At 33.6% G+C, this 124,519-nt stretch overlaps 2 protein-coding genes across 15 annotated transcripts; one reads left to right on the top strand and one right to left on the bottom strand.

The window, feature by feature from the left end:
• Positions 1-26,772: 26,772 nt before the first annotated feature.
• On the bottom strand, positions 26,773-41,852 carry LOC143234683 (phospholipase A and acyltransferase 4-like). Of its 2 annotated transcripts, none has more exons than XM_076472241.1 (3): positions 41,218-41,852; positions 34,370-34,749; positions 26,773-29,737 (listed from the first exon to the last, which is right to left on the bottom strand). In XM_076472241.1, exons 2-3 carry the CDS (start codon positions 34,734-34,736, stop codon positions 29,529-29,531), a joined length of 576 nt encoding a protein of 191 aa, XP_076328356.1. In that variant the 5' UTR covers positions 34,737-34,749; positions 41,218-41,852; the 3' UTR covers positions 26,773-29,528. The 2 variants fall into 2 exon arrangements, with proteins under 2 accessions (XP_076328356.1, XP_076328355.1); XM_076472240.1 differs by having other exon boundaries at positions 41,222-41,843.
• Positions 41,853-48,896: 7,044 nt separating this feature from the next.
• LOC143234680 (dnaJ homolog subfamily B member 6-like) lies at positions 48,897-121,184 on the top strand. 13 transcript variants are annotated; one of them, XM_076472228.1, is made up of 8 exons: positions 48,902-49,097; positions 72,854-72,918; positions 80,945-81,047; positions 82,728-82,852; positions 85,186-85,407; positions 91,886-91,982; positions 98,189-98,296; positions 118,695-121,184. In XM_076472228.1, the coding sequence occupies exons 3-8, from the start codon at positions 80,983-80,985 to the stop codon at positions 118,786-118,788; spliced, it is 711 nt and encodes a 236-aa protein (XP_076328343.1). In that variant the 5' UTR covers positions 48,902-49,097; positions 72,854-72,918; positions 80,945-80,982; the 3' UTR covers positions 118,789-121,184. The 13 variants fall into 13 exon arrangements, with proteins under 13 accessions (XP_076328349.1, XP_076328343.1, XP_076328342.1 ...); XM_076472235.1 differs by having other exon boundaries at positions 48,904-49,097; positions 82,728-82,837; XM_076472234.1 differs by lacking the exon at positions 72,854-72,918 and having other exon boundaries at positions 48,897-49,097; positions 82,728-82,837.
• Positions 121,185-124,519: the final 3,335 nt, after the last annotated feature.

Raw genomic sequence — 124,519 nt, 5'->3', positions numbered from 1 at the left:
AAAATGTTATCAATAAACTATTGTGTAGTCTATAATGTCCACAGTTTCTATAAAATGTTATCAATAAACTATTGTGTAGTCTATAATGTCCACAGTTTCTATAAAATGTTATCAATAAACTATTGTGTAGTCTATAATGTCCACAGTTTCTATAAAATGTTATCAATAAACTATTGTGTAGTCTATAATGTCCACAGTTTCTATAAAATGTTATCAATAAACTATTGTGTAGTCTATAATGTCCACAGTTTCTATAAAATGTTATCAATAAACTATTGTGTAGTCTATAATGTCCACAGTTTCTGTAAAATGTTATCAATAAACTATTGTGTAGTCTATAATGTCCACAGTTTCTGTAAAATGTTATCAATAAACTATTGTGTAGTCTATAATGTCCACAGTTTCTATAAAATGTTATCAATAAACTGTTGTGTAGTCTATAATGTCCACAGTTTCTGTAAAATGTTATCAATAAACTATTGTGTAGTCTATAATGTCCACAGTTTCTATAAAATGTTATCAATAAACTGTTGTGTAGTCTATAATGTCCACAGTTTCTATAAAATGTTATCAATAAACTATTGTGTAGTCTATAATGTCCACAGTTTCTATAAAATGTTATCAATAAACTATTGTGTAGTCTATAATGTCCACAGTTTCTATAAAATGTTATCAATAAACTATTGTGTAGTCTATAATGTCCACAGTTTCTATAAAATGTTATCAATAAACTATTGTGTAGTCTATAATGTCCACAGTTTCTGTAAAATGTTATCAATAAACTGTTGTGTAGTCTATAATGTCCACAGTTTCTATAAAATGTTATCAATAAACTGTTGTGTAGTCTATAATGTCCACAGTTTCTATAAAATGTTATCAATAAACTGTTGTGTAGTCTATAATGTCCACAGTTTCTGTAAAATGTTATCAATAAACTATTGTGTAGTCTATAATGTCCACAGTTTCTATAAAATGTTATCAATAAACTATTGTGTAGTCTATAATGTCCACAGTTTCTATAAAATGTTATCAATAAACTATTGTGTAGTCTATAATGTCCACAGTTTCTATAAAATGTTATCAATAAACTATTGTGTAGTCTATAATGTCCACAGTTTCTGTAAAATGTTATCAATAAACTATTGTGTAGTCTATAATGTCCACAGTTTCTGTAAAATGTTATCAATAAACTATTGTGTAGTCTATAATGTCCACAGTTTCTGTAAAATGTTATCAATAAACTATTGTGTAGTCTATAATGTCCACAGTTTCTATAAAATGTTATCAATAAACTGTTGTGTAGTCTATAATGTCCACAGTTTCTATAAAATGTTATCAATAAACTATTGTGTAGTCTATAATGTCCACAGTTTCTATAAAATGTTATCAATAAACTATTGTGTAGTCTATAATGTCCACAGTTTCTATAAAATGTTATCAATAAACTATTGTGTAGTCTATAATGTCCACAGTTTCTATAAAATGTTATCAATAAACTATTGTGTAGTCTATAATGTCCACAGTTTCTGTAAAATGTTATCAATAAACTATTGTGTAGTCTATAATGTCCACAGTTTCTGTAAAATGTTATCAATAAACTATTGTGTAGTCTATAATGTCCACAGTTTCTGTAAAATGTTATCAATAAACTATTGTGTAGTCTATAATGTCCACAGTTTCTATAAAATGTTATCAATAAACTGTTGTGTAGTCTATAATGTCCACAGTTTCTATAAAATGTTATCAATAAACTATTGTGTAGTCTATAATGTCCACAGTTTCTATAAAATGTTATCAATAAACTATTGTGTAGTCTATAATGTCCACAGTTTCTATAAAATGTTATCAATAAACTATAAAATGTTATCAATAAACTATTGTGTAGTCTATAATGTCCACAGTTTCTATAAAATGTTATCAATAAACTATTGTGTAGTCTATAATGTCCACAGTTTCTATAAAATGTTATCAATAAACTATTGTGTAGTCTATAATGTCCACAGTTTCTATAAAATGTTATCAATAAACTATTGTGTAGTCTATAATGTCCACAGTTTCTGTAAAATGTTATCAATAAACTATTGTGTAGTCTATAATGTCCACAGTTTCTATAAAATGTTATCAATAAACTATTGTGTAGTCTATAATGTCCACAGTTTCTATAAAATGTTATCAATAAACTATTGTGTAGTCTATAATGTCCACAGTTTCTATAAAATGTTATCAATAAACTATTGTGTAGTCTATAATGTCCACAGTTTCTATAAAATGTTATCAATAAACTATTGTGTAGTCTATAATGTCCACAGTTTCTATAAAATGTTATCAATAAACTATTGTGTAGTCTATAATGTCCACAGTTTCTGTAAAATGTTATCAATAAACTATTGTGTAGTCTATAATGTCCACAGTTTCTATAAAATGTTATCAATAAACTATTGTGTAGTCTATAATGTCCACAGTTTCTGTAAAATGTTATCAATAAACTGTTGTGTAGTCTATAATGTCCACAGTTTCTGTAAAATGTTATCAATAAACTGTTGTGTAGTCTATAATGTCCACAGTTTCTATAAAATGTTATCAATAAACTATTGTGTAGTCTATAATGTCCACAGTTTCTATAAAATGTTATCAATAAACTATTGTGTAGTCTATAATGTCCACAGTTTCTATAAAATGTTATCAATAAACTATTGTGTAGTCTATAATGTCCACAGTTTCTATAAAATGTTATCAATAAACTATTGTGTAGTCTATAATGTCCACAGTTTCTATAAAATGTTATCAATAAACTATTGTGTAGTCTATAATGTCCACAGTTTCTGTAAAATGTTATCAATAAACTATTGTGTAGTCTATAATGTCCACAGTTTCTGTAAAATGTTATCAATAAACTATTGTGTAGTCTATAATGTCCACAGTTTCTGTAAAATGTTATCAATAAACTATTGTGTAGTCTATAATGTCCACAGTTTCTATAAAATGTTATCAATAAACTGTTGTGTAGTCTATAATGTCCACAGTTTCTATAAAATGTTATCAATAAACTATTGTGTAGTCTATAATGTCCACAGTTTCTATAAAATGTTATCAATAAACTATTGTGTAGTCTATAATGTCCACAGTTTCTATAAAATGTTATCAATAAACTATTGTGTAGTCTATAATGTCCACAGTTTCTATAAAATGTTATCAATAAACTATTGTGTAGTCTATAATGTCCACAGTTTCTATAAAATGTTATCAATAAACTATTGTGTAGTCTATAATGTCCACAGTTTCTATAAAATGTTATCAATAAACTATTGTGTAGTCTATAATGTCCACAGTTTCTCAATAAAATGTTATCAATAAACAATATTGTGTAGTCTATAATGTCCACAGTTTCTATAAAATGTTATCAATAAACTATTGTGTAGTCTATAATGTCCACAGTTTCTATAAAATGTTATCAATAAACTATTGTGTAGTCTATAATGTCCACAGTTTCTGTAAAATGTTATCAATAAACTATTGTGTAGTCTATAATGTCCACAGTTTCTATAAAATGTTATCAATAAACTATTGTGTAGTCTATAATGTCCACAGTTTCTATAAAATGTTATCAATAAACTATTGTGTAGTCTATAATGTCCACAGTTTCTATAAAATGTTATCAATAAACTATTGTGTAGTCTATAATGTCCACAGTTTCTATAAAATGTTATCAATAAACTATTGTGTAGTCTATAATGTCCACAGTTTCTATAAAATGTTATCAATAAACTATTGTGTAGTCTATAATGTCCACAGTTTCTATAAAATGTTATCAATAAACTATTGTGTAGTCTATAATGTCCACAGTTTCTATAAAATGTTATCAATAAACTATTGTGTAGTCTATAATGTCCACAGTTTCTATAAAATGTTATCAATAAACTATTGTGTAGTCTATAATGTCCACAGTTTCTGTAAAATGTTATCAATAAACTATTGTGTAGTCTATAATGTCCACAGTTTCTATAAAATGTTATCAATAAACTATTGTGTAGTCTATAATGTCCACAGTTTCTATAAAATGTTATCAATAAACTATTGTGTAGTCTATAATGTCCACAGTTTCTATAAAATGTTATCAATAAACTATTGTGTAGTCTATAATGTCCACAGTTTCTATAAAATGTTATCAATAAACTATTGTGTAGTCTATAATGTCCACAGTTTCTATAAAATGTTATCAATAAACTATTGTGTAGTCTATAATGTCCACAGTTTCTATAAAATGTTATCAATAAACTATTGTGTAGTCTATAATGTCCACAGTTTCTATAAAATGTTATCAATAAACTATTGTGTAGTCTATAATGTCCACAGTTTCTATAAAATGTTATCAATAAACTATTGTGTAGTCTATAATGTCCACAGTTTCTATAAAATGTTATCAATAAACTATTGTGTAGTCTATAATGTCCACAGTTTCTATAAAATGTTATCAATAAACTATTGTGTAGTCTATAATGTCCACAGTTTCTATAAAATGTTATCAATAAACTATTGTGTAGTCTATAATGTCCACAGTTTCTATAAAATGTTATCAATAAACTATTGTGTAGTCTATAATGTCCACAGTTTCTATAAAATGTTATCAATAAACTATTGTGTAGTCTATAATGTCCACAGTTTCTGTAAAATGTTATCAATAAACTATTGTGTAGTCTATAATGTCCACAGTTTCTATAAAATGTTATCAATAAACTATTGTGTAGTCTATAATGTCCACAGTTTCTATAAAATGTTATCAATAAACTATTGTGTAGTCTATAATGTCCACAGTTTCTATAAAATGTTATCAATAAACTATTGTGTAGTCTATAATGTCCACAGTTTCTATAAAATGTTATCAATAAACTATTGTGTAGTCTATAATGTCCACAGTTTCTATAAAATGTTATCAATAAACTATTGTGTAGTCTATAATGTCCACAGTTTCTATAAAATGTTATCAATAAACTATTGTGTAGTCTATAATGTCCACAGTTTCTATAAAATGTTATCAATAAACTATTGTGTAGTCTATAATGTCCACAGTTTCTATAAAATGTTATCAATAAACTATTGTGTAGTCTATAATGTCCACAGTTTCTATAAAATGTTATCAATAAACTATTGTGTAGTCTATAATGTCCACAGTTTCTATAAAATGTTATCAATAAACTATTGTGTAGTCTATAATGTCCACAGTTTCTATAAAATGTTATCAATAAACTATTGTGTAGTCTATAATGTCCACAGTTTCTATAAAATGTTATCAATAAACTATTGTGTAGTCTATAATGTCCACAGTTTCTATAAAATGTTATCAATAAACTAGTGTAGTCTATAATGTCCACAGTTTCTATAAAATCTTATCAATAAACTATTGTGTAGTCTATAATGTCCACAGTTTCTATAAAATGTTATCAATAAACTATCAATTGTGTAGTCTATAATGTCCACAGTTTCTATAAAATGTTATCAATAAACTATTGTGTAGTCTATAATGTCCACAGTTTCTATAAAATGTTATCAATAAACTATTGTGTAGTCTATAATGTCCACAGTTTCTATAAAATGTTATCAATAAACTATTGTGTAGTCTATAATGTCCACAGTTTCTATAAAATGTTATCAATAAACTATTGTGTAGTCTATAATGTCCACAGTTTCTATAAAATGTTATCAATAAACTATTGTGTAGTCTATAATGTCCACAGTTTCTATAAAATGTTATCAATAAACTATTGTGTAGTCTATAATGTCCACAGTTTCTATAAAATGTTATCAATAAACTATTGTGTAGTCTATAATGTCCACAGTTTCTATAAAATGTTATCAATAAACTATTGTGTAGTCTATAATGTCCACAGTTTCTATAAAATGTTATCAATAAACTATTGTGTAGTCTATAATGTCCACAGTTTCTATAAAATGTTATCAATAAACTATTGTGTAGTCTATAATGTCCACAGTTTCTATAAAATGTTATCAATAAACTATTGTGTAGTCTATAATGTCCACAGTTTCTATAAAATGTTATCAATAAACTATTGTGTAGTCTATAATGTCCACAGTTTCTATAAAATGTTATCAATAAACTATTGTGTAGTCTATAATGTCCACAGTTTCTATAAAATGTTATCAATAAACTATTGTGTAGTCTATAATGTCCACAGTTTCTATAAAATGTTATCAATAAACTATTGTGTAGTCTATAATGTCCACAGTTTCTATAAAATGTTATCAATAAACTATTGTGTAGTCTATAATGTCCACAGTTTCTATAAAATGTTATCAATAAACTATTGTGTAGTCTATAATGTCCACAGTTTCTATAAAATGTTATCAATAAACTATTGTGTAGTCTATAATGTCCACAGTTTCTATAAAATGTTATCAATAAACTATTGTGTAGTCTATAATGTCCACAGTTTCTATAAAATGTTATCAATAAACTATTGTGTAGTCTATAATGTCCACAGTTTCTATAAAATGTTATCAATAAACTATTGTGTAGTCTATAATGTCCACAGTTTCTATAAAATGTTATCAATAAACTATTGTGTAGTCTATAATGTCCACAGTTTCTGTAAAATGTTATCAATAAACTATTGTGTAGTCTATAATGTCCACAGTTTCTATAAAATGTTATCAATAAACTATTGTGTAGTCTATAATGTCCACAGTTTCTATAAAATGTTATCAATAAACTATTGTGTAGTCTATAATGTCCACAGTTTCTATAAAATGTTATCAATAAACTATTGTGTAGTCTATAATGTCCACAGTTTCTATAAAATGTTATCAATAAACTATTGTGTAGTCTATAATGTCCACAGTTTCTATAAAATGTTATCAATAAACTATTGTGTAGTCTATAATGTCCACAGTTTCTATAAAATGTTATCAATAAACTATTGTGTAGTCTATAATGTCCACAGTTTCTATAAAATGTTATCAATAAACTATTGTGTAGTCTATAATGTCCACAGTTTCTATAAAATGTTATCAATAAACTATTGTGTAGTCTATAATGTCCACAGTTTCTATAAAATGTTATCAATAAACTATTGTGTAGTCTATAATGTCCACAGTTTCTGTAAAATGTTATCAATAAACTATTGTGTAGTCTATAATGTCCACAGTTTCTATAAAATGTTATCAATAAACTATTGTGTAGTCTATAATGTCCACAGTTTCTATAAAATGTTATCAATAAACTATTGTGTAGTCTATAATGTCCACAGTTTCTATAAAATGTTATCAATAAACTATTGTGTAGTCTATAATGTCCACAGTTTCTATAAAATGTTATCAATAAACTATTGTGTAGTCTATAATGTCCACAGTTTCTATAAAATGTTATCAATAAACTATTGTGTAGTCTATAATGTCCACAGTTTCTATAAAATGTTATCAATAAACTATTGTGTAGTCTATAATGTCCACAGTTTCTATAAAATGTTATCAATAAACTATTGTGTAGTCTATAATGTCCACAGTTTCTATAAAATGTTATCAATAAACTATTGTGTAGTCTATAATGTCCACAGTTTCTATAAAATGTTATCAATAAACTATTGTGTAGTCTATAATGTCCACAGTTTCTATAAAATGTTATCAATAAACTATTGTGTAGTCTATAATGTCCACAGTTTCTATAAAATGTTATCAATAAACTATTGTGTAGTCTATAATGTCCACAGTTTCTATAAAATGTTATCAATAAACTATTGTGTAGTCTATAATGTCCACAGTTTCTATAAAATGTTATCAATAAACTATTGTGTAGTCTATAATGTCCACAGTTTCTATAAAATGTTATCAATAAACTATTGTGTAGTCTATAATGTCCACAGTTTCTATAAAATGTTATCAATAAACTATTGTGTAGTCTATAATGTCCACAGTTTCTATAAAATGTTATCAATAAACTATTGTGTAGTCTATAATGTCCACAGTTTCTATAAAATGTTATCAATAAACTATTGTGTAGTCTATAATGTCCACAGTTTCTGTAAAATGTTATCAATAAACTATTGTGTAGTCTATAATGTCCACAGTTTCTATAAAATGTTATCAATAAACTATTGTGTAGTCTATAATGTCCACAGTTTCTATAAAATGTTATCAATAAACTATTGTGTAGTCTATAATGTCCACAGTTTCTATAAAATGTTATCAATAAACTATTGTGTAGTCTATAATGTCCACAGTTTCTATAAAATGTTATCAATAAACTATTGTGTAGTCTATAATGTCCACAGTTTCTTAAAATGTTATCAATAAACTATTGTGTAGTCTATAATGTCCACAATAAAATGTTATCAATAAATTGTGTAGTCTATAATGTCCACAGTTTCTATAAAATGTTATCAATAAACTATTGTGTAGTCTATAATGTCCACAGTTTCTATAAAATGTTATCAATAAACTATTGTGTAGTCTATAATGTCCACAGTTTCTATAAAATGTTATCAATAAACTATTGTGTAGTCTATAATGTCCACAGTTTCTATAAAATGTTATCAATAAACTATTGTGTAGTCTATAATGTCCACAGTTTCTATAAAATGTTATCAATAAACTATTGTGTAGTCTATAATGTCCACAGTTTCTATAAAATGTTATCAATAAACTATTGTGTAGTCTATAATGTCCACAGTTTCTATAAAATGTTATCAATAAACTATTGTGTAGTCTATAATGTCCACAGTTTCTATAAAATGTTATCAATAAACTATTGTGTAGTCTATAATGTCCACAGTTTCTGTAAAATGTTATCAATAAACTATTGTGTAGTCTATAATGTCCACAGTTTCTATAAAATGTTATCAATAAACTAGTTGTGTAGTCTATAATGTCCACAGTTTCTATAAAATGTTATCAATAAACTATTGTGTAGTCTATAATGTCCACAGTTTCTATAAAATGTTATCAATAAACTATTGTGTAGTCTATAATGTCCACAGTTTCTATAAAATGTTATCAATAAACTATTGTGTAGTCTATAATGTCCACAGTTTCTATAAAATGTTATCAATAAACTATTGTGTAGTCTATAATGTCCACAGTTTCTATAAAATGTTATCAATAAACTATTGTGTAGTCTATAATGTCCACAGTTTCTATAAAATGTTATCAATAAACTATTGTGTAGTCTATAATGTCCACAGTTTCTATAAAATGTTATCAATAAACTATTGTGTAGTCTATAATGTCCACAGTTTCTATAAAATGTTATCAATAAACTATTGTGTAGTCTATAATGTCCACAGTTTCTATAAAATGTTATCAATAAACTATTGTGTAGTCTATAATGTCCACAGTTTCTATAAAATGTTATCAATAAACTATTGTGTAGTCTATAATGTCCACAGTTTCTATAAAATGTTATCAATAAACTATTGTGTAGTCTATAATGTCCACAGTTTCTCCACATAAAATGTTATCAATAAACTATTGTGTAGTCTATAATGTCCACAGTTTCTGTAAAATGTTATCAATAAACTATTGTGTAGTCTATAATGTCCACAGTTTCTATAAAATGTTATCAATAAACTATTGTGTAGTCTATAATGTCCACAGTTTCTATAAAATGTTATCAATAAACTATTGTGTAGTCTATAATGTCCACAGTTTCTATAAAATGTTATCAATAAACTATTGTGTAGTCTATAATGTCCACAGTTTCTATAAAATGTTATCAATAAACTATTGTGTAGTCTATAATGTCCACAGTTTCTATAAAATGTTATCAATAAACTATTGTGTAGTCTATAATGTCCACAGTTTCTATAAAATGTTATCAATAAACTATTGTGTAGTCTATAATGTCCACAGTTTCTGTAAAATGTTATCAATAAACTATTGTGTAGTCTATAATGTCCACAGTTTCTATAAAATGTTATCAATAAACTATTGTGTAGTCTATAATGTCCACAGTTTCTATAAAATGTTATCAATAAACTATTGTGTAGTCTATAATGTCCACAGTTTCTATAAAATGTTATCAATAAACTATTGTGTAGTCTATAATGTCCACAGTTTCTATAAAATGTTATCAATAAACTATTGTGTAGTCTATAATGTCCACAGTTTCTATAAAATGTTATCAATAAACTATTGTGTAGTCTATAATGTCCACAGTTTCTATAAAATGTTATCAATAAACTATTGTGTAGTCTATAATGTCCACAGTTTCTATAAAATGTTATCAATAAACTATTGTGTAGTCTATAATGTCCACAGTTTCTATAAAATGTTATCAATAAACTATTGTGTAGTCTATAATGTCCACAGTTTCTATAAAATGTTATCAATAAACTATTGTGTAGTCTATAATGTCCACAGTTTCTATAAAATGTTATCAATAAACTATTGTGTAGTCTATAATGTCCACAGTTTCTATAAAATGTTATCAATAAACTATTGTGTAGTCTATAATGTCCACAGTTTCTATAAAATGTTATCAATAAACTATTGTGTAGTCTATAATGTCCACAGTTTCTATAAAATGTTATCAATAAACTATTGTGTAGTCTATAATGTCCACAGTTTCTCAATAAAATGTTATCAATAAACTATTGTGTAGTCTATAATGTCCACAGTTTCTATAAAATGTTATCAATAAACTATTGTGTAGTCTATAATGTCCACAGTTTCTATAAAATGTTATCAATAAACTATTGTGTAGTCTATAATGTCCACAGTTTCTATAAAATGTTATCAATAAACTATTGTGTAGTCTATAATGTCCACAGTTTCTATAAAATGTTATCAATAAACTATTGTGTAGTCTATAATGTCCACAGTTTCTATAAAATGTTATCAATAAACTATTGTGTAGTCTATAATGTCCACAGTTTCTATAAAATGTTATCAATAAACTATTGTGTAGTCTATAATGTCCACAGTTTCTATAAAATGTTATCAATAAACTATTGTGTAGTCTATAATGTCCACAGTTTCTATAAAATGTTATCAATAAACTATTGTGTAGTCTATAATGTCCACAGTTTCTATAAAATGTTATCAATAAACTATTGTGTAGTCTATAATGTCCACAGTTTCTATAAAATGTTATCAATAAACTATTGTGTAGTCTATAATGTCCACAGTTTCTATAAAATGTTATCAATAAACTATTGTGTAGTCTATAATGTCCACAGTTTCTATAAAATGTTATCAATAAACTATTGTGTAGTCTATAATGTCCACAGTTTCTGTAAAATGTTATCAATAAACTATTGTGTAGTCTATAATGTCCACAGTTTCTATAAAATGTTATCAATAAACTATTGTGTAGTCTATAATGTCCACAGTTTCTATAAAATGTTATCAATAAACTATTGTGTAGTCTATAATGTCCACAGTTTCTATAAAATGTTATCAATAAACTATTGTGTAGTCTATAATGTCCACAGTTTCTATAAAATGTTATCAATAAACTATTGTGTAGTCTATAATGTCCACAGTTTCTATAAAATGTTATCAATAAACTATTGTGTAGTCTATAATGTCCACAGTTTCTATAAAATGTTATCAATAAAAGTCTATAATGTGTGTAGTCTATAATGTCCACAGTTTCTATAAAATGTTATCAATAAACTATTGTGTAGTCTATAATGTCCACAGTTTCTGTAAAATGTTATCAATAAACTATTGTGTAGTCTATAATGTCCACAGTTTCTATAAAATGTTATCAATAAACTGTTGTGTAGTCTATAATGTCCACAGTTTCTATAAAATGTTATCAATAAACTAGTGTAGTCTATAATGTCCACAGTTTCTATAAAATGTTATCAATAAAATTGTGTAGTCTATAATGTCCACAGTTTCTATAAAATGTTATCAATAAACTGTTGTGTATTGTGTAGTCTATAATGTCCACAGTTTCTATAAAATGTTATCAATACACTATTGTGTAGTCTATAATGTCCACAGTTTCTATAAAATGTTATCAACAAACTATTGTGTAGTCTATAATGTCCACAGTTTCTATAAAATGTTATCAATAAACTATTGTGTAGTCTATAATGTCCACAGTTTCTGTAAAATGTTATCAATAAACTATTGTGTAGTCTATAATGTCCACAGTTTCTGTAAAATGTTATCAATAAACTATTGTGTAGTCTATAATGTCCACAGTTTCTATAAAATGTTATCAATAAACTATTGTGTAGTCTATAATGTCCACAGTTTCTATAAAATGTTATCAATAAACTATTGTGTAGTCTATAATGTCCACAGTTTCTATAAAATGTTATCAATAAACTATTGTGTAGTCTATAATGTCCACAGTTTCTATAAAATGTTATCAATAAACTATTGTGTAGTCTATAATGTCCACAGTTTCTATAAAATGTTATCAATAAACTATTGTGTAGTCTATAATGTCCACAGTTTCTATAAAATGTTATCAATAAACTATTGTGTAGTCTATAATGTCCACAGTTTCTGTAAAATGTTATCAATAAACTATTGTGTAGTCTATAATGTCCACAGTTTCTATAAAATGTTATCAATAAACTATTGTGTAGTCTATAATGTCCACAGTTTCTATAAAATGTTATCAATAAACTAATGTAGTCTATAATGTCCACAGTTTCTATAAAATCTTATCAATAAACTATTGTGTAGTCTATAATGTCCACAGTTTCTATAAAATGTTATCAACAAACTATTGTGTAGTCTATAATGTCCACAGTTTCTATAAAATGTTATCAATAAACTATTGTGTAGTCTATAATGTCCACAGTTTCTGTAAAATGTTATCAATAAACTATTGTGTAGTCTATAATGTCCACAGTTTCTATAAAATGTTATCAATAAACTATTGTGTAGTCTATAATGTCCACAGTTTCTGTAAAATGTTATCAATAAACTATTGTGTAGTCTATAATGTCCACAGTTTCTATAAAATGTTATCAATAAACTATTGTGTAGTCTATAATGTCCACAGTTTCTATAAAATGTTATCAATAAACTATTGTGTAGTCTATAATGTCCACAGTTTCTATAAAATGTTATCAATAAACTATTGTGTAGTCTATAATGTCCACAGTTTCTATAAAATGTTATCAATAAACTATTGTGTAGTCTATAATGTCCACAGTTTCTATAAAATGTTATCAATAAACTATTGTGTAGTCTATAATGTCCACAGTTTCTGTAAAATGTTATCAATAAACTATTGTGTAGTCTATAATGTCCACAGTTTCTATAAAATGTTATCAATAAACTATTGTGTAGTCTATAATGTCCACAGTTTCTATAAAATGTTATCAATAAACTATTGTGTAGTCTATAATGTCCACAGTTTCTATAAAATGTTATCAATAAACTATTGTGTAGTCTATAATGTCCACAGTTTCTATAAAATGTTATCAATAAACTATTGTGTAGTCTATAATGTCCACAGTTTCTATAAAATGTTATCAATAAACTATTGTGTAGTCTATAATGTCCACAGTTTCTATAAAATGTTATCAATAAACTATTGTGTAGTCTATAATGTCCACAGTTTCTATAAAATGTTATCAATAAACTATTGTGTAGTCTATAATGTCCACAGTTTCTATAAAATGTTATCAATAAACTATTGTGTAGTCTATAATGTCCACAGTTTCTATAAAATGTTATCAATAAACTATTGTGTAGTCTATAATGTCCACAGTTTCTATAAAATGTTATCAATAAACTATTGTGTAGTCTATAATGTCCACAGTTTCTGTAAAATGTTATCAATAAACTATTGTGTAGTCTATAATGTCCACAGTTTCTATAAAATGTTATCAATAAACTATTGTGTAGTCTATAATGTCCACAGTTTCTATAAAATGTTATCAATAAACTATTGTGTAGTCTATAATGTCCACAGTTTCTATAAAATGTTATCAATAAACTATTGTGTAGTCTATAATGTCCACAGTTTCTATAAAATGTTATCAATAAACTATTGTGTAGTCTATAATGTCCACAGTTTCTATAAAATGTTATCAATAAACTATTGTGTAGTCTATAATGTCCACAGTTTCTATAAAATGTTATCAATAAACTATTGTGTAGTCTATAATGTCCACAGTTTCTATAAAATGTTATCAATAAACTATTGTGTAGTCTATAATGTCCACAGTTTCTATAAAATGTTATCAATAAACTATTGTGTAGTCTATAATGTCCACAGTTTCTATAAAATGTTATCAATAAACTATTGTGTAGTCTATAATGTCCACAGTTTCTATAAAATGTTATCAATAAACTATTGTGTAGTCTATAATGTCCACAGTTTCTCAATAAAATGTTATCAATAAACTATTGTGTAGTCTATAATGTCCACAGTTTCTATAAAATGTTATCAATAAACTATTGTGTAGTCTATAATGTCCACAGTTTCTATAAAATGTTATCAATAAACTATTGTGTAGTCTATAATGTCCACAGTTTCTATAAAATGTTATCAATAAACTATTGTGTAGTCTATAATGTCCACAGTTTCTATAAAATGTTATCAATAAACTATTGTGTAGTCTATAATGTCCACAGTTTCTATAAAATGTTATCAATAAACTATTGTGTAGTCTATAATGTCCACAGTTTCTATAAAATGTTATCAATAAACTATTGTGTAGTCTATAATGTCCACAGTTTCTGTTATCAATAAAATGTTATCAATAAACTATTGTGTAGTCTATAATGTCCACAGTTTCTGTAAAATGTTATCAATAAACTATTGTGTAGTCTATAATGTCCACAGTTTCTGTAAAATGTTATCAATAAACTGTTGTGTAGTCTATAATGTCCACAGTTTCTGTAAAATGTTATCAATAAACTATTGTGTAGTCTATAATGTCCACAGTTTCTATAAAATGTTATCAATAAACTATTGTGTAGTCTATAATGTCCACAGTTTCTATAAAATGTTATCAATAAACTATTGTGTAGTCTATAATGTCCACAGTTTCTATAAAATGTTATCAATAAACTATTGTGTAGTCTATAATGTCCACAGTTTCTATAAAATGTTATCAATAAACTATTGTGTAGTCTATAATGTCCACAGTTTCTGTAAAATGTTATCAATAAACTATTGTGTAGTCTATAATGTCCACAGTTTCTGTAAAATGTTATCAATAAACTATTGTGTAGTCTATAATGTCCACAGTTTCTGTAAAATGTTATCAATAAACTATTGTGTAGTCTATAATGTCCACAGTTTCTATAAAATGTTATCAATAAACTATTGTGTAGTCTATAATGTCCACAGTTTCTATAAAATGTTATCAATAAACTATTGTGTAGTCTATAATGTCCACAGTTTCTATAAAATGTTATCAATAAACTATTGTGTAGTCTATAATGTCCACAGTTTCTATAAAATGTTATCAATAAACTATTGTGTAGTCTATAATGTCCACAGTTTCTATAAAATGTTATCAATAAACTATTGTGTAGTCTATAATGTCCACAGTTTCTGTAAAATGTTATCAATAAACTATTGTGTAGTCTATAATGTCCACAGTTTCTATAAAATGTTATCAATAAACTATTGTGTAGTCTATAATGTCCACAGTTTCTATAAAATGTTATCAATAAACTATTGTGTAGTCTATAATGTCCACAGTTTCTATAAAATGTTATCAATAAACTATTGTGTAGTCTATAATGTCCACAGTTTCTGTAAAATGTTATCAATAAACTATTGTGTAGTCTATAATGTCCACAGTTTCTATAAAATGTTATCAATAAACTATTGTGTAGTCTATAATGTCCACAGTTTCTATAAAATGTTATCAATAAACTATTGTGTAGTCTATAATGTCCACAGTTTCTATAAAATGTTATCAATAAACTATTGTGTAGTCTATAATGTCCACAGTTTCTATAAAATGTTATCAATAAACTATTGTGTAGTCTATAATGTCCACAGTTTCTATAAAATGTTATCAATAAACTATTGTGTAGTCTATAATGTCCACAGTTTCTATAAAATGTTATCAATAAACTCCACATAAAATGTGTAGTCTATAATGTCCACAGTTTCTATAAAATGTTATCAATAAACTATTGTGTAGTCTATAATGTCCACAGTTTCTATAAAATGTTATCAATAAACTATTGTGTAGTCTATAATGTCCACAGTTTCTATAAAATGTTATCAATAAACTATTGTGTAGTCTATAATGTCCACAGTTTCTATAAAATGTTATCAATAAACTATTGTGTAGTCTATAATGTCCACAGTTTCTCCACATAAAATGTTATCAATAAACTATTGTGTAGTCTATAATGTCCACAGTTTCTCCACATAAAATGTTATCAATAAACTATTGTGTAGTCTATAATGTCCACAGTTTCTATAAAATGTTATCAATAAACTATTGTGTAGTCTATAATGTCCACAGTTTCTATAAAATGTTATCAATAAACTATTGTGTAGTCTATAATGTCCACAGTTTCTATAAAATGTTATCAATAAACTATTGTGTAGTCTATAATGTCCACAGTTTCTATAAAATGTTATCAATAAACTATTGTGTAGTCTATAATGTCCACAGTTTCTGTAAAATGTTATCAATAAACTATTGTGTAGTCTATAATGTCCACAGTTTCTATAAAATGTTATCAATAAACTATTGTGTAGTCTATAATGTCCACAGTTTCTATAAAATGTTATCAATAAACTATTGTGTAGTCTATAATGTCCACAGTTTCTATAAAATGTTATCAATAAACTATTGTGTAGTCTATAATGTCCACAGTTTCTATAAAATGTTATCAATAAAATGTTATCAATAAAAACTAAACTATTGTGTAGTCTATAATGTCCACAGTTTCTATAAAATGTTATCAATAAACTATTGTGTAGTCTATAATGTCCACAGTTTCTATAAAATGTTATCAATAAACTATTGTGTAGTCTATAATGTCCACAGTTTCTATAAAATGTTATCAATAAACTATTGTGTAGTCTATAATGTCCACAGTTTCTATAAAATGTTATCAATAAACTATTGTGTAGTCTATAATGTCCACAGTTTCTATAAAATGTTATCAATAAACTATTGTGTAGTCTATAATGTCCACAGTTTCTATAAAATGTTATCAATAAACTATTGTGTAGTCTATAATGTCCACAGTTTCTATAAAATGTTATCAATAAACTATTGTGTAGTCTATAATGTCCACAGTTTCTGTAAAATGTTATCAATAAACTATTGTGTAGTCTATAATGTCCACAGTTTCTGTAAAATGTTATCAATAAACTATTGTGTAGTCTATAATGTCCACAGTTTCTATAAAATGTTATCAATAAACTATTGTGTAGTCTATAATGTCCACAGTTTCTATAAAATGTTATCAATAAACTATTGTGTAGTCTATAATGTCCACAGTTTCTATAAAATGTTATCAATAAACTATTGTGTAGTCTATAATGTCCACAGTTTCTATAAAATGTTATCAATAAACTATTGTGTAGTCTATAATGTCCACAGTTTCTATAAAATGTTATCAATAAACTATTGTGTAGTCTATAATGTCCACAGTTTCTATAAAATGTTATCAATAAACTATTGTGTAGTCTATAATGTCCACAGTTTCTGTAAAATGTTATCAATAAACTATTGTGTAGTCTATAATGTCCACAGTTTCTGTAAAATGTTATCAATAAACTATTGTGTAGTCTATAATGTCCACAGTTTCTATAAAATGTTATCAATAAACTATTGTGTAGTCTATAATGTCCACAGTTTCTATAAAATGTTATCAATAAACTATTGTGTAGTCTATAATGTCCACAGTTTCTATAAAATGTTATCAATAAACTATTGTGTAGTCTATAATGTCCACAGTTTCTATAAAATGTTATCAATAAACTATTGTGTAGTCTATAATGTCCACAGTTTCTGTAAAATGTTATCAATAAACTATTGTGTAGTCTATAATGTCCACAGTTTCTGTAAAATGTTATCAATAAACTATTGTGTAGTCTATAATGTCCACAGTTTCTATAAAATGTTATCAATAAACTATTGTGTAGTCTATAATGTCCACAGTTTCTATAAAATGTTATCAATAAACTATTGTGTAGTCTATAATGTCCACAGTTTCTATAAAATGTTATCAATAAACTATTGTGTAGTCTATAATGTCCACAGTTTCTATAAAATGTTATCAATAAACTATTGTGTAGTCTATAATGTCCACAGTTTCTATAAAATGTTATCAATAAACTATTGTGTAGTCTATAATGTCCACAGTTTCTGTAAAATGTTATCAATAAACTATTGTGTAGTCTATAATGTCCACAGTTTCTATAAAATGTTATCAATAAACTATTGTGTAGTCTATAATGTCCACAGTTTCTATAAAATGTTATCAATAAACTATTGTGTAGTCTATAATGTCCACAGTTTCTATAAAATGTTATCAATAAACTATTGTGTAGTCTATAATGTCCACAGTTTCTATAAAATGTTATCAATAAACTATTGTGTAGTCTATAATGTCCACAGTTTCTATAAAATGTTATCAATAAACTATTGTGTAGTCTATAATGTCCACAGTTTCTATAAAATGTTATCAATAAACTATTGTGTAGTCTATAATGTCCACAGTTTCTATAAAATGTTATCAACAAACTATTGTGTAGTCTATAATGTCCACAGTTTCTATAAAATGTTATCAATAAACTATTGTGTAGTCTATAATGTCCACAGTTTCTGTAAAATGTTATCAATAAACTATTGTGTAGTCTATAATGTCCACAGTTTCTATAAAATGTTATCAATAAACTATTGTGTAGTCTATAATGTCCACAGTTTCTATAAAATGTTATCAATAAACTATTGTGTAGTCTATAATGTCCACAGTTTCTATAAAATGTTATCAATAAACTATTGTGTAGTCTATAATGTCCACAGTTTCTATAAAATGTTATCAATAAACTATTGTGTAGTCTATAATGTCCACAGTTTCTATAAAATGTTATCAATAAACTATTGTGTAGTCTATAATGTCCACAGTTTCTATAAAATGTTATCAATAAACTATTGTGTAGTCTATAATGTCCACAGTTTCTATAAAATGTTATCAATAAACTATTGTGTAGTCTATAATGTCCACAGTTTCTATAAAATGTTATCAATAAACTATTGTGTAGTCTATAATGTCCACAGTTTCTATAAAATGTTATCAATAAACTATTGTGTAGTCTATAATGTCCACAGTTTCTGTAAAATGTTATCAATAAACTATTGTGTAGTCTATAATGTCCACAGTTTCTGTAAAATGTTATCAATAAACTATTGTGTAGTCTATAATGTCCACAGTTTCTATAAAATGTTATCAATAAACTATTGTGTAGTCTATAATGTCCACAGTTTCTATAAAATGTTATCAATAAACTATTGTGTAGTCTATAATGTCCACAGTTTCTATAAAATGTTATCAATAAACTAATGTTGTGTAGTCTATAATGTCCACAGTTTCTATAAAATGTTATCAATAAACTATTGTGTAGTCTATAATGTCCACAGTTTCTGTAAAATGTTATCAATAAACTATTGTGTAGTCTATAATGTCCACAGTTTCTGTAAAATGTTATCAATAAACTATTGTGTAGTCTATAATGTCCACAGTTTCTATAAAATGTTATCAATAAACTATTGTGTAGTCTATAATGTCCACAGTTTCTATAAAATGTTATCAATAAACTATTGTGTAGTCTATAATGTCCACAGTTTCTATAAAATGTTATCAATAAACTATTGTGTAGTCTATAATGTCCACAGTTTCTATAAAATGTTATCAATAAACTATTGTGTAGTCTATAATGTCCACAGTTTCTATAAAATGTTATCAATAAACTATTGTGTAGTCTATAATGTCCACAGTTTCTATAAAATGTTATCAATAAACTATTGTGTAGTCTATAATGTCCACAGTTTCTATAAAATGTTATCAATAAACTATTGTGTAGTCTATAATGTCCACAGTTTCTATAAAATGTTATCAATAAACTATTGTGTAGTCTATAATGTCCACAGTTTCTATAAAATGTTATCAATAAACTATTGTGTAGTCTATAATGTCCACAGTTTCTATAAAATGTTATCAATAAACTATTGTGTAGTCTATAATGTCCACAGTTTCTATAAAATGTTATCAATAAACTATTGTGTAGTCTATAATGTCCACAGTTTCTATAAAATGTTATCAATAAACTATTGTGTAGTCTATAATGTCCACAGTTTCTATAAAATGTTATCAATAAACTATTGTGTAGTCTATAATGTCCACAGTTTCTATAAAATGTTATCAATAAACTATTGTGTAGTCTATAATGTCCACAGTTTCTATAAAATGTTATCAATAAACTATTGTGTAGTCTATAATGTCCACAGTTTCTATAAAATGTTATCAATAAACTATTGTGTAGTCTATAATGTCCACAGTTTCTGTAAAATGTTATCAATAAACTATTGTGTAGTCTATAATGTCCACAGTTTCTGTAAAATGTTATCAATAAACTATTGTGTAGTCTATAATGTCCACAGTTTCTGTAAAATGTTATCAATAAACTATTGTGTAGTCTATAATGTCCACAGTTTCTATAAAATGTTATCAATAAACTATTGTGTAGTCTATAATGTCCACAGTTTCTATAAAATGTTATCAATAAACTATTGTGTAGTCTATAATGTCCACAGTTTCTATAAAATGTTATCAATAAACTATTGTGTAGTCTATAATGTCCACAGTTTCTATAAAATGTTATCAATAAACTATTGTGTAGTCTATAATGTCCACAGTTTCTATAAAATGTTATCAATAAAATTGTGTAGTCTATAATGTCCACAGTTTCTATAAAATGTTATCAATAAACTATTGTGTAGTCTATAATGTCCACAGTTTCTATAAAATGTTATCAATAAACTATTGTGTAGTCTATAATGTCCACAGTTTCTGTAAAATGTTATCAATAAACTATTGTGTAGTCTATAATGTCCACAGTTTCTATAAAATGTTATCAATAAACTATTGTGTAGTCTATAATGTCCACAGTTTCTATAAAATGTTATCAATAAACTATTGTGTAGTCTATAATGTCCACAGTTTCTATAAAATGTTATCAATAAACTATTGTGTAGTCTATAATGTCCACAGTTTCTATAAAATGTTATCAATAAACTATTGTGTAGTCTATAATGTCCACAGTTTCTGTAAAATGTTATCAATAAACTATTGTGTAGTCTATAATGTCCACAGTTTCTATAAAATGTTATCAATAAACTATTGTGTAGTCTATAATGTCCACAGTTTCTATAAAATGTTTATCAATAAACTATTGTTATCAATAAACTATTGTGTAGTCTATAATGTCCACAGTTTCTATAAAATGTTATCAATAAACTATTGTGTAGTCTATAATGTCCACAGTTTCTATAAAATGTTATCAATAAACTATTGTGTAGTCTATAATGTCCACAGTTTCTATAAAATGTTATCAATAAACTATTGTGTAGTCTATAATGTCCACAGTTTCTATAAAATGTTATCAATAAACTATTGTGTAGTCTATAATGTCCACAGTTTCTATAAAATGTTATCAATAAACTATTGTGTAGTCTATAATGTCCACAGTTTCTATAAAATGTTATCAATAAACTATTGTGTAGTCTATAATGTCCACAGTTTCTATAAAATGTTATCAATAAACTATTGTGTAGTCTATAATGTCCACAGTTTCTATAAAATGTTATCAATAAACTATTGTGTAGTCTATAATGTCCACAGTTTCTATAAAATGTTATCAATAAACTATTGTGTAGTCTATAATGTCCACAGTTTCTATAAAATGTTATCAATAAACTATTGTGTAGTCTATAATGTCCACAGTTTCTATAAAATGTTATCAATAAACTATTGTGTAGTCTATAATGTCCACAGTTTCTATAAAATGTTATCAATAAACTATTGTGTAGTCTATAATGTCCACAGTTTCTGTAAAATGTTATCAATAAACTATTGTGTAGTCTATAATGTCCACAGTTTCTATAAAATGTTATCAATAAACTATTGTGTAGTCTATAATGTCCACATTTTTTATAAAATGTTATCAATAAACTGTTGTGTAGTCTATAATGTCCACAGTTTCTATAAAATGTTATCAATAAACAATTGTGTGTAGTCTATAATGTCCACAGTTTCTGTAAAATGTTATCAATAAACTATTGTGTAGTCTATAATGTCCACAGTTTCTGTAAAATGTTATCAATAAACTATTGTGTAGTCTATAATGTCCACAGTTTCTATAAAATGTTATCAATAAACTGTTGTATTAGTCTATAATGTCCACAGTTTCTGTAAAATGTTATCAATAAACTATTGTGTAGTCTATAATGTCCACAGTTTCTATAAAATGTTATCAATAAACTATTGTGTAGTCTATAATGTCCACAGTTTCTATAAAATGTTTTCAATAAACTTGTGTTGTCTATAATGTCCACAGTTTCTATAAAATGTTTTCATTAAACTCTTGTGTTGTCTATAATGTCCACAGTTTCTATAAAATGTTTTCATTAAACTCTTGTATTGTCTATAATGTCCACAGTTTCTGTAAAATGTTATCAATAAACTAGTGTTGTCTATAATGTCCACAGTTTCTATAAAATGTTTTAATTAAACTCTTGTATTGTCTATAATGTCCACAGTTTCTATAAAATGTTTTCATTAAACTCTTGTATTGTCTATAATGTCCACAGTTTCTATGAAATGTTGTCACTATACTCTTGTTTAGTCTATTATGTCCATAGTTTCTATAAAGTGTTGTCACTAAACTGTTTTGTAGTCTATAGTAATATTCTAACTGTGCTAACTTGGTTTATGTATCGTGTTCGGAGATATATAATATTTTAACTGCGCTCACCTGTTTTATGTATACAGTTCGTTATTTGTAATATTGGAACTGTGCTAACCTGTTTTATGTATAGTGTTTGGGATACGTAATATTCTGTGCTGATCTGTTTTATGAACAGTATTCGAAGATATGTAATATTCTAACCTGTTTTATGTATCGTGTTTGGGACGTGTAACATGTAATAGAAATAATCCTAATAATAGATGCACCTTTTGTTACTATGTAAGATGTAGTAGAAACCATCCTGATAATAGATGTACCTTCTGTTGCTGTGTAAGATGGTATAAAAACCATTCTGGTATTAGATACACATTCTCTTACCATGTATAATGCAGTAGAAACCATCCTGATAATAATGTACATTCTGTTACTGTGTAAGATGTAGTAAAAACCATCCTGGTATTAGATGCTCATTCTCTTACTGTGTGAAACGTAGTAGAAACCATCCTGATAATAGATATACCTTCTGTTACCGTTCAACATATAGTAGAAACCATCATGATAATAGGTGCACCTTCTGTTACTGTTTAAGATGGTATAAAAATCATCCTGATAATAGATGTACCTTATGTTACTGTGTAGGACGTAGTAGAAACCATCCTGATAATAGATGCATCTTTTGTTACTGTTTAAGATCATATAGAAACCATTCTGGTATTTATTCCTTAAAGCAGTTTATTAGCAGATTCTAGGTGATGAGACAAGATTTTCATGAATGCCTTTGTTTCTCACATGAAACTCAGACGTTTCTTCACTATTATTAAAATATTGGGAGAGTTATTTTCTGATGATGCACAATAATACAGTTACCGAGGTGTTGATGAATTGTGTAAGGGACAGTTACCGAGGTGTTGATGAATTGTGTAAGGGACAGTTACCGAGGTGTTGATGAATTGTGTAAAAGCCAGTTACCGAGGTGTTGATGAATTGTGTAAGGGCCGGTTACTGAGGTGTTGATGAATTGTGTAAGGGCCAGTTACCGAGGTGTTGATGAATTGTGTAAGAGCCAGTTACCGAGGTGTTGATGAATTGTGTTAGAGCCAGTTACCGAGGTGTTGATGAATTGTGTTAGAGCCAGTTACCGAGGTGTTGATGAATTAAGTAAGGACCAGTTACCGAGGTGTTGATGAATTGTGTTAGAACCAGTTACCGAGGTGTTGATGAATTGTGTTAGAGCCAGTTACCGAGGTGTTGATGAATTGTGTAAGGAACAGTTACCGAGGTGTTGATGAATTGTGTAAAAGCCAGTTACCGAGGTGTTGATGAATTGTGTAAGGGCCAGTTACCGAGGTGTTGATGAATTGTGTAAGGGCCAGTTACCGAGGTGTTGATGAATTTGTAAGGGCCAGTTACCGAGGTGTTGATGAACTGTGTAAGAGCCAGTTACCGAGGTGTTGATGAATTGTGTAAGAGCCAGTTACCGAGGTGGTGATGAATTGTGTAAAAGCCAGTTACCGAGGTGTTGATGAATTGTGTAAAAGCCAGTTACCGAGGTGGTGATGAATTGTGTAAAAGTCAGTGACCGAGGTGTTGATGAATTGTGTGAAAGCCAGTTACCGAGGTGTTGATGAATTGTGTAAAAGTCAGTTACTGAGCTGTTGATGAATTGTGTAAAAGCCAGTTACCGAGCTGTTGATGAATTGTGTAAGAGCCAGTTACCGAGGTGTTGATGAATTGTGTAAGGGCCAGTTACCGAGGTGGTGATGAATTGTGTAAAAGCCAGTTACCGAGGTGTTGATGAATTGTGTAAAAGCCAGTTACCGAGGTGTTGATGAATTGTGTAAAAGCCAGTTACCGAGGTGGTGATGAATTGTGTAAAAGCCAGTTACCGAGGTGGTGATGAATTGTGTAAAAGTCAGTTACTGAGCTGTTGATGAATTGTGTAAAAGCCAGTTACCGAGCTGTTGATGAATTGTGTAAGGGCCAGTTACCGAGGTGTTGATGAATTGTGTAAGGGCCAGTTACCGAGGTGGTGATGAATTGGGTAAAAGCCAGTTACCGAGGTGTTGATGAATTGTGTAAAAGCCAGTTACCGAGGTGGTGATGAATTGTGTAAGAGCCAGTTCCCGAGGTGGTGATGAATTGTGTAAGGGCCAGTTCCCGAGGTGTTAATGAATTGTGTAAGGGCCAGTTACCGAGGTGTTAATGAATTGTGTAAGGGCCAGTTACTGAGGTGTTGATGAATTGTGTAAAAGCCAGTTACCGAGGTGTTGATGCATGATGATACAGTCAGTTGCATAAATGTTGATTATGTGTAATAATAAAGTTTAAAACCACATAAAAAGCCCTTGTTTTCAAAATTACAGATCTTAGACTAACAGTTCAGTCACGTCCCAACCACTAATTACTTGGAAATAAAACGTAGACAAATCCTGGTACTTGAAACTGCCTCAATGTGGATTCATGTCTTGGGCATTACAACATCACTTTGACCTTGAATTCTTGTAGAATGATGACCTTGGAGTAGACCCCTAATGCAACTGGCTAGTCCGGTAGGGTTAGAATGAATTGATCATTAATTTTAAACTTTCTCAGTGGACATTGTGTCTGATGCCAGTGTTTAGGCACAGTACCCACAAAACCCTAGCATAGCTGCACTGTTCGAGTTTAGCATATAGTAAGTGGAGTAAAGGGTACTGATTTTTTCTTTTTCATGGATAATCAAAAATTAATCTTGAAAGTTAAATACATATATATATATATATATATTTAATACGAAAGTGACAACACATAGAAAAATCTATTCCACAGTTACCTTTTTGGACATTGGTTTCCAATACCTTATTTTTTATATGAAATATTATTACAATAAATATCTTCCATTTTACTTTAGAAACAGTTAGAGGGTTTTCCTGACTCTCCTTAGTCAGTCGAAAAGTGGAGATATTAATCGGGTCCCTCTAAACAATCGTACCTCTTGAAGAATTCAAAGTATCATGGAGTAACTATAACAGGAATATCTCAGACTCGGAGATTCTTGTTGGTTTTTCCAGCCAAGGTATTTTGATTATCTGAAGAATCTCCACTAGAAAATATGGAATAATGCAGTTTACCAACATTATTGCTCTGATGTTTAAACTGACATGTCAAACTGCTGTGTTCAAGACAGGTTATCTCAACAGTAAGGTACAGCCCTAATCTTCTCTGATATTTACATTATCACATCAAACTGCTATTTTCAAGACAGGTTATCTCAACAGTAAGGTACAGTCCCAACCCTGTCTGATGTTTACATTATCACATCAAACTGCTGTTTTTAAAACAGGTTATCTCAACAGTAAGGTTCAGTCCCAACCATCTCTGATATTCATATGCTAGATATCCTGACACTCAAATATACCTTGTCATGTTTCTTGACCATGCATTAATTGTAATGTTTTCCAACACAAACAATTCTGTTCTTGTCTTAAATGGGTGAAGAGGGGAAAGGTGTCTGAGGACCAGGCACATCATTTCCTACCCCAAGACATGAAAGTTAATATCTCCTCTTCCAACTTGGACATATACTGCTACAGTTTGTTCCACTGCCACAGTGGTGAGTGCAGACAGATGTTTACTGCTACTGTATGTCCATCTCACCAAGACAATGTACTGTTTTTTGCTTCTCTTACCTTTTTCAGTTTGCAGCATATTTTAAATTTTGTCTCCTTAGTTTTAGTACTGGTGGGCATTATGTTATGGTCAATCCAATGTCTGTTGGTTAAAGAGAAGCCCAACAGTTGGCAATGGGTGGTGATAACTAAATGCTTTCCTTCTAGTCTTATGCTGCTAAATTAGGAATGGCTTGCACATACGGCCTTTGTGTAGCTTTGTACAAAATTCAGAAACAGACATACCAAAGAAAGAATTCAGTTTATTCGTACTGATGCACAATACATCTTTACAGTACACTGAAAATATCACAGTATCATAAGAGTATAATTAATGGTAAGTGTAACTATTATTTTAATTGAAGAAGTGTAACAAGTAAAGAACCAATTTTGATAACATTTAGCTAAATCAACAAGAACAATTTTCAATCAGAAACAAAGTTGAAAGTGGAACACTGATAATTATTTATCATAGAGAACTGAGTTTCCATTGCAGTTATTCTACACTCTTTACTAACACTATTTATTTATTTCAGCCATATTATTTATATACCCTCACAGAAATATGTTTATAGAAAAGGTATATTTTGATATATAACTTAGTTTGTTAATATGTAAATTCATCTCACTGTTTTCAAACATAAAAAATAATTAGTTTCTAACAAAAACATTGAAGTTTTAGTTCACCTTCACAGTTCTATTGTAATTATTAGTTATACACTCTCCAAATAAATAAAAAATTTAACACTAACCATTGTCTTTCATCACTTAAGCCTTGCACTACGAAATATTACGAGACACAAAGCTGTCAAAATTATGAAGACAACAACCACCAGCCTGACTGTGATATATCAATTGACTATTCATAAGCCCCAACCATGAGTTTAAAAAAAAAGGCAGCATGTTTCCAATTAAGAAGAACAAGTTGAAAACATTGGAAAGTTGGAAGGGGATAACTACAGTTAGATAGAGATAAATGACAAAACGTTAAGTAGGCAATTGACATAAGGCACACAGTTATGAGTTTGTCACAAAAACACAAGGTAGAAAACATTGCTAGAATTCAAATGTATAGTTATGAGTTTGTCACAAAAACACAAGATAGAAAACATTACTAGAATTCAAATGTATAGTTATGAGTTTGTCACAAAAACACAGGGTAGAAAACATTACTAGAATTCAAATGTATAGTTATGAGTTTGTCACAAAAACACAAGGTAGAAAACATTACTAGAATTCAAATGTATAGTTATGAGTTTGTCACAAAAACACAAGGCAGAAAACATTACGAGAATTCAAATGTATAGTTATGAGTTTGTCACAAAAACACAGGGTAGAAAACATTACTAGAATTCAAATGTATAGTTATAAGTTTGTCACAAAAACACAGGGTAGAAAACATTACTAGGATTCAAATGTATAGTTATGAGTTTGTCTCAAAAACACAAGGTAGAAAACATAACTAGAATTCAAATGTATAGTTATGAGTTTGTCACAAAAACACAAGGTAGAAAACATTACTAGAATTCAAATGTATAGTTATGAGTTTGTCACAAAACCACAAGGTAGAAAACATTACTAGAATTCAAATGTATAGTTATGAGTTTGTCACAAAAAACACAAGGTAGAAAACATTACTAGAATTCAAATGTATAGTTATGAGTTTGTCACAAAACATAAGTTAGAAACATTACTAGAATTCAAGTGTATAGTAATGAGTTTGTCACAAAAACACAAGGTAGAAAACATAACTAGAATTCAAATGTATAGTTATGAGTTTGTCACAAAAACACAGGGTAGAAAACATTACTAGAATTCAAATGCATAGTTATGAGTTTGTCACAAAAACACAAGGTAGAAAACATTACTAGAATTCAAATGCATAGTTATGAGTTTGTCATAAAAACACAAGGTAGAAAACATAACTAGAATTCAAATGTATAGTTATGAGTTTGTCACAAAAACACAAGGTAGAAACATTACTAGAATTCAAATGTGTGGTCAACAATTCTGCCACATTTTAACTCTGTCAACCTTTTACCCAATGTAACACAGGAGATATCAGTGGGAGATGTTGACAACGCTAATGCTTGAACACAAGTGACAGTTTCGTTACGTGTTTACCGAATAATGCTTCGTTTCAGTATGGTCTTAAACTTTTGAACAGCTAGTATTTAGGCTAATTTCACAGTGTTCACATTTTCCCTATTAAATGCTAAAAAGTTTATTTTTATTTTCCCTTTTCTTATTTTTGCCTTTCGAAGCTCTACTCAAATAAGGGGTTGAGTCTAACAATGCAAAATGCATATTTTTTCTTTATGTTCATTGGCCTTAAGATTTTGGCCAGCAGTGTATATATATTGCATTAAAAAAAACTGAAGACTACTAGATGGAGGATATACAATGAAGTATTAGTAAAGAACCTAGCAGGACCAAAACCTTTCTATTCAAAAATGACTTTTCACTGCTCTTATTCATGATACTTTGATGATACTGTGGTAAGTTTCCAAAATAAGACACTCTTGTATGTTGAGTTTATTTAACCACATATTTGTGAAAATTCTCTTATTAAAAACCTTACGCACAACCTCATACAATTAAAATGTACCTTTAAATTGGATATTACCTGCAGTATTTATTCAGATACAAAAATTATATTTCTTCATTAAAAACAACTAATTCAGTTTAATAATATACACTTCCTTCTAGCAGGTTACATTGTTTCTGCAAAACACAAAACAGATCACATAAAAAAAAAAAAAAAAATAAAATAAAAGAAGTTAATTTGTTGAAACACACTGTTGGTAAACAATAAGTAAAATTTACTGATTAATAAACCTAAGCCTACATTGGTTCAACTTATCAGTTTCTGTATTAAAACAATAACAATACTAAAGTAGTCATCATAATAACTAAAGAGATCACGTAAATTTACTAATTAATAACTGTAATAATATAAGAGGGAATCAAAACCTAATTAAGGTAAAAAAGCTAGTCTCTCACTGGGATCTTCGATCAGTACGATCAGTGATAAAAGACAGTGCTTTTCCCAAAAGTACACCCACAACTACTAATACACCCACAGTCTTAACATTTTCCTTTACATTTTCAACTTGTATTGAAAATCCTATTCCATAGCGGCAGTACGTAGCAAAATGTTCACAGTTGTTGAAAATAACATTATAAATGTCCTTTTTCTGTTGGCTTTCTAGAAAGACATAATAAACAACGCATTAGCTACAACACAACTGAAAACACTACCTTCATAAATATATGCCATTCATAACATTATTCTTAATAATAACAAAGTACTGAAAAGTTCTGACACGCATGTATCATTCTGTTTTTAATTTTTTAGTTGTATTAAGATGACCAATATAGGACTAACAATTCTTGCTATGAAAACTCAAGAAACAATATTCTTATGTCTAAAAGTGTGGAAAGCATGTGTATACTTTAATAATGTGTAGTACTCTCTGCCTGAAAGTACATTTAGGACTGATACAGCCAGGTGGATATGGCACCTAGCTCACAGTCTTACGATTGTGGGTTTGTATATCTCTCCACCAAACATGTTTGCTATTTTGTCCATGGTGGGATTATAATGTGACAATCAATCCTACTATAGGTTGGTAAATGAGTAGCCCAACAGTTGGCTGTAGATGTTAATGACCAGTTGCCTTCCCAATTGTTTTTCACTGCTAAATTATGGGCAGTTAGCCCTTGTGTAACTTTGTATGAAATTCAAACTAAGGTTCATTTAGAACACAAGTATGATCAAATTATCCTCATGCATGACTCTTGGTCCAATTTTATGACAAAATGGGCTGTAACAGAAAAAAACTTTAATGAAAGCAAATATACAGATGAGGTTCACAAGATTTATAAAAATACAGATCTTGTAGTTTATATTAATAAAAAAAACAGTGCCACGTTCAAAATAGTCTTTAATATGTTCACTGGTGGGGAATGAATACTTCTGTACATCATGTATCACAAACATCATAATTTCTTATAGTAAAAGTTACCTTACTTTATAGGATATTAAAATACTTATTTTCTGTCACACATACTAACAAGATGTTGGATTTTAATAACCAATCATCTCACACACATCATGCTAGTATTGTTTAGTTCAAATGTGTTGGTAAACACAATCTAACATTAATCAATAACAACCTATCACAGCTAACAGTAACAATAACAGTTCACTATAGAGGTTCTGGTGAAGTTTAGTTTAAATGTGTTGATAAACACAATCTAACATTAATCAATAACAACCTATCACAGCTAACAGTAACAATAACAGTTCACTATAAATGTTCTGGTGATGTTTAGTTCAAATGTGTTGATAAACACAATCTAACAAACCTATCACAGCTAACAGTAACAATAACAGTTCACTATAAATGTTCTGGTGATGTTTAGTTCAAATGTGTTGATAAACACAATCTAACAAACCTATCACAGTTAACAGTAACAATAACAGATCACTATAGAGGTTCTGGTGATGTTTAGTTCAAATGTGTTGATAAACACAATCTAACATTAATCAATAACAACCTATCACAGTTAACAGTAACAATAACAGCTCACTATAGAGGTTCTGGTTCTAGTGATGTTTAGTTTAAATGTGTTGATAAACACAATCTAACATTAATCAATAACAACCTATCACAGCTAACAGTAACAATAACAGATCACTATAGAGGTTCTGGTTCTAGTGATGTTTAGTTTAAATGTGTTGATAAACACAATCTAACATTAATCAATAACAACCTATCACAGCTAACAGTAACAATAACAGTTCACTATAGAGATTCTGGTTCTAGTGATGTTTAGTTTAAATGTGTTGGTAAACACAATCTAACATTAATCAATAACAACCTATCACAGCTAACACTAACAATAACAGTTCACTATAGAGATTCTGGTTCTAGTGTTGTTTAGTTTAAATGTGTTGGTAAACACAATCTAACATTAATCAATAACAACCTATCACAGCTAACAGTAACAATAACAGTTCACTATAGAGGTTCTGCTTCTCGTGATGTTAAGTTTAAATGCATTGATGAATTGGTTGGTTGATTTAGTGTTTTATGGCACAAAGCAGCTCGGTGATCTGTACCAAACATCCAGTAAAAAGGTAAAAATAAAGTAAATGTAATAAAATGTATTAAAGGAAAACAAAACAGCATTGAAAAACATAAATAGCATGAAACCAATGTTGACATCCAGTCTACAATATTAAGAGAGAAACCAGAGTGAGAGAAGTTGTAAAAGACTGTCTGTAGCATAATGGTAATGATCATAACCCACCAGGAAAATTAACACGTAAGTTAATGTTTCGACCTTCTTCGGTCATCATCAGGTTCATAAAAAAAAAATATTTCTCTACAAGTGGGTTTTCTTGACATCACTGATTATTAGTTCACCATAGCTGTTCTCCTGACAGTTAGTTTAAATGTGTTCATTAACACAGTAACAATAACAGTTCACCATAGCTGTTCTCCTGACAGTTAGTTTAAATGTGTTCATTAACACAGTAACAATAACAGTTCACCATAGCTGTTCTCCTGACAGTTAGTTTAAATGTGTTCATTAACACAGTAACAATAACAGTTCACCATAGCTGTTCTAGTAATGTTTAGTTTAAATTTGTTGATTAATACACACTAACATTAATTAACCAATAACAACTTATCATAGCTAACAGTAACTAATAACAGTTCACCATAGAGGTTCTAGTGATGATTAGTTTAAATTTGTTGATTAATACACTCTGACATTAATTAACCAATAACAACTTATCATAGCTAACAGTAACTAATAACAGTTCACCATAGAGGTTCTAGTGATGATTAGTTTAAATGTGTTTAACATATATTAACAGTGACCAATAGCCATGCATTGTAGCAAAGAGTAACTAATAACTACATCTGTCAGCACCAACAAGAGTCCACCATAGAAAAAATGAAACAATTTAATCTTCACCACAGCTAGGAGTAACCAATACTAGTCAACAGTAGCTAATATTAACAACCAGTGACAGTCCATCAGAATTTATATCAAACAATAAAAGTACAGTAAAGCTCACAATAACTTTAACCACCAATAACAGTCCATTATAGTTAACAAAAAGCAGTTACAATCTATAAGAACTGAAATGTGAACAAACATTCATTAAAAAGTGTTAGTTTATTTAAATGTTTTCGTATTTAAAATATAATACAAATAAGATGAAAATAAGAAAAGGGAAAATAAAAATAAAAACTTTTTTTAGTGTTTACTAGAGAAAATATGAACACTATGAAATTAGCCTAAACAATAGCTGGTCAAAAGTTTAAGATTATACCAAAAAGAAGTCCTAAACAGGGTAGGAAATGCCCAGCGAGACTACTCAGTAGTGAGTTGCACAGATGTCATTGCAAATAACATCAAACATTTGCTTTGGCATGGTCGATATAAGCGTTTCCCGAAGGCTGGCTGGAATGTTATTCTAAGTGGTGAAGATGGCTGCACGAAGATCATGCACTGCTTGCAATTGACGTTCATTTCTGTAGACTTCCCTTGCCATCCACCTACAAACATTTTCATAAACGGGGTTCAGTTTGGGCAAACACACTGGATGGTCCAAAAAATCATGTTATTCGCCATGAAAAAGTCCTTTGTTCTGCAGGCATTGTGGGTGGATTGCAGCATTATCCTGCTGAAAGATCCAGTCATTTCCACACAAGTGAGGGCCTTCAGTCAATAAGGATGCTCTCTCCAACATGTCAATGTAGCCATATGCTGTTTGATGCCCATGTATAACCTGAAGCTCCATTGTTCCATGGAAAGAGAAAGCACCGCAGATCATGATGGAACCTCCTCCACTGTGTTGTGTAAAAAATTTCTTCGGTGGGATGTCCTTATCATGCCAGTAATGTTGGAAGTCATCTGGACCATCCAGATTAAATTTTTTCTCATCATAGAACAAAACCTTCTTCCACTTTTCTACATTCCATGTTTGGTTCTTCTCAGCAAAGTTTAACCGGGCTGTTTCATGGTGTGGAAGGTGGCATGGCCTTTGAAGACGTTTACGGTTTTTAAAGCCTTTCTCTCGTAGATGCCGTCTTATTGTTCTTGATCTGCATTCTGCTTCTGTAAGGGCCTTAATCTGGTTCGATGATCGACTGGTGTCTTGTCGAACAACCCGTCGAATCATCCTGCTCAATGCCGGCGAAATGTTCTTTGGCCGACCACTCGAAATTCTCATTCCGTATCCCTCAGGGTCTTTTAAGAAATTTGCAACAGCAGCTTTACTTCGCCCAATCTCACCAGCGATGGCACGTTGAGAGAGACCTTGCTTTTGCAGCTCGACAACTCTGCCACGTTCAAACTCTGTCAACTTTTTAGCCAATGTAACACAGGAGATGTCAGTGGAAGATGTTGACAATGCTAATGCTTTAACATAAATGACTAAATTTCATTAAGTGTTTACCAATTAATGCTTCGTTTTATTATGGTCTTCAACTCTTGACCAGCTAATATTCAGGCTAATTTCATAGTGTTCACATTTTCCCTATTAAATGCTAAAAAAGGTTTTATTTTTATTTTCCCTTTCCTTATTTTCATCTTTCAAAGTTCTATTCAAATAAGTGGTTGAGTCTAACAATGCAAAATGCATATTTTTTCCTTATGTTCATTGGCCTTACGATTTTGGCCAGCAGTGTATTTACTGAGTTATGAAAAGATTAGACCAGTTCTTACACATCCTCTCAAGATAATAATGACAAATATTTACATTTTTCATTCATACACATGCATGTATCAATAACCATCAGGAAACCTAATTAACCTTTCATTTTGGATTTTGCCCTTCCTAGAACAGTTTTGCAGTCTGATGGTTCGTGTTTGCTGTCCATACTGTTATTAATCCTGGCTTCACTGTCTGCCCACACAATCAATAGGTCTTCCAAAGTTATTTCACCATACCTGAAGGAACCTTTAGAAGCACTTTGGCTTTGAATAAACAACTGAATGTTATTACTGTCTTCAGGATATGCCCGATGATAAACCATTCTGTTTCCAGCGTACACTGCCCAATGTTTATAACATCCTCTTTCAAATTCAATCAAATCTCCACATTCCAGTTCATAAAGAAGTTCTCTGTGCTCATGTTTTCTGAACCATCTTGATGTATGTCCTTGGTCTGGTCTTTCCATTGTTACTTAGGTGCTGCACAAAAATAATTATAATAAATGGCATTCATCAGTAATGTGTGTGTGCTGCACAACACAAACAAATGGGTATTGTAAAACCTCTCTTAAACTGATATAGGTGTACCAAAAAAAAACTATGTAATTAACAGTTTATGACCAAAATACACCATTAAGATCCACTTGTAAGATTTTTATCACCTTCTTTCAAATACAGGTAAAGTAGAACCACAAAACAGTGAAATATTCAACCTGAAATGTACATCCCAGTTCACTTTACGTATAGTACTAAGTATTACAACTCAAATAAAGAACCAAAGTGTAAGAACTACACAACCCAAGTAGAGGACCAAAGTGTCAGAATTACAGAACCTAAGAAGAGGACCAAAGTGTCAGAATTACAGAACCCAAGTTGAGGACCAAAGTGTCAGAATTACAGAACCCAAATTGAGGACCAAAGTGTCAGAATTACAGAACCTAAGTGGAGGTCCAAAGTGTCAGAATTACAGAACCCAAATTGAGGACCAAAGTATCAGAATTACAGAACCCAAGTTGAGGACCAAAGTGTCAGAATTACAGAACCCAAATTGAGGACCAAAGTGTCAGAATTACAGAACCCAAATTGAGGACCAAAGTGTCAGAATTACAGAAAATAAGTGGAGGTCCAAAGTGTCAGAATTACAGAACCCAAGTTGAGGACCAAAGTGTCAGAATTACAGAAAATAAGTGGAGGTCCAAAGTGTCAGAATTACAGAACCCAAGTTGAGGACCAAAGTGTCAGAATTACAGAAAATAAGTGGAGGTCCAAAGTGTCAGAATTACAGAACCCAAGCAGAGGACCAAGTGTCAGAATTACACAACCTAAGTGGAGGACCAAAGTGTCAGAATTACACAACCTAAGTGGAGGACCAAAGTGTCAGAATTACATAACCCAAGTGGAGGTAGGTAGGTAGGTATTTCATGTTTATTGGCACAAAGCTACTAGGCTATCTGTGCCAAACAAGATGTAGTATACTATAATGGTATATGGAAATGAAGACAAAAATATGTAAAATTATGACCTGCCAGGAAGACTGAGGCATTAAGTTCAAACTTGCTGTCAGTCACCTGAAGTTGGCCTTTCCAGTCCTGGGTTCAAGTCAAGTTAAAAATAAAATGTGTGAAAGAAATCATACTAAAACAGTGTATAGTCCAATAAAAACCTTAAATTAAGTTAAAAAGACCAATGGTTCTTAAAAATGCAAAAACATGAATGAGGTGGCCAGTATCACCTATGACATTGGCAAATGTCAAGGGCAAACCTACCTTACAAATATGTTTAAAATGGCATCCTCATTCTTGGTTATAATGATGGCACAATGATAAAATATGTACAATTGTGACCTGAGTGCCACACAGACCACACATTGGTGCATCAGTACCAGATAAAAGGAAGTGGCGAGTTAAAAACCTGTGACCAATGCATAGCCAAAACAACTTCCTCTCTTCAATCTTTACAGAAACATGATGGCCAAAGAGCTAAAGAAAAATCTCTAAAACTGTTTGTGTACATTTCTGCCCCAAACAGGATATTCATCCAGATCCAGAACTTTGTATTGATGATGCTCTACTTCCTGTCATCCCTGAGGCAAAGTTCTTAGGTCTTATATTTGATTGTAAATTAAACTTTATTTCTCATATCAAGAAACTTCGTGTCAAATGTATAAGAGTACGGAACATCCTCCATGTTCTCTCTTCCACCTCTTAGGAAGCAGATCGATACTCCATGCTTAAAATTTATCATGCCCTTATCCAATCCAAACTTGACTATGGGTCTATAGCTTATGGTTCTGCTAGAACCTCAGCACTGAAAATGCTGGATTCTATCCACTATCAGTGGCTTTGGTTTTGCACTGGGACCTATCATACTTCTCCAGTCCAAAGTTCGTATGTGGAGTCCCATGAACCCCTCTGTATATTTGAAAATATTTGATTTGAAAAAGCTTATTACTCTGTTGCTCACTCCAAGTCGACTGCCAACTGATGTAAAGTTGGATTTTGATAACTGGACCATAGTCCATGTATGGAACAGCTAGCCCATTCCCATGAATACCAACATGACCTGGTATCCAAAAAACTGGACAGAGACAGATGATAGAGAGAGATGGGCCAGTTTGTTTTGGATATTGATAAGAATAAGATGGTAACTAACATGGAATGATGTCAGGGCCAAGAGACAGCTGAGTGAATTAGCAGAGATCATACAATTTATATATTACATGGTTTCAATATTGTTCAGGGCAAGAGAAATGGCATACAATTTGGCAGTGAACACAGAAACTGTAGAAGGGGTTCTGTGTGCTACATCCAAACTGTAACAAACCATGGCAGAACCTACAGAGTCACCTGATTTTGAAACATCTGTATATATGAGAATGGATGAATTGTTTGAAAGATGTTCAGCAAATAAAGAGAAATACTTCCAACCAGGAGTACTGGCCTTCCTCAGATGACTCAAAGATAGGCCATAGTTGGGGATAGTAATTAGCCATGGTGGAAGAAGCCAAGCCATTGATACTGCTGTGCTATTCAAAGATATATCCAATTTTTCTGATTGTGTCTCAATACGAAGGCTAAAAGGAACAATGGCAGATTTTCTATTATAGAAAAATGTGGCCCACTGAAGATGGAAAACACAACCCCAAGTAGGATGTCGTGGTAAAGAGCAAAGTTTAGAAGCATACATAAGAGACAGATGCAAATGGCAAATATACAGAGGGGTTCATGGGACTCCACATACGAACTTTGGACTGGAGAAGTATGATAGGTCCCAGTGCAAAACCAAAGCCACTGATAGTGGATAGAATCCAGCATTTTCAGTGCTGAGGTTCTAGCAGAACCATAAGCTATAGACCCATAGTCAAGTTTGGATTGGATAAGGGCATGATAAATTTTAAGCATGGAGTATCGATCTGCTTCCTAAGAGGTGGAAGAGAGAACATGGAGGATGTTCCGTACTCTTATACATTTGACACGAAGTTTCTTGATATGAGAAATAAAGTTTAATTTACAATCAAATATAAGACCTAAGAACTTTGCCTCAGGGATGACAGGAAGTAGAGCATCATCAATACAAAGTTCTGGATCTGGATGAATATCCTGTTTGGGGCAGAAATGTACACAAACAGTTTTAGAGAGAGAAAGTTGAAAACCATTTGCTGTGGTCCATTTAAGTATATGATTGATTGCAGTTTGTAGCTGCTGCTCAGTAAACCTAACGTTGGATGACTGACATGAGATGTGAGAGTCATCAACAAAAAGACCATTTGCAACTGTACGGGGTAGCTGTTCACTGATGACATTAATCTTTATAATGAAAAGTGTGATACTCAAAACACAGTCCTGAGGGACTCCATGTTCCTGTGAGAAAGAATAAGAAAGTGTTGAGCCAACACGAACCTGTAATCAGCGGTTCATTAAAAATTGCTTAATAAAAAGTAGCAAATTGCCATGCAATTCGTATGAGTGAAGATCTCGCAAGATGCCATATCTCCATGTTGTATCATAAGCTTTTTCTGAAAAAAGAAAGAAACAAACAAGATGCTGCTTGGAGACCTTCAGCTTGCGACCACACTTTTTACTTTACTGGATGTGGGATGGTCACTCTAATGATCCTGCTCTGGATCGAGTAGACAGGTTGGAGTTTGTAGACATACGTTTCAGTGATTGAAGATGTGAACAACTGGTTTGTTTAATTTTTGGGATGTCAAGAGAGGAAGACCCCATAGAAACACCTGGGCTTGAGGCAGGTAAAGTTGGGCAATGACTGGAAGATGTGGTAGGGACAGAGATAGAAGTAGAAACTGATTTGCTAACCTTGTTAATTTTGGAGGGTACTAGATTAAGATGTGCTGTTAAGGATTCTGTAGGAGGCACAGAAGGATCTGTCTGGATTTCTGCAGCAGCATAAATCCGAGATGAAATTGGGAGTAGTAATTTCCGAGCCTCTGGATAAGTAATATTATGAACTATCTTAAGACATTGTACATTTTTCTCTTCTACCCATATAGGGAAAGAAGTAAAATAGGAAGAATGTGGACCGTTAATACAATGTGATTCCAGTTGGCATCCAAAAGCATCATGGTCTTCACCAGCACATGTCAAGGAATCATGGCAAGATGTTTTCGAGTGACCATATCGTTGACAATAAAAACATCTAACAGGGTTAGGAATACAAGGCCATACCTTACAATTCAGATATCCTGCATTGATTGTGGTAGGAGGATATGATATTGTAAATGTTAATATTAGAACATTTGTCAGCTCCATAATTCCATCTCTACAAGTAAAAATTCAGTGCACAGCTGTAACACCTTAGCTGGTGAAACCTGCAAGGATCTCTTACTCTAGAATGGTCTTTAAATCTCTCTCCACTATATCTCCTCTGGAAAAATTCAAAGTAGAATGAAGAGTAACCTCAATGGGTATATCCCCAATGGCCTTCAACTTCAAGAGGAGTTTGGAATGTTGTGATGAAGCTGTTTCCACTAAAATGTCCCCAGACCATAATTTTCTTTACCAATTTAGGTGAGCCTGCAAACCCTTCTGAATAAAAAATGGAGACATCTGTCGTGATGGTTTTTCAGTTAAAGAACGTATAATTAAAAATCAGATTCAAGTTGCGAGTTTGACTGTACAGAGTCATCAATGCACAGTCATTTGCCAGTAGTCGGATATTTCTCTATACTGTCATGCTTCTTTATTTGGTCTATTTGAGGGGTATCCATAATAATAATAAAAAAAAGTATATTTCAGTGCCCACTGACTCCACCCACCATAGAGTCCTATGAATGGACACATCACAGTGCCATATAAGGTCACTGCAGTGACATCAGGGTTTTGTGAGCACTATACCTGACCATCAGTAACAAACAATGTCCACTATACCTGTTGAGGACTTCCTACACTAGCACTCAGTTGATCCTAGCCCAAATGGACTAGCCAATTGATCTTGAAGGGACCACCCCAAGACAGCCTGTCTACAGGTATTCAAGACCAAAGATGTTTCTTGGAGTTCAACCCCTCAACCACCAGGATCCTCTCCTCCCCTTCACAGGTCACCATGCAAGGCAAACATGCAGATGGATGTTTAGATCCCAAAGGAGGTAAAGTGAAAGTACAGAACCTTCTCTGGGAGGTCTCCTCACCACGCACAGGAATCCATATCGACGAGCCCCAAGTGGAGGACCAAAGTGTCAGAATTACACAACCCAAGTGGAGGACCAACACACTTTACAACATCCTTCATAAACATGTCCACTGAATAGATAATATAACAAACACAATTTACAACATCCTTCCTAAACATGTCCAACGAATAGATAATAAAACACTTTACAACATCCTTCATAGACATGTCCACTGAATAGATAATATAACAAACACACTTTAACATCCTTCATAAACATGCCCAATGAATAGATAATAAAACTCACTTTACAACATCCTTCATAAACATGTCCAATGAACAGATAATAAAACTCACTTTACAACATCCTTCATAAACATGTCCAATGAACAGATAATAAAACTCACTTTACAACATCCTTCATAAACATGTCCAATGAACAGATAATAAAACTCACTTTACAACATCCTTCATAGACATGTCCAATGAATAGCTAATATAACACACTTTACAACACCCTTCACAAACATGCCCAATGAATAGTTAATAGAACACACTTTACCACAACATTCATAAACATGTCTAATGAGTCGGTAATAGAACGTATTTTATATCCATCATAATTGTATCCAATGAATAGAAACACACATCCCACCATTAGTCACCAATCAAATATTTGGAGAATTCAACCTCTCACCAGTAACTTTGGATATTAGGAAATTAAAAGAATAATTCTCAGCTTCATATCATAGTAGAGCATACAAATATTTTTAAGTATTATTAAATTTAAACAGCTTGTGTGGCTGAATAATTTACATGAATAATCAGTAGCATCACTAATGCATACTTTAAGTTCCTATATAAACATACGAATACTGGGTGAGTAAATGACATTTCAAAACACCTTACATATCTTAAACCAAGCTTCTATAATCCTTACCACGTTCAAAACATCAACTGAGAAAACTTCAATACTAAGTTTATTCCTACATATGTAAGTATATTTTGTTAAGTGCTAACTTTCTGTGAGCTTTGCTAAAAAAGTAAATTTCACAAACTCTTTAATAATAAGAATAATACAGTAACAGAAGTTAATTGATACTATGATAGTAATTTTCTTGGTACCTATAACATTACTGATGTGATTTAACTTTTAATACTTAGACACTTTACTGAACCTAAAACTAAAATAGAGTATCTAATTTATCATAAAATAAAATTGATTGTTTTAAATTATACAAGATCAAGATAGGAATTTCTGACTTCCATAAAATTTGGAGTTGGGTTTACAAATATTAATATTCTCAAAGGTGGGCTTACCTACCTTGAAACACCAAACAGTATAGTTCTTTGTTTTCGTAGAATCTTGTTGAAGTTTCCAGGTCTAAACATTTCTAACCAAAACCATAACAGAAACTGACCGGAAAACGTCGGTAGGTTGAGCAAATTTTACGAGGACAAAAATTATGGGTTGCCTAGCGGCTCAACTATTATGAAACGCTAAAATTAAAAACTGTTTCAACTTCCTTGTTAGAAGCAACACGATATCAAATTGCATAGCTTAAAAATAAAAATAACTAAAATATATGTTCAGTTAAAGAACTGTCACAAACTTGAGAGATGTTTTACCATCAGCGCGATTAACACGAACCATAGCCATCTTTTTGTGCCAAAAAAAGCGCTTAATAATTATGTAATATAAATTAATATAAGTGGTAAAAGCCACAAACATTTACTTTGCCAAAAACTATTAATTTATACTCACAAAATAAGGTTGTAGAGAAGGGGGAAAGTGAATATTTACGTAGTTAATGTACTTTAAAAACGAAAATAAACCAACAACAATATATAATCAAGCACAACGCCGCGAACTTTGATTGGTCAGCCAGCTAGAGTACCTTTCTTCCTCTGACCCTTTCAATAATATATAGTTAAATGTTCGACAAGAAATGGAATCAGTTTTTAGGTACCACAAATCAGTTAGAACAACAACAACAAAAGAGGCACTGGAGACCGTCTTTTCGGAAACTCTGAGAATGCTAAATTATTTTCATAACATCCGGAACATTCTTTCGAAGGCTGTAATAAACTAATTTAGATCTTCTAGTCCAACGGCATTTATATAGTTTCATTTTCTACAGTGTAATCAGCTCCCTCACTTGAAAGAAAGTCTTAGATATTTTAAAGGTACTCAGAAGATTTGAAAGACAATGAAGGATTAATGGTGCAGTACAACAAACCTTTTGTCTATATGGAGTTATGGAAGAATCACCATTAGTTAAGTAGAGATACTGGCCATGGCCGTCACTCGATCTTAAATACTGGAAGTCCAGATTCAAATGAAGATAATATTAATTCTAACTGGGCAAAGGTTAAGCTAAGTACATGGGTTAAGAATGACTGTAAAATTTCCTACGACATGAACTATAAAGCCGGGTATTATAAATATATAGTTATATGACATTTTCATGGGCATATTGTGTACTTGCGCACTATATCGTCTATAACATGTACAATAATTTTAAAACTTCCTGATCTGCAGGTTTCAGTTGGTTTTCAATTCATCAACTACTTGTAGCCATGTTGTTCTTGGTTGTTCCTGCCAGACAACAGGTAAGCACAGCTTACTCAACAACCCAACCTCGTTTTTCTTTTCACTCTCTTGTTATGAAGAAAACTTATGACTCCAGTAGAAAATAATGGGTATCGAGACAGTAACAGGTTCTTAAACACAAGGCTGACATAGGCAAAACCAACCACTACCTTTGACAGTTAGTCTCTGCCAATGATTTCATTGTATTTTCTTATCAACTTTCGTCTAGTTACAGATCTAGGATTAACTTTCAGCACGATTTACAATTTTTTTACAAGAGAGTGCTACTTTCATCCTCTTATTAGTACACTTAGATCCTTTAATACTGTACCTCGCAACGAAATGATATTAAGAAATTTATTCAGTTTGAGCCTAATGAAAGTAGTTCAATCTAAATGACTGTTTGTTTTTTTTTTTTTGAATTTTGCACAAAGCTACTCGAGGACTGTCTGTGCTCGCCATCCCTAATTTAGTAGTGTTAGACTAGAGAGTGGGAGCTAGTCATCACCACCCATCGCCAACTCTTGAGCTACTCTTTTACCAACGAATAGTGGGATTGACAATCAAATTATAACACCTCAACGGCTGAAAGGGCGACCATGTTTGGCGTGATAAAGATGCGAACCCACTACCCTCAGATTACGAGTCGCACGCCTTAACACGCGTGACCATCTACATGACTGAAAATATTCTATCTCAATATCATAAAACAAAAAATGGGTACACTGGTCCGTGTGTGTGTGTTTATGATATATAAGCTATTGTTTGTGTGTATTTTTTATAGCAAAGTTACATCGAGCTATCTGCTGTGTCAATCTAGGGAAATCAAACCCCTAATTTTACCATTGTAAACCTGAAGACTTACTGTTGTCCCTATTAATTTGATTTGCATTGTTAACTTCACCAACTCACAAGTATTTCGACTCTCTCCAATTGAAATATACTTTGTTCTACTCTTAAAGAGAAACGACAGATAACTCTATGTCCTCTCTCTCAGTCATGGTATAAGTATCTTGTTATTTTCATTTCTTCCATGAAACTTCGCTGCCTGATGAATAATTATAATTCACCATTGAAACTTTTTTCCCAAAATTAATGAAAACAACAGGTGCAGTATATAATACCTTCTATAAACTGTCAATTGCAGCTCGATTTTTATCTCAGGTACCACAAAGGAAATAAACACTGACGAGATTTGGACAAACAAAGAGATCTTAAACAAAAGTCTAACCAGCCAGGATTGATATTAGTGCTATTAATGCTGTGTCTCATTACACACTCAGGGTAAACATAAATTTTTTTCTGTCCATTTTATCCATGTACTACTCAGGTGCAGGAATGAACATTAAGAGAGTATAGGGAAGCATCCTCTGTATGGTTCTCACTACCCAGCTATGTCGTGAGAATGAACATTAAGAGAGAAAGCATCCTCTGTATGGTTCTCACTACCAAGCTATGTCGTGAAGTGATTCTTTTGAAATGTTGCATGATATATTACATCATAAAATTTACGCATTGGCTCAGAAGACAGGGATCACAATGATATTTCAGTCACTTATGTTTCATTTAAATTATATTAAGAATATCAATGGCAACTTAAGAATGTGTTGCTTACATTACTAGGTGAAATACAAACTGACAACTCAAAAGCAAAGGTAACAAAACTATTTTATTTTAGGTGAAATACAAACTGACAACTCAAAAGCAAAGGTAAGAAAACTATTTTATTTTAGGTGAAATACAAACTGACAGCTCAAAAGCAAAGGTCACAAAACTATTTTATTTTAGGTGAAATACAAACTGACAGCTCAAAAGCAAAGGTCACAAAACTATTTTATTTGAGTTATCTAATTTCTAGTAGCTACCACCTTCAGTAGTTTTAAGTTTTAATATACTATGAATTACATTTAGTCTTAACATCAGATGATACAATGCATATAGCGTATTTCATGTCAGCACTTGCGGAATTGGAAATCAAAGATTTAAAAACTATTTTAGTCTGTAATTCATATAATTTCCAGACAACATTATCTGATAGCTTAGAAAAAAGAGTATGTTATTTCATTTCAACCATTGGTAGCTAGGTCTAGTGACTATGTTGGCTCTGACGATTTAATAGTAACTTCACAATAAAATTCATACTTTGTATTTTCAAATACCACCTGATAACTCGGAAAGAAGGGTCGTGACAATTTTTAGTCAACAATGTTTTGATTACCCGACCATCCTAACTGGTGGTGATCAACCAGTCCCACCCAACCTAATCAGGAAGTCAACTGTCAGACTGTCTTTCTCATCCAAATGCAGTGGCCCTTCATTTGGTCCATTGTAGATAATCATATATGTGCTTTCATCTCTTTCTCCCTCATTGGATGTATTGGAATGACTCAAAACAGCATCCTTGACATCTTCTGATTTGTTGGTCTCTACCTAAGATTCCTGATCAAGCCCGTTTATGATAGGTTTGTTTGTAATATATAGATTTAGCTCACCATTGTATTTCAATGCTTTAGCACACATCGCGTCTTCTGTTACTCCTAAGCCAATAGACAAGTCTACTATAAATATGTGGAATGAACTAGGTTAGTCTGATGCAAAACTGTTTTCACACTGCTCTGTGTACCACAATCAAATTCAATTTCCACACTAGGATATCCACTCCTGTACTGTATTGTATTGCTTTTCATGTGTCCATGTCCAGCAGATAAAATGTCAAAGCCAAAAGAACTATTCGGTTAAATTTACAACTAGCATCTTTTCTACTGCCATTTCCAAAATCATCTGAGACAAGATTTGGAAGGTCAGTCCAGTTCCAAAATCATCTGAGACAAGATTTGGAAGGTCAGTCGAGTTCCAAAATCATCTGAGACAAAATTTGGAAGGGTCCAGTGAGACAAGATTTGGAAGGTCAGTGGAACTTCTCGTTCCTTTCCTTTCTTGCTTTCTAGTTGCCATGAAGTCGCCAATGTATAAAACTTTACTGACACTCTCGGTAAGAGCTTTTCTCGTGCATCCAAGACTTCTGTTTCTTCCCCCGCCTTCTTGACCATCAAGTCAAGAGTACAGCAATTGCCTCTTTTTTATGTGGAGGGGTGATCGTCTCTACGACTATATTCGCCATTTTTCTCTGGTAGAGCTCAAACTTATTCTTCCTCAGTCTGGCAATGCATTGATCGGGCCTGATAATGTTTACTACGAGATGCTGCATCACCTCTCTTCTACCTCTTTTGCTATTCTTCTGGTCGTTTCAATTGGATCTATCAAAAGAATGTTTATCCTGATGCTTAGCACTGGGCTATTGTCCTCCCTTTATCTAACCCAAGATTCCTTCTAATTATCGTGCAATTGCTTTGACGACCTGTTTCTATAGGGTTTTAGAAGATGGTTAATTCTCATCATATTTGATTTCTCGAATTTAGTATACATGCCAGTATTGCTAAGTGAAGTATTTGTATTTGGTATACATACCACTACTGCTAAATGATGCACTACTATTTGGTACATATACCAATATTTTTGAGTGATGTACTAGTATTTGTGTATACATACCATTATTGTTGAGTCATGTACTAATATTTGTGTGTTGTTGAGTGACGTACTAGTATTTATGTATGCACGCCAATATTGTTGAGTGGTGTAATAGTATTTATTTAATGCTTGTCTTGTTGGATTTCTCCAATCAAACAACCTACACTTGTCTATCTTGTATGGGTTCTGTCAATAGCACTCCACCATTGTCCACCTGATCCGACTTGAAACGACGGTCATGGAAGCCTTTCTCAAGAAGGACTATCTTGTATCCTTGTTCTTTGACCTTGAGAAGGCTTATAACACTACGTGAAGGTACCGCATTCTGGAGGACCTTTACTCCTGTGGGTTGCGTAACGACTTCAACATCTCATGTCGACCATCAACATGCGATTTATTGAGCGACAGTTTCAGACTTCCTTCAATCGCTTCTTGAAATGCTGTGTTTTCATTCATCAATGGGATATGTTCTTTTGGAATAGATGATTTGCCAATCTTCCTTTTAGCACAGATAGCCCTCGAGTAGCTTTGTGCGAAATTCAAAAACAAAAACAAACAAACAAATACACTGCAAAATTAAGAACGGCTGGTGCAAATAGTTCTCGTGTAGCTTTGCGCAAAATCCAAAACAAACCAAGACCAAACGACAGTTTTAAATTTTTTTCCACGGGTTTACCCCTGACACTGTCCATCTTTCTTACCACTCTTCTAAAGTATGTTGTTTTTTTTTAGTTTTACCTAATTCATTTTCACATTTGACAACAATTTTACTTTTTTTGCAAGTTGTTTCGTTGATAGCCCAGTTGCTGTGCACAAATAAACAGTAACAACAGTTTTTGCTGTATGTTTGATAACTGATCTAACAGATCTCAACCACTATTTACTTGTATCAGGAACTCGTGAGTTTATCTTCCATATTTAAAAAATGTTAGGATCTGGATAATTGGTTTTTAAGAGCTTGTACTCAAATCTTCCTTTATCAGATTTTAACATATATTTAGCTCAGATTTTTCATAAAATTTTACCAGATTTTAATTTGTTTTTATGTACTATCATCACTCAAAGCTCTCGCCTTAAAATGCGTGTGGAACTTTGGGTATATATTATTTAGTTTAATCTGTGTTATCTTGTTTTAGGGTGAATGTTAAAGGCCGCCTATAATGTTCACTGTAGTTAAGATTAAGATGCCGTCTCTTTAACTTAATTTAAGGTGAAATCATAAGATTATCACCAGTGAATTAGGTTTAGTTAGATCTGCCATACACTAACGAATTGTAATGTTATTATTGGTAAATTAACTCATAATATTTTTATAAATTTATTTTCTTTATTATTTAGTGAATGCATTTGAAGTGTCAATGGAATTCAAGGTGTGGTCTTTAAATTTAATGACTTGAGTGTTTCGTTATGTAGTTAACGAGGCCTAAAGTAAGGATAACATAACTTGATATATTGATTTTTTTCTAAGTGATTCTCTTTCACAATTGAATTCACTGGAGGATGGGAGGATAGACAGACCTTCAAAAGCATTTTTATTCTAATAAAGTCTTTGTTTGCTCCCGCCAGAGCTATGTATCAACATATACGATTTTTGCCTTCTGCTTGTTACACCAGTGTACTTTCTGATGTTGTTTTTTGTATTAGAAGTTAATAAGCATCTACATTCTGTGAAACTCTGTTGGTGGTTATGTTATTTTTGTCGCATCCGTCAGGAAACACACCCATATATGAACTTCGCGGATATCCTGTTTTATAAGCCTGACAAAGCCAGGTGGTTAGGGCGCGTGACTCTCAATCCGAAGGTCGCGGGTTCGACTCGCTGTCCCGTCAAATATGCTCGCCATTTCAGTCTTGACGGTATTATAGTGTATGGTCAATCTCACTATTCATTGGTAAAATAGTAACCCAAGAGTTATCAGTGGGTTCCGTCTTTCTAATATCTCACTGCTAAATTTGGGGTAACTAGCGCAGGTAGCTCTTGTGTGGCTATGCGTGAAATTCAAAATTGAACCTGCTTTATAGGTCTAGACGTCTCTGCTTTACCGTAAAATATTACAATTTTAGTTTGTGTGAAGAGGTACTCCCGCCAATACTATACAATATAAACATACAAAGTTCGTATAATTTTTAATAATGTCTGAATCATAATAAAGATAACTATATTTAATTTTACCATTCTCTCTTTTCTCCTATAGAAGAAAGGTCTACCTTTCGAAAGCGCACGACTTATAGGTTACTGTATCTTTGTGAAAATTTTATTTCTTGGACCTAAGTGATTTTCTAACATCTTGAATATTTTAAATTTTATTTACTGTAGACCACTATTGTTGACCACATGTTGTACTTTAATAAAAACGACACACAAGCGACTACACCTTTTAAATAAAGTATCATAGCTACAAAAAATTGTACCAGACAACTGTGATATAATATTACCCTAAAGACATAAAGATAATTAAGTGTCATCTGTACATGTTGGGCTTAGTGTTTATCATAACGATTTGATTAATTGATATTTTTGTTTTTTTCTTCTACCGGTAAGTCAGCAATAGGTTCATGAACTTATAACACTATAATTAAAGGTTCATTTACGCGACTTGAACAGGACGTAGTTGGTCTTTTTTTTTTTTTTTTTCGCTAAACTAAACAAACAATCTAGCAGAATTTTTGCTCCGCAGTGGCGATATGTCTGTGAAGTTACAACGCTAGAAACCGGGTTTCACTACCCTTGGTGGTTAGAGTACAAATAGCCTATAGTGTAGCTTTGTGCTTAACTTCAAACAAATAAACAATCAGAATTTATTTTTGGTCAAGAAATAGAAAATATTAATTTATGCTTTTTCATTATCACTTAAGAGGGCGCTGAATTTCCAATTCTAATTTTCGTTGTCTACTCCACCAAAAGAAGGATGAGTGGTTGTTTCATTACACCACGTAGAGGGGTCGAGTATGCAGGTGTTATAATTCAGACAAGTTTTCATGTACCATTTATATTTAAAAACCAACTGAAAACTATCGTAACATTATAGTCAATTTTAAGTTTTAATTGATGAGGAGGATATAAGAAAACCAAGTCGAGGTAAGAGGAAACTTGAGGACAAAGGACTAGTAATAATATTATATTTAACGTATGCTTGTTTTATGATATACCGAACTATTAATATTAATTCGGGTGATCCTAAATAAACTGTATAGGTGAGTATTAAAATATGTAATGTTAGATCTGTAAAAATATTGATTATATTTTAATTGCATTAACAAAATCGACGAATTCAATAGCTGTATACTTCATTTAACCCCTCGGTAGTGATGTAATTTTCCTGATTCAGGGAACCACATTTGTTCGCAGAAATGACTGTTAAACCAAAGAGATCCTTGTACGTTAAGTAATACAGGTTATATAGCCGAGTAATATTAGTAACCAAGGTCGTCAAATGCCTCTCACTCACTATATACTTGAATCGCTTACTATGCATACGTTAAACTGTGACGATTGTTAATTTGGAAATTGACGTACTATTTTACAAACAACCTATGTGTATTAATTACGTATATAGAATATATAAACATAAGGATAGAAATTTAAATTGTAGTATGGATTTTGATGTCATTCTCTCGCCTTTGTATATTTAATTTCGAACGACATAATTGTAGTTCCAAGCGCGTAAGGCGCGCGACTCGTAATCCGAGGGTCGCGGGTTCGCGCCCGCGTCGCGCCAACCATGCTCGCCCTCCCAGCCGTGGGGGCGTTATAATGTGACGGTTAATCCCACTATTCGTTGGTAAGAGTAGCCCAAGAGTTGTCGGTGGGTGGTGATGACTAGCTGCCTTCCCTCTAGTCTTACACTACTAAATTATGGACGGCTAGCACAGATAGCCCTCGAGTAGCTTTGTGCGAAATTCCAAAAAACAAACAAACAATAATTGTAGTTACATATTCATATTTTAGTAGCGTCATAAGTGTCTGTTTCTCTGTGTATGAGAAAATGATGTACCTGTGTTAAGTTGTACATGTCTGTTATTGTAGTTTTATTATTGTTTTATTGCCAGACACTTCTGCGTTTTAAATGTATACAAAAGGTGATATTATAGTGATAGTAATATCCACATAATGGCTTTCTCAGATTGGCCGTGTAATATCATCTCTCCTTACGTTTTCATTGTCAGATACTACCCTTATAATTGTAGTTAGTGGTTGTTTGGAACATTAAAAGTGCCTTTCTCAAATAATATCAAGTAAAATAAGACAGTGAGGACTAATTTATAACTTCAACGGTACGATGTCTTCTTATAGGCGACGAATTTTGGATGACGTTTTCATATTGGAAAATAACGCTATCAAAATTAGATTTACCTACAACTAACCATGTTTGTCCTCTAGTGTGTTGCATTTTACTGCGAGTAACCATGATGTTTATCCTCTAGTGTAAGGAGTACATTAATAATATATTTTGTGTATTTGAAGACAGAATTTACTAAAAAATACTTCATGACAATTCTAAAAATTTGTACACAGTTTGTATAAACAATGATAATATCTTGGGGGATTAGAACAGTTTCGAACTTAGGAATTATTTAAGATTTTTACTGTAACGTATTTTTAGTCACTTTCCATGTTTGATTTTCACAGTCAGACTAACTTTTATTATTTTTCATGTTGTATATCATGGTTATGATAAGGTTCTAATTTGCTAGACAAAAAAAAATGAATGGTTACTGTAGATCTCAAAATATTTTCATATCTAGGAACCAACCCCCACACTCTTGAGCCAATTGTGCCTAATCTAACTTAGTTACTGTTTGTATTGAGACTACACTTGTGCTTCGATTATCCACGGATGTTTCTTTCCTTAGATCTTTTCAAAGTAATTCTACGCAATAATTTACATGTTCTGGTTAAATTGTTGCTCAGAAATCAATTTTGGTTGCAAAAGGCCAGGTGTTGTATAATATCCTTGATTTTCGCATACAGGTTTAGGCGTGTGTTCAAGCCTAGATATGCTTTTAGTTTTAGCTGTTAAGACAGGAATACAAAACATTTGAAGCTTGGTTAACTTTATTTGATCAGTGATTTAAAATAGTATACAACAACACATTTCGTACAGCTTCAGTTGTCCGCTGCTGCACCACGGACAACCTTTACCCATGGATACATGTTCAGGCTGCTCTGGAGTGCCGTCCACTTGTACATTATCCACTTCCCCGCATGTTACTAATATCTTCAGTGCGTTTTAACAAAGGCTTTTTGTTGTAATTCCGAAACATAAATTTGTGCTAATTTTTAACGTATTTTCCACAGGCGTTGATAAGGTGTGAATGTACTTCTATATCTATAGCTGAAATAATTCTGAAATTTTGGAGCTATTTATGTGAACGTTAGTTATTAAATTGGAACTAAAACTGGAACGAGCAACCAAAACGGGAAGTATTGTAGTAGGGAACTGGACTCGTATGGGCTGATTAACTAACAGATCGACACTTGGCTTTTCTATGACAACTTTAATAATTTTTTCATGATATGATTAAACGACAATAAAAACATTGTAATTTAAAACAAGGAACTTAAATATACTTTAAAGTATTATATCAGTTAAATAATCAAATACCTACTGAGATACACTAGTGAGTCGATTATCTAGTTTCTGTTATCCGCTTCTTTTTTGCTTTCTTCGGACCAGCACGGATAATCGAAGCATCATGATATATTTATTTACTTTCGCAGTAAGGAGTGCATGCTAATGATCACATCATTTCAACAACAGCTTGATAGTATTGCCTGAACTAATTGCCTTTGGTCCCATTAGTCTAAACACACGCACTGATTGGTTGAATTAGGAGAAAGAAGTAACCGCAGTGCTGCTGGATCCACCATTAAAATACTAGGAACAAAAGTTGAAACTAGACGTATCTACCAATAAAATTATTTTAATTTGGCGAATTTTTCACCATACTTGTATTTTATCCTAGGTGGGAAAAGTTGCTTCCTTTACATTAAAAAAAAAAAAAGTTTCTCCCCATGGACCCAATGAACTTTCATATCAACTTTCGTGAACATTTCTTCTATAGGCTGTGAGGCCCGGCATGGCCAGGTAGGTTAAGGCGTGCGACTCGTAATCTGAGGGTCGCGGGTTCGCATCCCCGTCGCACCAAACATGTTCGCCTTTTCAGCTGTGGTGGCGTTATAATGTGACGGCTAGCGCAAATAGTCCTCGTGCAGCTTTGCGCGAAATTCAAAAAAAAAAAAAAAACCAAACAATTCACAGGTTGTGAGGTAATGGTAAAAAACGCCCGTAAAACATCTGTATGTAAACCCGTAGGGACCTAAATAACTTCCTTACTGTTATATAGATAAGTAGTTACATAGATATATAACATACAGTTCTATTATAATTGTATAGATAAGTAGTTACATGGACATATAACATCCAGTTCTATTAATTATATAGATTTTGAACTTTGGAATTTCCTTACTCGCGCAATGTTTTTATTATAGTAACATGCCTCATCAAATGTAACTTCTAACAATGATTTGAAAATTATGGTACGGTAAGGCGTATTAAACTGTGTATTGTAACAATGCTTAAATACACGAAGTAGCGAAAAATGGCGAACCAATAGGCCTAAAGTATGAGGCATAAATAACGTTAATCGCAGATGTTTCTCTTGACTTGATTATTGTGGATTCAAATTCAGACTGAGTAAAAATAGCAACTCAGGTTGGTTTGTTTTTTCAGATATAAAATGCTAATTTTTAAGCGACTCTGATTTTGAATACTGATTAAGACGAACGTAGGGTGGGGCGGTTAAGCCTATTCTTATACATTTTCGGTTTACTGGATATTTTAATATTCCTTAAAGTGGCCTAATAATTATGACATATCCAGAAACAAAGATTATATATAAAAATCGTACAGAAAATTCAAGTCAAAGAAAAAGAATACAATGGTAATAAAACCTAGGAAGACGTTAATTTGACACAGCGTTTCTTTTGGTAATATATGTGTGACGTATTTTGCGTTTAGTGCGCTCGAATCGCAATGTGTAAGTTGTGGGTTTGAATTCTATTATCTAATGTGCTTACCCTTTCAGCCATGGGGGTTTTGTTAATCAATAGTCAGTCCCACTGTTGGTTGGTAAAAAGTTAAGGTAGGTGGGATATTTATTATACTAGAGGCATTTCTTCTAGTTCGGTGATTCTCGCTCTGTTTTCCAAGGAACCCTGGGCTTCCGTACGATTTATCCAGGAGTGTTGCGAGAAAATTTTCTGTCGTATAATTAATGTAAAGGAACATACCGTATAGAAGTGATGTTTATTTAATATATAAATGTAAAAAAAAAAAAAAAAAAAACGGTAACTAAAATTTGTATTTGATTAATTGTTGTCCAAATATAATATTTTTAATTTTTTAACACAAGTATGTTTCTTTGGTGTTCTGTCAGTTGTTTTACAACCTCAGTGTGCCATGGCTGAAAAAAAATTGGGAAACGCTGCGAATGTTAGTGCCTTAGTTGTCAATTTTCGTACCTAACCTGTGTTTTGAAACATTTTAACTTCAGGGTTGTTTTATATAAGTTGAAGTGATTTCTTTTCATGTACGTCAGATCCATTCCCTTTTGTGACACTAAAAAAATTCTGTTAACGTTTTTTGTTTTCGTTGTAAAGGTATTTCTCTCGACTTTAAAAGAAAGTGTTTAAATACAGCTCGTTTGATTTGGCAAACGTTTAGACTCAAGAAATTGACACCAGGGTATATGTTAATCGCAGACGAACATAGATAGGCCTAACGTTGGCGTACGTATTTTTGCCCTCCTCTAATGCTGATGCAAACGGAAGTTTTGAGTAAGTTTCATTTTTGGATACAAAAATGCTGAAACGTCTGTATCTTTGGTAACTCGGGCTAGAAATACTTAACATATACAGTGTACAAGGTGTTAAAGCCAAGTCTAACTACTTTTCTAAAAATTAAGTGCTGCTTCTCGTCCAAATAAACCGTGTGTTGTTTTGTTTCAGATCTTGATAAATAAACTTTTTATCTTGAGGTTGAAGGTTGACAAACTGCGTTACATTACAATGGAAACAATATCAAAATTGTTTTTTCTTTCATGAAATTAATTTTCCCAATTCAGTGGCAGTTTATAGATACTACAAGTATTCCTTGCATCACGCCTCCTATCTCAGGAAATTCAAGACTTAAGCAAATCAGTTCTTTACTCGATTGTTAGGGGAGCTCGTGATCGTTCATAACCTGTTAGATTTGTCAAACTATTTTTACTGCAGCGACCCCCAAACAGTATGTCATTATTGTTTAAATTATTTTAACATGACAAAATAAACTGTGATATAAATTGGTACATTCAGTATAGATATGCAGTGACTCCTTATTGCTGTTTTAATTGATATACGGGCTGTGTTTTATGAGTTTGTTACACGTCGCCGATAATCATTAAAGGGAACATCCAGATGTGGACAGAATGTTCAATAAAATGTTCGCACGCCTCACTACAACTTGTTCTTGCTCACTGTGCTGATTTGTAACTACTCCTGGCCTATATATCGCCCCCTCGTGTTCCCTTTCTTTACACTGAAAACAACGGAACATTGTTGAAAACACACCCCAGATGTCTGTGTAGGTTGTGCCTACAATGCATTTCAGTATTGATTGGAGAAGTTAAAATGTTAATACTGTTTAACAGACCGGTTGTATGCTCATAAACTATGTTTTAACATTCTACAAAACATTTAAAATATCCGTACAAGAGTTACACTTTAAGGTCAATAGAACAGTTAAAATATTAATACTGTTTAACAGATCAGTTGAATATTCATAAACTATGTTCTAACATTCTATATAAGGTATTTATAATATCCCTACAAGAGCTACACCTTAAGGAGATTGTAGAAATTTTAAAGTGAAAATTTGAGTTTTAGAAACAAGAGCATTAATAATATAACTTAAACCTTTGACCTTCGAGGTTAAACAGTAGTCGCGAAGGTGGAGAGTTGGCGGTTGTGTGGGTTAGGTGGACAGTACTTTACGAAGTCAAACTTGTATCGTGGCTTTAAACTCCTAATGTAGGTCATGTTAAATAATTAGTTATTTATATTCCCTTTGTATGTGTATGTACAGGATGCTTCATGTAAAAATATACATCTTTCAAAGGCCATATGGAAGTATATCTTAGAGCTTTCGAATATGTGGACACCAGGTAAAATCATGTATAGAGAATGCAATGATAATGATACAAGGTAAAAACCACGTGTAACAGATTCTGTTTCAGGGTAAAAACCACGTGCAACAAATTCTGTTTCAGGGTAAAAACCACGTGTACACAGACGACGCGGTGATTTTGATTACACAAAATGCGTCACTTATTAGGAAGCTGAACACATCGTGATGTCATAGTTGGCCTCCTTTAAAAACTATTCTATTTTTGTTAACGGTATCTTTACTACTCGATGTTGTAGTATCTTTTGTAACTGTTCTTTATAGTTATTAACAACATCTCTACTACACGATGTTGTAGTATCTTTTGTAACTGTTTTTTATAGTTATTAACAACATCTCTACTACACGATGTTGTAGTATCTTTTGTAACTGTTTTTTATAGTTATTAACAACATCTCTACTACACGATGTTGTAGTATCTTTTGTAACTGTTTTTTATAGTTATTAACAACATCTCTACTACACGATGTTGTAGTATCTTTTGTAACTGTTTTTTATAGTTATTAACAACATCTCTACTACACGATGTTGTCGTATCTTTTGTAACTGTTCTTTATAGTTATTAACATCTCTACTACACGATTTTGTGGTATCTTTTGTAACTGTTCTTTATAGTTATTAACATCTCTACTACTCGATGTTGTGGTATCTTTTGTAACTGTTCTTTATAGTTATTAACATCTCTACTACACGATGTTGTGGTATCTTTGTAACTGTTCTTTATAGTTATTAACATCTCTACTACTCGATGTTGTAGTATCTTTTGTAACTGTTCTTTATAGTTATTAACATCTCTACTACTCGATGTTGTAGTATCTTTTGTAACTGTTCTTTATAGTTATTAACATCTCTACTACACGATGTTGTAGTATCTTTTGTAACTGTTTTTTATAGTTATTAACAACATCTCTACTACACGATGTTGTAGTATCTTTTGTAACTGTTTTTATAGTTATTAACAACATCTCTACTACACGATGTTGTAGTATCTTTTGTAACTGTTTTTTATAGTTATTAACAACATCTCTACTACACGATGTTGTAGTATCTTTTGTAACTGTTTTTTATAGTTATTAACAACATCTCTACTACACGATGTTGTAGTATCTTTTGTAACTGTTTTTTATAGTTATTAACATCTCTACTACACGATGTTGTAGTATCTTTTGTAACTGTTTTTTATAGTTATTAACAACATCTCTACTACACGATGTTGTAGTATCTTTTGTAACTGTTCTTTATAGTTATTAACAACATCTCTACTACACGATGTTGTAGTATCTTTTGTAACTGTTTTTTATAGTTATTAACAACATCTCTACTACACGATGTTGTAGTATCTTTGTAACTGTTTTTTATAGTTATTAACAACATCTCTACTACACGATGTTGTAGTATCTTTGTAACTGTTTTTATAGTTATTAACAACATCTCTACTACACGATGTTGTAGTATCTTTTGTAACTGTTTTTATAGTTATTAACATCTCTACTACACGATGTTGTAGTATCTTTTGTAACTGTTTTTTATAGTTATTAACAACATCTCTACTACACGATGTTGTAGTATATTTTGTAACTGTTCTTGTTAACAAATATTTAAAAGTTAATACAGAAAAGGGATTTGTTTAAATTGGTGGGTTATATTTTAAATCAACACAAAAGGTTAACAAATTAGTTATTTTTTCTTTGCCCCAGATGTTTTCAAGCTTGACTCGCATATTGGAATCAAACAGGAAATGTGGAGGTAGAATCATGAGAGTTTTAACCTGTCAGAGACAAAGTTGTACCCCTCCCGAACAGAAGCGGACACTTGAAATAAACCTGTTTCACGTGGGCGCATGCCTATGTTACTCCTCCCACTTTACGAGCCGACTTGAATCAGTGACCTTCTCACCATGGTGAAACCCCGAGCAACAAGAAATTGGACGTGTAACGTTTGTGTCGCTACTCCGGGTTTTGGCCTTGAAATAAAAATATGTCTGCTATGACGTAACAGGACGGATCTTACCGTTGGCAGTTATCGCAAAGAGAGAAGAAACCGTCAAAAACACTTATTCAAAGACATATTGTTCAAATCTCTCACCTTCTTTTTCCCTTGTGCCTTAAGGGCGTGAATAATACACGAGGAACCCCTGAGTGTAATAGTCATCAATAAACTGTGAATAAAAGTAGTTAATTTGGATTGTACCTGTCTTGCCATTAAATGATGGGTTGGTGTTATTGTACCTGTCTTGCCATTAAATGATGGGTTGGTGTTATTGTACCTGTCTTGTCATTAAATGATGGGTTGGTGTTATTGTACCTGTCTTGCCATTAAATGATGGGTTGGTGTTATTGTACCTGTCTTGTCATTAAATGATGGGTTGGCGTTATTGTACCTGTCTTGCCATTAAATGATGGGTTGGTGTTATTGTGCCTGTCTTGCCATTAAATGATGGGTTGGTGTTATTGTGCCTGTCTTGCCATTAAATGATGGGTTGGTGTTATTGTGCCTGTCTTGTCGTTAAATAATGGGTTGGCCTTATTGTGCCTGTCTTGTCGTTAAATAATGGGTTGGCCTTATTGTGCCTGTCTTGTCGTTAAATAATGGGTTGGCCTTATTGTGCCTGTCTTGTCGTTAAATAATGGGTTGGCCTTATTGTGCCTGTCTTGTCGTTAAATGATGGGTTGGCGTTTTTGTGCCTGTCTTGTCGTTAAATAATGGGTTGGCGTTATCGTGCCTGTCTTGTCGTTAAATGATGGGTTGGCGTTATCGTGCCTGTCTTGCCATTAAATGATCGGTTGGCGTTATTGTGCCTGTCTTGTCACCTTCGGTGTGGATTCCTGTACGTGGTAAGGAGACCTCCCAGGGAAGGTTCTGTTCTGTCTGGTTACCTTCTCTGGGATCTAAACATCCACCCACGTGTTTGCCGTGCGTGGTGACCCGTGAAGGGGAGGAGAGGATCCTGATGGTTGAAGGGTCCAACCCTAACACACCACTTTGGCCTTGAATTTCTGTAGACGTGCTGACTTTGGGTGGCCTCCTTGGGTCAGTCGGCTGGTCCACTTGGGCTAGAGTCAACCAAGTACCAGTGTTGAAAGTTCTCAACGGGTGTTGTGGACATTGTGTCTGATGCTGGTGTTTGGGTATGGTGCTCACGAAACCCTGGTGTTGCTGCATTGTCCTTGCGTGACATTGTAGTGCGTTCCCTCGAAGGGCTCCATGGTGGGTGGGGTCAGTGGGTACCGAAATTTTTTTTCCTTCAAAAAATTTAAATAAAATTGTAAAAAAACAGTCAATGGGTAAGCGACCACGTCTTGAATACTCAGAACAGCAATCTTCAACATCAGTAACACACGTACCTCATTTTCTTGTATTACATTCTCTTTCGGGAAAACCTTTAGGGCAAATGTCCACTTTTTTTATTCAAAAGGGACTAGAGGGACTTGCTGGCTCTCCAAAGTCAGTAAAGAAACTTCGATCTGGTGACATATTGGTTGAAACATCCACATCCCAACACAGTGAACTCCTCTTGAATTCAAAGGCAATTGGGGATATACCTATTGAGGTTACACCCCATGCTACCTTGAATTCTTCACGAGGAGTTATTGTTGAAAGGGATTTGAAGAACGTTCCCGAGTCAGTGATTCTCGCTGGTCTCTCCACTCAAGGAGTTTCTGCAGTGAGGCGCATCTCCACTCGCAAAGATGGAGTTACACTGCTAACAAATACCCTCGTTTTAACATTTACTTCACCACGTGCACCTGCCACCATCAAGGCAGGTTATCTCATTTGCAGGGTTCGGCCATACATACCAAACCCTCTTTGATGTTTCCAATGTCAGAGATTCGGCCACTCAAAGACATCTTGTCGTGGTTCCCTGACATGTGCTCGTTGTGGAGGCAAGGACCACGATGACTATGACTGTGACATGAACCCACATTGCGTAAACTGCAATGGTTCTCACCCCTCTTACTTTCATTCTTGCCCAAAATGGTTGGAGGAAAAAGAGTTGCAGCGTTTGAAAATGACACATAACATTAGTTATCCTGAGGCTCGGAAATTGCTGTCCACAACTCCATTTCGGACATATGATGCTGCACTTCATTCCACAACTATAGTAGGAGTGCAGACAGATCTCTGTGCCTCCAAGAGAATCGTTTTCAAAACAAATGAAAAGCCTTTTCACCTCCGTGGTTAAAAAGATTGATGAATCGACTTCCACACCCATCTCTGTTCCTCCCATACCTTCCAACAAACCTCAAGATCCACGTCCTTCAGTTTCAAATACAGGCATTTCTTCTGATACATCTTTTTCTCCCACCACAAGAGACAAAACAATTATTCGTTCGCGTCCTCAGTCACTGGATTCCCCTTCCAATAACAATAACCTGCCCACCCGACCCAGAGCAGGATCCATGGAGGTTGATAGACCTCCTCCGACTAAAGACAGTAAAGAAAAAAGACGTGGTCGTAAACCGAAGGGTTCTCCAGCCACTTCACCTACCCGTTCTTAAAAATGGCCACCTTGATACAATGGAACTGTCGAAGTTTACGTTCTAATCTGGATGATATCAAAACGCTGATTGCTTCCTAACATCCTGTTTGTCTTTCTTTACAAGAAACATTTCTCAAAACTGCTGATACTGTCTCCATTCGGTAGTGTTCTCTGTACAGAAATGACAGGTTGTGTGATGGTCGAGTACATGGAGGGGTGGCACTGTTGGTTGATCAACACGTGCTCACCCTGTCTTTGTCACTCAACACACCCTTGGAGGCTGTAGCCACCCGTGTTTCCTTGGGTCATACCATCACTGTTTGTTCTCTGTACCTGTTCCCTGGAGAGACATATGATCAATCAGATCTTGATGCTCTCATTGAACAATTTCCATCTCCATTTCTAATCCTAGGGGATTTTAATGGACATCATCCCCTCTGGGGAAGTGCTATTATTGATGGGAGGGGCCGATCTGTAGAGCGGATGCTCTCTGATCACAATCTTTCTCTTTTCAATACTGGTTTTTCCACTTACTTTCATGCACCTAGTCAGTCCTTTACCGCTATTGATCTCTCAGTTTGCTCCCCTTTATTATTATCCCATTTTTCATGGAGGGTTGACAGTAATCCACTAGGCAGTGATCATTTTCCGATCCTTTTGAGAGAGACTGCCCGTGGTCGATGCCATCCTACCCGCGTGCCCCGGTGGAAGCTGGATCAGGCAGACTGGTCCACTTTCACTGCTCTCGCAGAACTTGATCCTGTCATCATAAATCAGCCATCAATAGACGACTGTGTAGCAGCGCTAACTGACTGTATTACACACGCAGCTGCTCAGTGTATTCCTAAAACCTCGACACGTTTTCCACGATATCCTCGTCCATGGTGGAATCCTGCTTGCCACTTAGCACGGAAGGCTCAAAAGCGGGCCTGGGATACTTTTCGTAGATATCCCACACTTTCAAACCGGGTTGCTTTCCAACGGGCCCGTGCACATGCTAGGTGGGTAAGACTTCAAAGCCAGAAGGAATCTTGGATTAAGTTCACAACCAGCATATCTTCTACCACCAGTTCCAAGATCATATGGGACAGGATTCGAAAGGTTAATGGGCACTACAATTCTGTCCCCCCTCTCGATCTTACTCTCTGATGATCAGGAGATGACTGATGTTTGGAACATCGCTAACACTCTAGGTGAAAGCTTTTGCCGGGTATCTAGCACTTCTGCTTGTTCCTCCACCTTCCTGGCCATCAAGACTCGGGCAGAGCGATCACCTCTTTCCTTTCGAACTGACTGTTTCTTTGACTATAATTGTCCCTTTACCCTGGTGGAACTAAAAATGGCCCTTCATCGGTCTGCCAGTACGTCTGTTGGACCTGATGATATTCATTATGACATGCTGCACCATCTATCTCCTGCTTCTCTTGAAGTCCTTCTGATTGTTTTCAACTGGATCTAGCAGGAGAATGTTTTTCCTGATGCCTGGCGCCAGGCTATTATTTTACCTTTCTCTAAGCCAGGGAAAGATCCCAAGATTTCTTCAAACTACCATCCAATTGCTTTGACGAGCTGTCTCTGTAAGACATTAGAAAGGATGGTTAATGCTCGTTTTGTTTGGTTCCTTGAATCAAACAACCTCCTCTCGCCCACCCAGTGTGGGTTCCGTCGACAGCACTCCACCACAGACCACCTAATTCGTCTTGAAACATCTATCAGAGAAGCCTTTCTCAACCGCCAACATCTTGTATCAATATTCTTTGACATAGATTAGGCTTACGACACAACATGGAGGTATGGCGTTTTGCGAGACCTCCATACATATGGGTTACGTGGCCATCTACCCATGTTTATTAAAAAAATTTTAATGGACAGGAGATTCCAAGTTCGTGTGGGTTCGACACTATCCCGTTCTTTTGGGCAGGAACTTGGAGTCCCTCAAGGCTGTGTATTGAGTGTTACACTCTTCAGTATAAAGATAAATGCCATCACTGAACAACTTCCTCTCACTGTTGCGAATGGGCTGTATGTCGACGACTTTTTACATCTCATGTCAGTCGTCAAACATGAGATATATTGAGTGGCAACTACAAACCGCCCTCAATTATGTACGGAAGTGGACTCTGGCGAACGGCTTTAATTTCTCTCTCCCCAAAACTGTATGCATGCACTTTTGCCGTCGACGGGGTATTCACCCTGATCCTGAACTTCATATCGGTGAAGTTTTGCTGCCAGTGGTCCTGGAGACAAAGTTCTTGGGGCTTATCTTTGATCGTAAACTGACCTTTATACCACACTTAAAACAGCTTCGGGTCAAATGCACAAGAGCACTGAACATCCTCCGTGTTCTCTCTTCTACCAGTTGGGGGCAGATCGCTGTTCAATGTTAAAGGTATATCGTGCTCTTATTAGATCGAAACTCGATTATGGATCAATGGTCTATGGCTCTGCCAGACTCTCGGCCTTAAAGATGCTGGACCCCATTCATCACCAAGGACTTCGACTCTGCACTGGGGCTTTCCGTACCTCTCCAGTTCAAAGTATATACATTGAATCTCATGAACCTTCTCTACACCTTCGCCGTTTGCAACTATCTTTACAATATACTTCGAAACTTCATTCCTTACCAAAGCATCCCACCTGGAAATGTGTTTTCCTTCCTCGGTGGGCAGTACTTTTTTCAGAACAGACGATTTGTCATTGCTCCATTTGGCCTTCACATCTGGGCACAATTGGATGAATTGGGTCTGTTCTTGGATAACATTGCAGATTCCACAGGTTGGCCCATCCCACCATGGCTTATTACAACCCCCAAATGTGACCTTTCTTTCAGTCACCTAAAAAAGGCAGATACTCCAGATTGGAAGTACCGTCTTTTATTCAATGAATATCTTTCAAACAATCATTCAGTTCCCATTTATACAGATGGTTCCAAATCAGGTAATTCAGTGGGCTCTGCTATGGTTTGCTATGGGTCAGTAGTTGCGTGCAGAATCCCTTCTACAGCTTCTGTGTTCACTGCTGAACTGTATGCCATATCTCTTGCCCTGGATCATATTGCAGCTGAGCAGTACTCCAACTGCACTATTTATACTGATTCGCTTAGTTCTATACTTGCCTTGGAATCGCTACACGTTAGCTCACATCCTATTCTTGCTGATATTCGAAACCGACTGGCCCATTTCTCATTAGCAGCTACTTCAATCCAGTTTTTCTGGATACCAGACCATGTTGGTATTCGCGGGAACGAGCTTGCAGACATGGCAGCTAAATATGTCTGCTTCAGCACCATCACTCCTATGCCAATTCCGTACATGAACTATGGTCTTGTATTCAAGGCTCGGCTCCGTGCCAGCTGGCAGTCCACTTGGAGTGAGCAACGCGACAATAAGCTTTTTCACATAAAACCTTATATTAGGCTTTGGCCATCTAGCTTCCGTAAAGTTCGGAAGGAGGAAGTTGTTCTCACTAGGCTACGCATTGGTCACAGTTTTTTAACTCATCATTTTCTTTTATCTGGAACTGATGCACCAATGTGTAGTTTGTGTAACACTCAAATCACTATCAGCCACGTTTTACTTTCTTGCCATCGTTACAATTCTCAACGACGGCAATATTTTAAACATATTTTTTCCCAGGGTCAGTCTATAACATTGGACAGAGTTATTGGTGATGGTGACTCTGTCCACCTTGATAATGTTTTTAATTTTTTAATGACCATTAATCTTTTTAATCTCCTTTAAGTGTTGCATATTTATTCATTACACCTTTTTAATTGTGGTTTCTTTTTTACAGTTTTAATCTCTCTTCTTCAATTTGACATTGGACAATGGCCAGAACATTAAATAACTCGACACCAGGACTGGAAAGGCCAACTTCAGGTGACTAACGCTACTGTTTGAACTATCCGTTTGAACTACTCGTTAGTCGTCCTGGCGAGTTGTTATTATACTTTTGCTGCATATCATTTCACACTTTTGCTACTTAACTTTTTAGTACTTGCCATATTGACTCATAACCCAGAACCAGGAATGGAAAGACCAACTTCAGGTGACTGACGGTGGTTTTTATACTTACCTGTTAGTCTTCCTGGCGGGTTATGATCATTACCATTTTTCTACAGGTAGTTCTTTACAACTTTGTTGACTGGATGTCAACATTGGTTTTTACGCCATTTTCTGTTTTAATTGCCGGTTTGCTTTTATCTTCAATTACTTTTACAAATTTTACTCCATTTACTTGACTTTTATCTTTTTATTGGACATTTGGCTACTCATTATTACGATTTTGCAGAGTGTCTTTTAAAACTTTTATTCTTTTACATTTTGATAATAGCTGCTTTGACACACAACCCGGAACCAGGACTGGAAAGACCAACTTCAGGTGATTGACGGTGGTTCTTGAACTTACCTGTTAGTCTTCCTGGCGGGTTATGATCATTACCTTTTTGCTAGAGTAAATACCTTACAACTTCTTATACTCTGCCTTCTATGTAGACTAGGTGTCAACATTGGTTTTATACTTTTTTGTTTTACCTTTATTTCCATTTATGTCTATTACTACATTTATTTTTTACATTTTTACCGATTGTCTGGCGCAGATAGCCTCGCTGCTTTGTGCCGTAAAACACTAAATCAATCAATCAATCAATCAATCAATCAATGATTTGACAAGTTGTCTCTGTAAGACCTTAGAAAGGATGGTTAATGCTCGTCTTGTTTGGTTCCTCGAATCAAACAACCTCCTCTCGCCCACCCAGTGTGGGTTCCGACGACAACACTCCACCACAGACCACCTAATTTGACTTGAAACATCAATTAGAGAAGTCTTTCTCAAACGCCAACATCTTGTATCAATATCCTTTGACATTGAGAAGGCTTATGACACAACATGGAGGTATGGCATTTTGCGAGTTACGTGGCCATTTACCCTTGTTTATTAAAAAAAAATTTAATGGACAGGATAATTCCAAGTTCGTGTGGGTTCGACACTTTTCCGTTCTTTTGTACAGGAACTTGGAGTCCCTCAGGGCTGTGTTTTGAGTGTCACACTTTTCAGTATAAAGATAAATGCCATCACTGAACAACTCCCTCTCACTATTGCGAATGGGCTGTATGTCGACGACTTTCACATCTCATGTCAGTCGTCGAACATGAGATATATTGAGCGGCAACTACCAACTGCCCTCAATCGCGTAGTGAAGTGGACTAAGGCGAACAGCTTTAATTTCTCTCTCTAAAACCGTTTGCATGCACTTTTGCCGTCAACGGGGTATTCACCCTGATCCTGAACTTCATATCAATGAAGTCTCACTGCCAGTGGTCCCTGAGACCAAGTTCTTGGGGCTTATCTTTGACCGTAAGCTGACCTTTATACCACACTTAAAGCAGCTTCGGGTCAAAAGCACTGAACATCCTCCGTGTCCTCTCTACTACCAGTTGGGGAGCAGATCGATATTATATGTTAAAGGTATATCGTGCTGTTATTCGATCAAAACCCGACTATGGATCAATGGTCTATGGCTCTGCCAGACCCTCGGCCTTAAAGATGCTGGACCCCATTCATCACAAAGGACTTCGATTCTGCACTGGGGCTTTCCGTGCCTCTCCAGTTCAAAGTTTGTACGTTGAATCTCATGAACCTTCTCTGCACCTTTGCCATTTGCAACTATCTTTACTATATTCTTCAAAACTTTGTTCCTTACCAAAGCATCCCACCTGGGGATGTGTTTTCCTTCCTCAGTGGGCCATACCTTTTCAGAACAGATGATCTGCCATTGCTCCATTTGGCCTTCGCATCCGGGAGCAATTGGATGAATTGGGTCTGTCCTTGGATAACATTGCAGATTCCATAGGTCAGCCCATCCCACCATGGCTTACAGCCCCCAAATGTGACCTTTCTTTCAGCCATCTGAAAAGGACAGATACTTCAGATAGGAAGTACCGTCTTTCATTTAATGAACATCTTTCAAACAATCATTCCGTTCACATTTATACAGATGGTTCGATATCAGGTAATTCAGTGGGCTCTGCTATGGTTTGCTGCGGTTCGGTGGTTGCACGCAGAATCCCCTCTACAGCTTCTGTGTTCACTGCTGAACTGTATGCCATATCTCTTGCCCTGGATCATATTGAAGCTGAGCAGTACTCCAACTGCACTATTTATACTGATTTGCTTAGTTCTATACTTGACTTGGAATCGCTACATGTTGGCTCACACCCTGTTCTCGCTGATATTCAAAACCGACTGGCCCATTTCTCATTAACAGCTACTTCTATTCAGTTTTTCTTGATACCAGGCCATGTTGGTATTCGCGGGAACGAGCTTGCAGACATGGCAGCTAAATCTGTCTGCTCCAGCACCATCACCACTGTGCCTATTCCGTACATGAACTATGGTCTTGTATTCAAGGCTCGGACCCGTGCCAGCTGGCAGTCCACTTGGAGTGAGCAACGCGACAATAAGCTTTTTCACATAAAACCTTATATTGGGCTTTGGCCATCTAGCTTTCGTAAGGTCCGGAAGGAGGAAGTTGTTGTAACTAGATTATCCATTGGTCACAGTTTTTTAACTCGTCGTTTTCTTTTATCTGGAACTGATGCACCAGTGTGTAGTTTGTGTAACACTCAGATCACAGTAAGCCACATTTTACTTTCTTGTCATCATTGTGATTCACAACGACGGCACCATTTTAAACATGTTTTTTCCAGGGTTTATCTGTAACATTAGACAGTGTTATTGGTGATGGTGATACTGTCCACCTTGATAAGGTTTTTAGTTATTTAATGGTCATTAATCTTTTTAATCTCATTTAAGTGTTGAATGTTTGTTCATTACACCTTTTTAATTGTGGTTCCCTTTTCACAGTTTCATTCTCTCTAGTTCAATTTGACATTGGACAATGGCCAGGACATTAAATAACTCGACACCAGGACTGGAAAGGCCAACTTCAGGTGACTAACGCTGCTGTTTGAACTATCCGTTTGAACCACTCATTAGTCGTCCTGGCGAGTTGTTATTGCACTTTTGCTGCATGTCATTTAACACTTTTATTACTTTACATTTTAGTACTGGCCACAATGACACATAACTCGGAACCAGGACTGGAAAGACCAACTTCAGGTGACTGACGGTGGTTCTTATACTTACCTGTTAGTCTTCCTGGCGGGTTATGATCATTACCATTTTGCTAGAGAAAGCCCTTTACAACTTTGTAGACTGGACGTTTGGCGCAGATAGCCTAGCTGCTTTGTGCCATGAAACACTAAATCAATCAATCAACCTGTCTTGTCATTAAATGATGGGTTGGCGTCATTGTGCCTGTCTTGCCATTAAATGATGGGTTGGCGTCATTGTGCCTGTGCCTATTAAATAATAGGTTGTGATAGTGTCTTAATTGTTAAATGTTACAGCCAACTAGACTTCTTTAAAACTATGGTTGGTCTTCAAATGATTATTTCCAGAATTATCTGGTATTTATATATTGATGTAATACAGTAATAAATTAGTTATGTTATTTCTCTATAAGATATTATATATAATATATTTTTCATATATTAAGTCTGTTGATTTCCAACTGAACCGTACAATACTAAGGATTCTCTGGTACATGTTCTTAGCCTAGTTTTCAGTTAAACCGCCATTGGGCGATGCTTTTCTGTGTTGTTGTTTGAATGACGTTGTTGTGTTGTGCCGTACCTTGAGGCAGCTTGGTAATTATTGAGATTTTAGTTAAACATCGTTGTAAATATAGTTATTAAACAATATTTACAGCTTTACTAACTGGTATAATTGTTAACATGGTCAACCTAACTTAATGTTCCAGAGGTCACGTGTACCATCTTCTATAAAACTCATTTAATCTTGTATCAAAACGTAGTTTATATATAAAAATCAGTAATTAATACGTGTAAGAGATGTCAAATGGTATCTTCTGTAAAAGTAATATGTACGCGTATTCTCAAATATTTCTAAACATTTTAGTTACAAACTATAACTGAAAGACCAATTTTTAAAACTGCATAACCCATTCTATGTTGTATCTCTATTCTCAAGATATTTTTCAGTTTGTACAAAGAACACCACTGATAATAGACTGAAGTGATTATTACGTCACAAGGATCTGTACCAATCCGCCAAGTAACCACACAGCCGAGAAGAGTTGTTCCCTATATAAAAAACAAACGTTTTTATTTTTTTACAATATACGTTAAAGATTTTTACCACAGTTCGAAGCTCTTATTATTGTTTCTTTATCAAACCTTGGTGTTTTTTGAGGGACGATTTTCTAAAGCGAAAATTTGTGTTTGACTTCAATTTTATTGGCTTTACGTGTTGTGTTTGTCACATGCAAATTTTACATTTATTGGATGGAGCCCGAACAGTGAAATCATCCCGGTGTATGGTCTGGTCAAACTTAGCTTATGTGACCCCAGTTGGTCAGGTCTTCCCGTAATTATGTCGTCACAAAAAAAGTTAAAGTTAAACATCTTTTTTCTTTTCCCCCTGTGTTCTGTAATTCAAAGGTTACGAAAGCACTGGGTCTTGTTGAAATTCATGACCACCCACGGGTTATACTCGTATGATGCGAGTTACATCCTCGTTATGTGGCTGAAACTTTATCTTTTCTTGTTTTTACAAGCATCTTCTCCTGTTTCCAGATTCTAACGAGGCTGGAACTATGTTTTGTAGAACATAGTAACTGGACCGTCATGTTTTGTAGAATGTAGTAAATGACTATCTTTGTCTGCTCTATCTGTTTTTTAATCAATAGCTCTTTTTACAATGCTAGATTTACAAGAAGGCACTTCGTGATGTATTTCTTGATATTAACTTGTAATCCTAACATGTACTGCGTATAATTTGAGCGCTTTTGAAAGATGGACTTTTCTTCAGTTTATCCCTGAAGAAGAAAGATCCACCTTTCGAAAGTGCTCGGGTTATAGTGTTTCTATTTCATTTTTATCAATACTTCTTGGACCTGTTTTTATATCATCATGAATGTGCTGCGTATATATGTATAGAAAAAAAACTGTCAGGCTTGGTCTGGCTGACAAATAGTGCTACAAGTGTCGTGAGCCTTTCCTTACCATTACTGTGAGTCGTTGCACGTGAACAGTTCGTCTGGTGCAAAGTTCTTCACGAAACGTTTAACGTCACTTATTGTACTTTGCTGCCGACATCTTTGTTCAGTCAATTCCTAATTTGTGGACCGTAACTTGAAACGACTGCCGAACTCTTTTAATTATTCATTCGATTAATTACCAGCTTAAAGTCCGTGTTTTCAGATCTTCAGAGCATCTTGTGTGGACGGAAAGCCCTGCTGTATAGACCTTGTGCTGATAAGAAGGTTGTCACACAATGCCCGCCTTTGTTCTTCTAGTAGGCCTCATTAACTTACAGCCCACAAATGTGTAAACTATAATAAAATAACTGTTATGTGAACTCAAGTAGATCGTATTTGCTAAGGTCTTAAGGTTATCCATCACTGACCATGCGGTCTTCTACCCCTTTGAGTCACGGGTTTTTAAGGTGAATAACCTAAGTGTTGTTTTGTTAATACTTGTTATGACGTGTTCTAGTGTGGTGTTTCTACTTTTTATAAGTATTGGTCTAATGAAACGTAGAGACGTCTTTAGTTGTTGGTAACTATTACATGTCTAATAAGACCCGGCATGGCCAGGTGGTTAAGGCACTCGTAATCTGAGGGTCGCGGGTTCGAATCCCCGTCACACTAAACATGTTCGCCCTTTCAGCGTGGGGTGTTATAATGTGACGGTCAGTCACATTCGTTGGTAAAAGAGTAGCCCAAGAGTTGGCGGTGAGTGGTGATGACTAGCTGCCTTTCCTCTAATCTTACACTGCTAAATTAGGGATGGCTAACGTAGATAGCCCTCGTGTAGCTTTGCGCGCAATTCAAAAACCAACATGTCTAATATTTAACATAGAATTGGTATGTGCGTGTGTTTTAAAGATTAGGGGCTGTCCAAAATTCGTGTGAAAACAAAATAAATTTTGTTTAACAGTTTCACTGCTCAGGCCTTGCGAATAACGTGCTGAGCTAATCTTCACGTCATACTAATTATTGTATGTGTCAGTAGAACTAGAAGAATATATTATTAGGGTTTATTCCTGTCGTGCTAAAAGTTACAACAGATGAAATAAAACATCTTAAACGAGAGTCATAGCATCTGAAGCGTCTGACTGTTAACGAGAAACAAAATACACTACATGGCCAAAAGTATGTGGACACTCTTTTAATTAATGAGTTCGGCTATTTCAGCCACATTCATTGCTAACAGGTGCATAAAATCAATCATACAGCCATGTAATCTCCATAAACAAACATTGACAGTAGAATGGGTCGAACTGAAGAGCTCAGTGACTTTCAACATGGCACTGTAATAAGATGCTACCTTTCCAACAAGTCAGTTCGTCAAGTTTCTGCTCTGCTAGAGCTGCCCCGGTCAACTGTAAGTGTTGTTATTGTGAAGTGGAAACGTCTTGGAGCAACAACAGCTCAGCCACGAAGCGGTAGGCCGCACAAGCTCGCAGAACGGGACCGCCGAGTGCTGAAGCGCGTAAAAATCGTCTGTCCACAGTTGCAACACTCCGAGTTCCAAACTGGGAGCAACGTCACCACAAGAACTGTTCGTCAGGAGTTCCATGAAATTCGTTTCTATGGCCGAGCAGCCACACACAAGATCACCATGTGCTTTAGTTCTAGTGAATGTAAACTTTAATACTACAGCATACAATGATATTCTAGAGAATTGTGTGCTTCCAACTTTATGACAACAGTTTGGGGAAAATTCTTTTTTGTTTCAGTATGACAATACCCCTGTGTACAAAGCGAGGTCCATAAAGACATGGTTTGCCGAGGTTGGTGTGGAATAACTTGACTGACCTGCACGGAGCCCTAACCTCAACCCCATTGAACACCTTTGGGATTAATTGGAATGCCAACTGCGAGCCAGTTCTTCACTGCCAACATCAGAAGAGTGGAGGTTGTTATAGCAGTAAAGGGGGACTAACTCCATATTGATGCCCATGATTTTAGAATGAGATGTTCAACAAGTACATATGGCTGTGACGGTCGAGTGTCCACATAATTTTGTCATGTAGTGTATGTGAATTAAGGCATTTGAATAATTTAGTTATTAAATCAAACTGTGTAAACAAAACAAAAAAAAATGAATAGAGACCTCTGAGTCGTTTAACTATTCAATTAACTGTGTGAAAACATGAACTGATTGATACTTCTGAATCGTTCAACTATTTAACTAATCGTAATAAAAATTAAATTCATACCTCTGATTTGTTTAACTAAACTGCTCAAAAAATTAAAGGAACAAGTACGTTTTCTTATATGATTTATCTCAGTGTTCTAAATGTGATAATATTTTTATTTTTTAGATGATTTGCCTCATTTCAGCTCCATCTGTATCTGTTTTTAATGTGTGATGAACGGTAAAACATGGAGAAAAAAGTTTAAAATGACCATTATCACCAAAACTGATATCCCATATGAAGCAATACTTTAAACAGTTTACATGCGTTTATTTAAGAAATATTTGAAACATTCAATATCCAGTGTGACCTCCACAAGCTGTGACACACTTCTCACACACTTCGAATCAGTCTATCGATGTTATCTTGGGGTATGGCAGCCCACTAGTCTACCAGGGCTTGTCGGAGTTCCTATACATTCTGAGGAGGATACTGGCGTCCACTAACACTCCTCCACAACATATCCCAACAATGTTCAGTCGGATTTAAATCTGAAGATCTGGCGGAACGCGCAAAAGTCTATTCCTTCCTCATCAAGGAAGTCCATACACAGTCTGGCGACGTGGGCTTGCGCGTTAACCTGCATGAAAATGAACTCATCGCCAAAGGACCCAAAATAGGTTCCAGAGTTTCATCTTTGTATCGTCGTGCGTTCAGAGCACCCCTGTCAAGTATGAGTAAGACCGTGCGGCCACCCAAGCATATGCCTGCCCAGACCATTACAGAACCTCCTCCATAAGCGTCGACTTGCACAATGTTACAGCGGAAAATCACTCTCCTTAGCGTCTTCACACTCTCGAACGTCTATCATCATCTGTCCACAGCACGGTGACCCATTGACGAGGTTCCTAGTCCAGGTGCTAACGAGCAAACTCCAACCTGGCTGCACGGTCAGTGCTGTCAGAATTACGCCTCTTGCAGGCCGTCTCGCCCTAAGGCGTCCTTCGTGCAGACGACTTTGACTATTTTGGGTCGACACACGGGCTCTAGTGGAATGCTGAAGGTGTCACCATCCTTTGGATCTGGTTATCCTCCAGCATCTGGACCGCCCTGTCCACTTCGTTTTGATTCAGATGGCGCCTGATTGCTTGGGTACACAAGGTGAAGGTAAACACTGACCAAACGATCCTTAAAAAATCCATGTTGGTGTGTGTTTCGAGAATTAATGAGGAATGCCTAGTTCCACGTAACAACCGTGGGTACCATGAGTTGTACTCTGAGTGAGATGCGTTTCGTTTGAGTTGCTTCAAACTTCACTCGCAAGCTTAACATACACCTGTAGAGGAACGGATATGTTTTTCATACATACTGAAATATAATTATATAATGTACTGAAATACGTTCTTGTTCCTTTAATTTTTAGCAGTATATTTAACCAACTGTGTAAAAACATGAACTGATAGATCTGAACAATAGGCCCGGCATGGCCAGGTGGACTAAAGCGTTTGACTTGTAATCCGAGGGTCGCGAGTTTGAATCCTGGTCGCACCAAACATGCTCGCCCTTTCAGCCGTGGGGGCGTTATAATGTGACGGTCAATCCCACTATTCGTGGTAAAAGAGTAACCCAAAAGTTGGCAGTGAGTGGTAATGACCAGCTGCCTTCCCTCTAGTCTTACACTGCTAAATTAGGGAGCGCTAGCGCAGACAGCCCTTAAGTGGCTTTGCGTGAAATGTAAAATAACAACTAAAACTTGATATATCTTGTTTTTTGTGAAACGCTTCTTCACTTTAAACTAGCTTGCGTCGTTGTGACTATTTTAACCATATTAAAACGTAACGTGTTTCTTTGTTTACTTAAAATTAAGATTTTTCAACAGTATTTCTTTTATACTGTTTTCAGATGTACCTCCACATAGTATCCTGGATATTAGAACAGTGACATCTGTGGAGGTTTTATTTGCTAAGGTGAGGTTCTTGGTGTGGGTGTCTTGCTTGTTTAGAAATATTACACAATTATTAGACAGAATTCCAGTTAAAGCATGTTCATTAAACAATCGAGACTCTTTGTTTGAATTCTCAGCATCAAACTTTGACAAATTTCTATGAACTACAGCCTACATTTTGTAGTTGAGATTAGCCACTCATATCCAGAAACGAAAGTAAACCATGTTTGACTTAATGTCACCAAATAATGTAATTCATTGTTGAAAGTCAGCATTGTATATCGTCACTGTTCTGTATTTAATTTTTCAGCCAGTATCGTTTGTCGTCACTGTTCTGTATTATTTAATTTCCCAATCACCATTGTTTGTCGTCACTGTTCTGTATTATTTAATTTCCCAATCACCATTGTTAGTCGTCACTGTTCTGTATTATTTAATTTCCCAATCACCATTGTTAGTCGTCACTGTTCTGTATTATTTAATTTCCCAATCACCATTGTTAGTCGTCACTGTTCTGTGTTATTTAATTTCCCAATCACCATTGTTTGTCGTCACTGTTCTGTGTTATTTAATTTCCCAATCACCATTGTTTGTCGTCACTGTTCTGTGTTATTTAATTTCCCAATCACCATTGTTTGTCGTCACTGTTCTGTGTTATCTAATTTCCCACTCGCTATTGTTTGGGCATTATAATGTAATGTCCGTGCCACTACTTGTTGGTAAAAGTGCGGCACAAAGGTTAGCGGTGGGTGGTGATCACTAGCTGCCTTCCGTCTAGTCCTTCACTGCTAATTTGTGGTCGACTAGCTCACATAACCCTCGTGTAGCTTTGCGAGAAAGTCAAAACAAACAAACTCGTTAATAAAATATCCAACGTTTCACTAAAATACGAATTGTAACTGACAAGTTTAAAGTTAATTACACTGGACAACAATTTTTTGAAAAGTTTTTGTTGGTTGTGACAGGTTCCTGGTGGGTTTGTACAAATATGGTTTTGGTTTTGCTTCATCACGTAGGAACTCTGAAAAATGGACTGTTAACTGTTTACGGGCAATAACGTATTTAATTGCGTTTATGTTTCTAATACGCTATTAAGTTCAACATAATTGTTTTGCTCCTGATTTACGTTTGTATTCAATGTCCGGTGCATCACGTTGCAGTGTCCAACAGTATTCTGCAAGCATTGACGGATTCCAGTTGCCCTGATATCGTTTTGCCATTGAAGCAAAACTGAAGATTTCGATTAAACGGTACGTGATGAGTAAATCTGGATGTGATTTTCGTGATCAGCAGCCAAACATCTATAAGGAACACCCAACAGTGTTCAAGAAGCAAAAACTTTGTTGGGCAGTGTTATTGTTAGTGACCTGTCGACGTGTGTTTGTTTTGACAGCTTTACCTCTTCTATGACTCACGGAATTGTTAAAATAAGTTGTTTTGGTGGATCACTTCTAAACCTTAACTTCTCATACGAAGAAATATAAAAACATTTGATTAGTATCAGTATTTCAGAAATAGGTGCATAATATTATAGAACCATGGATAAATTAAATATTAAAATCTAAATTAAAACATGTTTTCTTTTCTCTAAGTGTTATGACTTGTCAATGATTTCGTGGACAAAACTTGAAAATTAACAATATAAATTGTTTTAAATTTAGAAACTTTATTTTCCAGTTGCTGAAGGCTTGGACTTTAAATCATCACTTCTTAAATATCAGGAAGATTTTCTCTAATCTAAAGAAATTTTCAACTTGTACAAATTTGTAGAATAAAGTTAATTATTACGTAGTTATTTAGTTTTGGTACTTTTCACACACCATTCATTTCACTAAAATTAATATTCGTTTTCCCAGTCAGTGGAGTTTGACAGTTTGTGTTTACCTGGTATCGTAAAAATCCACTTATAACAAGTTAAACGTTTTTGTTGTTCGTAGCTAAAGAAGTTCTTTTGGTGACTTTTGGAAATATTGTAAGCTATATTTTCAAGTTTTGAATTCATGTCTTAGCTAAATAGGATGTGATGTTAAGATAGAAAATTTATGGTAGTTCTATAATGATGTCATGAAATTCTTATGGCTTCGACAAATATATATACAGAACTGAGACATCAGATATAAATACAAGAATGAGTGAAATATTGTAAGGAACTGTAGTTTAAATCCAGTATGGAATAAGAAGTCCAAGAGGATAGAAATGTGAGGAATGAACAGCTGTTGTGTGGCCTGTACAGGTGGAAATGTGAGGAATTGAACAGCTGTTGTGTGGCCTGTACAGGTGGAAATGTGAGGAATTGAACAGCTGTTGTGTGGCCTGTACAGTTTGAAAATTGAACAGCTGTTGTTAAGCCAAGGAGACAACGTGTCTCAAAACCCATCCAGATCACAGGACAATAGAACTAACCAGAAGTAGCTGGATTTATGGGGTGAGGTTTACTGGAAATATTCCATACATGAGATAATGAGTTCATTCACAAGCCCTTCAGTTTATTATTGGAATACCTTGCAAAATGTTCATCAACTGGCAGTGAAACTGTTCCCAGAAGTGAATTAAGAAGATTACGTGAATGTTAAATGTGAATAAGAGATCCAGCAAGAAGTTATCAGTTACTATAAAATGCTTCTCATAGTGTGTGTGTGTGTGTGAGTTATTGACATTAAAGAACATTGCGTTCTAACTTTATGTGGAGACATGGATGCGAGTTTAGGCCAGCTTCAAATAGTTTCAGAATTTATGACCAGGAACTCCATGTGTATTACATGACATTTCTACATCAGAGGTTGAACTATAAGCAAAAACAGGTATGGTAATCATTGCAACACCAATAAATGATGTAACCGGAGTTATCAGCAGTAAATCTACATGTAGTGATGGTGCATGGTGGAACCAAATACTCCACTATTCTTTGACGATTGGAAGAGTTGGAGTGGATGTGAAGAGACGTTGTACATGATTTTACCCATGAAGGACTTTAAATAAGCTTGTAAGAAAATGAGAAGTTGTCATCATGATGTTGCTCTCGGGTGTACAATCCACGCCAACAGAAAGAACGAACTAGAAAGTTAAGTAGGTGCTGGCAATTTCCATATAGTGTACTGTAAAGAACCATTGATGTGGTTTACAGGGAGGATATGTGACCCAGCCCAAGGTCGTATACTGTGTGGTTATCTTTGGAAATATGTTGATGAGAGAACTGCCAACTGGGTTTCTCCAGAGAAGAAACTTCAATATAAATTCAACCTGCTAAAGATCTCAGTATACCTGTTAAGACCACTTCCAGCGAGGATGGAGTTAGCAGTATATTCACTCAATCATCTAACCAGAAAGAATACCTCCAGCAATATGATAAACAAGAGGCCACTCCATCTGTATGTCATTGGCATTGGGAAATAAAACCACCAGAAAGATTTGGTGAAGTCAGTTTGGTAGAGTGTTTTATTTTTATACTAAAGTTATTCAAAGGATTTAATTAAGCTATAATTTTATGTAGATTTAGCTGGAAAGCAGATGATATAAAGATCGTAAAGTTTATAAAAGTAGTCCAAGAATATTCTTGATGACGTCAGAAAACCTTATATTTAGAATTGATATATCAGAAACAGATACGAGAATCGGTTAAATGTTGTCTCAGTTTTTATTGTAAGTTGGTAGTGTTAGTCATTCAGTGCAGTAGTTACATTTGAAGAAGTACTTGGATCAGTGTTAGACATAGCGTATATTCTATTACTTCTCAGTCAGCCGTGAAATTGTACAAGTTAGTTGTAGTACCATTAGCAAATAAAATTTTGTTGAATTTGAAAATGAAAACATTTTCACTCTCAGATAACTAATTCGTTATCTTTAGAACTGGGCGTGGCCTTTTCACCAAATATTTTAAAATAACCACTCCAACGAAAAAAACCTTCACATTAAGGTTCACTAGCAGAAATGCCCCCTGCAGGCGACTGTTTGTATTTTTAATTACCAACCGTAGTATTGATACTTCATTCAAATACATTTAGAAAAAGTGGACGTTTGGGAAGCACTGTACGGGAAAGGTGTTCGGATTGTGTTCTTACTTATATCAAACTTATTGCATTAAAATGGTTTGATGTAACTAAGTTCAAAATGTTTTACTGATATAAACTGTAGCATTTCTATATATTAAACTATCTTTTATTGAAAATATAAGTTTCAAGAACTCCAATTTCTCAGTACTACATTTAAAAATTACATCAATAAAGATATCACCAAATCCTCACATACAGTCCTAGTGAAAGCCGTGTTTTTGTTTTATAAATAAACAGTTGTTACACATACCGCAGTTATTTTTTAAATTGTCTGAATGTTAAATATCCAAAATATGAAATTTTCTTTGGATTGATATTTGTGATGCTATTCAGTAGATAGCGCAGGAGTTTGGGTTATATACATAGATAGTGACATAAACGCTACGCCTATTCTAGTTAGTGTTTGGTATTCGACCATTTTGCGTCTGAATTGTAGTAATCAGTTCTTCAGTGTATGGCTCAAACTTTCATGTAAATATAATGTATTAAAGGCAATATAATCTAATTAACAACAAGCATCAGAACGTATAAATAACTCATAACCCCGACTGATTAATTAATACTTGAATAATCTGAAGTTGTAATAACACTACGTTTTATTTACTTTTTAGTAAATATTGCGAATGTTATTGATACTCGTTTATCAGTGATGCATGTTAATGTTCACAGATCTATTTCATGTTAGGCCGGGCATGGCCGGTTAGTTAAGGCTCGTAATCCGAGGGTTGTGGGTTCGAATTTTCGTCATACCAAACACACTCGCCCTTTTAGCTATGGGGATGTTATAAAGTTTCGGTCGGTCCCACTATTCGTTGGTAAAAGAGTAGCCCAAGAGTTGGCGGTGGGTGGTAATGACTAGTTGCCTTCCCTCTAGTCTTTCACTGCTAAATTAGGGACGGATAGCTCTCATAACCCTCGTGTAGCTTTGCGCGAAATTCAAAAAACAAAACAAACCGTTTCATGTTTAATTTCTGCAGAATATGAACTTGTTTGCTTATGTCAAACACGCTATTCTTATTAAATCAGACATTATAGTTTTTCTAAGCAATGTTTTATTTTAATTAGATGATAATTAGTAATTATAAATCCTGTTTTTTTTTTAAAAAAAATTAGTGGAAGGTAGTGCTGTCGTATTAAAACGAGACAAAATAAAGGTTAATAGCTTCGCGTATACACGCTCATATCACTTTATGATGTTAGGCCTACCATTTAGTAAAGACACACTGTACTATTCATTTTCTCACTTTGATATTCTTGTTGTTGGAGAGTTTGAGGCTATCAGTGTGAAAAGAGTGGCCACCCTGTAGTTTGTGGAAGCAGCTTTTCTCTAACTCCTGAATGTTTCCGTTTTCTGAGAACAGGCGGTTAGTGAACGCCCTGCTGGGTGGGGCTGATGGTATCTTTGCACTGAGGGCTATCTGCGCTAGAGGTGGTATTGAAGTACATCTTTCTGTTTATTCATTGTCATAGTTAATAATGGATACCATCACCTAAATCAAATTACTAGTTATAGAATTAATTTAAATTTGAGAAGAACCGAAATTCTAATTGTCTTCTTGTTAGTTCACTTGAAGTAGAAAGGTAGAGATCAAATACCATCACACAGCCGTTTTCAAGTCTTCCCTAAGTAAGACATCAAATTAGTAGCTACAGTGTATGATATATAATTAACTTGGTAATTAGTAAGAAAAACAATAAACTCATAATTAGAATCGGTAGATCGCACATTGATTTGTAACTATGACAACGGTTGATAATGCAGCGCCGCACTTGCTCTGTTCGTATACACAGCTCATTTTGAACCACAGTTATAATGAAAATGGTAGTCAAAAAATAATTTCACTGGTAACAAGAACTTTTTTCATTACGTCTTGACTAGTATATTTAAATTTCTGCACGTATCATAAGTACGTGCAGATATGAATCTCAGAACAAGTCAAGTGGTTCATGTATAAGAAGTGTTAAAGATGGCTATGTTACCTCTCCAATTTTTTTAACAACATATGATTTACAAACTGACAAATGTTGCCAGTTTTCTCTATCTAACCCTGTTTTACTGCTTAGTACTGTTAAAAATGGGATTTTAAAGCCAGAATCCAACAATGTAGTTAAGGTGAAGTCTCAATTCCAGCATAACTAGTTTCAAGCTACAACTGGGATAACTTCTGCAGTAAATATTGGTATATGGAAGACATTAATGCTACAAATATATGCCCTTATAACACCAAATTGTTGTTTTTATTTAATTCAGCACTTCAAAAGCTTTTTACTATCAATTTCATTTTTTAGTGAACATTCGTGGCAGAACTGTCCAGCAAAAGGTTGAAATTAAATAACAACAAGATGGTGTTATAAGGTCATTTATTTCTAGTATTAATATAACTTCTGAAGTTAAGTTACTGTTGTAATTAAGTTGTTAAAACAATTGTAGTAATTTAAATGCATACAGAAACATTGAGAACAGTCTAAACATAAGACATGACTTAAGGTTATACATACTTGGGTTCTGTGATTATCACACATTTTTGGCTTATTGATTTCTAATGTTTCTCCAGCTTTGAGCATCCAAACCTTGCATTTTAAGTAAGTATACCACATATATAAATGACATTTTAGAAAATCTTCTGTTTCGTCCGATGGACAGGTTCTGGTATTGAATGAAAGATCTCTTGAGTAGTAACTAGTAACATAGATGGGGTATGTTATTTTGTCTAATTTTGAAATGGATAAAATAAAATAAATTTTCACTCCTCCCCAGCAAGAAAAACAAACAAACCATTTAACAGGGTAACCATAATAAAACAGTAGATTTATAGTGCTTTCCCAGTTTTTGGTGTTTGAACAGTAACATAAGAGAACTGTTTGTGAATTTTTTTATAATTTTTTCTGGTCGCACCCATTACTTTGGGTTATGTAATAAAGCCAGTATATGATGCACGTATTACAGGACATTTTGTAGGTTGAGGGTTAAAGTTTTGTTTACTGACCTCTTACAACTTGTACATGCTACACTGAATGAATTTATCATCTTTCTAGAAGAATATTACAAGTCATTAGATAAAATCAACAGTGACTATTACATGATCTTTAATTTAAAAAAAAAATATTTAAAACCTGCCCATTTTATAATTTGTTTACCTTGTCAAAAATATCATACTTACATATGCCTCATATTTCTATTCTTATGTAAAATTAATGAAACTATTTGTTTAAATAAATATAAATTATTTAGTAGGTACCTGAAACATCTAATATCTATATTGAAAAAGAAAATCACATCTATACAATATTAAAACTATAGATGAGAAATTTTAATAAACACATGGTACACTGATTTCTCTCCTGATTTGTTTTCCTTAATGTTCTATAAGACCACCTATTGATGTCTGAATATATTTGTAAAAAGAAGAAAAAATATATTAATAATTTGAGTGAATGATGCCTTACTGATGCTGAGGGTATTGTAAGCCCATTTGTGTAATTATCCATCTCTCATTATGGATGCCAAATGGACCTGAAAATATGTATGCTCAGTATAACTATTGTTTATCAGGAAATACCAGCATGTGGATTGGAAGTAGTAAGAAAGGAAGATGAGAAATTCTGTGAATATTTTTTGAGAGATTGTGAATGGTCTTACCTTAACTGGCAACAGGATAATGTTTCAGACTTTACAAACACAGGACATTATAGATACATTCAAACAAGGTTTTGTTAACAGTCACATAGTGTGTCTCGTCATCAGATATTAAAGATCCATCCTAATTATCTCATTATTAATTGTGTTAATGTTTCAGCTCAGCAGGCTGGTTTGGTTCTGAGACTCAACATTAGTTATGCTGTTGTTTTCAGCTTTGGTGGTAAATCACATTGTTTTTAATATTGTATAAATTACAAGATTATCATGATGAAAATTTTGAGTTTTCGTAATCACTCTACTTTATTTGTAAATTATACATGATAAATACATGTATGTAATATATTATTACTTTTTAATAGAACCAAATAAGTGAGTGAAACAAGGTTCTTCAGTCACCATGGTGGATTATTACAAAGTATTAGAAGTACACAAATCTGCTTCAGTTGGAGACATTAAGAAGTCGTAAGTACATGAACAATTATCTTAAGTAAAACCTGTATTAGAAAAGTAACTGATTGCATGTTAAAAATATTAAACATCAGAAGCAGTAAACAGCACACAACTACAACTTAATAAACAAGGGCATAAAGAGCTAATTTACCTTCATATTTTTAGTATCTTGTTTTATATAGTATTGTAAATTAATACACAGTCTTACTTTTAATATTTTTTCTTCTTTTTGAAGTTATGTATTTATTTGCATAATTGGTAACATTCTGTTAATTGTGAGTTTTGTGTACACAATGTGTTCCAACTCTGCTGGTAACATTCTGTTAATTGTGAGTTTTGTGTAGACAATGTGTTCCAACTCTGCTGGTAACATTCTGTTAATTGTGAGTTTTGTGTAGACAATGTGTTCCAACTCTGCTGGTAACATTCTGTTAATTGTGAGTTTTGTGTAGACAATGTGTTCCAACTCTGCTGGTAACATTCTGTTAATTGTGAGTTTTGTGTAGACAATGTGTTCCAACTCTGCTGGTAACATTCTGTTAATTGTGAGTTTTGTGTAGACAATGTGTTCCAACTCTGCTGGTAACATTCTGTTAATTGTGAGTTTTGTGTAGACAATGTGTTCCAACTCTGCTGGTAACATTCTGTTAATTGTGAGTTTTGTGTAGACAATGTGTTCCAACTCTGCTGGTAACATTCTGTTAATTGTGAGTTTTGTGTAGACAATGTGTTCCAACTCTGCTGGTAACATTCTGTTAATTGTGAGTTTTGTGTAGACAATGTGTTCCAACTCTGCTGGTAACATTCTGTTAATTGTGAGTTTTGTGTACACAATGTGTTCCAACTCTGCTGGTAACATTCTGTTAATTGTGAGTTTTGTGTAGACAATGTGTTCCAACTCTGCTGGTAACATTCTGTTAATTGTGAGTTTTGTGTACACAATGTGTTCCAACTCTGCTGGTAACATTCTGTTAATTGTGAGTTTTGTGTAGACAATGTGTTCCAACTCTACTGGTAACATTCTGTTAATTGTGAGTTTTGTGTAGACAATGTGTTCCAACTCTGCTGGTAACATTCTGTTAATTGTGAGTTTTGTGTAGACAATGTGTTCCAACTCTGCTGGTAACATTCTGTTAATTGTGAGTTTTGTGTAGACAATGTGTTCCAACTCTGCTGGTAACATTCTGTTAATTGTGAGTTTTGTGTAGACAATGTGTTCCAACTCTGCTGGTAACATTCTGTTAATTGTGAGTTTTGTGTAGACAATGTGTTCCAACTCTGCTGGTAACATTCTGTTAATTGTGAGTTTTGTGTACACAATGTGTTCCAACTCTGCTGGTAACATTCTGTTAATTGTGAGTTTTGTGTACACAATGTGTTCCAACTCTACTGGTAACATTCTGTTAATTGTGAGTTTTGTGTAGACAATATGTTCCAACTCTACTGGTAACATTCTGTTAATTGTGAGTTTTGTGTAGACAATATGTTCCAACTCTGCTGGTAAACGTTTTTGTAATTTAAAGCATCATTCATAGCAGAAAATGATGTTACAAGTTTTAATATGTAAATAATTGCATGCAATAATTTTTATAATAGAAACTTTTCACTATTCTATTGTGTTAAATTGGTATTTTTCTCATTTGAGTTCTACTTGCTTAACCTTTGTTTTATTATATGTAATTTCTGCTCTAGGTACCGAAAGCTTGCTTTAAAATGGCACCCAGATAAAAATCTAGAAGTGAAAGAAGAAGCCGAGCGAAAGTTTAGAGAAATCTCTGAGGCTTATGAAGTTTTATCTGATGGTAGTGGTTTAGTTGGTTTGTTTTTCATTTTTCTTAGTATATAAGTTAACCTTCAAGAGTAACTCATTTTTATATGTATTTGTTTCTGTTTGATGCAAATTTGTAGAAGTTTAGTAATGAGGCTTTGTTAAGAACACTTTATTTATATTTGTTATACTAAACAAACTTAAACATTTATTTCAAATACACACACACACACACACACACACACACATATATATATAATATATAGCTTGTTATAAACAAAAACAAGCCAAAACAAAAGTAAACTCTGTACCACTTGAAAGGATCCCCAGGGTTCAGGCTATAATGTGGTATACAAAATGTAACCTAGGTTTTGGAGGTGACTGAAGGGGTATGACCCATATTGCAGTAGGGATACACCATCTATTAGTCTTAATTTCTTTTCACTAGTCTCAAACAGTTAATTATTAATTGAAAAAGAAAAGGTACTACCACTTAGGGGTGAGTTAAACTTACCTCCTGAGGTTACCACTCCAGCCCCCAAAACCTAGGGTACATATTATATCCCACGTTATAGCCTGTGTTTCAAGGATACTTTTGATTTGTCTAGCATTTTGTTTTTTCTGTTTATAACAAACTAACATTAGTGAAAGGTTTGGATTTGCTGTTTTTATTGCATTCCTTACTTTTGATTTTTATTTTAGTTTACTTGACTCTATCAGTATTAATATTCTATATACAACAAAATTATAAGTTAAATTTACATTTTGATGTACATCAAATACAATTCTCTAGAAGTTAAGTAGACTAATATTGTGGTTTGTTAATCATTGTGTGTGTTCATACTTTGTATAGTAGTGTAATAAGTAATTTGTGTCTCAGAATGGCTGGTATGGGTTTTAACACTTATTGATAAGGAAAGAACAACGTTTCAACTTTCCTAGGCCATCTTCAGGTTAAGAAATAGAGAGTTTGAATGTGACCATTGATGGATATGTCTTAGGGACGAGATTATAAACAGGTACAGGATTGTAGAGGGCGTTGCAGTTGGAAGTTAGGTTATTAATTAGTATAGGTATAAAGGTGTTTCTTTATATTGGTATAATTTTGGTTTTAGTTGCCATATAAGTTGGGGTTCTTTGATTTTGCATTTGTTTATATTTGTTTCCCTACTTAATATGTGGGTGTTTTCTGTGGTTATGTTGTGTTTATTTGATTTGCAGTGTTCAAAAGTGTGAAGGTGTTTTTGTTTTTTTTCCATATTTCTGTTTGTTTCCCCAATATAGAAGTCATGGCACTTGTTGCATTGTATATTATAAATTATGATGGTGTTTGTCAGTGTAGTTTTTACATAGTGTGGACTTTAGTTTTGTACCTGGTTTTTGAATAAATTAAGTGTTTACTGGAATGAGTTTATTTGCTATGAGTTTTTTTTCCAAATGTTGGTTATTTTTTTGCTGATGTTGGAAACGTATTGTATATAACAGTAAAAGGTTTTGTAGTTTGTTGTATCTTGAATTTATTGTTGGTCTAGGTGTGTGCGTGCGCATGCGTAATTTATTGTTGTTGGTCTAGGTGTGTGTGCGCACGTGCATAATTTATTGTTGTTGGTCTAGGTGTGTGCGTGTGCGCGTGCGTAGTTTATTGTTGTTGGTCTAGGTGTGTGTGTGCGCGCGTGCGTAATTTATTGTTCGTCTAGGTGTGTGTGTGTGTATGTAATTTTTTCCACATTTTTTGAGGAAATTTCTTGCTGTTGATGAAATGTTCTTTTATTTTGTTGGTTTCATCATTAATTTTATCAGGTTAGCATAGTTTTGTGGCTGTATTAATTTGGTTTCTTAATATGTTGAGTTTTTGTTTTGTTTCATGTGCTTGGTACCATGGAATGTATAATCCAGTATGGGTGATTTTTCTGTTTTGATTTGTGTATCAGTTCTAATGATTTTGAGATTAAGAAATGCTATTTGCTAATTTTTTCTTGTTTTTGTGTTTTTCTGTGATTTAAATAATGACACTGAACTTTGGAATCTTATCTCAGGTACTCAGTAATCACAATACATAGAAGTATACTAAATATTGTATTTAAATGTATTAACAGAGTACTTGTTGTTGTGAGCAAAAAAGTTAAAGTTTACATACAAAAACTTGTGTGCACACACTTTTCTCAGAGTTAAGCCTTAACTATTTATTTAAATGGTAAAAAATATGCTTGAGACAACTATAAATCAAACTTAAATTATTCATGGTTAATGGATGTCAACTTTATGTATAAATGTTATTTATTATTTAAACATTTTAAGGCATCCCTCACCCTGCTTTAATAGACATATAAATAAATACCAAAAAGTGTTTTGGGTTTACATAAGACTGTCTGTATCAAACAGAAAAGAAGAGAAGGATATATGACCTACAAGGTAAAGAAGGGTTATCAGGTTATGGCCGTAACCACCACAGACGACACTATGGAATGAACCCAATGTTTGATAGGGATTTTAACCATTTCTTCAAGTTTGCATTTCGTGATCCAGAGGAAGTGTTTAGAGACTTCTTTGGTCATGATCCTTTTGGTGGATTTTTTGGACGACCGACTGCACGGCCTAATAGAAGTAATTATCTATTTTAATTGGTTTTAGTTGAATATTTCTCATAAATAAATGTTAGAATTTTCCAATTTTAACATTAGATGAAGTTTTTTGTACTGTGGTTTTGTCATTATAATCAATAGATCGAGAAGAAATTGAATATTAATACAACTAAAAGATTAAAACTTTAGTTAAGACCTCAACAAGTTATGTAGCTGAAATTGTAAAAACATAATCAAAATAATAAATAATAGGTAATGTTTATTAGCACATGATTAAAAGACATATTCAGACCTTTACAGTTTCTTTGTAAAAATATTTGGCATGTTTGAATAGCACTTCTTTATCCCCAAAATAAATGTTACTAAACGAATATTAATCTTTAATGTGTAGTGACAATACATTCTCTGCTCTTTCCAAAACTAGCTGACAGACCTTTCACAATCACGTTATCATATCTGTCAACACTCAATCATATTGTGTGAGCCTCGTGCAATTTAAACACAGAACACACACAGTCATACTGTGTGAGACACGTGCAATTTAAACATAAATCACACTTTGAAGCTACTGTGACATGCAGTTAGTGGTGTTACATTTCATTTACTATAAGGATATATAGTTGTCTTTGTAGCTAGCTATTGTGACATGTTATTAGTGATGTTACATCAACATACCATAAGGATATGTTGTGTTTGTGTTTACTATGATATGGAGTTAGTAGTGTTACATCAACATTACCATAAGGATATGTTGTGTTTGTCTACTATATGGAGTTAGTAGTGCTACATCAACATTACCATCAGGATATGTGTGTTTGTGTCTACTATGATATGGAGTTAGTAGTGTTACATCAACATTACCATAAGGATATGTTGTGTTTGTGTCTACTATATGGAGTTAGTAGTGCTACATCAACATTACCATAAGGATATGTTGTGTTTGTGTCTACTATGATATCGAGTTAGTAGTGTTACATCAACATTACCATAAGGATATGTTGTGCTTGTGTCTACTATGATATCGAGTTAGTAGTGTTACATCAACATTACCATAAGGATATGTGTGTTTGTGTCTACTATATGGAGTTAGTAGTGTTACATCAACATTACCATAAGGATATGTTGTGTTTGTGTCTACTATATGGAGTTAGTAGTGTTACATCAACATTACCATAAGAATATGTTGTGTTTGTGTCTACTGTGATATCGAGTTAGTTGTGTTACATCAACATTACCATAAGAATATGTTGTGTTTGTGTCTACTGTGATATCGAGTTAGTTGTGTTACATCAACATTACCATAAGAATATGTTGTGTTTGTGTCTACTATGATATCGAGTTAGTAGTGTTACATCAACATTACCATAAGGATATGTTGTGTTTGTGTCTACTATGATATCGAAGTTAGTAGTGTTACATCAACATTACCATAAGGATATGTTGTGTTTGTGTCTACTATGATATCGAGTTAGTAGTGTTACATCAACATTACCATAAGGATATGTTGTGTTTGTGTCTACTATGATATCGAGTTAGTAGTGTTACATCAACATTACCATAAGGATATGTTGTGTTTGTGTCTACTATGATATGGAGTTAGTAGTGTTACATCAACATTACCATAAGGATATGTTGTGTTTGTGTCTACTATGATATGGAGTTAGTAGTGTTACATCAACATTACCATAAGGATATGTTGTGTTTGTGTCTACTATGATATGCAGTTAGTAGTGTTACATCAACATTACCATCAGGATATGTGTGTTTGTGTCTACTATATGGAGTTAGTAGTGTTACATCAACATTACCATCAGGATATGTTGTGTTTGTGTCTACTATGATACGGAGTTAGTAGTGTTACATCAACATTACCATAAGGATATGTTGTGTTTGTGTCTACTATGATATGGAGTTAGTAGTGTTATATCAACATTACCATAAGGATATGTTGTGTTTGTGTCTACTATATGGAGTTAGTAGTGCTACATCAACATTACCATAAGGATATGTTGTGTTTGTGTCTACTATGATATCGAGTTAGTAGTGTTACATCAACATTACCATAAGGATATGTTGTGTTTGTGTCTACTATGATATCGAGTTAGTAGTGTTACATCAACATTACCATAAGGATATGTTGTGCTTGTGTCTACTATGATATTGAGTTAGTAGTGTTACATCAACATTACCATAAGGATATGTGTGTTTGTGTCTCCTAATGGAGTTAGTAGTGTTACATCAACATTACCATAAGGATATGTTGTGTTTGTGTCTACTGTGATATCGAGTTAGTTGTGTTACATCAACATTACCATAAGAATATGTTGTGTTTGTGTCTACTATATGGAGTTAGTAGTGCTACATCAACATTACCATAAGGATATGTTGTGTTTGTGTCTACTATGATATCGAGTTAGTAGTGTTACATCAACATTACCATAAGGATATGTTGTGTTTGTGTCTACTATGATATCGAGTTAGTAGTGTTACATCAACATTACCATAAGGATATGTTGTGTTTGTGTCTACTATGATATCGGAGTTAGTAGTGTTACATCAACATTACCATAAGGATATGTTGTGTTTGTGTCTACTATGATATCGAGTTAGTAGTGTTACATCAACATTACCATAAGGATATGTTGTGTTTGTGTCTACTATGATATGGAGTTAGTAGTGTTACATCAACATTACCATAAGGATATGTTGTGTTTGTGTCTACTATGATATGGAGTTAGTAGTGTTACATCAACATTACCATCAGGATATGTGTGTTTGTGTCTACTATATGGAGTTAGTAGTGTTACATCAACATTACCATCAGGATATGTTGTGTTTGTGTCTACTATGATACGGAGTTAGTAGTGTTACATCAACATTACCATAAGGATATGTTGTGTTTGTGTCTACTATGATATGGAGTTAGTAGTGTTATATCAACATTACCATAAGGATATGTTGTGTTTGTGTCTACTATATGGAGTTAGTAGTGCTACATCAACATTACCATAAGGATATGTTGTGTTTGTGTCTACTATGATATCGAGTTAGTAGTGTTACATCAACATTACCATAAGGATATGTTGTGTTTGTGTCTACTATGATATCGAGTTAGTAGTGTTACATCAACATTACCATAAGGATATGTTGTGTTTGTGTCTACTATGATATTGAGTTAGTAGTGTTACATCAACATTACCATAAGGATATGTGTGTTTGTGTCTACTATATGGAGTTAGTAGTGTTACATCAACATTACCATAAGGATATGTTGTGTTTGTGTCTACTGTGATATCGAGTTAGTTGTGTTACATCAACATTACCATAAGAATATGTTGTGTTTGTGTCTACTGTGATATCGAGTTAGTTGTGTTACATCAACATTACCATAAGAATATGTTGTGTTTGTGTCTACTATGATATCGAGTTAGTAGTGTTACATCAACATTACCATAAGGATATGTTGTGTTTGTGTCTACTATGATATCGAGTTAGTAGTGTTACATCAACATTACCATAAGGATATGTTGTGTTTGTGTCTACTATGATATCGAGTTAGTAGTGTTACATCAACATTACCATAAGGATATGTTGTGTTTGTGTCTACTATGATATCGAGTTAGTAGTGTTACATCAACATTACCATAAGGATATGTTGTGCTTGTGTCTACTATGATATTGAGTTAGTAGTGTTACATCAACATTACCATAAGGATATGTGTGTTTGTGTCTACTATATGGAGTTAGTAGTGTTACATCAACATTACCATAAGGATATGTTGTGTTTGTGTCTACTGTGATATCGAAGTTAGTTGTGTTACATCAACATTACCATAAGAATATGTTGTGTTTGTGTCTACTGTGATATCGAGTTAGTTGTGTTAATCAACATTACCATAAGAATATGTTGTGTTTGTGTCTACTATGATATCGAGTTAGTAGTGTTACATCAACATTACCATAAGGATATGTTGTGTTTGTGTCTACTATGATATCGAGTTAGTAGTGTTACATCAACATTACCATAAGGATATGTTGTGTTTGTGTCTACTATGATATCGAGTTAGTAGTGTTACATCAACATTACCATAAGGATATGTTGTGTTTGTGTCTACTATGATATCGAGTTAGTAGTGTTACATCAACATTACCATCAGGATATGTGTGTTTGTGTCTACTATATGGAGTTAGTAGTGTTACATCAACATTACCATCAGGATATGTTGTGTTTGTGTCTACTATGATACGGAGTTAGTAGTGTTACATCAACATTACCATAAGGATATGTTGTGTTTGTGTCTACTATGATATGGAGTTAGTAGTGTTATATCAACATTACCATAAGGATATGTTGTGTTTGTGTCTACTATATGGAGTTAGTAGTGTTATATCAACATTACCATAAGGATATGTGTGTTTGTGTCTACTATGATATGGAGTTAGTAGTGTTATATCAACATTACCATAAGGATATGTGTGTTTGTGTCTACTATGATATGGAGTTAGTAGTGTTATATCAACATTACCATAAGGATATGTGTGTTTGTGTCTACTATGATATGGAGTTAGTAGTGTTACATCAACGTTACCATCAGGATATGTTGTGTTTGTGTCTGCTATGATATGGAGTTAGTAGTGTTACATCAACATTACCATAAGGATATGTTGTGTTTGTGTCTACTATATGGAGTTAGTGGTGTTACATCAACATTACCATCAGGATATGTTGTGTTTGTGTCTACTATGATATGGAGTTAGTAGTGTTACATCAACATTACCATAAGGATATGTGTGTTTGTGTCTACTATGATATGGAGTTAGTAGTGTTACATCAACATTACCATAAGGATATGTGTGTTTGTGTCTACTATGATATGGAGTTAGTAGTGTTACATCAACATTACCATAAGGATATGGTGTTAGTAGTGTTACATCAACATTACCATAAGGATATGTATGTTTGTGTCTACTATGACATGGAGTTAGTAGTGTTACATCAACATTACCATAAGGATATGTTGTGTTTGTAGCTGCTGTGACATGCAGTTAGTGGTAGTACTTTGTTAGTCAGTAACATACAGATGTTTTTAGAAGGGACTAGGAAGGATTTCTTTATTAATTTATTCTTTGAATTTTGAATGATACCTGAATATATGATTATGGGAAACCACCAGAAGGGAGAGAGTTTCTTATTGGTCAGAGAGAGATTTTTATTGGTTATGTAAATCCTCTGAGGAAGGTTTATTTTTAAACCTTGGTATACAGTAATTTTTGAGACCTTAATATGTTGAACAAACTTATAAGTGTGCAAAATGTAGTAAGTATTTAGAATATTCTGTTAAAATTACAAAGTTTTATGTAAGAAATAAAACTATTTCAAGGAAGAGTATATCTGAACAAGCACTTCCTTTCACTTTAGTTTTAACAACATGCTGAAAAGCTATCAAGGCCCTTTATTTACATTCTAAAAGTATGAAATATGGTTTTGGGCATGGGACCTCCCTGAGTTCTCCACCATGGCTTAGCCCTGGACCCTAAATTTTTAGTTTTCTCAGTCATTTATGGGTTGAGAGATATGCATTATATGCCAGTGCTAATGTTATGATTTATATATTGCAGAATGTCTGTTGTAATAAACAGGTTACGGTTCAGCTAGTTTTGTGCTGGTTCCTCATCAGACCTTTATTATAATGTATGCAGCCAAAGTAACTTGCAGTAATTTTTTTTTTCTCAGCAGGATCTTTTGAAAATCTCTTGTTTGATACCATCTGCACAGTCAAAATACTTACCGTCCTCTGATTTTTAATAACACTACTTGTTACATGAGATAAACTATAAGGTTTTTTTCAGAAAGACTTAATGGAACCTGATCAGTTATCAGGTGTTTTTTTTCACAGAGACTTAACTGGAACCTGAGATTCCTTTTTTTCTTTTGTTTGAATAAGAAATACAGAATCTTTATATATTAAATATTGTTTTTTTTCTGTTAGATCTGTAGTGTTGTACAACTGATACTTACTACTTTGACTCATCATAAATACTGTTTATAAGTGAAAACTAGAGTTGTTTTAGTTTTTATTACGAGTTACTTTGGTTTTTCCAATCAAGTAATGTAAATATCTTCTCAGCCTTCTAAGTTCACAAAATGAAAACAGTTATTCTGTTGATTCAGTTTTATGGCTTCTGACATTGCACTAAATATAGATTTTATTCTTTATTTAGTTCATTTCTAGATTTTTATTTATCATATATTGTTAAATAAAGCCTAAAAGTTTGGTTTTAAAATGAAGTCAGTTCAGATGATATTTTTATTGCTGCTAGTAGGTTTTGTATCTTTACAGTGCAGAGTGAGTGGAGAAGTCACCCTTTCAAGTTTTTATATTTCAAATGAAACATTTTGAAGTAAAAAAATAATGCAAACGTAATTGTTAGTAAACCATAAAATTATTTATTATGTATTATCTTTATACAAGTTGTTATGATCATATATGTTTCTGTAGATGTTGTTCATAGAAGAGAGGATGCCCTTCTGGGTTTGCCAAGATTCGGGTTTAAACATGGAGCATTTCCTGATCTCCGTAGTAGCACAAGTCGTGGGTAAGACTTACTATATTCAGTTCATACAACACACATATAAAAATGGTGTACATTCTTCAGTTTGTTGTGTGACTGAGGTCTGTTGAAATACGAGACTAACAAGGTACTCTTTTGTTTGTTTCTTTACTCACGTAATACAACACAAATATAAAAATGGTGTACATTCTTCAGTTAGTTGTGTGACAGATCTGTTGAAATACGAGACTAACAAGGTACTCTTTTGTTTGTTTCTTTACTCACGTAATACAACACAAATATAGAAATGGTGTACATTCTTCAGTTAGTTGTGTGACAGATCTGTTGAAATACGAGACTAACAAGGTACTATTGTTTGTTTCTTTACTCACGTAATACAACACAAATATAAAAATGGTGTACATTCTTCAGTTGTGTGACTGAGGTCTGTTGAAATACGAGACTAACAAGGTACTCTTTTGTTTGTTTCTTTACTCACGTAATACAACACAAATATAAAAATGGTGTACATTCTTCAGTTAGTTGTGTGACGGATCTGTTGAAATACGAGACTAACAAGGTACTCTTTTGTTTGTTTCTTTACTCACGTAATACAACACACACATAAAAATGGTGTACATTCTTCAGTTAGTTGTGTGACTGAGGTCTGTTGAAATACGAGACTAACAAGGTACTCTTTTGTTTGTTTGTTTACTCACATAATACAACACAAATATAAAAATGGTGTACATTCTTCAGTTAGTTGTGTGACTGAGGTCTGTTGAAATACGAGACTAACAAGGTACTCTTTTGTTTGTTTGTTTACTCACGTAATACAACACAAATATAAAAATGGTGTACATTCTTCAGTTAGTTGTGTGACTGAGGTCTGTTGAAATACGAGACTAACAAGGTACTCTTTTGTTTGTTTGTTTACTCACGTAATACAACACAAATATAAAAATGGTGTACATTCTTCAGTTTGTGTGACAGATCTGTTGAAATACGAGACTAACAAGGTACTCTTTTGTTTGTTTCTTTACTCACGTAATACAACACAAATATAAAAATGGTGTACATTCTTCAGTTTGTTGTGTGACTGAGGTCTGTTGAAATACGAGACTAACAAGGTACTCTTTTGTTTGTTTCTTTACTCACGTAATACAACACATATAAAAATGGTGTACATTCTTCAGTTAGTTGTGTGACAGATCTGTTGAAATACGAGACTAACAAGGTACTCTTTTGTTTGTTTCTTTACTCACGTAATACAACACAAATATAGAAATGGTGTACATTCTTCAGTTGTGTGACTGAGGTCTGTTGAAATACGAGACTAACAAGGTACTCTTTTGTTTGTTTGTTTACTCACGTAATACAACACAAATATAGAAATGGTGTACATTCTTCAGTTAGTTGTGTGACTGAGGTCTGTTGAAATACGAGACTAACAAGGTACTCTTGTTTGTTTCTTTACTCACGTAATACAACACAAATATAAAAATGGTGTACATTCTTCAGTTAGTTGTGTGACAGATCTGTTGAAATACGAGACTAACAAGGTACTCTTTTGTTTGTTTCTTTACTCACGTAATACAACACAAATATAGAAATGGTGTACATTCTTCAGTTAGTTGTGTGACAGATCTGTTGAAATACTGAGACTAACAAGGTACTCTTTTGTTTGTTTCTTTACTCACGTAATACAACACAAATATAGAAATGGTGTACATTCTTCAGTTAGTTGTGTGACAGATCTGTTGAAATACGAGACTAACAAGGTACTCTTTTGTTTGTTTCTTTACTCACGTAATACAACACAAATATAGAAATGGTGTACATTCTTCAGTTAGTTGTGTGACAGATCTGTTGAAATACGAGACTAACAAGGTACTCTTGTTTGTTTCTTTACTCACGTAATACAACACAAATATAAAAATGGTGTACATTCTTCAGTTAGTTGTGTGACAGATCTGTTGAAATACGAGACTAACAAGGTACTCTTTTGTTTGTTTCTTTACTCAGTAATACAACACAAATATAGAAATGGTGTACATTCTTCAGTTAGTTGTATGACTGAGGTCTGTTGAAATACGAGACTAACAAGGTACTCTTTTGTTTGTTTGTTTACTCACGTAATACAACACAAATATAAAAATGGTGTACATTCTTCAGTTAGTTGTGTGACTGAGGTCTGTTGAAATACGAGACTAACAAGGTACTCTTTTGTTTGTTTCTTTACTCACGTAATACAACACAAATATAAAAATGGTGTACATTCTTCAGTTAGTTGTGTGACAGATCTGTTGAAATACGAGACTAACAAGGTACTCTTTTGTTTGTTTCTTTACTCACGTAATACAACACAAATATAGAAATGGTGTACATTCTTCAGTTGTGTGACTGAGGTCTGTTGAAATACGAGACTAACAAGGTACTCTTTTGTTTGTTTCTTTACTCACGTAATACAACACAAATATAAAAATGGTGTACATTCTTCAGTTAGTTGTGTGACTGAGGTCTGTTGAAATACGAGACTAACAAGGTACTCTTGTTTGTTTCTTTACTCACGTAATACAACACACATATAAAAATGGTGTACATTCTTCAGTTAGTTGTGTGACAGATCTGTTGAAATACGAGACTAACAAGGTACTCTTTTGTTTGTTTCTTTACTCACGTAATACAACACAAATATAGAAATGGTGTACATTCTTCAGTTAGCTGTATGACTGAGGTCTGTTGAAATACGAGACTAACAAGGTACTCTTTTGTTTGTTTGTTTACTCACGTAATACAACACAAATATAAAAATGGTGTACATTCTTCAGTTAGTTGTGTGACAGATCTGTTGAAATACGAGACTAACAAGGTACTCTTTTGTTTGTTTCTTTACTCACGTAATACAACACAAATATAGAAATGGTGTACATTCTTCAGTTAGTTGTGTGACTGAGGTCTGTTGAAATACGAGACTAACAAGGTACTCTTTTGTTTGTTTGTTTACTCACGTAATACAACACAAATATAGAAATGGTGTACATTCTTCAGTTAGTTGTGTGACAGATCTGTTGAAATACGAGACTAACAAGGTACTCTTTTGTTTGTTTCTTTACTCACGTAATACAACACAAATATAGAAATGGTGTACATTCTTCAGTTAGTTGTGTGACTGAGGTCTGTTGAAATCTGAGACTAACAAGGTACTCTTTTGTTTGTTTGTTTACTCACGTAATACAACACAAATATAAAAATGGTGTACATTCTTCAGTTAGTTGTGTGACTGAGGTCTGTTGAAATACGAGACTAACAAGGTACTCTTTTGTTTGTTTCTTTACTCACGTAATACAACACAAATATAAAAATGGTGTACATTCTTCAGTTTGTTGTGTGACAGATCTGTTGAAATACGAGACTAACAAGGTACTCTTTTGTTTGTTTGTTTACTCACATAATACAACACAAATATAGAAATGGTGTACATTCTTCAGTTGTGTGACTGAGGTCTGTTGAAATCTGAGACTAACAAGGTACTCTTTTGTTTGTTTGTTTACTCACGTAATACAACACAAATATAAAAATGGTGTACATTCTTCAGTTAGTTGTGTGACTGAGGTCTGTTGAAATCTGAGACTAACAAGGTACTTTTGTTTGTTTCTTTACTCACGTAATACAACACAAATATAAAAATGGTGTACATTCTTCAGTTTGTTGTGTGACAGATCTGTTGAAATACGAGACTAACAAGGTACTCTTTTGTTTGTTTCTTTACTCACGTAATACAACACAAATATAGAAATGGTGTACATTCTTCAGTTAGTTGTGTGACTGAGGTCTGTTGAAATACGAGACTAACAAGGTACTCTTTTGTTTGTTTCTTTACTCACGTAATACAACACAAATATAGAAATGGTGTACATTCTTCAGTTAGTTGTGTGACAGATCTGTTGAAATACGAGACTAACAAGGTACTCTTTTGTTTGTTTCTTTACTCAGTAATACAACACAAATATAGAAATGGTGTACATTCTTCAGTTAGTTGTGTGACTGAGGTCTGTTGAAATACGAGACTAACAAGGTACTCTTTTGTTTGTTTGTTTACTCACGTAATACAACACAAATATAGAAATGGTGTACATTCTTCAGTTAGTTGTGTGACTGAGGTCTGTTGAAATACGAGACTAACAAGGTACTCTTTTGTTTGTTTCTTTACTCACGTAATACAACACAAATATAAAAATGGTGTACATTCTTCAGTTAGTTGTGTGACAGATCTGTTGAAATACGAGACTAACAAGGTACTCTTTTGTTTGTTTCTTTACTCACGTAATACAACACAAATATAGAAATGGTGTACATTCTTCAGTTAGTTGTGTGACAGGTCTGTTGAAATACGAGACTAACAAGGTACTCTTGTTTGTTTCTTTACTCACGTAATTACTTAGCATCGGTAAATATGGACTGTGGTCTACATTTTCTAATTATAAAGTGTTGTTTGATAAATTAAACCTACTTTTCAAAGAATTTAGTTATTAAGTTTACTTTGCTCTATTTTGAGGATCTATTTAAAAATATATTTAACTTCTGTGATTTAGACTATTAGAAGTTTAAACAAAGGCTGTTGGATATTTGTCAATGTTTGTGTATATTAGCTTTTGTATTTTGTGACTTTTATACAAAAATTATCTTTCACACAAATGTAATAAATTACAGTTGTTTTGTAAAGTTTATGGATTAAAGGTTGTTTTTGTGTCTGTCTGTAATATAAACCCAGTTTCATATTGGATTATTTGATTAAAATATGCTAATGAGGAAGACGTGTATTCTGAACTTATTTTAGCATAGAAGAAAAGTGAAAAATCTTTCAAACATTTCTGTTTCCAAGAAACACTCATAAAGAAAGTACACTAAATTAAAGATTATTTATATTTATTATCAGTGAACTTTATCATTTCATTAAATATTTCACATTTATATTTGATATCACAACTCTCCTTCACATTTATCACAGCCTATTACAATTTTTTTACTGTTCAATTAATGTAAACCTGTTACATTTTAGTAATAGAGTGTAAGGGAGCCATAAAGGGGGGGGGGTGGACCTTAAACTTTGTAATAAAATTAGTAATTTAACCTAAGGTAAAGACATAGCGTGAGATGACCTAGTGTAGAGCTAAGTATGTAAGATTTATCATGAAAGTAAATATATTTTAAACTTAAATAATAAAAACAAATAGTAAAAAACAAACTTCTGATCAACAGGGTTCCTTAATTAAAAATCAACACATTTTTTAGTTTATATATTTAATTTTATACTTTCAGTACATAGACTAAGAAAAATATTAGGTTATAATTTTGTTGTTAAACAACATGACATAAAAGTCATTATTGAAACGTGTTATACAAGGAACCACTTCTTTTCTATGTTAGCTTAATACATTAACAAGATACATGGATAAGAATATTAGTAATACTCAGATGTACACCCTCATCCATCCTAAGTATGGATGCACATCTATTCTTTTATATGTTAGCGTACTACATTAACAAGATACATGGATAAGAATATTGGTAATACTCAGTTGCCCACCCTCAAATTCCTAAGTATGGATGCACATCCATTCTTTTCTATGTTAGCTTACTACATTAACAAGATACATGGATAAGAATATTAGTAATACTCAGATGTACACCCTCATCCATCCTAAGTATGGATGCACATCTATTCTTTTATATGTTAGCGCACTACATTAACAAGATACATGGATAAGAATATTGGTAATACTCAGTTGCCCACCCTCAAATTCCTAAGTATGGATGCACATCCATTCTTTTCTATGTTAGCTTACTACATTAACAAGATACATGGATAAGAATATTAGTAATACTCAGTTGCACACCCTCAAATTCCTAAGTATGGATGCACAATTTCAAGTTTCTAGGTTATTTTCTCTTGAAGGTATGGGTCCCCCAGTGGTAGAGTAGTAAGTCTTTAGATTTATGATACTAAAATAAGGAGCTTGCTTCCCTTTGGTGTCCACATATACACAGATACAACCTTTTATTATTATTATTATATATCCGTTATTCATTTACAGGGCATAATTAAGATCATGTTATTGTAGTCATCTTTCTGATTGAAATATTTCTGTTTCTGATTTTAGAAAATTTGTTTTTCTCTTTATTAACTTTGTAATTAGAGAATGTTTATTTAATTGTTAGTGTGATAAAACTTTGTTTTTTACCATTAGGTTCACGTCGTTCCACACCAGTTTTAATGATTCTTCTCCAAAAGCCAGTGTAAGGAGAACCACTACGTCCACACGATTTCTAAATGGAAAAAAGATAGAAGAGAAAAAGTAAGTTTTAACATGGAAGACAAAATATCATTTATAACTTGTCTCTCTGAAACACATCAGTAAAGCAGTAGTAGTGAAATGTTGCCTAGAAAAGCAAGACGTTTATTAATTTATTTGTTTAAAGAGCCCACAGGTATCTTATGTTAATTGGAAGTTATTGACAGTTTGGAATTTTCTTATTTTAATGACAGAAAAACAAAATCTTGATTGGTTTTATGTGTTTTAAAAACATTGTTTTAAGTGTGAGGTAAGAGCAAAATAAGTGAAAATTGATAAATATCTCTGTAAAATAAGAATAAACAAAATATTGTGTAGATTTACACCAAAATATGGTGAATACCTTATACTGACATTCACTACATAACTACCATTCGATGTGGATTCCTGTACGTGGTGAGGAGACCTCCCAGAGAAGATTCTGTTCTTACAGTTTACCTCCTCTGGGATCTAAACATCTACCTGTGTGTTTGCCGTGCGTGGTAACCCGTGAAGGGGAGGAGAGAATCCTGGTGGTTGAGGGGTCCAACACACCACTTTGGCCTTGAATTCCTGTAAATGGGCAGTTTTGGGACAGCCACCCCAGGATCAATCAGCTAATCCATTTGGGCCAGGGCCATCTGAGTTCCAGCATAGGACGTCCACAACAGGTGTTGTAAACATTGTGTCTGACACTGGTATTCGGGTATATAGTGCTCACGAAACCCTGGTGTTGCTGCAGTGCCCTTAAGGCACTGTAGTGTGTCTTCTTGTAGGGCTCCATGGTGGGTGGGGTCAGAGGGCACTGAAAATTTTTCTATTTATTATGGATACTCCTAAAACAAAAAAAATAACATAACTTGAAACCATCAAGAAAAACCCGACTACTGGAAAACGACCACACATTGATGTATCTGTACGGCCTAACTCACCACTTGAATCTGTCCCCCAATTTCTAATTTTGTATTCCTTAAGTGACAAACCTCTAGGGCAGATGTCCTCATTTTTTATTCAGAAGGGCTTGCTGGCTCCCCTAAATCAGTAAAAAAAAGCTACATTTGGGTCACATCTTAGTGGAGACATCTTTATCACAGCATTCCAAATTCCTCCTGACATCAAAGGCCTTGGAGGGACATATCCATTGAAGTTATTCCTCATTCCACTTTGAATACTTCCAGAGGAGTCAAAGTTGAAAGAGATTTAAGGACTGTCCCCAAATCGGAGATCCTCGCAGGTGTCACCAACCAAGGTGTCACAGCATTATACCCAATCTTCACTCAAAAAGATGGAATTCTGGAACCAACAAATGTTCTAATACTAACATTTACTGTACCACGTCCTCCCACCACAATAAAAGCAGGATATCTGAATTGTAAAGTGCAACCTTTTATTCCTAATCCTAGACAATGTTTCCATTGTCAACAATTTGGTCATTCAAAACAATCTTGCCATGGTTCCTTGACCTGTGCCTGTTGTGGTGGTTAAGACCGTAATGCCACTGAATGCCAACTCGAACCACATTGTATAAACTGTAATGATACACATCCTTCTTATTTTACCTCTTGCTCTAAATTGGTAGAAGAAAAAGATGTACAATGTCTAAAGACAGTTAACAATCTCACTTACACAGAGGCTTGAAAATTATTATTACCTATTCTGACCAGAACTTATGCTGCTGTAACTTGTTCTACTACTATAGTAGGAGTTCAAACAGATCTTACCCTATCCACTACACAATCTTCACCAGAAAATCTTAATGAAACACTTCCCAAAATCAACACAGTTCATGAATCAGTGTCTCCTTCCATCTCTGTCCTGACCACACCTTTCAGTTATTGCCAAACTTCACCTTCTTCAAGTCAAGATGTTTCTATGGAGTCTCCCTCTCTTGATACCCCAAAAATTAAACAAACAACTCGTCTGCACCCTCAGTCATTAGTACGTGTACCAGTAAATTCAGATCCGACCATTTGTGCTAGAGCAGGATCCATAGAGGGCGATAGACTCGCATCCAATAAAGACAACAAGCAAGATTGTAAGCAGAAGGGCTCTCTACCATCTTCTCCTCTGAAATAATTACACATGGCCACACTAATTCAATGGAACTGTTGAGGTTTCCAATCAAATGTGACTGACATCAAACATCTGATTGATTTTTATCATCCCATATGTCTTTCTTTGCAGGACACATTTCTACAGCCTACAAATACAGTTACTATCTGCCACTATTCATTATACCGGAATGACAGGCTATGTGTAGGACGGGGACATGGGGGATTTGCATTGCTGGTTGATCAGCATGTGCCCACCCGGTCCCTGTCATTGAGCACACCCTTGGAGGCAGTAGCTATCTGTGTCTACTTGGATTGTACCCTCACTATTTGCTCTCTATACCTTACACCTGAAATGCTTTATAATCAATCAGACCTTGATACCCTCATTGAGCAACTGCCTACCCCCTTTATAATCTTGGGAGATTTCAATGGGCATAATCCCCTCTGGGGTAGCTCCCATATTGATATGAGAGGGCTTGCCATATAGCATATGTTCATGAACAACAACCTAGCTCCATTCAATACTGGCTCTTACACATATTTTCATGCACCTAGTCAGTCATTTACAGCTATAGATCTTTCTGTCTGTTCTCCTTCGCTACTCACTCACTTTTCCTGGGAGGCTGACGTTAATTCACAAGGTAGTGATCATTTTCCCATTATCTTACGAGAGATTGGCCGTGGTCAGTACCACCCGACCAATGTACCCCGGTGGAAGTTGGTCTAGGCCAACTGGCCTTCTTTCAATACTCTCTTGGAACTTGATCCTGCCATCTTCTGTGAACCTCCATAGATGATTGTATAGCAACAGTAACCAACAGTATTATACAAGCTGCTACTCGATGCATCCCTACAACCTCAACATGCTCCCTATGGCATCCCTGTTCTTGGTGGAATTCTGCCTGTTTTATAACACAGAAAACTCAGAAGCATGCTTGGGATAAATTTCAAAGATACCCCACGATCTCAAACCGCAGTGCATTTCAGAAAGCTCGTGTACACGCTCGGCAAGATCATCATCAAAACAAGAAGGGATCTTGGATTTAATACACCTTCAGCATTTATTCAACCATCAGCACAAAAGTTATATGGGATAAGGTCTGAAGGGTGAGTGGAAGATATACTTCTGCCTCCCTCTTTATCTTAATATCTGATGGCCATGAAGTTGCACAGAACATAGCCAATACTCTTGGGGACTTCTTCTCTCGTGTATCTAGCTCTTTGAACTTATCCCCTTCCTTTTTAATCATTAAAACACAAGTGGAGCATCTGCCTCTTTCCTTTTCAACTGACCATTCCTATAACTACAATTGCCCTCTTACACTGATGGAACTCGGACTTGCCATTCATTGGTCTGGCAATACATCAGTCGGACCTGATAATATACATTATGAGATATTATGCCACCTTTCCCAGAACTCTTACTATTCTCCTAGCTGTCTTTAATCGGATATGGCAGGAAAACGTCTATCCAGATGCATGGCGACAAGCTATCATACTCTCTATTCTGAAACCTAGAAAGGATCCAACTATTCCTTTGAATTACTTTGCTATGACAAGTTGTCTCAGTAAGATCTTAGAGAGGATAATCAATGCCTGTCTCGTTTGGTTTCTTGAATCAAACAACCTACTCTCACCCACCCAGTGTGGATTCTGACAACAGAGCTCCACCATGGACCACCTGATTCAACTTGAAACTTCAATCAGAGAAGCCTTTCTCAAATGCCATCTTGTATCAATATTCTTTGGCATTGAGAAAGCTTATGATACAACATGAAGGTATGACATTTTGTGAGACCTCCATATATATGGGTTACGTGGCCATTTGCCAATTTTTATTAAAATTTTTTAATGGACAGGAGATTCCGAGTTCATGTGGGTTTCACACTTTTCGGTATAAAGATTAATGCCATCACTGAACAACTCCCTCTTACTGTTGCAAATGGGTTCTATGTCGATGGCTTTCATATCTCATGTCAGTTGTTGAACATGAGGTATATTGAGTGGCATCTACAGAATGCCCTCAATTGTTTATTGAAGTGGACCACAGCAAACGGCTTTACCTTCTCTCTCTCTCTCTCTAAAACCGTTTGCATGCACTTTTGCCACAAATGGGGTATTCACCCTGGTCCTGAACTCTGTATTGGTTATGCTGCCTGTGGTCTCTGAGACTAAGTTCTTGGGGCTTATCTTTGACTGTAAGCTAACCTTTATACCACACATCAAGCAGCTACGGGTCAAATGTACAATAGCACTGAACATCCTCCGTATCCTCTCTTCCACACTTGGGGAGCAGATCGACATTCTGTGCTAAAGATATGTCGTGCTCTTATTAGATCGAAACTTGACTATGGATCAATGGTCTATGGCTCTGCCAGATCATCGGCCTTGAAGATGCTAGACCCTATTCATCATCAAAGACTTCAGCTCTGCACTGGGGCTTTTTGCACTTCTCAATTCAGAGCTTATACACAGTCTCATGAACCTTCTTTGCACCTTTGCCATTTGCAACTGTCTTTACTATATGCTTCAAAACTTCATTCCTTACCAAAGCATCCCACCTGGGGTTGTGTTTTCCTTCTTTGATGGGCCATGAGCAGAATCCCCTCTACAGTTTCTGTGTTCACTGCTGAACTGTATGCCATTTCTCTTGCCCTTGATCACATGGAAACTAAGCAGTACTCAAACTGCATGATTTATACTGACTCGCTTAGTTCTGTACTGGCCCTAGAATCGCTTCACGTTGGTCCACATCCTGTTCTCGCCAATATTCAAAACTGACTGGCCCATTTCTCTTTAACATCTACTTCTATCCAGTTTTTCTGGATACTTGGCCACATTGGTATATGCGGGAACCAGCTTGCCGACACTGCAGCTAAGTCTCTCTGCTCTGGCATGATCACTGCTGTGGCTCTCTCATACCTGGACTATGGTCCTGTATTCAAGGCTTGGCTCTGTGCCAGCTGGCAGTTGACTTGGAGTGAGCAATGCGAAAACAAGCTTTTCCAAATAAAACCCTATATTGTACTTTGGCTGTCTTGTTACCATAAGGATTGGAAAGAGGAAGTTGTTGTAACTAGATTATCCATTGGTCACAGTTTTTTAACTTATTGTTTTCTTTCATCTAAAACTGATGCACCAGTGTGTAGTTTGTGTAACACTCAGATCACAATAAGCCACATTTTACTTTCTTGTCATCGTTATGATTCACAACGACAGCACCATTTTAAGCATGTTCTGTCCCAAGGTTTGTCCATCATGTTAGAAAGTGTTATTGATGATGGTGACACTGTCCACCTTAATGTTTTCAATGCCATTTAAGTTTTTTAATTTATACATTAAACCTTTTTAATGTGGCTTCCTTTTAAAAATCACAGTTCATCTCGTTCAATTTGAAATTAGAAACTGACCATAACATTAAGTAACTCGAAACCAGGACTGGAAAGGTCAACTTCAGGTGTCTGACAGTGGTTTTTGTACTTTCATGTTAGTCTTCCTGGCGAGTTATGATTGTTACAGTCATGCTACAGAGAATCCTTTACAACTTGAATCACTCTAGTTTTTCTTTTGATGTTGTAGACTAGATGTAAACATTGGTTTTATGCTATTTATATATTTACTTTTTAACTTGTTTTACCTTAATTTCCTTTTATGTATTTTACTGAATTTACTTTTACCTTTTTTACTGGACCTTTGGTGCCAATAGCCTAGCTGCTTTGTGCCATAAAACACTAAATCAACCAACCAACCACTAATCATGGTAGCATTGATTGGAAACAAACTGGCTCTTTCAGTTTTCATGGTAGTATGGATTGTAAACAAACCAACTCTTTCAGTTGTCATGGTAGTATCAATTGGAAACAAACCAACTCTTTCAGTAATCATGGTAGTATGAATTGAAAACAAACCAGCTCTTTCAGTTGTCATGGTAGTATGGATTGGAAAGAAACCAACTCTTTCAGTTGTCATGGTAGTATGGATTGGAAACAAACCAACTCTTTCAGTTGTCATGGTAGTATGAATTGGAAACAAACCAACTCTTTCAGTAATCATGGTAGTATGAATTGGAAACAAACCAGCTCTTTCAGTAATCATGGTAGTATGAATTGGAAACAAACCAGCTCTTTCAGTAATCATGGTTGTATGAATTGGAAACAAACCAGCTCTTTCAGTTGTCATGGTAGTATGAATTGGAAACAAACCAGCTCTTTCAATAATCATGGTAGTATGAATTGGAAACAAACCAGCTCTTTCAGTGGTCATGGTAGTATGAATTGGAAACAAACCAGCTCATTCAGTAATCATCGTAGTATGAATTGGAAACAAACCAACTCTTTCAGTGGTCATGGTAGTATGAATTGGAAACAAACCAGCTCTTTCAGTTGTCATGGTAGTAGGAATTGGAAACAAACCAACTCTTTCAGTTGTCATGTTAGTATGAATTGGAAACAAACCAACTCTTTCAGTAATCATGGTAGTATGAATTGGAAACAAACCAGCTCTTTCAGTAATCATGGGAGTATGAATTGGAAACAAACCAGCTCTTTCAGTAATCATGGTAGTATGAATTGGAAACAAACCAGCTCTTTCAGTTGACATGGTAGTATGAATTGGAAACAAACCAACTCTTTCAGTAATCATGGTAGTATGAATTGGAAACAAACCAACTCTTTCAGTAATCATGGTAGTATGAATTGGAAACAAACCAACTCTTTCAGTTGTCATGGTAGTATGAATTGGAAACAAACCAACTCTTTCAGTAATCATGGTAGTATGAATTGGAAACAAACCAGCTCTTTCAGTGGTCATGGTAGTATGAATTGGAAACAAACCAGCTCTTTCAGTAATCATCGTAGTATGAATTGGAAACAAACCAACTCTTTCAGTGGTCATGGTAGTATGAATTGGAAACAAACCAGCTCTTTCAGTTGTCATGGTAGTATGAATTGGAAACAAACCAACTCTTTCAGTTGTCATGGTAGTATGAATTGGAAACAAGCCAGCTCTTTCAGTAATCATGGTAGTATGAATTGGAAACAAACCAACTCTTTCAGTTGTCATGGTAGTATGAATTGGAAACAAACCAGCTCTTTCAGTTGTCAGGGTAGTATGAATTGGAAACAAACCAACTCTTTCAGTAATCATGGTAGTATGAATTGGAAACAAACCAACTCTTTCAGTAATCATGGTAGTATGAATTGGAAACAAACCAACTCTTTCAGTTGTCATGGTAGTATGAATTGGAAACAAACCAACTCTTTCAGTAATCATGGTAGTATGAATTGGAAACAAACCAACTCTTTCAGTAATCATGGTAGTATGAATTGGAAACAAACCAACTCTTTCAGTTGTCATGGTAGTATGAATTGGAAACAAACCAACTCTTTCAGTAATCGTCGTAGTATGAATTGGAAACAAACCAGCTCTTTCAGTAATCGTCGAAGTATGAATTGGAAACAAACCAACTCTTTCAGTTGTCATGGTAGTATGAATTGGAAACAAACCAACTCTTTCAGTTGTCATGGTAGTATGAATTGGAAACAAACCAACTCTTTCAGTAATCATGGTAGTATGAATTGGAAACAAACTAGCTCTTTCAGTAATCATGGTAATATGAATTGGAAACAAACCAACTCTTTCAGTAATCATGGTAGTATGAATTGGAAACAAACCAGCTCTTTCAGTTGTCATGGTAGTATGAATTGGAAACAAACCAGCTCTTTCAGTTGTCATGGTAGTATGAATTGGAAACAAACCAGCTCTTTCAATAATCATGGTAGTATGAATTGGAAACAAACCAGCTCTTTCAGTGGTCATGGTAGTATGAATTGGAAACAAACCAGCTCTTTCAGTAATCATCGTAGTATGAATTGGAAACAAACCAACTCTTTCAGTGGTCATGGTAGTATGAATTGGAAACAAACCAGCTCTTTCAGTTGTCATGGTAGTATGAATTGGAAACAAACCAACTCTTTCAGTTGTCATGGTAGTATGAATTGGAAACAAACCAACTCTTTCAGTTGTCATGGTAGTATGAATTGGAAACAAGCCAGCTCTTTCAGTAATCATGGTAGTATGAATTGGAAACAAACCAACTCTTTCAGTTGTCATGGTAGTATGAATTGGAAACAAACCAGCTCTTTCAGTTGTCATGGTAGTATGAATTGGAAACAAACCAACTCTTTCAGTAATCATGGTAGTATGAATTGGAAACAAACCAACTCTTTCAGTAATCATGGTAGTATGAATTGGAAACAAACCAACTCTTTCAGTTGTCATGGTAGTATGAATTGGAAACAAACCAACTCTTCCAGTAATCATGGTAGTATGAATTGGAAACAAACCAACTCTTTCAGTAATCATGGTAGTATGAATTGGAAACAAACCAACTCTTTCAGTAATCATGGTAGTATGAATTGGAAACAAACCAACTCTTTCAGTAATCATGGTAGTATGAATTGGAAACAAACCAACTCTTCCAGTAATCATGGTAGTATGAATTGGAAACAAACCAACTCTTTCAGTAATCATGGTAGTATGAATTGGAAACAAACCAACTCTTCCAGTAATCATGGTAGTATGAATTGGAAACAAACCAACTCTTTCAGTAATCATGGTAGTATGAATTGGAAACAAACCAACTCTTTCAGTGGTCATGGTAGTATGAATTGGAAACAAACCAGCTCTTTCAGTTGTCATGGTAGTATGAATTGGAAACAAACCAGCTCTTTCAGTTGTCATGGTAGTATGAATTGGAAACAAACCAACTCTTTCAGTTGTCATGGTAGTATGAATTGGAAACAAACCAGCTCTTTCAGTAATCATGGTAGTATGAATTGGAAACAAACCAGCTCTTTCAGTAATCATGGTAGTATGAATTGGAAACAAACCAGCTCTTTCAGTAATCATGGTAGTATGAATTGGAAACAAACCAGCTCTTGCAGTAATCATGGTAGTATGAATTGGAAACAAACCAGCTCTTTCAGTAATCATGGTAGTATGAATTGGAAACAAACCAACTCTTTCAGTTGTCATGGTAGTATGAATTGGAAACAAACTAGCTCTTTCAGTTGACATGGTAGTATGAATTGGAAACAAACCAACTCTTTCAGTTGACATGATAGTATGAATTGGAAACAAACTATTTCAGTTGACATGGTAGTATGAATTGGAAACAAACTATTTCAGTTGACATGGTAGTATGAATTGGAAACAAACTATTTCAGTTGACATGGTAGTATGAATTGGAAACAAACCAACTCTTTCAGTAATCATGGTAGTATGAATTGGAAACAAACCAACTCTTTCAGTTGTCATGGTAGTATGAATTGGAAACAAACCAACTCTTCCAGTAATCATGGTAGTATGAATTGGAAACAAACCAACTCTTTCAGTAATCATGGTAGTATGAATTGGAAACAAACCAACTCTTTCAGTAATCATGGTAGTATGAATTGGAAACAAACCAACTCTTTCAGTAATCATGGTAGTATGAATTGGAAACAAACCAACTCTTTCAGTAATCATGGTAGTATGAATTGGAAACAAACCAACTCTTCCAGTAATCATGGTAGTATGAATTGGAAACAAACCAACTCTTTCAGTAATCATGGTAGTATGAATTGGAAACAAACCAACTCTTCCAGTAATCATGGTAGTATGAATTGGAAACAAACCAACTCTTTCAGTAATCATGGTAGTATGAATTGGAAACAAACCAACTCTTTCAGTGGTCATGGTAGTATGAATTGGAAACAAACCAGCTCTTTCAGTTGTCATGGTAGTATGAATTGGAAACAAACCAGCTCTTTCAGTTGTCATGGTAGTATGAATTGGAAACAAACCAACTCTTTCAGTTGTCATGGTAGTATGAATTGGAAACAAACCAGCTCTTTCAGTAATCATGGTAGTATGAATTGGAAACAAACCAGCTCTTTCAGTAATCATGGTAGTATGAATTGGAAACAAACCAGCTCTTTCAGTAATCATGGTAGTATGAATTGGAAACAAACCAGCTCTTTCAGTAATCATGGTAGTATGAATTGGAAACAAACCAGCTCTTTCAGTAATCATGGTAGTATGAATTGGAAACAAACCAACTCTTTCAGTTGTCATGGTAGTATGAATTGGAAACAAACCAGCTCTTTCAGTAATCATGGTAGTATGAATTGGAAACAAACTAGCTCTTTCAGTTGACATGGTAGTATGAATTGGAAACAAACCAACTCTTTCAGTTGACATGATAGTATGAATTGGAAACAAACTATTTCAGTTGACATGGTAGTATGAATTGGAAACAAACTATTTCAGTTGACATGGTAGTATGAATTGGAAACAAACCAACTCTTTCAGTAATCATGGTAGTATGAATTGGAAACAAACCAGCTCTTTCAGTAATCATGGTAATATGAATTGGAAACAAACCAGCTCTTTCAGTAATCATGGTAGTATGAATTGGAAACAAACCAGCTCTTTCAGTTGTCATGGTAGTATGAATTGGAAACAAACCAACTCTTTCAGTTGTCATGGTAGTATGAATTGGAAACAAACCAGCTCTTTCAGTAATCATGGTAGTATGAATTGGAAACAAACCAACTCTTTCAGTTGTCATGGTAGTATGAATTGGAAACAAACCAGCTCTTTCAGTTGTCATGGTAGTATGAATTGGAAACAAACCAACTCTTTCAGTAATCATGGTAGTATGAATTGGAAACAAACCAACTCTTTCAGTAATCATGGTAGTATGAATTGGAAACAAACCAACTCTTTCAGTAATCATGGTAGTATGAATTGGAAACAAACCAACTCTTTCAGTAATCATGGTAGTATGAATTGGAAACAAACCAACTCTTTCAGTAATCATAGTAGTATGAATTGGAAACAAACCAACTCTTTCAGTTGTCATGGTAGTATGAATTGGAAACAAACCAACTCTTTCAGTAATCGTCGTAGTATGAATTGGAAACAAACCAGCTCTTTCAGTAATCGTCGTAGTATGAATTGGAAACAAACCAACTCTTTCAGTTGTCATGGTAGTATGAATTGGAAACAAACCAGCTCTTTCAGTAATCATGGTAGTATGAATTGGAAACAAACCAGCTCTTTCAGTAATCATGGTAGTATGAATTGGAAACAAACCAGCTCTTTCAGTAATCATGGTAATATGAATTGGAAACAAACCAGCTCTTTCAGTAATCATGGTAGTATGAATTGGAAACAAACCAGCTCTTTCAGTAATCATGGTAGTATGAATTGGAAACAAACCAGCTCTTTCAGTAATCATGGTAGTATGAATTGGAAACAAACCAGCTCTTTCAGTTGTCATGGTAGTATGAATTGGAAACAAACCAGCTCTTTCAGTTGTCATGGTAGTATGAATTGGAAACAAACCAGCTCTTTCAATAATCATGGTAGTATGAATTGGAAACAAACCAGCTCTTTCAGTGGTCATGGTAGTATGAATTGGAAACAAACCAGCTCTTTCAGTAATCATGGTAGTATGAATTGGAAACAAACCAACTCTTTCAGTGGTCATGGTAGTATGAATTGGAAACAAACCAGCTCTTTCAGTTGTCATGGTAGTATGAATTGGAAACAAACCAACTCTTTCAGTAATCATGGTAGTATGAATTGGAAACAAACCAACTCTTTCAGTTGTCATGGTAGTATGAATTGGAAACAAACCAGCTCTTTCAGTAATCATGGTAGTATGAATTGGAAACAAACCAATTCTTTCAGTTGTCATGGTAGTATGAATTGGAAACAAACCAGCTCTTTCAGTTGTCATGGTAGTATGAATTGGAAACAAACCAACTCTTTCAGTAATCATGGTAGTATGAATTGGAAACAAACCAACTCTTTCAGTAATCATGGTAGTATGAATTGGAAACAAACCAACTCTTTCAGTTGTCATGGTAGTATGAATTGGAAACAAACCAACTCTTTCAGTAATCATGGTAGTATGAATTGGAAACAAACCAACTCTTTCAGTAGTCATGGTAGTATGAATTGGAAACAAACCAACTCTTTCAGTTGTCATGGTAGTATGAATTGGATACAAACCAGCTCTTTCAGTAATCATGGTAGTATGAATTGGATACAAACCAGCTCTTTCAGTAATCATGGTAGTATGAATTGGAAACAAACCAACTCTTTCAGTGGTCATGGTAGTATGAATTGGAAACAAACCAGCTCTTTCAGTTGTCATGGTAGTATGAATTGGAAACAAACTATTTCAGTTGACATGATAGTATGAATTGGAAACAAACTAATTCAGTTGACATGGTAGTATGAATTGGAAACAAACTATTTCAGTTGACATGGTAGTATGAATTGGAAACAAACCAACTCTTTCAGTAATCATGGTAGTATGAATTGGAAACAAACCAGCTCTTTCAGTAATCATGGTAATATGAATTGGAAACAAACCAGCTCTTTCAGTAATCATGGTAATATGAATTGGAAACAAACCAGCTCTTTCAGTAATCATGGTAGTATGAATTGGAAACAAACCAGCTCTTTCAGTAATCATGGTAGTATGAATTGGAAACAAACCAGCTCTTTCAGTTGACATGGTAGTATGAATTGGAAACAAACCAACTCTTTCAGTTGACATGATAGTATGAATTGGAAACAAACCAGCTCTTTCAGTAATCATGGTAGTATGAATTGGAAACAAACCAACTCTTTCAGTGGTCATGGTAGTATGAATTGGAAACAAACCAGCTCTTTCAGTAATCATGGTAGTATGAATTGGAAACAAACCAACTCTTTCAGTGGTCATGGTAGTATGAATTGGAAACAAACCAACTCTTTCAGTTGTCATGGTAGTATGAATTGGAAACAAACCAGCTCTTTCAGTAATCATGGTAGTATGAATTGGAAACAAACCAGCTCTTTCAGTAATCATGGTAGTATGAATTGGAAACAAACCAACTCTTTCAGTTGTCATGGTAGTATGAATTGGAAACAAACCACCAGCTCTTTCAGTAATCATGGTAGTATGAATTGGAAACAAACCAGCTATTTCAGTAATCATGGTAGTATGAATTGGAAACAAGCTCTTTCAGTTGTCATGGTAATATGAATTGGAAACAAACCAGCTCTCTTTCAGTAATCATGGTAGTATGAATTGGAAACAAACCAGCTCTTTCACATGGTAGTATGAATTGGAAACAAACCAGCTCTTTCAGTAATCATGGTAGTATGAATTGGAAACAAACCACTCTTTCAGTTGTCATGGTAGTATGAATTGGAAACAAACCAGCTCTTTCAGTTGTAATCATGGTAGTATGAATTGGAAACAAACCAGCTCTTTCAGTAATCATGGTAGTATGAATTGGAAACAAACCAGCTCTTTCAGTAATCATGGTAGTATGAATTGGAAACAAACCAGCTCTTTCAGTAATCATGGTAGTATGAATTGGAAACAAACCAGCTATTTCAGTTGACATGATAGTATGAATTGGAAACAAACCATTTCAGTTGACATGGTAATATGAATTGGAAACAAACCAGCTCTTTCAGTAATCATGGTAGTATGAATTGGAAACAAACCAACTCTTTCAGTAATCATGGTAGTATGAATTGGAAACAAACCAACTCTTTCAGTAATCATGGTAGTATGAATTGGAAACAAACCAGCTCTTTCAGTAATCATGGTAGTATGAATTGGAAACAAACCAGCTCTTTCAGTAATCATGGTAGTATGAATTGGAAACAAACCAGCTCTTTCAGTAATCATGGTAGTATGAATTGGAAACAAACCAGCTCTTTCAGTAATCATGGTAGTATGAATTGGAAACAAACCAGCTCTTTCAGTTGACATGGTAGTATGAATTGGAAACAAACCAACTCTTTCAGTTGACATGATAGTATGAATTGGAAACAAACCAGCTCTTTCAGTAATCATGGTAGTATGAATTGGAAACAAACCAACTCTTTCAGTGGTCATGGTAGTATGAATTGGAAACAAACCAGCTCTTTCAGTAATCATGGTAGTATGAATTGGAAACAAACCAACTCTTTCAGTGGTCATGGTAGTATGAATTGGAAACAAACCAACTCTTTCAGTTGTCATGGTAGTATGAATTGGAAACAAACCAGCTCTTTCAGTAATCATGGTAGTATGAATTGGAAACAAACCAGCTCTTTCAGTAATCATGGTAGTATGAATTGGAAACAAACCAACTCTTTCAGTTGTCATGGTAGTATGAATTGGAAACAAATCAGCTCTTTCAGTAATCATGGTAGTATGAATTGGAAACAAACCAGCTCTTTCAGTAATCATGGTAGTATGAATTGGAAACAAACCAGCTATTTCAGTAATCATGGTAGTATGAATTGGAAACAAACCAGCTCTTTCAGTTGTCATGGTAATATGAATTGGAAACAAACCAGCTCTTTCAGTTGTCATGGTAGTATGAATTGGAAACAAACCAGCTCTTTCAGTGGTCATGGTAGTATGAATTGGAAACAAACCAGCTCTTTCAGTTGTCATGGTAGTATGAATTGGAAACAAACCAGCTCTTTCAGTAATCATGGTAGTATGAATTGGAAACAAACCAGCTATTTCAGTAATCATGGTAGTATGAATTGGAAACAAACCAGCTATTTCAGTAATCATGGTAGTATGAATTGGAAACAAACCAGCTCTTTCAGTAATCATGGTAATATGAATTGGAAACAAACCAGCTCTTTCAGTAATCATGGTAGTATGAATTGGAAACAAACCAGCTCTTTCAGTAATCATGGTAGTATGAATTGGAAACAAACCAGCTCTTTCAGTTGACATGATAGTATGAATTGGAAACAAACTATTTCAGTAATCATGGTAATATGAATTGGAAACAAACCAGCTTTTTCAGTAATTATGGTAATATGAATTGGAAACAAACCAGCTCTTTCAGTAATCATGGTAGTATGAATTGGAAACAAACCAGCTCTTTCAGTAATCATGGTAGTATGAATTGGAAACAAACCAGCTCTTTCAGTAATCATGGTAGTATGAATTGGAAACAAACCAGCTCTTTCAGTAATCATGGTAGTATGAATTGGAAACAAACCAGCTCTTTCAGTTGACATGGTAGTATGAATTGGAAACAAACCAACTCTTTCAGTTGACATGATAGTATGAATTGGAAACAAACTATTTCAGTTGACATGGTAGTATGAATTGGAAACAAACTATTTCAGTTGACATGGTAGTATGAATTGGAAACAAACTATTTCAGTTGACATGGTAGTATGAATTGGAAACAAACTATTTCAATTGACATGGTAGTATGAATTGGAAACAAACTATTTCAGTTGACATGGTAGTATGAATTGGAAACAAACTATTTCAGTTGACATGGTAGTATGAATTGGAAACAAACTATTTCAGTTGACATGGTAGTATGAATTGGAAACAAACCAACTCTTTCAGTAATAATGGTAGTATGAATTGGAAACAAACCAGCTCTTTCAGTAATCATGGTAATATGAATTGGAAACAAACCAGCTCTTTCAGTAATCATGGTAATATGAATTGGAAACAAACCAGCTCTTTCAGTAATCATGGTAGTATGAATTGGAAACAAACAAGCTCTTTCAGTAATCATGGTAGTATGAATTGGAAACAAACCAGCTCTTTCAGTAATCATGGTAGTATGAATTGGAAACAAACCAGCTCTTTCAGTTGACATGGTAGTATGAATTGGAAACAAACCAACTCTTTCAGTTGACATGATAGTATGAATTGAAAACAAACCAACTCTTTCAGTTGACATGATAGTATGAATTGGAAACAAACCAACTCTTTCAGTTGACATGATAGTATGAATTGGAAACAAACTATTTCAGTTGACATGGTAGTATGAATTGGAAACAAACCAGCTCTTTCAGTTGACATGGTAGTATGAATTGGAAACAAACCAACTCTTTCAGTTGACATGATAGTATGAATTGGAAACAAACTCTTTCAGTTGACATGGTAGTATGAATTGGAAACAAACTATTTCAGTTGACATGGTAGTATGAATTGGAAACAAACTATTTCAGTTGACATGATAGTATGAATTGGAAACAAAAAACCAACTCTTTCAGTTGACATGATAGTATGAATTGGAAACAAACCAGCTCTTTCAGTAATCATGGTAATATGAATTGGAAACAAACCAGCTCTTTCAGTAATCATGGTAGTATGAATTGGAAACAAACCAGCTCTTTCAGTAATCATGGTAGTATGAATTGGAAACAAACTATTTCAGTTGACATGGTAGTATGAATTGGAAACAAACTATTTCAGTTGACATGGTAGTATGAATTGGAAACAAACCAACTCTTTCAGTTGACATGATAGTATGAATTGGAAACAAACCAACTCTTTCAGTTGACATGATAGTATGAATTGGAAACAAACTATTTCAGTTGACATGGTAGTATGAATTGGAAACAAACCAGCTCTTTCAGTTGACATGATAGTATGAATTGGAAACAAACCAACTCTTTCAGTTGACATGATAGTATGAATTGGAAACAAACCAACTCTTTCAGTTGACATGATAGTATGAATTGGAAACAAACCAACTCTTTCAGTTGACATGATAGTATGAATTGGAAACAAACTATTTCAGTTGACATGGTAGTATGAATTGGAAACAAACCAACTCTTTCAGTTGACATGGTAGTATGAATTGGAAACAAACTATTTCAGTTGACATGGTAGTATGAATTGGAAACAAACTATTTCAGTTGACATGGTAGTATGAATTGGAAACAAACTATTTCAGTTGACATGGTAGTATGAATTGGAAACAAACCAACTCTTTCAGTAATCATGGTAATATGAATTGGAAACAAACCAGCTCTTTCAGTAATCATGGTAATATGAATTGGAAACAAACCAGCTCTTTCAGTAATCATGGTAGTATGAATTGGAAACAAACCAGCTCTTTCAGTAATCATGGTAGTATGAATTGGAAACAAACCAACTCTTTCAGTTGACATGATAGTATGAATTGGAAACAAACTATTTCAGTTGACATGGTAGTATGAATTGGAAACAAACCAACTCTTTCAGTTGTCATGGTAGTATGAATTGGAAACAAACCAACTCTTTCAGTTGTCATGGTAGTATGAATTGGAAACAAACCAGCCCTTTCTGTTGTCATGGTAGTATGAATTGGAAACAAACCAACTCTTTCAGTTGTCATGGTAGTATAGATTGGAAAGAAACCAATTATTTCAATAATCACAGCAGTACTGACTGGAAATAAACCAGCTATGGCTGGTTTTTTAAAGGTTAAACTTTCAGTATTTTCAATGAAAGTATAACATTAGTGTTTTTCAAGTGGCACAGTCAGTATTGTGTAAAAATAAACTATGGCTCAGGTTTTCTTCTTGGTACCTTCAGCAGAAATTTGTTGTTAGAACATTTATTTTGAACACACTTTATAATTTGTGATAGAAAGAATGAATATCTTGGTTGTTAACCATTCCTTGCTAGATGAGATGCCTATGTCAGTAGAATTATGCCCTGGATTACAAGCTAATGCTATTGAAAAGTACTAACATGACTTGATCATGACAATGACAAAAAGGTACAGCTCTGAACAATAGAATTGTTGGATAAGATCACAAGTGAAGATGGATATGTCAGTACAAGTATATACAGGGTCATTGTTTTTGTCTAGGTCACAGGTCAGGTGAAACTCGATGTACCAGTTACTTTTCATTCAAAATGAAGTTATTACTGTGCACCATAAATTCTGAAATCAAACAATAATACTTTGCTTGAAGCCTTAAAGTGAATTTTTCTATTAATTTCTTTCGGCTTGTGTTGATAACAGAATTTGCTGAGTTATTTCCATTCTATATTTTTTTTTTCAAGATGATGGATAGTTGGATCATTGAGAGAGCCTGCATATATCTTATGATTTTAGAAATAACCATCATGTATAATTTGAATGTACATGGAAAGGAGGAGTCATGTTTTTTTTAGCTTAGATTTTGGTATATTTTATTATTAACATTAATATAGAATGTGAAGTTTTCTATTTCTTATTTTGTGTTTTTTTCATATTCAAAACTTATTGTTCTGTAGTATGTCACTAAAATTAGTTCAAATTGAGATTTTCATCATTTTTGTTTTAAAACCTTTGTTGTTATGTCATTATAAACTGAATGAACTTTGTTCAGTGTTTGTAGGTTACCTTTGTTGTTATGTCATTATAAACTGAATGAACTTTGTTCAGTGCTTGTAGGTTACCTTTGTTGTTATGTCATTATAAACTGAATGAACTTTGTTCAGTGCTTGTAGGTTACCTTTGTTGTTATGTCATTATAAACTGAATGAACTTTGTTCAGTGCTTGTAGGTTACCTTTGTTGTTATGTCATTATAAACTGAATGAACTTTGTTCAGTGTTTGTAGGTTACCTTTGTTGTTATGTCATTATAAACTGAATGAACTTTGTTCAGTGCTTGTAGATTACCTTTGTTGTTATGTCATTATAAACTGAATGAACTTTGTTCAGTGCTTGTAGGTTACCTTTGTTGTTATGTCATTATAAACTGAATGAACTTTGTTCAGTGTTTGTAGGTTACCTTTGTTGTTATGTCATTATAAACTGAATGAACTTTGTTCAGTGTTTGTAGGTTACCTTTGTCGTTATGTCATTATAAACTGAATGAACTTTGTTCAGTGTTTGTAGGTTACCTTTGTTGTTATGTCATTATAAACTGAATGAACTTTGTTCAGTGTTTGTAGGTTACCTTTGTTGTTATGTCATTATAAACTGAATGAACTTTGTTCAGTGCTTGTAGGTTACCTTTGTTGTTATGTCATTATAAACTGAATGAACTTTGTTCAGTGCTTGTAGGTTACCTTTGTTGTTATGTCATTATAAACTGAATGAACTTTGTTCAGTGTTTGTAGGTTACCTTTGTTGTTATGTCATTATAAACTGAATGAACTTTGTTCAGTGTTTGTAGGTTACCTTTGTTGTTATGTCATTATAAACTGAATGAACTTTGTTCAGTGCTTGTAGGTTACCTTTGTTGTTATGTCATTATAAACTGAATGAACTTTGTTCAGTGCTTGTAGGTTACCTTTGTTGTTATGTCATTATAAACTGAATGAACTTTGTTCAGTGCTTGTAGGTTACCTTTGTTGTTATGTCATTATAAACTGAATGAACTTTGTTCAGTGCTTGTAGGTTACCTTTGTTGTTATGTCATTATAAACTGAATGAACTTTGTTCAGTGCTTGTAGGTTACCTTTGTTGTTATGTCATTATAAACTGAATGAACTTTGTTCAGTGCTTGTAGGTTACCTTTGTTGTTATGTCATTATAAACTGAATGAACTTTGTTCAGTGCTTGTAGGTTACCTTTGTTGTTATGTCATTATAAACTGAATGAACTTTGTTCAGTGCTTGTAGGTTACCTTTGTTGTTATGTCATTATAAACTGAATGAACTTTGTTCAGTGTTTGTAGGTTACCTTTGTTGTTATGTCATTATAAACTGAATGAACTTTGTTCAGTGTTTGTAGGTTACCTTTGTTGTTATGTCATTATAAACTGAATGAACTTTGTTCAGTGTTTGTAGGTTACCTTTGTTGTTATGTCATTATAAACTGAATGAACTTTGTTCAGTGCTTGTAGGTTACCTTTGTTGTTATGTCATTATAAACTGAATGAACTTTGTTCAGTGCTTGTAGGTTACCTTTGTTGTTATGTCATTATAAACTGAATGAACTTTGTTCAGTGCTTGTAGGTTACCTTTGTTGTTATGTCATTATAAACTGAATGAACTTTGTTCAGTGCTTGTAGATTACCTTTGTTGTTATGTCATTATAAACTGAATGAACTTTGTTCAGTGTTTGTAGGTTACCTTTGTCGTTATGTCATTATAAACTGAATGAACTTTGTTCAGTGTTTGTAGGTTACCTTTGTCGTTATGTCATTATAAACTGAATGAACTTTGTTCAGTGTTTGTAGGTTACCTTTGTTATGTCATTATAAACTGAATGAACTTTGTTCAGTGTTTGTAGGTTACCTTTGTTGTTATGTCATTATAAACTGAATGAACTTTGTTCAGTGCTTGTAGGTTACCTTTGTTGTTATGTCATTATAAACTGAATGAACTTTGTTCAGTGCTTGTAGGTTACCTTTGTTGTTATGTCATTATAAACTGAATGAACTTTGTTCAGTGCTTGTAGGTTACCTTTGTTGTTATGTCATTATAAACTGAATGAACTTTGTTCAGTGCTTGTAGGTTACCTTTGTTGTTATGTCATTATAAACTGAATGAACTTTGTTCGGTGCTTGTAGGTTACCTTTGTTGTTATGAACTGATAATAAGTGTAATTGGTATTCTTGTTTTCAGAATTATAGACAATGGAATCGAGACAGTGACACTGTATGAAGATGGAGTTATGAAGTCCAAAACTGTTAATGGAGTTCTTCAAACAGTCCAATAGTCCAAGTAATGCATGCTTGACATCATTCGAGAATTTTGGAATCACTTCATCCATTATAATTTTCATTAATGTGTGTGTACATAAAGGTATCTTATACCAAGTTTTATTGGGAAATATGTGGGATAGATTACAGGTCAAATGTTCACCTTAAGTGTTCCTGTTTCTGTATGTAACTCATTTGACACCTAGCTAACGGAAAATATGTACATATGAACTGACATCTAGTTTCTGTGTTGTATTTTAAGGTGCTGAGGCTCAGATCATAAATGTCATGGGTACTTGTGCAGCTACTCAAGTATTTGTGTTGGCTCATAAAGAATATTTAATAATATCGAAAATAGTTTTTGTTTGGTCTCTTTAATAGAACAAGAAGTTAATAGAGTTGGCACAACTTGATAACCATGTTGGTTTTAGTGAAAAGTGTTATGCTGTGGTAGTATAGTGAACTGTTCACTAAGATTTCTTAATCTCTTTGTTTTGGGAAACATAAGAATGTGTACATAATAATGTCTTGTACCTGTAAGATATGTTATAAGAATATAGGATAACTTTTATCTAGCATTGTTTCACAATTGTATGAAATTTAAGATCTGTGGGATTGAATTTTTTGTTCTATTTTCTACTTTAATTTTATTGTGGTTAATATTCCCATGTCCTGTTAAACAGTTGAAAGGACATTTTGAATGTGTTCTCTGTAAATTATTGGCTCACATGTGTTTTATGAAGCAGGTTCTTGTAAGGTGTTTTATATTTCACGAATTCTGCCTTCAATGAACCTGGTTCAAATGATTTGTTATATGTATGAAGAAACTGAGAGTTTACTAAGATGTATCACTTTGTTAATATAACATATTGCTTTGTTTGGGATTCACTTGCTCTTAGGCAGAAGACAAGGTTGTTGTTTTTTTATCCCTGAAACTTTGCTCACACTGAGTGAATGTAATTAATTTAATGATTGTGTTATGCTCACACTTTCGGAGACTTAGTCATGTACATTATAAAATATGGAGGTTAACTAGAAATATTTATTATCCTTCATTTAAATTATAAACATTGAGTTGGAGGTTAACTAGAAATGTGTGCTATACACCATTCAAAGTATAAACATGGAGGTTAACTAGAAATGGGTATCAACAACCATTTAAGGTATAAACATGGAGGTTAACTAGAAATGGGTATCAACAACCATTTAAAGTATAAACATGGAGGTTAACTAGAAATGGGTATCAACAACCATTTAAGGTATAAACATGGAGGTTAACTAGAAATGGGTATTATTAACCATTCAAGATGTCCACTGGCTACCTGTATTATGAAAAACAAAGTTGTGTATATCATAATATGAAAGGTAAAGAAAATAATCCTAAATGGATTTGAAATACCATTCTTTATTAAGAATGGAATGCTATAACATTACGTATGGTGAGGGTATGGATAAATAACCAACATGGAATTATACATAAATTATCTACTGTTATTGTTTAAAAACAATATAAGCATTGAATCACACTTTAGAAATTTGCTTGCAGATAAATCCATCTGTGTGTAATACAGAAGTTTGAGTTGAAATTATTTCTTTATCTAGCTGTTGGAAGTGTATTTGCTGTTTTCTATGATTTTAATACTATGTTTACTAATAAGTTTTAATATTTTGCATTGCACATGAGAAACATGCTTTCTGTATTAGAAAGTAGGCCAACAACTTTTCTACAAGAATTGGTAACTGTTATTAAATGACACATTTTAAAATAGACTAGTAGATTTCACAAATGATATTTTTACTATCACCTGTGTTCATATCATAATTTGTAAATAACTGTTAAAATACAATATTGTCATATTGGTGGCATTTTTAATTTGATACTTCACATTTTGATTAGTCTTAAAGAAATATTTACAAATAACTTGAATACAGTGAGTGATAACATCTAATTCATATTTATGTAGATTTGATTTTTAAATGCTTAAACTAACTTCTTGAAGACAGGTAATTAAGAATTTCATGTAATATGAAAAAAAACAACAGATGTACACATTACTTATGTTACTGAAACTTGTTAGAATAAAATAAATGCAAGACTTTTGGTTAATATTCTGGTATTTCGGTAAGCCACATCTGGAATAAGAAACATGGTGTTACTAACCTGTGTGGTTTTTATGCCAGGAATGTTAACTCTGATATTTTTATAGCAGTGTACCCAAATAACTTTCTTAGATTTCATTAGGTTAAAATTAACATTAACATCTAGTGAACTAAAGATGAGAAGGTGTTTTTTTACTGATAATTTGTGAAACATTCATTTTATGTGTCTTGTTTGTATTTGAGAGAAACTGGTTACAATTTCTGCTTCTGCAACAATTATTAAATACTAGTTTCATTTAATATATACTGAAAATGGTTGTAAAATATATTATTCTTCTTTCAAATTCCTCATGGTTGTGTTAACACTGCTTACTGTTAAAACAACCTGAAGAATGCCTCAATAACAAATGTTATTTTAAACCCAAACATACAATTATATAGGGAAGGAAGGAAAGAGAATCCATTTATTGAAATATCCAACTTTTAAATATTAAAACATCTTTATCCTTTTTCATTAACCAAATCAATGTTATTTTATAATAAAATTGTTTAAAATGATCAATTTATAAACATATTTCAGTGTGAAGAGAAAAAAAATTCATTAGACATTTGTTAGAAGAAGACTATAAAATGTACCGTAATGAGTGATACATAATGTTACTTTAAAGTGGTTATCCCTAATGATCCCTTGTTACTTACAACAGACATCTCCTGTAAGTGGTTATCCCTAATGATCCCTTGTTACTTACAACAGACATCTCCTGTAAGTGGTTATCCCTAATGATCCCTTGTTACTTACAAAAGACATCTCCTGTAAGTGGTTATCCCAAATGATTTCTTGTTACTTACAACAGACATCTCCTGTAAGTGGTTATCCTTAATGATTTCTTGTTATTTACAACAGACATCTGTAAGTGGTTATCCCAAATGGTTTCTTGTTATTTACAACAGACATCTCCTGTAAGTGGTTATCCCAAATGATTTCTTGTTACTTACAACAGACATCTCCTTTAAGTGGTTATCCCTAATGATTTCTTGTTATTTACAACAGACATCTGTAAGTGGTTATCCCAAATGATTTCTTGTTATTTACAACAGACATCTCCTGTAAGTGGTTATCCCTAATGGTTATCTTGTTACTTACAACACATCTCCTATAAGTGGTTATCCCTAATGATCTCTTGTTACTTACAACAGACCTCTCCTGTATATGGTTATCCCTAATGATTTCTTGTTACTTACAACAGACCTCTCCTGTATATGGTTATCCCTAATGATTTCTTGTTACTTACAACAGACATCTCCTGCAAGTGGTTATCCCTAATGATCTCTTGTTACTTACAACACATCTCCTGTAAGTGGTTATCCCTAATGATCTCTTGTTACTTACAACAGACATCTCCTGCAAGCGGTTATCCCTAATGATCTCTTGTTACTTACAACAGACATCTCCTGTAAGTGGTTATCCCTAATGGTTATCTTGTTACTTACAACACATCTCCTATAAGTGGTTATCCCTAATGGTTATCTTGTTACTTACAACACATCTCCTATAAGTGGTTATCCCTAATGATCTCTTGTTACTTACAACAGACCTCTCCTGTATATGGTTATCCCTAATGATTTCTTGTTACTTACAACAGACCTCTCCTGTATATGGTTATCCCTAATGATTTCTTGTTACTTACAACAGACATCTCCTGCAAGTGGTTATCCCTAATGATCTCTTGTTACTTACAACAGACATCTCCTGCAAGCGGTTATCCCTAATGATCTCTTGTTACTTACAACAGACCTCTCCTGTATATGGTTATCCCTAATGATTTCTTGTTACTTACAACAGACCTCTCCTGTATATGGTTATCCCTAATGATTTCTTGTTACTTACAACAGACCTCACCTGTAAGCCATTATCCCTAATGATCCCTTGTTACTTACAGCAGACATCACCTGTTTTTTACATCTCACCATGAAATTAACCTACAATAGAATTTGACAGAGATTTGAATTGCAATTATTCTTATATGCTTCTCTGAATCGGTAAAAATCTCGCAGGTGAGTATCAGGTATAGTAATTAAAGGGCTTGGAAAATGATTTGGTAGAACTAGCACTAAATGTGAATGTTGTATTTACCAAACAAAACAGCATTTCACTGTAGTTCCTAAATCTCGTACATTCAAGCTAAAAGAAAATACCAAGGAACTGAAGGCAGAATTAGATTGAAGAAATATATTAATCTTTACCTACATTTTGTCATAATCCTACTTTCATTTGTTTCAATTTTAATATATATTTGCACTTTTGTTTCAAGTCTGTTGGTGTTATATTTCTTAACGATAAACTTCAATCATCTAATACTCAGATAATTTTTTAAATTTTATTTAAATATTGATGTAGGACACCTCCATTCCTCATAAATCCGAAAACGTTTTCATTTATGTTTAGTCCACTTTTGAATTGTCACTTTTAAGTTTTTCAAACTTTTATCTGTACAAGGTAACATGTAGGAAAAATGTATTGTTTTCTTTTATCTTTTCATTACCTTTCTATATACATACAAGGCTTAGCTACAATAGATATTTACATATTGTATTAATCATCTCGGCTTCTAATAGTATTGAGTCTAACGCTAAATGAAGATGAAATATCCTGAAACAGATTTTTACTGTGAAATGTCTTCTCGACTTGTTGCACAATTTTAGTTATGGATTAACATTTCTATTTCATCAATTTATAATGTTAGTTACAAATTTGTATCTGTTATCAATGTTAAAAGTTATATCATATAATTTACACAAATTTTCAGTAGTCATCACAAAATAACTAAATAAAACATGTACAAACGTACGATTCTTACGACTTTGTTCTCGACCAATATTATCATATCCCATTAGAATAAATAAAACTAGTGGTTGTTTATTATTTCTGAATACCTCAACTATTAACTACATCAATCTATTCAAAAGCCTATGTCTTGTATTTTAGCCACCCCAGAGTAACAAAGCAATTTTTTTCACAAATAGGTAATGTGATTTAGATATTTGACTGGTTACTTTCATAATATGACACGTCTTGAATGTTAAATTTATGGTTGAATTTTAAAATTCTGGAAGCTGACGAAACATTGGAACCCAGTACAATAAGTTTTGAACTTGTGAAAGAGAAATTGTGGTCTTGCTTCACTAACTTAAAAAAAAAAGTGGCTATAATTAATTATATTTGTGCCTTTTTACGTTTTCAACACTATATTACTTATTTCATCCATTAAGGTAGGAGTTTCTCACCACGAAGTCCCAGAACATTCTGCATCTTTCCACATACTTAACTTATAGATACCGAGTACCTTAACAGTATTTGTTAAGCCTAGAGGTTCCTAAGTCGTAAGGTCAGAAATCCCCGAGTTAGGTTTTTCCAAGAAAGGGCAATAACAAATACAAAGTAATGCTACAATTAACTGCATTTGTCCTAAGACATGAGTGTTAGCCTAATACTACGTAATTATCCATCTTTGGTGTATTACAAAAGTGAGAATAAAACGGAATTGAGGGCACAGCTTAAATAAAAATAGGTGGACAGACTGGTAGCTACAGTCAAAGCATTGTTAAACATTGTACAGTAAATATTCATTCCATAGTTAGCCAGGCAAT

This window comes from Tachypleus tridentatus, chromosome 12, assembly GCF_004210375.1.
Source record: "Tachypleus tridentatus isolate NWPU-2018 chromosome 12, ASM421037v1, whole genome shotgun sequence".
Taxonomy (NCBI): Eukaryota; Metazoa; Arthropoda; class Merostomata; order Xiphosura; family Limulidae; genus Tachypleus; species Tachypleus tridentatus.
This window is presented reverse-complemented; position numbering and strand designations above follow the sequence as displayed.

What these genes read in the sequence shown, in the direction of transcription:
- LOC143234680 (XM_076472228.1), top strand. Translation starts at nt 80,983, where the DNA reads ATGGTGGATTATTACAAAGTATTAGAAGTACACAAATCTGCTTCAGTT. An exon ending in TGATGGTAGTGGTTTAGTTG is followed by an intron (nt 82,853 to 85,185) that starts GTTTGTTTTTCA and finishes TGTATCAAACAG; the next exon opens with AAAAGAAGAGAAGGATATAT. An exon ending in CGTAGTAGCACAAGTCGTGG is followed by an intron (nt 91,983 to 98,188) that starts GTAAGACTTACT and finishes TTTTACCATTAG; the next exon opens with GTTCACGTCGTTCCACACCA.
- LOC143234683 (XM_076472241.1), bottom strand. Translation starts at nt 34,736, where the DNA reads ATGGAAAGACCAGACCAAGGACATACATCAAGATGGTTCAGAAAACAT. An exon ending in GGCAAAATCCAAAATGAAAG is followed by an intron (nt 29,738 to 34,369) that starts GTTAATTAGGTT and finishes ATGTCTTTCTAG; the next exon opens with AAAGCCAACAGAAAAAGGAC.